General features: G+C 42.0%; 4 protein-coding genes across 4 annotated transcripts in view; all 4 read left to right on the forward strand.

Annotated features, from left to right (window-relative positions):
* Positions 1-1,316: 1,316 nt before the first annotated feature.
* On the forward strand, positions 1,317-52,716 carry LOC308304664 (melatonin receptor type 1B-B-like; the record flags this gene model as incomplete). Its single annotated transcript, XM_080749288.1, has 4 exons — positions 1,317-1,515; positions 46,047-46,165; positions 49,399-49,743; positions 52,285-52,716. 4 exons carry the CDS (start codon positions 1,317-1,319, stop codon positions 52,714-52,716), a joined length of 1,095 nt encoding a protein of 364 aa, XP_080605414.1.
* A 14,975-nt stretch (positions 52,717-67,691) lies between these two features.
* On the forward strand, positions 67,692-69,530 carry LOC308304665 (phosphopentomutase-like; the record flags this gene model as incomplete). Its single annotated transcript, XM_080749289.1, has 1 exon — positions 67,692-69,530. One exon carries the CDS (start codon positions 67,692-67,694, stop codon positions 69,528-69,530), a length of 1,839 nt encoding a protein of 612 aa, XP_080605415.1.
* A 53,163-nt stretch (positions 69,531-122,693) lies between these two features.
* Positions 122,694-126,499, forward strand: timm10b (translocase of inner mitochondrial membrane 10 homolog B (yeast)). Its single transcript, XM_080748532.1, has 3 exons — positions 122,694-122,913; positions 124,182-124,277; positions 124,604-126,499. Exons 1-3 carry the CDS (start codon positions 122,884-122,886, stop codon positions 125,438-125,440), a joined length of 963 nt encoding a protein of 320 aa, XP_080604658.1. The 5' UTR covers positions 122,694-122,883; the 3' UTR covers positions 125,441-126,499.
* A 5,819-nt stretch (positions 126,500-132,318) lies between these two features.
* ilk (integrin-linked kinase) overlaps positions 132,319-144,179 on the forward strand; it is a 21,958-nt gene continuing 10,097 nt past the window's right edge. The window contains exons 1-4 of the mRNA XM_080749105.1: positions 132,319-132,435; positions 133,159-133,339; positions 138,426-138,591; positions 139,006-139,101. Of these exons, the coding sequence (XP_080605231.1) occupies positions 133,251-133,339; positions 138,426-138,591; positions 139,006-139,101 (351 nt within the window). The 5' untranslated portion in view covers positions 132,319-132,435; positions 133,159-133,250. The remainder of the gene's footprint in view (positions 132,436-133,158; positions 133,340-138,425; positions 138,592-139,005; positions 139,102-144,179) is intronic.

A 144,179-nucleotide genomic window follows, 5' to 3' on the forward strand; every position in this document is an offset into this window, starting at 1 on the left:
ACTCAGTGTTACAGACCTATTATGGCATTCAGGTGTTTCTGGTAATTTTTATTGTCTTCTAATTTTTATGTCCATGGCAAACTTGTCCACCACAAGATGACCCCTGGGGGTTCCTGAGATTTAAATGGATGAAAATCACTGTTACAGCTGTAAACAGCTTATATGAGGGTCCCTGGCATATTTTTTTCAAATGCGGGTCTGTGGGCTAATAAGTGTCTGAGTGTCAATTTGGGGGTCCTCGACATGAAAAGGTTTGAGAACCACTGTGGTAACAAAACGACCAGACACATAATGCTCGCTGTGAAACCACAGCGCCTCAGGGAGATGTGGTGACATAAGAAAAAGGAAAGTGACGCTGGGAGCCTGGGAATGAGGAGCCTATTCAATTAAGCGAGGCAAGTCAGCTTTGCTTTTATCCACTTCATGATGCGTAAAGAGAGAGAGAGAGAGAGAGAGAGAGAGAGAGAGAGAGAGAGAGAGAGAGAGAGAGCTGTCTCAGAGTGAGAGAGAGTGAAGAGGGGGACCGAGATATAAACTACCACGTTCTGAATGTCGCCCTCTCTTTGAATGTGAGAGCCGACGGGAGACAAGAGCAGCTCCTACCGCTGTGTGAGTGAGACAGACTGACCCGCAGGTGGAATCTCCGAGGACTTTATGTTCAGTGTGCCAAAGCGCGACGCACGCACGGAGTTTCCCTGCTTCTTCGCTATGTTTTCCAGGTTTGGCGAAATGTCAAACAAGTTAGGAGCAGCCCAGGGGGCGATATGATAGTCTGCTTGCCAGGTTAACCGATATTAACATTTTAAGTGTTCAAAAAGCCAACAAAACTGAGACGCTCGGAGTGGACGAACAGCGGACCCATCGCATCGACTGTCGACAACGTGCGCATCAAGACCGCAGGTGTTATCACCGCGCAACCACTGATTTCTCGATTTCTCGGAGCTAGAGGACGGTTAGGCTATATGGACTAAATATTTAGAGAATCATTTATTCTCTTAAAAGAGCTTCACCAACGTAATATTTAGCCTTTCGTCACGAAAAGTAGCCTGCACTGTGCACTGGCCATGCGCTCCCGCTTTTGGTCATATCATGGCATTTGGATGATATGGATGATTTAGGGAGTTAGATTAGGCAGGCTACGAGTTTAATTAAATAGAATATTAAATATTAACCATCACTAAATATTAACACTATAGTGCATTGATGTGCGCCAGGGAAGCAGCAGCACTGGGGTGTCCTATGTTGGAGTTAGAAAACACTGTTACCGGCGGTCTTTCTGGGACCTAAACGTAGCCTACTGTTGGGTTTGGCCAGTAATGCCTGACACATTTCCACTCCTGAAGAACGGGACTGAGCCACACAGGCTAGGGGAGCAGCTGACAGAGGGGAACCAGCGGCCTGCCTGGGTCATAGCTGTCCTGGCTAGTGTGCTTATCTTCACCACGGTGGTGGACGTGCTCGGCAACCTGCTGGTCATCGGCTCTGTGTTAAGGAACCGAAAGCTGAGGAACTCAGGTAAGAACTGATTATGGTAACCCAGGGGTTCTCAAACTTCTTTGGCCCAGGTAGGTAGGCTACCTCTTGGAGGGGAGAATTTCTTCCTTTCATCCTTGCACAACACCCATAAGAATTTACAAATGTGTACATTTAGATGCCATATTGGAACTATTTGTATTAAAACGTTTCAATCAAATCAATTCAGACCCATTTCAGTCATCATAAACAGAAACCACTATTATGAATCATGTGTTTGATATCAATGTGTTATGTGTTACAGGCTATAATATATTCTGAAATTGTCCAACTCTTAATTTCCGATTACAAATTCAACCAGATACAGTATATGCAGGCTTTTTCACCAAAAGTCAACTAATTGTCAGGTAAAAAAAATCACATATCTAAATCGAATAAAATTGCTATAATATCAATATAGGCTTACTATAATAAATATCTAATAAATCTATAATATGATGTTGTTAGGTTTTCAATTAAGTGAGTACCAGGACTCACTGGTGGTCATTTGAATGAGTCCCACTAATTTAGATGTTGGCCTATTTGACAGTGTAGCATAATTTCCTTGATGCATATAACATTAACGATCATCAACGAGTGTCAGCTGGACACAGACAAACACACCTGCCCTCTGCAGTGCACTACTTTGAAAGTGAATGGAGCCTGTCTCATTTCTCTCCAAAGCCCTTGAATATGATAGAATATGATTCAGCATTACTGTGATTATTAGGGGTGTGTATCCATCCCTTACATGGCGATTCGATACGTATCCGATACATGGGCTCCGATTCGATTCAGAGACGATACATCTTACATACAGAACGATTCGATACGATTCGATACGGTGCAATTTCGATACGATTTCGATACGATTTCGATTTTGTGGAATTGTATGCGATTCGATTGGATTCGATACGATTCGATGCGATACGGTGTGATCTGATACATACGTTTAATGAAACATTAATTTTCCATTCAATTAAGAAGCTATAATCTATAAAGTAGCATTGCTGACCTTCAAATAATGAATATCTCATAAAAGACCAAGGAATAATAGAAAATTGTAAAGAAAGATCGATGACGTAAGCAATTTACCCCGAGTGAGAGGACATTATGCTCTGATAATGTCCTGTGTTAGGGTGTTATCGGACGAGGCGAAGCCTACACAAATGTGTACATTTAGATGCCATATTGGAACTATTTGTATTAAAACGTTTCAATCAAATCAATTCAGACCCATTTCAGTCATCATAAACAGAAACCACTATTATGAATCATGTGTTTGATATCAATGTGTTATGTGTTACAGGCTATAATATATTCTGAAATTGTCCAACTCTTAATTTCCGATTACAAATTCAACCAGATACAGTATATGCAGGCTTTTTCACCAAAAGTCAACTAATTGTCAGGTAAAAAAAATCACATATCTAAATCGAATAAAATTGCTATAATATCAATATAGGCTTACTATAATAAATATCTAATAAATCTATAATATGATGTTGTTAGGTTTTCAATTAAGTGAGTACCAGGACTCACTGGTGGTCATTTGAATGAGTCCCACTAATTTAGATGTTGGCCTATTTGACAGTGTAGCATAATTTCCTTGATGCATATAACATTAACGATCATCAACGAGTGTCAGCTGGACACAGACAAACACACCTGCCCTCTGCAGTGCACTACTTTGAAAGTGAATGGAGCCTGTCTCATTTCTCTCCAAAGCCCTTGAATATGATAGAATATGATTCAGCATTACTGTGATTATTAGGGGTGTGTATCCATCCCTTACATGGCGATTCGATACGTATCCGATACATGGGCTCCGATTCGATTCAGAGACGATACATCTTACATACAGAACGATTCGATACGATTCGATACGGTGCAATTTCGATACGATTTCGATACGATTTCGATTTTGTGGAATTGTATGCGATTCGATTGGATTCGATACGATTCGATGCGATACGGTGTGATCTGATACATACGTTTAATGAAACATTAATTTTCCATTCAATTAAGAAGCTATAATCTATAAAGTAGCATTGCTGACCTTCAAATAATGAATATCTCATAAAAGACCAAGGAATAATAGAAAATTGTAAAGAAAGATCGATGACGTAAGCAATTTACCCCGAGTGAGAGGACATTATGCTCTGATAATGTCCTGTGTTAGGGTGTTATCGGACGAGGCGAAGCCGAGTCCGATAACACCCTAACACAGGACATTATCAGAGCATAATGTCCGACCCCGAGTGGTAAATAGCTTTTCTACCACTTTTTCCCTTATACATGAAAGAAAACACATAGTTGTAACTTGCAAGGATCTTAAGTTACAATCATTATTGCCTATAAAACTTCCGCGAGACAGCAGATAGTTCCACCAACAACATCTTCTACTCACCAACAGATGGCGCCAACTCCATACTAATCCATGCGTCTAGCTTACAGCTAAGCTAACGTCAGTTAAAAGCACCGTTCCGGCCGTAAATAGAGGCTGTTCGCTTCCAGAAAGGCATAGGTTCAGAGAAAAGGGGCTTTAAAGTTGGCGGATTGCATTGGATCCAAATAAATCGGCGACGATAGTACGCACGTTAGTAAACATAGGACCGCTGCGACCTTCATTTGTTGGTTGGGGGAAAGGTGTTCCGACTACCTCCTGAAGTCCCCGGATGTACACTGAGGCGCATTGATCTCCTCACACAACTTTGCGGCAGTTGTCCTCTCATAACCTCCGGAATTTAGCCAATCAGAATCCAGTATTTGAACACGTGACTCGAAAAAGTGGTAGAAAAATCATTTTAGTATCATGTCATTGTTGTGTTCATTCTAAATAGACACAGACATGTAGATACAAAAAATTATTAATGTAAACTACAAAGCCTACTGACATGGTTTGAAAATCTGTCTCACACACCCATTTCAAAGAGCTTCACTTTAGCAGTTACAGTTGGTCAGGTGGAGAAATATAAAACAAACACACAAAAGGCCTGGCCCTTCAGGCTTCAGTACAGTGCAATAATTGTACTTTGCAAAGCTGCTATAATAACACTGAAACACTAAAATATTACATCCTCACCAATGCCACAGATCAGATCAATCCTCAGCAATGCCACAGATCAGATCACCAAATAAAACTAGTAAAAGAGCCTGCTGTTATTCAGTCAATAAGATCATTTAAAAACGATCCACTTTACAACAGTAACAACAGCAGTATAAAGTAAGTGCAACATTTGAAGTCTGGCACACATCATGTCTTCTTGTTATCTTATGGCTCTACTGCAGTAGTTCTAAAAAGAAATCAATGTCAAGGACCCCCAGTTTGACATAGATCAGGCTCTTGTCTTAAGTTTAAATGGAACCAAATGGACCCATTAGTGTCCATTTGGTTCCATTTGTACACTCCCCTGAGTTACACATACCCAAGGGTCCATTTGGTTCCTATCATTTTGTCGAGGACCCCCTAGAACTCCCTCAAGGACCCTTGGGGGTCCCTGGACCCCACTTTGAAAACCAATACTCGCCCTTTGCAATAAAAGCTGATGCTGTGATTATTACCTTTGCTGTCGAAGTGCAGGGACTTCTGATGGTTCCACTGGGAAAAGTGTTATCCAATCCATTACTGTCGCATTCTTATAAAATCCAAACTTGCGTTTCTCCACTGGAATAATGAATCCATAGTGATGGAACTCAACTACCACGTTGTTGGTTTGTTTACAAGTCGCTGTGTGTCGCACATGCGAGCGTCATACACGCTGCATCGGAAGTAGCAGATCTATAAGTTTACAACCCATCCACATGCAACACCCTGTGGGCTTGTAGATCTGCGGCTTCCCGCAGGACAGTGACTGCAGTACGTAGAAACCCAGCTCTATTTGGAGGACAGAGCAGCAGGCAGCTTTTTCTTTTTTTTCTTTCCGTTGCACTGCAGCACTGACTGTGCTAGCAGAGCGCTCACTTTTGAAGTAATGATTTGTAACAGTAAACGATGAGTAAGTAAGTTCAGAATTTCACAGCAGGTTAATTATTTAATGCTAAAATCCGATTAATCCGATTAATTACTTTAGGACCGATACATCGACCGATACGGCCGCGATTTGGACCGATCCGGGTAAACGCGCATCGATGCGGCCGTATCGCTAGTGTTGAAACCGATAATCGATTCATATCGATTTTTTCCCGCACCCTTAGTGATTATGGTAAGCTCACTTTTCATATCACACACACCATGCAGTAAGAACTCCTGTTACCCCCCAAAAATAAGAATAAAACAATTACATTTCTTAAATTAGAAAACAAATGTTTAAGAAGTATCTACAAGCTTGTTGTTAGCTTGTAGATCTGCTGTTTTCACTAGTTTGGGTCCTGGGCAAATCTATTTTCTCTTTTGGGTCTTGAGCTAAAACGTTTGGGAACCACTGGCCTAAACTGTCCTGTCTGACTCCTGTCATTCATTCAATCTTCATCTCAGGGAGACCCATCATGTCCTGTGATTGAAATGTGATGTGATGTTTAACAAGCCACATATTATGCCACAAAAGTAAACATACAAATTGTATGTTGAAGTTGTTGGACATAAATCCTTAGTTTATCAAAGCAGTTGTTGTAGAAAAACTGTAGGCTATTAGGTAAAGCCTACAATTAAAGCTACAGTATATAGAATAAAGAAATGTGTTAACAGAGCTGTAACATTGCAACCAAAGAAGCTATTGGTAGGCTAGATCTAGCCTAGGATCAAAGAGCTGTACAGAGGAGCAGTCTGTACTAAAAAAAGGGTTTCCATTATATCTACAACTGTGTGTAAGCCCTTGGCAGCTACATCTTGTCATGTCTTTTATTTTTCGTGTTTTCTTTTTATCCTGGTATACAGCAAGAAAATGCTGTTCCACCCCAGATGTTAGATTCAACGGATATAAACAGATAGGTAACTCAGTGGCTAAATGAAAAATTAGAACATTGTAAACATTTATTGATTATTAGAAATGGAGATATAGTCTACGTATAAAGGTGGACAAGTGAATGATTGTCATGCCAGAGCCATGAGCAATGTTTTGTGGCAAGTTTGAAGACAATTGGACTGCTTTGCTATGAGTTTGAAGTCCGCACACATACTGGGGACTGGCTTCAATTATTGTAGAGAAGATATATTATTATTACAGTACATGTGGGAAACCAGTACAAATAAGAAAAACAGAGCTCGGAGCGCCCGTTTTCACCCGCGGCCCGGGGGAGTCGCCGCGCCATAAGGGAAGGAACGAGGCCTCACAACAGCTCACAAATCATAATGCTGTGCTGTACACTGTACTTCACCTAGCAGATGTTTGCGGCAAGAATGATTTAAAAATCTTTTGGGGTGTTTTGTAATCTGTGGGAAGTGTCTCTGATGTCTTGGTACAGTTGACAGGTAGTTAAAAATTGCAGCTTAGTTTCCACCAGTGGATTGCACAGTCGGTCTTCTCATGGAAACCAGGTGTACCAGTGGTGGCCTCTCTCATGGGGAAACTGTGCTCACAGAGTCTGTACTACACAGGTATTACTCATTCTGCTACTGCGTATTCTCTGTTTAGGGCCAAATAGCATTCCAATTTGGTCATGTTTTTTGATTGATTCTGTGTTTTGTAATTTGGTTTAATGTTGTAGGGTTTCTGGCTGTACTTTTGTTTTGTTTGAGTCACAGATCTAGCTGGCTGAGGCGGTGGCTCTTGATCCTTTCTCATATTTTGATAATTAGCTATAACAGTAAGCCTATCACAAAATAGTTTTAGCAGGGAATGCATTTGCAAAACTGCACGCAGAGTCTCAATTTGACATTTGTCCCACTTTGTAAAGTGGCCCCACAGGCCTCTAACCAAATTGTATTCAATAATGGCATCTAATATTTTGAGCCATTTTCCTTGGAGTTGTCCAACTTGGGCTTCATTCTAATGGCATGCTTTACTCAAGACATTCACAGCTTTGTTCAAGTTTTCTGTGGTGTTGATGAGGTAATTGTAGTATTTTTTAAATTATGTTCAAGGGCAGTCATATAATCCTACGTATAAATGAGGAGATCATGTCTATCTGTCCTATGCCCGGTTCTCCTCAGTGGCTGGAGCAATTCATCTGAATTCGCACATGGGCATTGACTATTAGCATACCGTTATGCACCTAACCGCAACGCCTGTTTGTCACTTTCCCAAATTGTACGCTGTTTATTAGCGTTTTGTGTACACACCAGAGATTCTATTGTCATGGTTACTGCCATCCCCCCCTCCCCCCCCAAGCTATGGGACAATCATCTGCAGCCGTGTGGACCTGAACTGTGTGTATGTGTGTATGTATGTATGTATGTATGTATGTATGTGTGTAATGTACTGTATCTATGTATGTATGTATGTCTGTCTGTATGTACAGTATGTACAGTATGTACAGTATGTATGTATGTACAATATGTACAGTATGTATGTATGTGTGTACATACATACATACACATATGTATGCTACATTCAAGCTGTTTATTAGCATTTTTTTACGACTGGTTACTTGGCCTGTGGCGTGGCACACATAGACTAAGCTGTGTGTGTGTGTGTGTGTGTGTGTGTGTGTGTGTGTGTGTGTGTGTGTGTGTGTGTGTGTGTGTGTGTGTGTGTGTGTGTGTGTGTGTGTGTAGGACGAGCGTGCTTGTGTTGGAAATGTTGCAGAACAAAGTTACTTTCCATTCCTGATAAACTGTACAGCACAAAAACTCTGCACTAGCCATGCTTAACATGTTGTCTCTCATGACTGTCATGGGTCTCCCTCAACCTTATCCCGCTTCCTCCCTATTTGCCCCTTACATGTTACATCTACATAAACATTCATATTTCAAGTGCTTACCCCAGGGCCATATTTAATAAAAAACATTTTAATCTGATCGTTGCCATTTTCTAAAAAGGTTTGAATTAGGGATGTCAGCGGTTAACCGGTTAACCGGTTAGCCGACCGTTAAGAAATAACCGGTCATGCTTAACGGTTTCACGGTTAATTTTCATAATAATATGATCGCATTTTCCTGGGCCTGCATAGTGTTTTTGGCTATGGAGATGTGATTTTGTCAAACAGACTCTGGGAGGCGCAAGAGAGTAAGTAGTCTTACATCATGTCCAATCGAACAGTGAATGAGAGACAGCTGTTTTAGTGTTACGCAGTGGGGTCTGTGCCAAACAGTGTGGTCCGGGGAGGATCAGACAACGAGCGTCGGAATACACAAAACAGAACACGTAGCCAACAGAGGTATTTCGGTCTGGGAGCATTTCAAAAGGAAAGGAGTGTAGACGACAGTATCTTTCTCAAATACAGCAGCGACATGAGGCAACAGCGATGCTCAATCACAAGCCGTGAGTCGCAGAACGTGACGCGTTGTGAGCTTGTAGATCTGCCATTTTCATCTCGGAAGAGTTTTCTCTGCAGCGCGAGTCAACAGACTCGTACACAACAGAACTCGTCGTCATGTTAATGGTTCTCAATAAAAATGCTCAGCCTAGGCTAGAGCTTGTTTGTTTGAAAGGCAGAATAGGCACCGCCGCCGACCACTTGTTGAAACGCGCAGGCGATGCTTGTTTATTGATGATTAAGCCTAGAACAATTTATTTTTATTGTTAAATCCGTCTTTTTTGTTTGTCTTTCAAAGGAGCATAACTAAATGTCTACCATTCGTCTACCAACATTAATTCTGTGTACTTATATATACAATTTTGGGTTAAAAAAATAATAAAAAAAAAATATATATAAAAAAGAATTATAATTAAAAACCGTTAATTAACCGGTTAATGCTGACGGCTAACCGGTTACTGGATAAACCGTTAGTGACATCCCTAGTTTGAATGTAACCGAGTGCAGTACACCTCCCAACTGATGGGGTTGCATATTTTAAAGCATATTGAGAAAGGCCCATTCCCACTGGGCCAGATAACGGATAAAAAAAATCTCTTTCTCCAGATATTTTTCCATTCATGTGGATGGTAGATACAGATAAAAAAAAATATCTATCACAGATAAAAAAAAATCTGTTATCTGTTATCTGGCCCAGTGGGAATGGGCCTTTAGGGTTAGGATCAAATTAAAATGCTTTTTATTAAACAATACGGAAGATACGTACTTCTGCGGGCCCATACAATATTGTAACATCCGTGGCCCTGGGGTAAGCACTTTATATTTGAAATATGAACGTTTATGTACTGTAGACGCAAGAGGCAAATAGGGAGGAAGTGTGATAAACCAGGTTGACGGAGACCCATGCATAACTGTCATGACAGTTTCAGGGCTATATTACTTTGGGTGCTCATATCTTCGAATGGGTATGGACTAGTAGAAATAATTCAATTTAGACTTTGGTGCTGGAGGTAATCTATATTTTTGTGCTGTAGTCTCTCTTTCTCTCTCTCTCAGTCTCCACTTCTTGCGTTCAATAATGCTATTCATATGGAAAGATTTAACACTTGTGACTTGGAATACTAACAGAAGCTATATTTGTTTAACATCCGCAGGGAATTCCATTGGAAATGCATATATTGGTCTACTGCTATTTCAATGGCATGGGTGCGAATGTGTGACATTCACACTTCTTCATGTATAATTCTTCATGTATAATTATTGTCTGTATTCGTTTCATCAAGTCTGGTGTGGACGTACTATAGGGATGCGTAGCCTACTAAAGATAAATGTTCTCAGAGAAGTGGTAGTGACCAATTGGTCCTTTCTGACCTAGCAGAATACAGACTGATTGCGGTGATATACTGTATGTTATACCAGGAACCCCTATAACCTAACCCTGTTTTTATGAACTTTGGACAGTGAAAACATAAATGGTTTTAACATACAAAGTAGATTGGCCTGTCAGGTTACTTGCCGATCAAAGAAGCTTTTCAGTCAACATATTGTATAGACTTGAAAGGTAGCGTATTGTAACAAGCCTTGTCTCAAGTACAGAAATACTTGTACATAAAGCCCACTACAGCATTTCTACTGTGATCACAAATAAAGGAGAACAATGCGTAACAGAAAATAGTAATCTTTATTGACACGCTAGTTAATTCACAGTCTTGATTACGACAAACAATATATTTTTACTTTTAATTCTGATGTCACACATCATTCATTAGAATTGCCATAGAAAGTTCACAATATACAGAGGCCCTACTCTTTGGAAATCTGTTGATCCTGTTCAAGAGCATCCCCAGGGGTCTGAGCTTTGGCACTGATCTAGCTTCAGTTAGTTATTTGTGAGCAACAAGGCAGTCCAGCACAGTGAGGTGTCTCCACACCACAGGCAGCAGACTCCTCGCATCAGGCTGGAAGGCAGATAAGGCACATTTTTTGCCACCCACAGCGCTAAACAGAATAATGGTAAATGGTGCATTTATATGGTGCCTTTATCCAAGGCAATGATTGTGCATTACATTGACCCATTGCTCATCGGGAGCAATTAGGGGTTCAGAGTCTTGCTCAAGGACACTTCGACACTGTACTGGGAACATTCCGTCTCCCAAGCTGCCACTCTACCTCTGAGCCCCTGCTGCCTCTGCCTCACTGCAGCATAGCTGACCAGCTCACTATTCATTATTATCACTACACAGATTGTTTCGGACAGATTGGTCGGACCAATGGGAGGTCGAACCAATGCCATGTTACCGGAAAGACCTGGATTATTTGGTTGAATTTAAAAGCTAAGGGTGGCAATTGCCATACCATTGAACCCCAAATGACACCCCTGTGTTGAATGCTTGATAAATACACATGGACTGGATGTATCAGTAGGGATATATGGCTATGATTTCATGTTGTCTTATTTGGTAGATGTGGTCAAACGCAATACGAGTTGTGCCTCAGTCACGACACCCATTAGTGGTTCTAAAATCCACATGAAGCTACCGCCTAGTGTGGCTTATTGCTTCAATATAGCAACAACTGAGAAACCACCAGCTATTGTGGCTTATTGCTCTAATATAGCCACAACTAAGAAGCTCTTCTGACGATGACACTGTTGATCACTCTATTCTGATTGACAAATTAAAAGCTATCGGTCTTGACAGCACAGCAGTGAGATGGATGCACTCTTACTTGGTGGTGGGGAGGGAACAGATGGTGGAAGTCAACGGAACCCTGTCGTAACAAAAATATTGTTTTGCTAAACTTTCTCCCATGGTGGTGTTATAACATGCGGTTTGGGGGGGGGGGGAATGGAGTGGAGATCAATCCTTGGCCTACTGGGAGTGTAGATGCAAAGTTTCCCGCCGATCGGTCCAGCTGTGCTTGTAGTATATTGTGCAAAACGGGCCCCTCCCGCAAACATAGAAAGCCAATTGTAGTCAAACGGAATGGAATCCGAAAAAAAGTGGAAATGGGTGTGGCTTATTTTGGAAGTTGCATAATGAAGGAATTTGATTGTGTGACCTACGGTTCAAGAGTTATAGGCCAAAATGTGGATATGCCTGTTTTAGCGCCACCATGAGGCCGATTTGAAAAACGTAGGGTGGCATTTCTTACTTGGCCTAGTGGGAATGGGCGTGCAAAGTTTCACGGCAATCAGCTATAGAAGCCAATCTCAGCTATTAGCCAATCAGGATGGAATATGAAAAATCTGACATCTGTGTTGATCACATGACTATGGAGATAATGTGTAGGAGTAGGCTAATATAAAAAAATGTGCTTTGCTAAAATCTCCCTCCTGGTGGTGCTATAACAGGCCAATGTAGGCAGAGGTTCTGATCGGTGCCGGAGATTAGCTGCTCACAGACAGACGGACGGGCAGTCAGACGGACTGACTGATGGACGGACAGACACAGAAAGGGTCGAAAACATAGTCTTGGCCTTCGGCCTGGCGGAAACAAAATACTGAGTTTTTAAAGTTATTTATGGTTTATGATTTATGGAAGCTAGTGTCTAAAGTGTCTGATTAATTTACAAAAAACGTCAGAGGGGTGGAAATGTGAATAAAACACCACATGAAACCACCGCCTAGTGTGGCTTATTGCTTTAATATAGCAACAACTGAGAAACCACCAGCTATTGAGGCTTATTGCTCTAATATAGCCACAACTGAGAAGCTGTTCTGATGATGACACTATATTGACCACAGATTTAGTTTTCACACATTGTCTTTCATACTGTATGTAGGGCTCTCTCAAATAATTGCGATTAACAATTTAATTGTGTTTTTGACGTTGACAATTACATTACTGTTTGTCATTTAGGCTTTGAAGTTGCACATGGTAGAGATATGACACATAACATAAAAATACAAAGAAACTACTGATATATTTGACTACTTCATACTTAAAAAAGAACATTGATTGTGGAAATAGCTGATCTACCGGTACTGTACAAGGTTGTAGATCTGCTATTTCCACTATTTTTTACTCCACAGATCTCCACAGTTGGTTTTAAGTGCTGCAATGCTTCCTAGTGCAGTGGCTACCTGACAAATGTCCATGAAGAATGCCCTCCAGTGTTCATTTTGAGAGCGCATTTTAATGTAGTCTTTTGAATACATTTGTATTTAGTTTTATTCATAGTTTAGTCATCTGAAATGTTTTAGTTTTAGTTTAGTTTTAGTCAACTAAATATCATGTGATTTTATAACAATGTATTTTGTGGTCCTTGGTGGTGTCGTAATGCCAGATTTTGCACTTGGTTGCATGCTGAAAATAGCCTAAATTGACAATATATTAAGACTTAATATAATTGTGCTGGGTACATAAATAAAAGCTAGACTAAAATGTTAGGGAGGGACTAGTAGAGAAGAGATACAGTTTATGTTTGGTTGTGCTCGGGTGGTGCACTCTGTTTTAGTTATCATAGCTTAGTTTTTAGGTAAAAAAGGTAGTCGTGTATATATATATATATATATATATATATGTCACAGTTAGATAGAGAAACGGTGAGATAGAGAAACGGAGCGCTTGTCGTGCGTCGCGGGGCGGAACAAGCGGTCGCTTTGACCCACAACAACGTCGCGTCGGCAGGAATGATAGCGCGCACCCCACGGAGGTTAGGGTTAGGGTTAGGCATAGTTTTACTGAGGTTAGGGTTAGGGTTAGGGTTAGAGTAAGGCATAGTAAGCTAATGGCTAAACACAGCCGAGCTGGGCTAGTAAATAAACGAAAGAGAGTCGCAAACGAGTGACGTCAGCGCCTGCACTAGTGAATGGCTGACTGGCTGTTGTCGCCATCTGGTGGTGATTGGTGTGTGGTGAACTACAAAACGAGCGCTCTTACCACAGTCTCACTGAGTTACCCAAAATGACTGTAACATATATATATAATATATCTTTTTTTTTTACCTCCATAATTTACACTGACTTAAAACTGATGCAAGGAGGCCGTGTAGATATAAACGTCTTAGAGATGGCAGAGCTGCCAGTTTTAGCCTAATACTTTACATACCCTATGTGTCCCCAAATGTTTCCTAGTCAAACATTCAAAGGAAAAATATAACACACATCCTCCATTTGGTGCTGAGCCAAAGGGAAAAACGGAACCATGTAGTAAGCGGGGGCTCGAAACTTTTTGATGCTCCCCAAATGTTTTCCCCAGTTTCCTCTGCTAAAACAGGCTTTCATGTTGCACTGCATTGCGTTCTATAATAACACACAAGTCACCTGTGTGCGTTGGTGGGTTGTTTTTTGAAGTTGCTTTCATTCACACGTAATGCAATCTCTAACATTACTTTGCGTGTGAAACGGTGTGGGTAGAGAAGACTCTACCCAGGGTTGTTTCCCCTGAGATTTTCTTTGAAGGCTATTAGGGATGTCACGATACCAGAAATCTAGTAGTCGATGCCAATACCATTGAAATTCCACGATTCTCGATACTATTTCGATACCACGGTAAAAATGAAAAATAGACAATAAATCCCATGTAGTTCAACATACACTCCTTTATTAGAAGTGAACAACAAACAACAATACTGTATGCTTAAACAGAAGTTGCATGTAGCTTTAAATGATTAAAATAAAATACTGTGCATGTAGCCTAATTTTTTTTTATCATTAATAAAATAAAAGTGTTGGCTGTGTGTGTTGCTGCTGCTGGCTTTGCTCTGGCCTGTCCTCCTTGTCAAAGTCCTCCTCTGGTTGATACTGTGAAAAGAACATTGAGATTTCAGTTAGTAGGTGTAGCTTAGACTACACTACAGCAACACACACACACACACACACACACACACACACACACACACACACACACACAGAGTGCAAGCAGTAATTTAATGACGTGGTGAAACCCTTTTTAGTTCTATTTATTTATTACAAATCATAGCCTATACAACCGCGCGCGCACACACAGTCTATTACGACCGCACGCACACACACGCACACACACACACACACACACACACACACACAATCCTAGCGTAAAAAAAAAGTTAACTCAAAAGAACACTGGCTAAACAGCAATGCCAGCCTTCTCAAACAAAGAATAACGTATGTATTATTCCAGGGTTGTTTAACGTTACGTTAGGCGGGTCAGTAAATGAGCTGCCTGGCAACTTTATATAACTTTATTATGCCATGGGGGACAGACGGGGGCTGCTCTCCGTGACGAGGCTGGAGCTGGACATAACGTTACTTTGCCAGGCAGCTCATTTACTGTCTGGGCTCACCATAGTAACGTTATTAGATATGGGCAACAATGATTACACGAGAATTCAAATGCACTAACCTTGAATTCTTTGTACAAGTCTGGATGTCGGTCTTTTTAGATGTTTCGCTAGTTGGATGTGTTCCTCCCTTTCGTCTGGAAACGGTTACGACGGCATACAGGTTTTTTGACGACCAACTATTAATCCCCGCTCATCCTCGAATGCAAAGTACTATACGCGACTTTTGGTTAGTTTTTCTTCTCAACTAATGGAGGGACAGCTGTCGCTGCTGGTAAAAGACGACGCGACGCAGATGCGTGGGCGCCGCCATGTTGCCTGTTGTTGTTTTTCTCCTTAAAGCGTGGTAGTCCACGAGACCACGACTCCACGTCGTCACGTACACAGCATCAGAGGTTGAGGGTTGCCAGATAACCGCTCATTTACAGCCCAAAAACAACACAAAAGAAGCGGCCAGATCTGGCATCTCGGTACCAACGGTACCTCGGTACTACCGTACTTGTAGAAAAGTCAGTACCGTACAGTACCGTCACATCTTGGCATCGACTAGGTACCGAAGTATCGGTTCTGGTGACAAGCCTAAAGGCTATTACTGAAGGTGTTACAAAAGATCATTGCACATAAAAGCAATTCTCTTTTCAGATGTTCTCTCTCCTCCATCTCCCTTGGTGCCATGTCATTTCGACATCCCGTTGGATCGACTGGCCCCATTAACTAACCCTATCCCTCACACTAACCTAATGGTTAGAATAATGGGATGTCGGGATTATGAGTGGACCCCCTCTCTCTTTGCCTTTATAACGTTTATTATTCATAATAATAACATTAACAGTATTTTCCTTTTCAACATAAAACAAGAATCAAAGGAGGAACATCCCTTAACCATTTCCAATAAGTTCCGATTTTATTGTCTTACAAAGCATATAGTGTAATTTGTTGGAAGTTAGTCCAGGCGGTTCAAGAACAAACAAGTCCTTCCACCACACAGCTGTTGACTCTATACTGTAGAGTCTACAGCATACCATAAATAGGCATACCTTCAAAAAGTGAAGCAAAAAATGCACTGTAGCATCTTAAGTGCCACAAATATTTGTTCATGAACCTCATGAAACTCTTAAGTGTTGGTTAAGCCTTAAATAAAATATATTGTTTGCATTAAATCATTTACAGTATGGGCCTGAGTGTGCAGTTACTACTGCAAACATTTGTGTCTCGTTTTATATTGGTTTACTTTCTTGCACTTGCACATTTTGTTCCACAGAACATGAACATGCTGTGTTAGGCTACGATTGCTGGCCCAACTTTTGATCCGTCTGTCCAACACTCCCCAGAGAATGAAACCTACTGATTTTAGTGACCCCATGGCTTTTCCTTTAGTATGGGGTGGCATTGGCTCAGGGGTAGAGAAACCGTCATTAAAACATAGTAATAATAATAATAATAATAAACTTTATTTGTATAGCACCTTTCATACAAAGAATTGCAGCTCAAAGTGCTTCACAGGAAAAAAGAAAAGATGGTACACATGAAAAATGGTACACATGATTTATAATAAAATGATTAGCATAAAGATAAAAGAAAATCTAAAATCAGAAGACACAAAACAATACTTGAAATACCTAATAAAAGCTCTACCATAATACCGAACATTTCCATGATGGTATAAAACACAATTAGATCAAATGTGGCTAAAGGCAAGTGTAAAAAAGTGTGTCTTAAGCTGTGTTTTAAAGCTATCTACTGTGGGGGCCTGTCTAAGGGAGACTGGAAGTTTATTCCAGGCGGTCGGCCCATAGAAACAGAATGCAGCTTTGCCAAATTTTTGGTAAGTCATTGTTGGCACCTCGAGCAGGTCCGTGTTAGAAGACCTGAGGGGGCGATTAGGAACATATTTAGACAGGCATTCAGTAGGGCATTAACCAAAAAAATCTACAAATTGACTTAATCGACGTGATTACATGAGTCGACTCCCTTCAGGGAAAGTCGAAAGTTGAAGAAAAAAGAAGAAAAAGAGACATTTGAGACTGGTGCCTGTTTCATGTAATCAATTCCCCAAATGTGTTATTTTGGGGACCGCTCAGTCTCAGTGCATGTTTCAGTTCATTCGTACCTCTTCTTTGTTGGCTGGTGGGACTTGTGATACGCTCCGAGCGAGACATTTAACTTCACCTGGCCGCCGCAACGACGACAGTGCACGCTGAGAACAACTGACTGAAAGCTACAAGCTTCACTGATTCACTCATCTATTATTACATTCCTTTAAGAGCCGCGCCCACATAGCCGCCCACATAGGCATAGGCACAGTGCAGTAACGGCACGACATGTCCACCTCAGACCCCTCAAGTTCAAGTTCATTTATTGTTTGTCCCCGAAGGGCGATTTGGTTGCAGCAATATATAAAAGCATTCATCTGTCACAAAGGACACATAAAATCACATAGGACACATAGAACAATAAAACAGGGTAGCAGTTTGTCATCTCAGCCAAAAGTAAGGAAAACAAAAAAAGAAAAGAAAAAGCAGCAATCATAGGTTGCCTCAGATTACCTCCTCCTCATATCAGCATTTAACGCCTGTATCGAAGCAGGCACAAAGGAAAACTTATGCCTATTTGTTGTGGCCACTGCACACTCCAGGCGAAGGCCAGAAGGAAGCAGCTTATATTCACAGCTGAGAGGATGAGAACTGTCCATGCGAATGGACTTGGCTTTCTTTAGCATCTGTCTTTGGAAGACGTGATCCAGGCTACTGAAGTTTACTCCAGCTATCTTAGAAGCCGTTCTCACAATTCTTCCAAGATGGTTTTTGTCTTTTATGTTCAGGTTTCCATACCAACAGATGATGGAAAAGGAGATAATAGATTCAATAAATGCACTGTAAAACAGTCTCATTAAAGATTTGTCAACGCGAAATGTGGCAAGCCTCCTTAAGCAATAGAGGCGTTGCTGACCTTTCTTGCACAACATTTCACAGTTAACATCAAATCTCAGCTTACTATCGAATGTAGTACCCAAATATTTATAGGTGTTAACCAGTTCAACTTGCCGACCGTGGACAACACTGTTCTGGGGAACTGGGGAGGATTTCCTGAAGTCAACACACATCTCTTTTGTTTTTGAGATATTCAATTGGAGAAAGGCATCCTCGCACCAGGTAAGAAAATCATCAAGCACTTGGCCATGGCCATCTTCATCATCACCAAGCAGGCTGACAACTATAGAATCATCAGCATACTTGATAATGAATCTGTTGGCATGGTGACTAAAGCAGTCATTTGTGTATAAGATGTACAGGAAAGCGGACAATACACAACCCTGAGGTGAGCCGGTAGAAGATGTTAATAGGCTGGACAAAATACCATTGACTCTTACCTGTTGTGATCTATTGGTAAGAAAGTCAAAAATCCAGCCTATAAGACCTGCATCTAAACAAAATAGGCGTTCCAGTTTTTCAACCAAGACATGAGGCTGGATCGTGTTGAAAGCTGATGAAAAATCAACAAAAAGTAGCCTGACGTGCTTCTTACTACCTTCTAAATGTTTAAGAAGAAGGTTAAGTAAGGTGGATGAGGCATCTTGCACACCTCTCCTGGCTCTATAGGCAAATTGAAAAGGGTCTAACAGAGACTCGGTTTTTACCAGGAGCTCTGTTTTAACCAAATATTCAAATTGCTTCATTACCAGGGAGGTTAGTGCAACAGGTCTGAAATCATTCAATACCATGGGGTTCTTTATTTTGGCCACAGGCACCACTATGGACTGTTTCCAAAGAGATGGCACCTTCTGCAGGGAAAGAGACAAGTTAAAGATATAGTAAAAAATGGGGCCTAGCTGGTCAGCACAGGTTTTTAACAGGCGACCACTGAGTTTATCGGGACCAGGACTTTTCCTGGGTTTACACATCTTAAAGCACTTAGTGACATCTTGCTCGTCAAAGAAGGGATTCATAGGAGGGGCCGACATGAGACTGTGTCTGATTTCATCATGCTTGACATTAAAATCATGGACATCAAACCGACCATAAAAATCATTAAGGTCCTGAGCCAGCTCTGCATCAGAATTATAACCATTTAGATGAACTTTTCTCCTGTCACAATCTTTCATCCCAGTGATTGTTTTCATGCTGTCCCAAGCAGAGCCTAAATTATTCATTTTGAGCTGAGACTCAATTTTGTCCTTATATTTACCTTTACAGACCCTTATTTCACGCTTTATTTCCTTCTGGATGTCACACAACTCTGCTCTGTTCCCTTCTCTAAAAGCTTTTTTCTTGCTGTCCAGTAGCTTTTTAAGTGTCTTAGAGACCCACGGTTTGCTATTCGGGTAAACTTTAACAGTTTTTTCAGGAATAACAATGTCTTCACAGTATGACACCCAACTACTAACAACATCTGTCAGCTCATTGATATCATTAGCAGATTCTTTAAACATATCCCAGTCGGTTGCCTCGAGGCACCCCTGTAAAGTGAGGCAGGCATTTCCATTCCAGTCTTTCACCTGAAAGCTCTGCACTTTACCTCGTTTCAATACAGTGCGATACACAGGGATAAGATGAATGCAATTGTGATCGGATTCACCCAAAGGTGGAAGTCGGATAGATTTATATGCACCTTTAATATTTCCATAGCATAAATCAATGATTTTGCTATTTCTAGTAGGGCATTTGACATATTGATAAAAGTCTCTCAGAGTGCTTTTCAAGGTACAGTGGTTCATGTCCCCAAGAATAATATTGGGTGCGTCTGGGGAAATTGAGCGTAGCCTCTGTGTGACTTGATAGATGATCTCACATGCATTAGCTTCATTTGCCTTCGGGTGTATATACACAAGAGTCACAAAAATCTGCGGGAATTCCCGGGGCAGATAAGGAGGACGCAATGAAACAGAGAGAAGTTCAATGTCAGGTGTACAGAGTTTCTCCCGGACGATGACAGATTTGCACCACCGTTCATTAATATACAAGCATACCCCGCCGGCTTTTGACTTGCCTGTTACAACGGCGTCTCTATCTAGCCGGATAGGCGCCCCGAATCCGTCCATCTCTAGGACCCTGTCAGAATCCTTCTCGGAAAACCAGGTCTCCGTAAAGGCTAGGATGCAGGCATTTCTGTAGTCATGGCTGCGGCGGGTTAGCGAATGTAGCTCGTTAGTTTTGTTTCTCAGGGACTGTGCGTTGGAGAGGATTATGGTCGGAAGCGGGATGCGTGACAGCGGTTGAGTTTTCCTCAGACGAGCATGTCCCTCAGACCCCTCTGCACGCGTGTACACAGAGAGAGAGAGAGAGAGAGAGAGAGAGAGAGAGAGAGAGAGAGAGAGCACCTCGACCCCTCTGCGCGCGTGTACAGAGAGAGAGAGAGAGAGAGAGAGAGAGAGCACCTCGACCCCTCTGCGCGCGTGTACAGAGAGAGAGAGAATAACCCTATGCCGTCCGCTCATTCGCTAAGCACGAGAGAGAGGAGGCAACAGGGGAGGTGGGGCGGGCTGCGCTACAATAGTTCCGCCACAATAGTTCCGCCACAATAGTTCCCCCCCCAATTTTTTTTTTTTTTTTTTTACTTTTTTTAAAAAAAAAATTTTTTTTTTTTTTTTTTTACTTTTTTGGAGTGGTGAAAGCACTCCCAATAGACAGGTATGTCTGTGGGTGGCTGGCTATGTGGCTGGCTGGCTGGCTGGCTGGCTATGTCTGTAGCCTGGCAATACCTCTAGTGGCCACACACAACACACATGTTAAAGGAGGGGTGCTGTTTAGCAGGCCAGGCACACTCAACACGCACGCACACACGCACACACATGGTATAGCTGCTCAGATTCACCACTCCACTTCGAACCAAGGTTTGATTTTTTTTTTAATTTATTATTATTATTTTTTTAAACCTTTTTTTTCAAAAAAACTTTTTTTTTTTTTGAAAAAAAAGTTGGACTCTAGATGTGAGCGGCCCGAAGGGCCGCAAACCTCTAGTACAGTACAAGTCACTCACATTGCGTCGCGGATGTGCCCGTTATGAGGGCTTGGAGGTCTGCTATTCTCTGTACGCAACACCATCGCGGGACAGAATAAATTAATTAGGCTTGATCATGGGCTGCAGCTGCTGTGATCATAGATGCGTCACAGCATGACACGCTGTGAGCTTGTAGTCTATTTTCAAATAGCCTGGCTATAGGGCTAAAGTTAGGCCTACTAATAATCATTTATATTGAATGTCACTTGTCAAGAAAGACAGATCTTTAATACAAGTTGCTCAGGTTGAACAGCAGTGTGTCGGTGTGGTCTCTCCGCCCGACCGTCCAAGCCACACAATATTCCCAAAATGTTCAAACTAAAATGGCTTTTTTTCAGCGACGCAATTAAGGAGAAAATCAACTTTATCATCACCCTTTATCTGTCCGAGCAACACACTCTCACGGGATCTAGAACCAGTAAATAGGACGTTCGCAAGATTTGCCGTCAGACGCCAGCACCCACTTAGAAGGCTATTTGTAGGCTTTTGTACCATGTTGCACTCTACTGGCTCCAACCAGGATGCCCTATCTTGTATATTAACAGTTTTACTGCCAGATGTTTTATTTATTTATTGGGTCTGGTGCCAGCAAAAAGCGGCTTACCTTTGCGATGTTATAGTAGATAGATAGACGTTTTTTATTTTTATTTTTATTTATTTTTTATTGCGCAACATGCACTTTGGCGGACCTGGCAGCAGAGGGCGGCGTCATGCAAGAATTAATGTGAATTTGGCCGTTCTGAGTTGCCATGCATTGAGACCAGTCACTCGCCACAAAGCCACAGGGCCAGAGAAATCAACAAGGAAGTAATTGCGGCAGATGTGTTCACTGTACACGGCGGCGCGACCCCTCATCAGCTTACAGACATCAACAAGGTAAACGAACAAAGGGCCGTATTGGCGACAAGCGACATTCAGAATTGGGGCGAACGGTAACGTCCGTAGCAGTAAAACAGTTAAAAATCTTTGACGTAGTCTGCACGTGAGCCATTACATCACACGTTTTGTCGTTTCCTGCGCTTCTCCTGTTAAGATGAAGCCGCAAGGAGCAGCGTCTTCAAACTTTTCCCTGGAAAGAGGTTTCACTTTGTTGCGTTTTCAACCCCCGAAATCGCCATTATATGGCATATCTGACATTTTATTTTGACGTTTTTATAGAAAACTGCATCGTCTGAACAGCGCCTCAGGCTCTAGGGTGGGTCTGCCTCGATCGTGTTTGGGGGGGACAAATAAAAACGCTAATAAACAGCTTACACTTTGGAAAGTGAAAAACGGGCCATTTTGTGCATAACGCTAATGGTCAATGGCCGCGTGGAAGTTGAGATCGATTGCTCAACCCACCGCGGAGCAGCATGTGGAACAGACGTCTGTCATGTGTAGGGATGGGACGATCGTTATTATCGTTTATCGTGGGAAAAAAAAACACACAATAATAAATATTGTGAAATTATCCTCCGTTATGCACTGGTATCAATTCACCTTTTATTTGCCCAGCTGCATATCAGTTACCATTTAAACCCTCTATTATTGGTAAAACGGACCAGAAAATAACATACTTACAGTATTTTTTTTTCACTCTCTAACACATCTCTTTGCCACAAAATAGCTGCAAGCTCACAATGTGTTGCATTGCGACGCGCTGTGAGCTTGTACTGTAGATCTGCTATTCTTTGGAAAATGGAAAATGTCACAATAATTGTGACATAACATTTTCATATCGTCCCATCCCTAGTCCTGTTTGTGTTATTAATTTTCATTAATTCTAACTGTTGTTTGAGTACATCCGTATTGTGAATATTACATGGCAATAAAGATATATAATTATTTTCTTTATTCTTTCAAAACAGCCTGTATGAATGAGGCAAAATATTTGCAGACACTATTATTTCTGTTTATTCATCACTCTCCCGGTGGACCATTCCTGATGGACATGCTTTCATTCTCTTTTTCCCACAAAAACAAATGTTCTTCTTGTGACTCATTTTATACACAATGGTTAAAGTGCTGTGCCGATTATTGAGAGGACAATTGATCAATTAGCACTTTATATGTGTTGTGTGCTTACTAATGTACCTGACATTAATAAGCACATGTTTTCTTTTCAATGTCATGTCATTGTGATATGGCTACTGGAAATGAAATGAATGGTATTATTTGGTATTTTGTGAAAGCAATAACTTAATATTAGTTCTGCAATAAAATAATAAGACTTATTGGGCGGCAGTAGTGTTAACCAGGAGAGGTATAGTCTGGTTACCTAACGTATAGGGTTGTTACGATAACAATTTTTTCCTTGGCGATACGATATCCGAAGAAAATCTGAAAAAAAAACAGAGTCTAGCTCTGTCTGCGGGTGTTTAAGAAATATAAAGAGTTATATAGTCGCTACTGGGAAAGAATGCTTAGTGAGTTTGGACTGTGTGTGTGTGTGTGTGCGTGCGTGTGCGTGTGTGTGTGCGTGTGCGTGTGTGTGTGTGGGAGAGAGAGAAGGGGAGAAGGCAACGGAGCAGCGCTGATGTTTATCTTGTGTTGTTTATAGCTAACTAAAGAGAGACTGTTGCTTCTTCAAGACTCTTCACTCAAAATGTGCACTTGTTTGGGCCACTCTAAAGCAAACTCCACGTGGCCAAATGTTTTATTATTGTACTTGCAACTTCTCGTCCTTCACTCTCCACTTGTAGTAGCAGCAGCGCGCAATACCGTGACCACACACGCTCATTTGTTTTTGCGCACACATCACGTGGTGATATGACCAAATAAGGCAATATCGGAGCCTTTCCGATACAAGTATCGGTATCGGTAACAACACTACTAACGTATATGATAACCTGCCGACGGTGGTGAATGTTAACCTCTATGCATAAACTCAGGCATTGACACTAAGGCTTGCCCACCTGCCCCTGGCATGTAAATAAAACATTCGGGCAGGTGAAGTTTGTTTTCGGGTTGCCCGACCGGGCAAGTGCTTGCTTGAGAGGGGACATCTGTCTTCTGGTCTGTGGAATGCAAAATAATACTTTAAAAATATAAAATAGGTGTGAACCCATATTCATATTCAATCATAGCTATGTGTAGGTATTTGGATACAAATTTAGGTATGACATTTATTATCGCACAGCCCCAGAAAGTTTTTTAAAAAAGTGTTAAATTGAACAGTAATTAAAATTTGGCTTATCATTTTATAATGGACGATTTACTTTTCAGGGCAAGTGGGCATGACCTTTGGGCAAGTAGAACATGACCTGTACTTGCCCGACAGGCAAGTGCCTCTGAGAACTTAGTGTCAACCCCTGCTAGCCCTAACCCAAACCCTAACCCTAACCTCAGTCTCACACATAAAACCCACAGGACATAAACTACAAGATGAACTGTAGGATTTATGAACTAGGGGAACCAACCCAATTTAAAATTGCAACATTCTTTCTTTTTAAAAACAAGATGGCGAAAGCACTTTTCTCTATACTGCATCTTAGGCCTTGACTTGGCCTAGGACAATATATTGAAGTCTTCACTCCCTAACCTAACCTCAGTAACCCTGACGCTGTTGAGTAGCTAACCTGCCGACGCCCGTAGTCGAAATAATGGGGCGTAGAAATAGCGAGATTTACTCATTCCAACTAGTTCCTTACCCCTCCATCAGGCGCCCCAGCTGACTAAGGGGAGGCAGTATAGACTATAGAGACCAGGATTACTGCATGTTTTTTGTGAGGGTACCTACCCTAGGGGACACGAGGAGAACATGCAAACTCCACACCTGATTTGTTTCTGCGACCAACCAGCGAGCGTTCCATCCAGCTTCTTTCTTCTTCTTTTTTCTCAAGTGTAGCTGTGTTGAAAAAATTACCACAAAAAGCGTAAAATAATGATAAAATAATCATTTTGGCCATTGTCAGACCGACACTTTGTTTACATTCTAGTCTATAGACTAGGATGTAAACAAAGTGTCGGCCCTACAATGAAAAAGTTGACTATAGCTCCTTTAATAATTTTGGCCCTTTTCCAGTAAAGCAGAGTTTACTAGCACATTTTTGTTCATTATATTTTGTATAATTATTTCATTCATGTCTTTGTTTGACAAAAAGATTTTGCAATAAATCGGCACTTTATTTCTACAGCTCTTCTTTTGCCTACCAAAGATATCTGTAAAAATAGCAGTCAGGCAAAGTTTAGCTTGCAAATTCAAGCAGATGCAGTGATGAGGATACGGTACACATTCCATGCAAACACTTATTTATATATACTTGTTGCAGCTGTTATCAGCTACTTGTTGAAACTCAGATGTACAGTAAACAGACATGTGGATCATACGCAAGCTTTCAGCCAAAGTTCATGTTTATGATATGAAAACCGTGCTCCTATGACTTAAACAATGTACAGTTTGGAAGTGTGTTGCACTTGTTGAACCTCTGCAGCATTAGGTGAGTGGACTGGTTAATTATCTTATGCTGGCTTGGCGAGTTGGCCAGTTAGTTATTTTGTCTTACACCAGTGACTAGGCTACTGGATCTGTAATATCACTCTTTGATACATTCATTTAGTGTTGTGCTCTGTGTGTATATAGTCCACAGGATTGTTGTCAAGCAGTCTGCACTGTACGTAATGTGCTCTAAATCAGCCAATGATGCGATTCTGTTTTTGTCGGGATTGGCTGCCTTTCCTGGACCGAATAAAAGACGCATTCAAAGACGTGTATTTAATGACGGCCGGTTGCGGGGCAGGGCGGGTTGTGAAAATGTATGCGGTTTTGCGGGGCGGGATGAGTTGGGTCAAGTTATTAATAAATGCGGGACCCGCGGTTCATAAAAAATTTAAAAAAATAAAAAACAATATGCGCACACGCACGCACGCACGCACGCACGCACGCACGCACGCACACACACACACACACACACACACACACACACACACTCACTAAGACTGTATAATCTATCTCACGCATATACTGTAGATCATGTAGATCAGTCCATAATAATTCAGTTCTGTTCATCATGCAGATAAAATATCACTACAGTTCAAATATTTAACAATAAAAAAATATTACTACAGTACTTGACTGAATGGCTGTATGGCACTTCTGTTTGTGTCACTGATTAAACCATATTTGAAATATTTATACAGTAACACTTGGTAAGACGTTGGGTTAGAGAGATCTTCTGGTTCGGGAATCGAACTGGTGACCCCCCCCCCCCCCCCCCCCCCCCCCCACACACACACACACACACACACACACACAGCTTCTCCTTCCCCTTTTTTCCTCTTCTTCCCCTCCCCACCCAGGCTATTGTTCCCCAGCTTTGGCTCAGGAGGTCGAGCTGCCGCTTGGGAACCGGGCTCCCCCAGAGTCGGTGTCGAAGTGTCCTTGAGCAAAGCTCTGAACCCCTAATTGCTCCCGATGAGCAGGTTGGTGCCTTGCATGGTTTCCCCCGACATCAATGTTTGAATGTGCCTGGGATAACGGCGCTATTTAAATGCACCATTTACCGTTGTATTACCTCCTGAAGAGCAATGGGACTGAAAGGGTGCTCACATCGAAAAGGACAACGAGTTCCAAAGCGACAGGCAGCCATTCATTTCCAATAGGTATTGTACTGGCCACATTGAGCGACACTGAGCAATGGAGACGCCTGGTGATAACCTTGTAGGAATTTTGTAACCACGGGCGACATACAAAAGCTAAAATGACACTTGTTTATGTGAATGACCATCACCGTCTGGATTCAAGCTACAGTACAATGAACGAAAGAACAGCATGATGAATTCATGCAAGCAGAGCAGCTGCGTCAATAGTAGTCTCCCAGTCTTCTCATGCAAATGATGGGCACTTGGGCAGACTGTTCAATGTCATGCATGGCACCTTTTAGTCTGTCACAATTATTACATAATCGTCTGATCGCAATTACTTGAGCTAATCACCATTATTTTGCATAATCGTCACAATTGTTTCCATGTTGAAAAATGTTCATACATTTTGAAACATTTTCAAAGATAGTGGAGATAGCTGTTCTAAATGTTTTTCATTCCCAATGTTCCAAAAATAAAAGCAATAAGAATTGTAAAGAAAACAGATTATAGAGAACCAACCCACTCTTTATTAAACGGAATACACTGAAATATAAGGACCTAGTTGAGTTCAAAACTATCCAACTCAAGTTAAAAAATTAAAATAAAGGAAATTACCGAACATTATCCAGAAGTTGTTTCAATGGGGTAACGTAAACTGAAGAGGAAAGTGTATATGTTAAAACAATAGCAATTTCAAAGCTTCACTGTATTACAGTTAAAGGTGTGGCATTATGGAACACCAGTAGTGAAGTGAAGTGAATTTAGATTCTCAGACGTATCAATAGGCGGAGATCTCTGATCGTCTGTGACCAATAAAAAGAACATAGGCCTACATGGTTCTTGTTTTCCTCCAGGTGCCTCAGTACAAGACTGTTGTAGACTGAGCTGTATGTAGCTCCACTCCTGTCGCTCCTCTCTTTGCCCTGTAGGCAAACTTTGGGGTCCAACATACATTCCAAATCATATTCAAATGCCTGCATAACAAGGGATGTAAGGGCCACAGGGCATCATACAGTCGGACATATGTGTCCTCCAGTGAATATATTGTACAATAGAGTTCAAACTACAGGTACTTTGGCCTGGTTCAGGTGTAAGGAGCCGCACAGCTGCCTATGGGAATCTAACAGGGCTTTTTTCTAAAATGATGGCAATTTCATTCCTGAGGATAACTGTGGGTTGTGAGGGCTGACTGACATGTCACTGACTGCACATAATGTCAAAGTGTGCCGATATGCTCTTATCGGGGAGTGGTTTGATGCCCATCCAAGGATGGCCATGCTGTTCCTCTCCACTGTCCCAAATCTAATTCACCAATTGAATTATTTTCAGCTAGGAGGTTGTTTGATTGCCACATCTACTGAGAACAGGATGAGCCAATGCACTGAAATAATTCAATGACTTGATATACCTGGTCTAATGGGTCTTCTTGACAGAGCGTGACCTAAAAAGACAATGCTTATGTAAAAAGGGAACTTGAATTGCGTACAAACTGCACCCACATGAAGGAGTAGCATTTCAGTTGTTATACATGAGTCATGACAATCTCCTGTGCAGTGGTATTTAAATAATAATGATTAAACTTTTTAACAAAACAAACTGGTGTAGAGATGGTGAAACTAGTTCTACCAAACTAGTGACCTTCAGCTAGTTTTGTAAGAGTTGAAGATCTGAGAGGTTTGGTGCAGAGAGTTGCAGTTGGGCACTTGATCAGTGATAGGCGACAGGTTGGTATGTGTGCAAGAACTGACCCCCCAGCAACAATATCTGGTTTGACTATTCTACCCGGGAATGTACGCGCCACAACTACGTGCAGACTTGGGACCGCAAAAACAACTACAGATCCCATAGCCCATGGTAAAAAAAGAAAGTATATAATATATATATATATGCCCTGTCAGTCCTTGCATAACGCCAATTCCCCCAAGTAAGGGCGGCAGTGGCTCAGGGGTCTGTCGAAGAGTCCTTGAGCAAGACTCTGAACCACCAGTTGCTCCCGGTGAGCAGGATGGTGCCTCGCATGGTTTCCTCCGCTATCGGTGTATGAATGTGTGTGTGAATGGGTGAATGTAATGCACAATCTCTGTAAAGCGCCTTGGATAAAGGCGCTATATAAATGCACCATTTACCATTTTACCAATCATAATGCCCATATGCAATTTCAGACAACTGACCAACCCACTATCTCTTTTATGCCTATGCAGAGTTCCGTGTCAGGCATGTCTTTTGTTTGAAGTTTGAAGTTGTTTGGCATATCGGTCGGATCAGCGGTTCTGGACAACCTGATCTCATATGCCTATATATGGGTGTATCAGCTGTGGACAACCACCTACCGGACCAGCTTGATGCTGGGCACGGCACCACTTCGGCTGGTCGGCGATGCACGATTGGTCGGATGGTTCTCGAGACAGACAGAGAGAGATTTTGCTCATTTATAGTAGGATATACTGTACTGTGCACATATATTATTTATATGTACCACATGTAAAGGGGAAATGCAACCCAGCTCCATTACTGCATTTTATAACTCAAATGTGCATTAATGGGCTTATCTCTGGCCTTATTTCTTGAGTTGTTTTTATTCATCCTTCGCATTTCTCAGTCCCTTTCCTCCATCACAGAAAGGGTTATGCTGAGTTTAGACAGGACCGTGTTCTTTTATGTAGAACACAGAGGCAGCGAGGTTGATCAGACAGGACAGAGGGAGAAAAAGAGATGATGTTTTTTTTTATCATTAAAAAAGAGATCAGACATTTGTTTTCGCCCTCAGGTTTGATTTGAAGTGAAATCACTTCATGTATGAAATGTGCATGTGGAGATCCTACTGATAAATATCACATTGTTCCATAAATAATGTACAGTAAGTAACAGTGTTTGTGTATTTATCCAACTAGGAGACCGTGGTTAAATCCACATCTATTGATCCATTATAGATGGGTTGAGAGAGTCTGTCTATGGGGCTTTGCTGGATTTTCTATGTGTAGGGTATGTGCTTTACTTCTTTCATCTCTGGTTGGACTGGATTATCTTATTATTATTTTTCAGTGCCCTGGGTATTTAGGCAGACACAGGTTGGACATGACTGCCGGAGATGTTTTTTAAGTTTTAAATTGCAGTGGGACTCTAGACCGAGCTGTAGGCTTGATTTATCCTACATTATGTAAGAGTGTTTTGCTCCATACCGGTATCTCTATTGGATACATTATCTGGACAGATGATGGAAAGACAAAGGGAAGAGACAGATGGAAAGATGGGCCACCGTGGAGAAGTGAAGAGCAGAGTGAACCAGTTGCAAAGGGGTGAACACGTGTCGGTCCATGGGAATGCATGAAAGCTGCAAAAAAGAAAATAACAAATTTTTAGGATGTGCCAGTAAGATAAGAGTGATGAGCTCCTGTTATGTCAAAAGGCACAGATGGATTGACGGCTGTATTATGCCATCACAATCACGTAACGTTAGCTATAATCACTATCTGGGTGCTAAGACTAGTGTGACCCAGTAATATCGTATGTGCGACACTGTGTCAAATGTCGTTTCATTGGCCAGGTCGTTACATTGTTGTGCGCGTGCACACACACATCCAATGACACAGCATTTTCATCTTCACCTAACCATAGAGATGTCCGATGGACCGTTTCAGCTATAGATCAGTCATTTTGGTGCTTTATTCCTTACCAAATCCCCTTGCCCATGCTAGAACCCCCCGTCTACCATGCAATATACATGCACTGAGATAAGCTGAAGAGCCTTATGTAACCATTTCTCAGGTCCTTGGGCATGGTACTGTATGCAGGGTATGGAGGTGAAAGGAGCGAGGGATCTTTCCTGCAGGAATAGGAGGAAATAATAGACAAAAGAGGAGAGATGATAAAATAAAGAATGTGAATGGAGGATTAGAAAAAGAGATGATGGTGCATGAGAGAACGATGTGGAGGAGGTGGCTTAAGTATCCTTTGTTCTAATCTTCGCCTTTGAGAAGAAGAACAGTGTTGAAATTGGAGTGCTGACAGACAGATAGGCAGGCAGGTAGACAAGCAGGCAGGCTGAGAAGATGTGTGTATCTCTAGAAGTGGACATGGCCTTATAGAAAAATGCAGAGATGTAGAGGCTGTAGATAAACATTGAAGGAAGTAAGTAGACAGATAAGATGACAGCATTTAGCAAGACATGAAAGTTAGGCAGACAGACAAGTATGCAGAATAGAACACTTGTTGTTGACTCCTCTGAACTTCAGTCCTGCAACGTTGGAGTTGAGAGGAGAATACATACAATAATCCAATAGAGACAGATGGGCAACATGACCAGAATGGAAACGTTTGTTAACCTCCTGAATAGAGTATATTACAGAGACTTACTGTAAGATATTTTTTTCCTCCTTTAAAAAAATTATAATCTGAGAATAGGCTTACTTGCTTAGATTCATGGACAATGAGATATCTGCTAACAAATGCTCTGATTCAGGTGAAATATTTGATGGTAGAGGGTTTGAATAGACAAAAGGTGTTTTTCTTGATCAGCAGTTATGTTGGACATTATAGCCTAGTATACTACTGAATACATGTATACTGTATATACATAATTTACTGATACAGTATATTATGTAAATATGGTTATGTAAATATGATAAAAGTGTTATATGTTAATATGCATGCAGTAGCCTGTAGTTACTAATCCCAATTATGTTATGGCTCATTGTCAAGTCACTCAAATATCTGAGCACTTTTTTTGTATATACACTGTAAACATGGTGTGGCCGTAGACCAAGCTTTCTACAGTATAATATGTCTTTATAGTATGTCTTCGTTTGTCTGTATGTATGTACAGTAAAAGTTAACCAATCATAGTTCCCGTCAACACATTAGGGCATACACACAAGCAGCCAGCCTGTATACTGTAGTGCGGCTTTACTACTGATAGCAACAGATTAGACAGGGAAAAGTTAACCCTAACCCTAACCCTAACCCTAAGAAAAGTTATTTCCCCCCTCTTTTAATATACTTTATTGAGTCATCATTAGTACATTTTGACATTAAGACATTTTGACACAACTTTTTTTCTAACCCTAACCCCAAGTCATGTTTAATTAACAGACATGGGAGGTTCTCAATGGGACGTCATCAGTTCTTTTCCAGCTTTGAAATGTAGAATGAAGGGTTGTGTGTAAAGGGATCATCTATTCCCTATTTATTTCATAAATCCTCTATAGTGCGCTTCATCAAAACATCATTTATTAATACCCCCACCATGTCCGGTTGTTTGAACTCATTTTGAGGATTTACAAGGCCTGTCAAAGTATCCGACATGGAATATTATCTTACTGGAGAGAGAGAGAGAGAGAGAGAGAACAAGGCTTATTTTACAAGATTTTTACATCTCATTTTCTCTATACCCTGTCTAAGGATGAGATGAGTCTGGATGAGTGAGCGAGGCAGGGAATCTGCAGGTTAGTCAGTGAGAGAGTGCCGAATGTCTTAAAAGGCCAGGGAAAGTGTTCTTTAGGTTTGCATTAACACTTTATGTAATTCTTCATGGGATGACTCATCTGATACGCTGGTCATGGGAAATAAAATAACCCATTCTAAAAGAAGTCATGAGGAAAGTAACTGATCCTGAGGGAATGCCCATGATTGATGATGATGAAGAACCGTCCCTTAAAGGATGACTTCACCCATTTTCAACCCATCTTCATATAATTGGTCCTCGTGATAAAATTGTATTCTTTTTGAGCAGTGCTCCCGGAAGGAGCTAAGCTGCAAAATCTGTCTTTGTCCAAAGTTTGTTGTACGCCCAGGGTCACATTGGTCAAGCTTCGCGAGACGCTTAATGAAATTAACTCATAAATTGCACCACTCACTTCACACTAAGTGTGATTTTTTTTCTACTCTGTGTCTCATACGAGTGCTGTGGACACTTAAGAAACCCGTATTGTGCCTCATCATATTCAGGTTTATTTTTTTCTTCAAACTGGATTTTTATTAAAGCATACCATTATAGCATGCTAACTTTCCGGGAATAGAAAGCCTGCAGTTTCTATTAGCGTGGATGATGTCATTGGTAGGCGGGTTTCTGAATTGTCCACAGCCCTCCTCTGGGACACAGACCAAGTAGACAAAAATGGTACCATGTTATAATGAGCATTGGACCAATTGGTGAGTATCAATCATTTGAATATCGGTTGAAAATTGGCGAGGTCGTCCTTTAAAACCGCTTTAACACCGGCGTTCCTGTTTTGTGCACATTTTCAAAGCATAAAAAAATCATGACTAAAATACAAGCTCACAACATGTGTTCAGAGTTTTTGCTATTTGTAGTTTGATAAAATCTATATAATTTTAGATATAGAAGGCTTAAGTACTGTATTTAAATGTACTCTCCTCTTCCAGAGGGGTAGATGGCTGTGAGTTATGGATTACTGAGTTTATCTAATTCCTATATCTTTACACTTTACATTCATAGATTAAAGTTCTCAGTCGCCACAACTGATTTCAGTCATTTAGATTCCATAGAAGCCAGCATGTCCTCTATGGAAGGGAGCATGTTGCACAGCGGAAATAAGCGATCATAAGTCTGGCGATGCATTGAGAGCTTGTATAGATAGGCTAATTTCTGTTATTATTTTAAGATTAGAGCATTTGAAGTCATCAAACTAGCAATATATTCAGATGCGTCTTCCATAAAGTCTTAAGGGTCTCGAATATTTCATATGAAGGCAAAGGTTAAAGCCTCTGTCTGTGATTTCTTCACCTGGTTGGCACTTGGCAGTATGCAGAACAGCAGGAACATCATCATTTTACATATTGTGTTTAGGAATTAGTGTGTGTGGAGGCTCCTTTCACAAATCGCACATTAGGAATTGGTCTTGCAAACATTTTCAGTCTTGAGATTTTATTTAGCTTTAATCCACGTTGGTCCTGACAGGATCAATGCATAAAATGTTGCACATGGTACAGTAAATGTCATGCTTCTTGCTCAAAGACATGAATGGCCCAGAGCCATGTATTCCATTACAAAGGCTTCGTGGTTCGTGGTGAACTGGAATCATTATACAGTATATTACGCTAGTCTTTTTTATTTATTTATTTTTGGTCATAAAATACACACAAAGAATACACCATTTTATGTAATGAAAGAGAGTAATGCTGCCTGGTGTATTACTGTGCACTGGCACACAAAGAATATAGCTTTTTTATTAAACTGAAAAGGAATCACATCTCTGCTAGCAAAACAAGCACTTTATACACATACACCTAGCACCTACGGTACTCAGCCGTAACCCACCCTATTATTATTTCACTAAGCAAGATTAATAAACACGTTAAGGCAAAGAATATTGATCTATTGAAGAGGTGGTGTTCATCCTTCCTATCTTGTAACAACCATCACTCTCCTGATTCCTGATTCATGCAGCGTTCCCTCACCAAAGCCTTTGGGTGAACCCCAGAGGACTGCTTTAATGTGCATGCACTCTTTGATCTCATGTAGGGATGGACATCGGTATCGGCCAATATCAGAAATCGGCAGGTATCATATCAAACCGGCCAAATCGGTGATCGGCAGGTCACTGACATAAATATGCCAAAATCGGCCAATTGTATCTCTTGCACTGCACAGCATGATGCTCGGTCCTGTGACGTAAACATTAGCAAGTAGCAGCCAGTCTACTTAGAGGCAGCCTACAGAATACAGATGGTGCCGATTACCTTTGCAATATAAGGATATATTCCATAATCCTGTGTCAATGTTGTCTCCAAAAAGAAGGGGGGGAAAAAGCATGCGTCACCTGCTTTCCTCCTGCCTAGTCCAGACGGTTATATTAGACTGGATATTGTCTGTGATTTTGGATATTGTACTATTGTGATTGATTTGGCATTAGTGTTCTTCTAGCTTATTGGTACTCAAATTGAAGTATGTCTTGTAGGCCTACTTGGCCTGAAACAAAAGGGTATTGGAGCAACCCTATTTCCTAGTTCTTAGCTAAAGAAATCGGTATCGGAAAAATCGGTTTTGGCAGGTCAGATCTTCATAAAGCAATCGGTCCATCTCTAATCTCATGTCAGCTCAACCCTCTTGTCAAGGAGTAGTAAGTGAGTAGCAGAGATTTGAGTTGTGGTGAGACACAGACGAGAGAGAGAGAGAGAGAGAGAGAGAGAGAGAGAGAGAGAGAGAGAGAGAGAGAGAGAGAGACTTTAAAGAGCAGACTGTAAAGCCATCTCTCTACAAGCTATCATGATCTGAGTGTATAGTTCCTCGCTGACTTTGCCAGGAATGGTTTGACCGTTGCACAGGCAACCTGGCAAGCAGTCAGTTACTATGAAAACCTCCACCGGCTGTCCGTCAGTCCGTCTGTCCATTATCTCCGTTGTCCCTATCCATGCCAAACTTTGCACACACACTCCTTGGCTGGCAAACCACAGCCCTCACTGATGGCGCCACCATGAGGCCGATTTTTGCAAAACACATTTTTGGACACTGCTCCTACAGATTTTGCCCTAAAATCACGCAAAGTGGTACTACACAGTATCTCTGAAGTCATGTCATCAACATGGATCTGTCCCATTTCCCTATTCCCTCCTGATTGGCTACGATTGATTGCCTTCTAAAGTTTGTGTATGCGACCTGACGGTTGCTTATCTCCCGATTAGGGAGTCTTATGGGTTGGTGACAGTCAGGGGTGGACGGCCAATCAGAGGAGAAAGCTTTCCGGCGATGGCATGCAAGCCCAGTGGTAGCACCACAGACATGTGGTCTCAGAACACCACGGTGAGATGCGTCCCAAAGACCGTGACTCACGTATAGTCGTGTAAAGTAACTAAGTACTTTTACTTAAGTACTGTACTTAAGTACAGTTATAGGTATTTGTACTTTACTTGAGTATTTCCAGTTTTCAGTACTTTTACTTCTAATCCACTACATCTCGGATGCAAATATTGTACTTTTACTCCACTACAATTATTTGAAAACTTTAGTTACTAGTTACTTTGCAGATATAAATTATAATATCATAAAACATACATAAACCACTTTACCCCTATTTTATACCATGGCTATTTGAAAATAGCCGATCTACAAGCTCACAACGTGTCGCATCGCGACGCGTTGTGAGCTTGTAGATCTGCTATTTTCAAACATTTTGTACTTTTACTTTTGGTACTTTAAGTACATTTTGATGCCAATACTTTCGTACTTTTACTCAAGTACATTTTGACCGGTGGCATATGTTGTCTGCAAAAAGCAGCCTCATGGTGGTGCTAGAAGAGGGGCATGTGAGTAATCAGGGGCGGAGGTTGTGGTTTGCCTGCAAATTTGGGCATATTGGTTAGATCTGTGGCTCTGGATAACCGGATCTCCATATACTGTATGTATATACAGTATATATGTATCGGGTTTGTTTATGGTTATGTCTAAGTCATAGTGACATGGCCGTGGTCCTCCCAATGTTAGACAAATTTAAAGCAACATGTAATTTCTTTAATGATTTATTTTTTCTCCAATCTGAGATTTGGTAGTAGCCTTCAATATAACTTATACAATTGGGGTGGTTTTATTTTGTCTCCCTGCTCTTCTATTGAGACCTTTAGATTGTGTCAAAGGTCATGTCTCACCTAGATGCAGGATCTGACATGAATTTTGACCTGATGGTCAAGAGTCAATTTATCCCCTGAGCAAGCATAATAGAGCCTCTATTATCTCAATGGTAAAAATGTCAGCACTTGCGTAGGAAATAGGGTTCAAATCCAGAGTATATCAGAAGAGAGAGGTTACACAGTGCTGCTTTAACATTGGATCGCCAAATGAGTTGCCTGCTCTGTTTAATCTCAGTCTTTGTGTTTTGCTGCTGCCCTAAACAGAGCTGCCTGCCTCGTAAAAGAGATCTTGTTGTATCTCAATGAGACTTTACATGTATAGATAAAGGTCAAATAAAAATAAATAAATTTGTCCATCTAATTTATACAGTCACACAATTCATGTCAACTGCACATGGGATAAGAGCTGAATGTCACCATTATTGTTATTCTATTGTATACACGTTCATCTTTCTTCTCTGGACGTGTGCAAAGTAAAAGGCAGAAAATAAAAAGCAGTTTACATGTAAATTAGATGTCTTGAAATGAGATGTTGGTGTTTATACTGAATGCTAGGAAGAAGGGGGCTTGTGCAGCAGGAGATATGCTGCACTTTGAAATAAGACATCTGAGAGATGATTGATTCATTTTTGCAGAAAATTTGAACTTTTTATCTAAAACACAGGGCTTTGTTTGAATTTTCTTTTAGGTTAAATATATCAGTGTTTAAAGGTAGGGCAAGTGATTTTCTTTGGTTAAAGGAAGTGTTTATATTCTGATTACTCATTACGCATTGAGTATAGAGTGTTTGATAAATGGGTACTCTCTCCTGATTGGCTTCAACATGGGGTCCGGGACCCCTGGGGGGTCCTCAGAGTTACTACAGGGGGTCCTCCAAATCTTTGAGTGATAGAAACTTTTTTTCTCCTTTTTTATATTAACCACTTGAACCCTAGTGTCCATATTCTGAGAACTTTTATCCAAAAATAGCTGCGCTGCGAGGCGTTTTAAAAAGCACAAAAGAGCAACAGCTAAATTGTAGACCCCTTGTAGTCTACAGTAGTTGTGATGAGGAAGCCCCAATAGAGGTTGTGTTCTCTGAATAGAGAGTTGTATCCCCCAAGGCTGCATACATGCATCAGCCATGAAACCTTGTTACTGTATGGAAATAGAAACAGTCACACTGTTACAGTACATAATTGCATAAGCGTCACATGAACTGCTAAAGAGAGTGTGCATAAGACTTCTGATGCTTTCCATATGGCATTAGTCTTTTCCACGATTGCAAATTATGAAGCTGAATGTCATGTTGATATTGTACAGTATGTTATATGTAGTTTGTGATTTCGCGTGCTTTTTGTTTAATTTCATTGTTTAAAGGACAACTTTGTTTTTTTTACAACAAGGGTTCATATTTTAGATTGTAATTAGAGAAAAGAAAAAGTGAGTGTTAAAATGTTTTCATTTGCTTGGTTCTATTGTTTTATCAAGTTTACTGTGCTAAAATGTGGGGCAAGTGGCTAAATATGTCTTTTTAGACACAATAAGCCAGCAGTTTCTTTATTGCTATTTACAGTAACACTTCTAGCCCCCATAAGTCACATCCAACCATGAAAGGTTGCGTTGTATCTTGGAAATGGGCTTATTCTGTGTAAAATGACATATTTAGCCACTTGTACGCATGCCCCAACAACTGAAATAATAATCGCTTAACACATCGACTGCCCACTAGGAGGCGCCAGTCATCCCCTCTGAGTGCCCCCATAGCACTTCCATAGAAGAATACGAGGCCCTGTTGCGTCAATGCATGCGTGATGACGTCACTTGGTCACATGAGCGCAGACAGGATGTTATTGTGTAACTTACTGTATGGGCTAGTGTTGATCATAGCTGTTCACTGCCGATCAAAATTTGGACATTTTGCCGCACGCGGCCACAGTTTTAGCCATAAAACAAACATCGGAGATAAAGGGCTTTAAAGATGGGGAAATGCATTGGAGTATACGGAGAAAAACGGCCGCGCGATGCTCTCAGCGTCGACTCGAAGCGACTAGCGGCTAATGGGCTACATCCAGGCGTAGCCCCGACCTAACGGTGAGATATAAAGTTATACTGTAATTACAGTAAACGCGTCCAACGCGTCGTGGGCCTCCAGCGACATCAAAGAAATTGTCGCGTAGACACCTCGTGGGCACCCGCTGTGTTAAACAATAGAAAGAAGTAAATTAAATAATTTTAACACTCATCTTTTATATTCTTTAATTACAATCTAAAATGTGAACCCTTGTTGTAAAAAACTAAAGTTGTCCTTTAAGTAAGTGGTGAACAGGTCACCCTGCATTTATTACCATATATTAATCAAAGCTTTTGTCATAAACGCTATGTCCTCTCCATTGAGATAATTACGCAGGTTGTCCATTATATCAGATTTTATTTATTTATTTCTCGATTTTTACTTGCAATTCTGAAACAATTGAGTTGCAGTATAAACTGTCACACATTGTTACATATTAGGTAATTAGGCACACATGCACGCACGCACTAACCAAATTCTGTCCAGATGAATTAGTAAAGCTTTCTCACCGAGAATACGGTTCCTGCTTATAAAGGGGACTTGATTGGCCATGCTTTGCTTGATGTAGAGCAGTGGTTCTCAACCTGTGGGTCGGGACCCCCCCCCCAAATTATTTTGGGGGGGTCCGCAGATGATTAATTTAATGTGCAACATTGTTTTCTCTCTCAACAGTAAACAAACCAGCATAAAGTTTATGTGTATACTATAGAGGGTATCTGCACATTTCCAAAGTGACAGTTTAAGGACTTTTTAATAGGCCTACCTCTAAAATGACAAATTAAACATTGGCCAAATTGACAAATATTTCAGAAGTTGTGAAAATAGCCGATCTACATGCTCACGACTCCTCGCAATTCGAGGCGTTGTGAGCTGTAGATCTGCTATTTTCACAATAGAACCTTGTTGTGTAATGCCTCAACTCTTAGTGCTCGTCAGGGGGGTCCACAGTTAAAATATAATTATTTTGGGGGTCGCGGCCTGAAAAGGTTGAGAACCACTCATGTAAAGTAGGGCCGATGTTCAGGCCGCCATGGGGCAACTGAACAAAGGACATACTGTAGAAAACATTTAAAAACAGCAGTGCAAGATAATCCATTTTGCACAACACAATACAAATACAGGAGCACGCCAGATGAACAAGTACAATACATTACAATCACACTTTGCATTACAGTTCTAGTGCTCACCTTAGGTCAACTGCACTAACCGTATTCCTCCGCAAAACGTGTTACTTGCGTCAAAGCCTATTGTGCTTCAAGCCTTGTTCATCTGCTTTATTATTCATTTATGTGTCATCACCATCAAGAGCAGACTGCCATGTCGTCAGGCCATTTTGCGTAGGTATTTTATGAAACAAGCATTATGCTGTCTTCCTGAATGTTCAATATGAGTAATTCATTTACCGGTATCTATAGTTGGGAGCGACGTGTGTGTGTGAGAGAGAGAAAAAGAGGGAAGGAGCAAGTGAATTGAATAGATTTTTTAACCTTAGTATGCACTTGACAACATCTGAGTGAGTTATACAACTTTAGCATGTACATATTTAGAATTTAAGGACAAGCTTCAGTACTGGAGTTTCTGTCCCTGCGGTCTAAAGCGTTGGTTCTCAAAGTGGGATCGCAAGCTTGCCTTGTACATCTGCTATTTTGGAACATTTTAGAAAAATCTTTTTTACACAAGTCTTCTCTTTTGGGGGTCCCTGGCACAAAACATTTTCAGATGGTTTCTGTTGCCAAATATATATCAATTTTGGGGTCCTTGGCAGGAAAAGGTTTGAGAACCGCTGGTCTAAATGTCGTCAGTCCATTTTATGTCAGTATTTTGTGAAATGAATTTGTAGCGTATCATTGAAAATGCATAAACAGCTGTCATCTCAGGTTTGTGTGTGAGAGAGGGGAGAGACACAGACAGAAAGAGAGCAACAGAGGAATAGTGTATAACACAATGTTCCCATTGAGATGGCCGGAGCTGAGTGGGAAGACAGCCGGCTAACCCACTCTACGTGTCAAGGTTCTCGAGCAAGACACACATTTCCCCTTTCCTTGAGACTTGATTTTCATTTTTATTTGGACGGGGCAGCGCATATTAATAAAAACCCTGAGACTGGGAGGTTGAGGCATGATCCCTGGCTGGATCATACCAAAGACTCTGACAAATGGGACCCAGTGCCTCCCTGCTTGGCACTCAGCATCATTGGATTGGGGTTAAGTCCCTTCTACATACTGGCTTCATGTCCAGGGGGTGTACTTGTATATTAAGCTGCCACACACTACAGAAACAGGAGATAGGCTCCTGCCCTATGGGCCTCATGGCTCGGCAAGGCTTTCTTAAGAAGACGTTTTCAAGTCAAGGCGTCTTCTTGCCTGCAGTGCTTGCCTGGTAAACAGCCAGTAGCCACAAATCACAATATAAAAGTAGAAATGATTGCCCAGGATATTTCATCAGCTGCAAAAAAAATCTAATATATATAATTGTCTTGTAAGATCTAAAGATTCACAACAAATTGCTAAGTTGTTGTGTTGTGAGGTTGTATGAATGCCTTGAGATTTTTACTAGCCCTTTTGTGTGCCTTGGGCACAACAAGTTTGTAAAGCACTGCTTTATATTGATGGGATATATATTGATTATATTGAACTGGCATATAGGGACGTTCCAGGAAGAACTCAAAGGAGTAACATAACCCAGGGTATAGAATCTAAAAGGGTTACTGAAAAGACTCCAAAGTAGTCCTCTGTGAAAACAAATTATCTGCAGTATTCATAATATTGTTGCATTTATCAGAAGAGAGAACATGAGTCAATGCTCATTTAAAAACACAGAGCCTCTTAATCATTTGCTTAGTTGTGACTTTTACTCTAAATGGAATTGGTAATTTCTCCTTAAATGGCATTGGCTTGGTCATTTTTCTCTCTTTAGCTGACAACACCTTTTCAAAGCAAGCACCGAAAGCAATTGTGGAGAAAGGCTTAGCAAGATGGGAAGGAAATAAAAAGTTGAATTAAACAATCATGCGTATTGTTTTCTTATAGTAATCAGGGTTTGAGGGAGGAGTATAAGCAGAATGAAGAGGAGCCACTGTATACTCAACACTGGAACAACAGGATCTGACCCGAAAGCTCAGTGGAGTTAAAAGAAAAGAGGCGCATGTTACCCAAAGGAAGAACCAGAGCTGTTAAGCTCATCAATGACTTCTCCAGCTGAGACCTTTCTGTCTTCCAAGATCCGGGGAGAATGTGCAGAGGAACGTATGGAAACTTGGTCCTTACATTTCTAAAAGCTCCTGGGAAATCTTTCTGCAGCCAATCAGGAGGATGACCCGATAGCTCCAGTCTTCCATGACCCTACCCATACTTGACGGACCATTCGCCAAGGATGAGTACCAGAGGGCCAAGGCTACTATCAAGTGTGGCAAGAGCTGGGGGGGATGGAGTGAGGTTCTAACGTTTTGCCATTAGATGAGGAAGTGCTGGACTTTATCCATCTTGTCTGATGAGTTACACGAGCTGTGACGTAAATGATCATTGTTCAGGACAGGTATCAAAGTCAAGTGTTCCCAATGTATGAATGAATGGACCATTGTAAAGCGCTTTGAGTTCGCAACTTGCTTAGAAAAGCGCTATAAAAATGCAATCCATTATTATTATTATTAAGTGATCTCATCAAGACTGACAACTACCAGGCCATCAGCTTGAGCTCACTAGTGGCCAACACAGCTAACCGGATGATGCTCAATTGTCTTGCTCAAAACTCGATTCAGGATTCTGGAAGGTGTCAGGGAGCGGAACCTGTCAGCGGCGATCACCTTCAAAAAAGCTTTTGACACCATACACTGGGGGAAATGTAGCGCACAGCTAGGACTGGAAGGGGTACTCACCTTTGTGGACAGAGTGATTCAGGCATCCCTGATGGCGTTGGCTAGTCCACACCCTCACATCTCATCGCATAGTACTCATTATTAACCAGTGTGAGTGGCCACAGTATGAGCTGTATAAGTTGATTGATTTTGACTTTATTAACAGTTTGCAACAAATTTCCATTTGGGTCCTTTGTACTCAGTTGAGCGAAACATTTAATGACAGACAAATATACAATACTATGCAAAACGTCATATACTGTAAACGGTTAGTTGTTTTTTTTTTTCTCTCACAAATTACCTTCACAAAGGTTCCGAGTATGTGAGGCTCTGCTGTAATCTAGTTTACCTTGGAACTTTACCATGGAACATGATTACCCCAATTGAGCTTGGTTAGGGTTAGGGGTTAGGTTTAGGGATAGAGGTTAGGGTAAGGCCACAGGACTTGCATAAAAATGAATGGAAGTCTATGTAATGTCCCCCCAAGTGATGTATATATATATATATATATATCTTTAAGGACATACATATATATATATATATATATATATATATATATATATATATATATATATATATATATATATATATATATATAGTGTATGTGTGTGTGTGTGTGTGTGTGTGTGTGTGTGTGTGTGTGTGTGTGTGTGTGTGTGTGTGTGTGTGTCATGATGACTGTTTGGTTGACAACCTGCAGCACACATGTACAGTAATATGTTTTTATTATGTATCATATTGCTAGTGTTGATTTTTAAATGCTCTCCTCCGTAGACAATCATTTGTCTTAATATTAAGGTTTGGTTGGATTTCCTCTCTGTCCAGCCGCCTGTCTTTACATGTCTCTGATTGTAATGCACCTTGAGATATATTCAGGTAAAACATCAGCATGTTCCCCTTTAAGCAATAAAAATGTAGTTAGCAGTACTAGTAGCATCATGAAAGTGACATCTAAAGCTTGATCTATACTTGTAAGATGGTGCCTCATGTGAAAAATAGCCGATCCACAAGCTCACAACGTGCAACATTTATAAACACCAGACCAGCACTCATGCAGAAAAGGCACGCATCTCATTGCTAATGCAGCAAGAGATGTTCAGGGAGCTTTGAAATCATTTTAAATCCAATTAATTCAGCAGGTGAATATTTTAACGATGCCAGAAACTGCTAAGAGATTCCTTATTCAATATATGTATTTTTGGTCACATTTGAAAAATAAAAACCTCCCTTTTTTGTTATTACAGTATTTTAAAAACGATTTAAAATAGTGAAAATAGCCCGAAAGCCCAAGAGAGAGAGAAAAAACAAGAAATGTTAGCAGAGTGAGAGAACGGACATAATAGTTGGCGAAATGGCAACTTCACGTGTTCAGTTGTTCATAAAACATGTAAGTTCTACACAAAATAGGCTAAAGTTAAATCCCATACATTTCTCAATCTCTCTCTCACTGGTGTTCTCGCTGCCTGTGTGATTTCAGGTTCAGGTTCAGGTTCAGGTTTATTAGTCACATGCATATCCATACAGGTACAGACATACAATGAAATGCTTGTGCCAGGAGCACTCTCAGCCTTATTACACACAAAAACATCAACCCACAACAACAAGACAACAACAAGTCACCCAAGACAACCCAAAAACAACAAAAATATATTTCATCCTTCAACGGTGGCGCAGCAAACACAGCAGCAGCAGACTGGGCAGATGTATAAACCCAAAAATGGCCTTGCAGATCTGTTATGTTCAGTGAGTGACACTACCATGCTTCAACATGCAATGCAAATCAGGCTTGTCTGCCTTCTGCGAGTCTAAGCACCGCGGAATGTAAACCCTTTAATAATATAAATGCACACAGCAGCAAGGGACACTTAATTTAGTTCATTAACCAGAAAGCATGGAAATAATATCTTACCACACAAGCTGTACATCATGGCATTGGCTGGGTGAGGTACATATTCAAGCCACCGTATGCTACAGAAACAGGACATAGGCTCCTGCCTCTATGGACCACTTTGCTTGGGAACATTGGTTCCCAGGGCTACTTAATTATTTATATCAACTTAAATGAATGAGCTGGCCTCGACACAATTAAGGTTGGGTAGACTCACCTTCCCTTTCACTCCTAAATTAAAAATGTTTTGAAGTTCACATTTGCACTGTTGTGTGAACTTTCCCAATTATGTCTTTATATATTGAATAAAGAATCTCTTGACACATCATGTCCAGTTTTTGACAACTGTAAATTATTCACCTGCTGAATTAATTGGATTTAAAATTATTTCAACTCTCCCTGATCGTCTCTGAATAACCTTTTTTAACATGTGCATGGAATAATGGAACAGTTGTCCATTATAGTTCTACTAGCCCTTACCCGTTCAAAGATATGAACTCCGAAATGGGGTAATGGGGTGTGCACTGTGCACACAGTATATGAGGGATGGAAAGTAACTTTAACTGGTGCTTGCATGATAATATGTAGGAGCATCAATGTAAGAAATACCCATTTCGTTTAATTGCGACCGCCAGGTCGCATTTACTACCAAAACCTCCACCGGCTGTCCGTCCGTCAGTCAGTCAGTCAGTCAGTCAGTCAGTCCGTCACACGTCACACTTTTGCCCTGCTCATATCTCCGCAACCGTTGCCCCGATCCATGCCAGATTTTGCACACACACTCCTTGCCTGCCAAACTACAACCTCCACCCATCAATTCTCACATGCCCCTCTTCTAGCGTCACCATGAGGCCCATTCTTGCAAAACACATTTTTGGACACTGCTCCTACAATTTTTGCCCTAAAATCATGCAAATCTGTACACAGTATGTCTACACTCATCTCTTCAACATGGATCTGTCCCCTTTAGCGCCACCTTGAGGCCGATTTCTTATAACACTTTTCTGGACACTACTCCTACACATTTGGCCCTAAAATCACGCAAATCGCTACACAGTATGTCTACACTCATGTCATCAACATGGATCTGTCCCATATAGCGCCCCCATCAGGCCGCTTTTTTCAAACACATTTTTGGACACTGCTCCTACAAATTTTGCCCTAAAATCACGAAAATCGGTACACCCCACATTCTCTGAGCCAACCAAAACTATACATTGTCCACACAACTAGGAACCAATGCCAGTTACAGCCGTCTTTGTGTATACATGTGACCTGACGGTCGCTTATCTCCCGATTAGGGAGTCTTACTGGTGGCTACAGAGATACTGTGTACCGCTTCGCGTGATTTTAGGCCAAAATCTGTAGGAGCAGGGTCCAAAAATGTGTTTTGCAAAAATCTGCCTGATGGTGCCGCTAGAAGAGGGCCATGTGAGAAATGAGGGGTGGAGGTTGTGATTTTCCATCTAAGGAGTGTGTGTGCAAAGTTTGGCATCGCCAAGTGTGACGTGGCGTGACGGACAGACAGACAGACGGACGGACGGACGGACGGACAGACAGACAGACAGACAACAGCCGGTGGAGCTTTTCACTTGCGCTTTTCAACCTAACGGTCGCAATTATGCTTAGATGATTTTAATTTATATTAGGATACTTTTTTTTAAGGAGTTTATGTTTATTTAGTTCACTGGCATATTCAAGAGTTTGCAGGATTGCTTTTTTTTTTTGATCAGTGGTCTGCAAACTGGAGTCTAGGGACCCCCAGGGGGATTTGACGTTTGATACTAATAACGCAAAACAATCTTAAATATTGTTGTACTGTACATACAGTACATGTTTGTCACACAACAAAGTATGTAGGGCTGAAGTGGTTAATGCGCTGTCTGTGATTCAAGTCCACGCTACACTCAATGCCATCCCATCTTTCTGCCCTCACTTTCCTGTCTCTTCACAGTCCTATCTCCCTCTGCTCCTCACAGGTAACGTCTTTGTGGTGAGCTTGGCATTTGCAGACCTTGTGGCGGCGTTCTACCCATACCCTCTGGTTCTCTACGCCGTCGTTCATGATGGATGGTCCCTGGGGAACACACAATGCATGGTGAGATGTCCTCCATCATTCCATCCAGTGTGTGTTGTGTGGATGTGCTCACACATACACACACACACACACACACACACACACACACACACACACACACACACACACACACACACACACACACACACACACACACACACACACACACAACTTGCAAATGTGAGTGGTTGCAATAGGAAAATGCTCTCTTCACAGCTCATCTTGTGTGCAGTGTAGGGCAGGCATACACCAGATAAATATAACTGACTGTTGAATTCTAGAGGGGGCTTGCTTTGTGCTGGTGTGAGAGGAAATGCACTGAAGGGGTGTTTAATTTTCAAATGAGCAGTTTTGGTGTCAGTGACGAAAACTAATTGGACACACAAATTAGACGGCAGTGGACAGCACTGCCCAGTGCCTGCCTGCTTGGACAATTCAGCTTTACTTGTATATGTTCTGCTTGTCTATTTCATTTTGATTCTGTATAAATCCTTCAAGCTGGAAAGAATATTGTAGTGGAACTTAATACAATCTCAACCACTTGAGGCGAAGGTTAAATGCTTGTATCCAACAAAACTGTTGTGCATTATGACCCACGGAGAAAAGGCACTATATAAGTTTCTCTTTCATAATAGGTTCACTGGTCAGTGATCACTCAAATAGAGAGTTTAGCCATACTGCCAGGTCCTGTTTGGCTTGTCATCACTTCAGGCATCATTGATGCATGTCTTACACAAAACACTTCTCATAGGACCAGTGCCAGATGTATTATCCATTTTATTATTTCTTACCAAGCTAATTTACATTATCTGCTTCATTTGATGACTCTGCACCTCTTGGGAGATATTACGTTACAGACAGGCTTTTCTTCCATTGCAATGTGGAATTACACCAATTCAGTCATTATGCCAATTCTCAATTTGTGTTTCAGCTGTACCTTCTTTAGTTGGTCATTTGGGAGGGTGTAGATGGGCATGTGTCTCCTATAATACTTCGATTAGCTCTATTGTTACAAAGTTCATTAAGAGCTCCACTCGCACATTAGATGGAGGAATCAAGCAGGCTGGACCTGCCGACTGACAGCCACATTCCAATTCCTCCGGCATGTCAAGTTGTATTTAGATGCTGCTGTATTTCTCTTATGCTGTTTGACTTTCATTCTAGGCCACACCATGCACATTAAACAGCACAATTGTATAAATAAAGATCAATTCATTTAATGTGGTGCTTTGATCATTATTATTCAGAATGACGTAGGCTATAAATGCACTAGTAGCTATGCAGTTTAATCCGTTCAACACCCGCATGCAGGCATGTTATGTTTACGTTCTAGGGTATGAGCTCGCAGATCAAAGTTCTGTCGGCTCTAAAACATCCCTTTGAAGTCCGCCTCATGGCACTTTTCTTTTTGATCCTATCTAGTCATGGTCAGTGTTGGGGCAACACGGGTCGCCTTGGAAATCAAAGAAGTGCTGATCAAATAGAATCCATTTTCTGATACTGCGTCGTCTATTTCTCGCCTCAAATGTTTGTAAAAACATTCTTGAGAGCAACGTTTAGTTGTAAATGATGCTGTGTGTTTGTTTACATGGCTGACATGTTGGATACGGCACTAAATTCACACAGCACAGCCTGAATGCAGCAGGTGCTCTGAGACGTTGATTAGGCAGAGGTGCATTAGAGAGCGGTGCGGTCATTATTCTCCTATAATTGACCGCTGATTTCAGCGCTTGACCATTCAGAATCAAGCATTCAACCAAGCCGTGTAACAAACAGATAGATACAGTAGGTCTTAAATTACTGTATTGAGAGAAACAGACAAATGATGGTCTCTCACAAGTTTCTCTGACAAATAGTACAATTGACAGGGTTTTTATAATGAATGACATGCAGTTGATGACAGTTCAGCCGTGGAGTGCGTCCATAGGCTGAGATGAGAGGATGGCAGGATGATGTCATCTTGGGCACATTGGTCCTGCTAGAAAAACCAGCATAAAACCAGCATAAAACCAGCATAGAACCAGCATAAACCAGCATAGACCAGCATGGAAATTATGCTGGTCTATGCTGTTTTTTCTAGCAGGGGGGTCAGTATTCCAAGGATGGGTTGTTGACGTGATTTGGTATCTTGTTGTTGTTGCAGAGAGGCGTCTGCAAGATCAAAACATTCTCCTGGCCCTAATAGGGTCAGCTATCTTTCTATAGCCCGAAGAGACGGTACATGCAGAACAGATAGGCAATCAACACTTCTACTACAAACCAGATTTTCACAATAGAACCGTGTTATACAAAATGTAATGCCTCAACTCTTAGTGCTCGTCAGGGTGGGGGGGTCCCCAGTTCAAATATAATTATTGTGGGGGTCACGGCCTGAAAAGGTTGAGAACCACTGAGTTACTAGGGCATTCACCAAATATTCGAATATTCGAATATCAAAGTCACTATTCGACGTTGTTCACCGAAGTTGAATATTCGCTTTTTTTTCTTCTTCTTCTTTAAAAAATCAAACCTCGGTTCGAAGTGGAGCGGTGAATCTGAGCAGCTATACCCTGTGTGTGTTGCTAAATGCCTAAACTGTAAACTGTGCCTGTGAGTGAGTGGTGAGTGTGCCTGGCCTGCACAAAACAGCGCCCCTCCTTTAACTAGTGTGTTGTGTGTGGCCACTCAAGGTATTGCCAGGCTACGGACACGGCCAGCCAGCCAGCCAGCCAGCCACCCAGCCACCCAGCCACCCAGCCAGGGACATACCCACGGACATACCTGTCTATTGGGAGCGCTTTCACCGCTCCAAAAATATATAGTTTATAAAATTTGGCTAGATAGGAAGTCATAAGAATGAGTTGTCAATGCCCCTGGTGGATGAATTTGTTAATGCTCTATACCAGGGGTTCTCAAACCTTTTTAGGCCGTGACCCCCAAAATAAACATATTTGAACTGGGGAATCCCACCCTGACAAGCACTTGAAATTGTAGGTATTACATTTAATGTGACTCGGTTCCGCAGATAAATATTGTGAAAATAGCAGATCTACATGCTCTGCAGATCTACATGCACAACGTTGTGAGCATGTAGATCGGCTATTTTCATAATGTTCGCCTCTTGCTTACTTAATATTTGACAATTTGTCCAGTCCTGTCGAATATTCGACTATTCGAAATTTCGAATACTTTGAGGTCGGATAATTCGAATACTAAAAATCACTATTCGTGAATGCCCTATGAGTTACACCCCTGGTCGTCCCCTCTGTCCGCAGATCAGCGGCTTCCTGATGGGGCTGAGCGTCATCGGCTCCATCTTCAACATCACAGGGATCGCCGTGAACCGCTACTGCTACATCTGCCACTCCTTCTCCTACAGCCGCCTGTACAGCTACCGCAACACCCTGCTGTTCGTCGCCCTCATCTGGCTCCTCACGGTAGTGGCCATCCTGCCCAACTACTTTGTGGGCTCGCTGCGCTACGACCCCCGCGTCTACTCCTGCACCTTCTCCCAGACGGTCAGCAGCTCCTACACGGTGGCCGTGGTGGTCGTTCACTTCCTGGTTCCCATTGGCGTGGTGACCTTCTGCTACCTGCGTATCTGGGTGCTAGTGATTCAGGTGCGCCGTTGATTTTGTTAGCAAATTTTGATTTAGTTTTAGTCGTAGTCTTTTTGAATGAAAGTTCCATTTTGTTTTGATCATATTTTAGTCATCTGAAATGTTTGAGTGTTCGTCTGGTTTTAGTTGACTAAATTTCAAACAATTTTTGTCGTCTAAAATGTATTTTGGCAGGTCTTGATGGCACGGTAATGACTGGTTTTACACTTGGTTGCATTCTGAACATAGCTGATCTATGAGCTCGTTGATCTGCTATTTTCATAGCGCGACACCCGAGCACAACCAAACATAAAATGACTTGTCTTTTAGTTCTACTGTATCTCTTCCCTCCCTTAACATTTTAGTTTAGTTTTATTTGTTGATGAAATTGTCTTACTTACTTACTTACTTACTCTTTTATTTGGTTTTCGTCAGTTTTAGTCAACAAAATCAACAGTTTTCAGGTTGGCCTCTTTTTCCACCCCAGAATGTAATTGAGTGGCATATAATTATGCACTGAGATGTTATGACAGATTTTCAAATGTCAATAATACTTAAAATGTTTTGAAGTTGCACTTTAAACAGTGCTTCAGTTATCTAACGTGACATTTAAGGTCACAACAAAGACATCCTAACAAAGCACTGTAGTGGGCGTGCTTATTAATTTGTATTGAGGCCAATTAAGTGTGTTCTATGCTGTTCTGTATGTGGGTGGGTGGGTGGCTGCAGGTACTGTATAAGAACATTTTGTATCGATTATGGTTTAGGACTCCCACGCAGAGCTTTTAAGACAGCTGTTCAAAATAATAATAATAATAACAACAATAAGGTGAGTCATTCCAAAGAGTATGGGGGCTCTGGTGGCAAGGTCTCTGCTAGTATGGTAGAATTTGATGATCGCAGGAGCCATCTGTGCTGTTAGTTTGTCAGTTAGGTTAGTTAGGATAGTTAGTTAGGTATAGCTAGGTAGGTAGGTAGGTAGGTAGGTAGGTAGTTAGGGGTGTACATTCATTACTGTAACAATACAATGCAAAATTGTGCCAGACTGCCAGTTCAATTGCAGCTGCATTCTGGACATGCAGCATTGAAAATAATTGTAATAAAGGGCAGGATCTGTTGAAGGCATGTATGACAGTTTCCAGATGTTTTGTAGAGAGAGGTGATTTAAGGTGATTCAAGTTGAAAATTGTACGATTGTGGAACTGTTTTTGTTTATCCAAGTTGAGGTTGCTATGGAGTGGACTCAGTAGATTGGAAATCTGGCTGTTAATCACTCTCAGCCTGTCATCCCTATTTGGGTATGTCATTATACGTAGGTTACTGTAAAAAAAAAAACTAAATATACTGTATATAATATACTGTATATATTTCTTTCTTCTAAAAAATAAGTTCTATTAAAATTAGCTTACGGGAGGACAATATAATGCATGACAGAGAGAGAGAGAGAGAGAGAGAGACAGACAGACAGACAGACAGACAGACAGACAGACAGACAGACAGAGAGAGCACGTGACAGTGATAATATGTGTACCTTCTGGAATCATTTACAGTCTAATCTCCATTGACTGTATTGGTTTTGTATAGTATTTTATGTATTCAGTATTATTATTATCTGGGTCCCATCCTCTTTTACAGTACACTTTAAGACATAATAAGACAGAATAAAGCCATAATAAGAAATAATGTGTTGGTAATTAGAGCTAATATATTTTATTAGACAGAAACAAAGACAGAATAGTAGAAAGAGAGAATACATTCTCTGGCACCGTCACCTGCCGCGGAACTGCAGCGGCAGACACTGCCGCACGACCGCTAGTTCGACCAGCAGTCGCACTGCATCGCCGGCGATAGGACCAGCACTGCACGGACGGGCAGTTTACCTACGGACAGTTTTACTACGGACAGTTTTACTACGGGACCTGCCGGTCCGTGTGGCGGCCGCCGGTCCTACTGGCGGAACTGCTGGTCCTATCGCCGGCGATGCAGTGCGACTGCTGGTCGAACTAGCGGTCGTGCGGCAGTGTCTGCCGCTGCAGTTCCGCGGCAGGTGACGGTGCCAGAGAATGTATTCTCTCTTTCTACTATTCTGTCTTTGTTTCTGTCTAATAAAATATATTAGCTCTAATTACCAACACATTATTTTTTATTATGGCTTTATTCTGTCTTATTATGTCTTATTATGTCTTAAAGTGTACTGTAAAAGAGGATGGGACCATTATCTGGGGGAGGAATACCAGAGCAGAATCAGCCAGAATCAAAATATGATGTGACTTGGGCAGAATACAGATAAGAAGTCTGAGACTTCTTGAACAAAGCCTCTGGATTTAGGAGGCCTACAGTATCCACAAATGTGCAAGTACTTCAAAACTTTAATATTCTTCAACAGACATTATAATGCATGAGCGTTTTATATATATATATATATATATAGAGAGAGAGAGAGAGAGAGAGAGAGAGAGAGAGAGAGAGAGAGAGAGAGAGAGAGAGCTTGTGACTGTGATTAACGTACACCTTATTGAGTCTATTCTAATCTCCATCTGTCTCTATGTTCATATTGTCCAGGTACGCCGCAAAGTGAGAATTGATGAAAGTCCCCACCTCAAGCCCAGCGACTTAAGGAACTTCATCACCATGTTTGTGGTTTTCGTGCTCTTTGCCATCTGCTGGGCTCCCCTGAACCTGATTGGCTTGGCGGTCGCCATAGACCCGCCTCGCGTGGGGCCGCGCATTCCCGAGTGGCTGTTTGTGGTCAGCTACTTCATGGCGTACTTCAACAGCTGTCTGAACGCCATCATCTACGGGCTGCTCAACAGGAACTTCAGGAAGGAGTACAGACGCATCATCACGTCCGTCTGGGCCTCTCGGCTGTTCGTGACGGAGACGTCGCGAGCCGTCACGGACTGCAAGAGTGTGAGGAGCAAGCAGTCACCTCCTCCACCGCTCAACAATAACAACTCTCTCAGAGATCAAATGAACGCCCAGAGTAAAACCTAATGTACAGAGAAGAATGTGTGCACATCTTAATGCCTGTATTTAGGCCAGGTGCTGGACATCAAGGCATCAAGGTGAGAATCAAAGAGAAGATAAAACTTCTGCACACTGTTTAAGCTCCAAAAAACATACTTTTATTAATGGCTTAACATGTTGACCCGTTTAGGCCTTCATCAGGCAAATATTCAATATTTGCATTAATAAAAAATATGTTTTTTTAGCTTAAAAAAAATAACTGATCTTTTATGTGACACGCTTATACGTTGGTATACGTTACAATGTATTCCACATTCACTCATTCATTCACTCACTCACACACACACACACACACACACACACACACACACACACACACACACACACACACACACACACACACAGCGATGGACGAGGAAACCATGAAAGGCACCAACCTGCTTATCGGGAGCAGTTTGGGATTAATAAGTGCCTTGCACAAGGACACTTCAACACGTAGCCTGAAGGAGCCTGTTATCTAATCGGGAAACTTCAGATGGACGCTTTAAAACCTCTGAGCCACTGCTACTCCAGAACATGGTGGTTGCAATGTGGAACAAAAATACACTAACAAAACTTGTTTTGGTTCTTAATCTGGAGGGTGCTCTCCATTCCGACATGTCTCCATTCCGACAGTGACTTCTTATTGTCGGAGTGGCAATACTTCCATAGAGGTTAGGTTTAGGGTTAGGGTTAGGGATAGGGTTAGTGTCGGAAAGGAGACATGTCGGAATGGAGATATGTAAACCTTGTTTCTTATATTGTTTGGAAAATCATGATCAATAATGTTGGTTATTTGGTGGTACTTTTTTTTTTTTTTACTAAAAAGATGAGTTTTTGTTGCTAATTTGCGAAAAAGCTGGACAAATCTAATTGTTAATGCAGTGAGTAATCTTGACTGCAAAGGTAACTGTTGTGAATACCATTTTGACCAAACTTTTAAACAAAGCTCCACTCTTGTTTGAAGCTCAAGCTGAAAAATCTTCTATCTGTATGTTATATTACATTTTTTATGGCTCTAGTCTGGGCCAGAACTGGACCACTCTAGATAAAGTCAAATGGCCCTATTTAAGAGATCTGAGTATGGTAAGGTAAAGTGAATCATGGCGAAAATGCTTTGGGAGCGTGTCCAACTCCAATATTCATCTATAATGCGTTCTTTTAAAAACTGGAAAATGTGAGACTGATGGATTGTGTTTAGACTAGACTCATTACCACTGTGTCCCTTGTAACCTAGCAATGACATTAAGTGCTGCAATTTGTGCCACTTTGCGCCGGTTGTAATACAACGCCCTAAGATTTCAACATTTCTTAGAGGGAGTCAAAAAAATCTAAAATGTTCCATGCCTCTTTCTTCTTAAAGCCTCAAATTACTGTGGATTACCTCACCTGAATGCTGAACAGATTCTAAGGATAGAAAAGTAGATAGATTGTAATGTCTACAACTAAGCGTTTACCTCTATGGTAAACATATGATATTTTGACTTATCCCACACTAAGCCTCAAAGGGGTAATACTTACAGTACTGCCTCACAGGACCTTTTCACCTAGTTATACTTAGTATGAGTTCAGAGCACTCCTAGTTGTTAATTGAGTACACAAAGACAACTCCAGTTGTATTCTGGATACAAAATTATCCAACTCAGCTTGTTTGTTTCAGCAAAGCTGAGCAATTTTGTGTGAGATATGTACAGTACCTTTTGAGCTGTTGTACCAAGTTTTAATGTATATAGCTATCATTAATTAAGTCAGCTATACTTTTCTATGACCACCTACTGTATAACTTGTCCTGCCATCTTGTTATCTGTCACATAAGGTACGATATATTGGTTAACTTAAAGCTACAACGAAGCTAGATGTGTGGGACTCATTGGCAACAGCAATACTTTTAAATTTTGTACATAATAGTATAATTATCCAATGTTTCTATTTTGTACTTCATAGAATCAAGTTATGCTATTGCAATTTCTCTGTAAAAAAGAGTCTGTCCACAACTTTCCAACATCCCATCGTGCATTGCGCAGAAGGCGAGCGGCGCAGCCGAGTGTGATCGACAAGCTCATAATGGTTGCATCTGCGACGCGACGTGAGCTTGTATGTCTGCTGTTAACCGGAAGTGTCCCGCAGATAATGCTACAGTAAAGTCTTGCGGAAATAGGTGGATAGGTCACATTGTAAACTGATCAGTTTAGCCATAAACTATAGTGGCTGTACTGTATGTCTGTCTGTGTATACCGTATATCATTGGTTCTCAACATCAGGTCTCGGGACCAACAACGATGTAATTCTGTCCACATAATGTGTACACTGCGGCTAGTCTATGCACACCTCAAGGTAGGGCTGTATAGTCTGGTCTCAAGACCACATCTTAATGGCCTCGGCCACCATCGTGATCTCGTGTGCAATCGTACTCTGTCTTCTTGACTCAATCTTGGACCAAGACGACTCAGGATTTTATTTCTGCGCAGATTTTTTTTTCTCTGAATAATTACTTAATATATGAGTATTCATGCACACAAATATTTTTGCTTATACGTATGTGTATACTTTACAGTTTACAGTTTAGGCATTTAGCAGGCGATTTTAATCCAAAGCGACCTACAATTGGAAATAGATGTTTTAATTGCTACTGCTTTTTATACGACTTTAATACAGATGGTGCAATATTATTTACACATACTTTAAATGCATAGAAGGTCAAATTTTCTCATTATTGTAGCAATAGCAAGGTGTTTGACACTCTTCTGACTTGTTATACTGTACCTATGAGCTTTTCCAACATCAGTAAAACAGTGCAGAATTTCAGATCAAAAGATTGTCTTCTGTTATATTTACTAACAGAAAACTGCTCCGTCACTCCCCCACTCTGCTTTACGTGGTCTTGAATACAGCACTACCTCCAGGTTGTCTTGTTTTATTATTATTTGTAAGTTGCTCAAATCTAAAAAAAAAAAAAAAGACAAAAATCCACAGCTCAGGGTGTCATTTATTGATGTGCTGAAAATAAGGTCACAAACGTTACATTCAGCTACCTATTTTTGACTGAGTGAAATGGGACCCATGGAATGGAATGGGATCCAAGAAAACTAAGCTTCTTTTTCATCTTTCTGCCTATCTTTTTTTTGGGCATTTTGGCATTCCCCTCTCATCTGGAATACTTACATATTATAGATTTTATAACATTATTTAAAAAGCTCTATACACTTTAAATCCATCATTTCCAGGTGTATTATCTAAATTTGACATCAACCGTTTTATTATTTAAATCAGCTATTATAATTATCATTACTTGATAAACAGCTTTTATCTTGCTATCAGTTTGATACCCACTGTTATTAAAAGATACCCATAAGTATCATAGCGATTAATATATTATCTTTTAATTAACTCTTACAATGTTGTTGTGTAATTTACAAAATCCTTTTCTTAAATACACAAGTGACCTCAACCTTAATGAACGTTTTATTATTACTCCATTTCTCCATCCATAATCTATTATAAGTGCTGGTACGTGATCTTAATGGAATGTATTCATTACGTGCGGTTTCCTACTGTAATAATACCTCTTAACACCAGGTTGCAGCTAAAACTCCCCTGAAACCTTTCTGTGTGTGTATTGCATCATTGAAAATACCATAGTTTTTTATGCTGTATAACTTTTTTTATTCATACTGTGTTAAATGGGAGAAACAGGGTGCTCTTTGTCCGAAAAGACAAAACTTCAAAGATTGTTCACTTCTAGTAAAGGACGGCCATGTTGTCGTTGAACAGAAACAGAAAGTGTTTGATATACTGTAGAAAAAATAAAAACAGTCACTGTTTTGTCTCTATTGAGGGGAAGGAGGATTTCACAGATGTGTAAAACATAAATAAAACGAGTAACAAATCCCATTGAGTCTCAAAAGATGATCAGTCATAATAAGACTATACCAAAATACAAAATAAAATATACCAAAATAAAATACGCAATCAGTCTGACAATCACAGGCATTAACAGCAGCAATGTAAAGCTTGGGTGGCCCGGCAGAAGTGTTAAAGGGACATTTTGGAGGAGTGGTTTTTTTTTGGCACTCTGATGTTATTCCATCCAGTAAGGGATAAATACTGGCTCCTTGGGGGTTGTCCATATATTACATCCCGACAGCCTGATAACTCCCTGAGGCGCCAACCGAGGGGAGTTATCAGGCTGAAGGGATGTTATATATGGATAACCCCCAAGGAGCCAGTATTTATCCCGCTTATTACCCGGCTGCTAAATAAAATTAATAATTTGACTAAAAAAAAAAAAAAAAAAAAAAAGTATTTCCTTGTTTACAGACAGCTGAAAGTATTCCAGTGTTGCGCTGGGCGTCCCCCTCAGCGCGACACGGTCGCCTTGGAAAACAAGGAAGTGCTGATTAGATAGAATCCATTTTCTGATACTACGTTGTCTATTTCTCGCTTAAAATATTTTTAAAAACATTCTTGAGAGCAACGTTTAGTTCTAAATGTCGCTGTGTGTTTGTTTACATGGCTGACATGTTGGCTACAGCACAAGATTCACGCAGTGCAGCTTGACTGCAGCAGGTCTTCTGAGTCTTTGATTAGCAGCGGTCTGTTATCAGACCTCTGATTTCAGCGATTGACCAATCAGAATCAAGCATTCAAACAAGCCGGGTAATAACAAGTGTTAGAGGTGATTTTTTTTTTTGTCAGGTTGTCTATAGATTTAATCGACTAAAATCCTACTTTAATCGACTAAAACTAAAACATTTCAGAGGACTGAAATATGACCAAAACAAAATGAATTCATATTCAATAGACTATGACCAAAACTAAATCTAAATTTGCTGTCAAAATTAACACTGACACAGAAGGACGTACTGTAAGTCACATTGTCAGGTCTCCTGGGAACTGTTTTAAATGTACATTGCAGAAGTTTAGTTTAAAAAGCATAGGATGACCGTTTGGGCTATTATTGTTAGGGAGAGTTATTACTGGTCTTTGGAGATGTGGAAAAAAAAACAGGCCTACTAATTGACATGGTGCATTACAGTCTTATTTCATACGGAAATACTGCCTTACACAATACTATAATAGGCCACCAGGAAGTGCCACATTTTGAACTTAGTTAGTGAAGTTAGTATTTAAGTTTTCTTGTTAGGATAATGATAAAAAAAAAATAAAAAAAATCTGAAACTGAACATTTATACTGTATATCACTTATCACTTTTCCAGTTTCTATTTTTGTGTCGTAGTTTGCTGTTGTGTGTGTGTTATTATGCTGGTGCATTACACAGGACAATGATCAAAATAAAGCTTTTATTAAGTGGACTTGTGTGGAAACACCTTTAAATTTGGCTTTGTGGTTGTGGTGGCCAGGTAAATGTCTGTTGTAATGCCTGTGCAAACAGTGATGGATGTGCATGCTGTCGTTTCTGTTGTTATTTATATGACCAGTGTTGTTTATATTGAGAACAAACCACTGGACACAAGTATTTTGTCATTGAGGTTGGTCTTGGTATAGCATGCATCAATCTAAGGTGGAAACTGAATTTGACATTTCAAACTTCAGTTGACTTGTGTTGCCAATAATTTTAAAAAAAACTGTGTTGTATGTGATTTCTTCTGAAACTGTGAATAATAAAAGTTATGTTAAATACCGTACTGTCTTCAGCCACATTGAACTTCTGCACTTTTATTGAAATTATTATCTCAGCCAGGCCGGAACAGCCGTGGATGAGAATGTTATGTTTTGTCACCATTCAGTGCGTCTGCCTGTCTGTCAAAGGAAGGACCCCAATGGAAACAAGCCATAGGCTTTCTTGGGTTTTAAATCCTCTTAGCAGACCTTGTATTGAACTGTACTTTTCCTGTGTTCTTTTTTTTTGCAAACTGCTAATAAAGTATTCAATCAATCAATGAATGTCCAGCCGATGTTCTCATCCCATTGAATGAAAGAATGCATATGAAAGAAGCCCACTGGTCTGGAAAGACGCAACCGGTACTTTTAATACCTCCAAGTACAGATCTAAGGTCAAATTTACTGAATACTGACTTATTTTGAAAAGCCAAACAGGAGCCACAGAATTTTGTTGTCTTTTTTGTGAAATGGCAAAAGCTTGTCTGAGTGTCTGTGAGTATAGCTAATCTCAGGCACCGCTGGACCAATCGGCGTGAAACCTTATACACAACCTTACAAACACTCCCAGACAGTACAAACTCTATTTCACCTGCAGCTTCCTCGTGTACTGAAACAGCCCTGGGTAGGCTTCCGGCCCTGGTGGAGATTTGCATTCTAAGGGGTGCACTTTTTTTGGACAGCTAGTGGACTGTTTGAGCTAAAGTTGTCTAAGCACCAAATATCTGTTGCCATTTTATTGTCGAAGACACATTTTGGACTTTGTAAAGTGTTTTAGCTTGTTCGATTTCTCCCCTGCCTTGATGTGAGACGGTGACAGACACTGTGGCTTGAGCTACAGAAAGACAAATTATGCAAGGGATAATTGCGACAGGATGATTAGAGGCTAAGGTGTTTAATCATCCTGAAGGAAGTTATTTGCAACCAGCGTGGCGACAATTATCCTTAATAAATTCATTCATAAACTGACTCAAAAGGAAAAAAAAAAAAAAAAAGTATTTCCTTGATTAAACAGTAATGAAAGTTTGTTGTGTTGTGCTGCATGGCTGTCCTCCAGCGCAACATCAGAAAACAAGGACTTGTTGATCAAATAGAATCAATTTTTCGGTTACTGCATCGTCTGCTTCTCTTCAAATGTTTTCAAAAACATTTGTTAAGAACCATGCTGTTAATGACATAGTGTGTTTGTTTACATGTCTGCCATGTTGGATACGGCATACAAATCAATCAGTGCAGCCAGGCGCTCTGAGCCTTTGATTAGACAGAGGTCTGTTATTGAGCTGAGCAGTCATTATCCAGAAATAACACACGCTGAATTCAGTGATTAACCAATCAGAATTTAAGCATTCAATCAAGCCATTTAATAATGGCCATTATGACAAGATCAATACTGCATCCTTGTTGGTGTTGACTTTTGTGCTCCATGCTCAATGCTCAGTAACCAAAATTCCAAGCTGTCAACCGCCAATGACCTGAGTTTCTTAACTTTGTCATCATGCATGTAGTAAGTCACACTTCCTAAAATCATTTGCTTTATAAAACAGCCCTCTACAGTGTTTATTTTTTACAGCAAATCTTGATTTAGTTTTAGTCATATTTTATGAAATGATTAGACTATAGTTTTAGTCGATTAAATATAAGATTGTAGTCGACTAAATCTACAGTTGATAGACTTGGTTGCATGCTGAAAACAGCCGATCTACAAGCGTAACGCTGCGACGCATTGTGAGCTTGTAGATCTGCTATTTTCAGAGAAAGGTTTGAGAACCACTGCTCTAAATCAGAGCTGAGCAGTTCATGAAACACTTTTTTATGAATACTTCATGCATTTAGATCAATCAACATACCATACAAAAATACCAATATTAAAGGATTAAAGAAGAAACTGCTAAGCGATTGCAGCGTGAAGGCCACACTACGAGGGCATGACATAAACTTCAGCGTGCCGTGCTTGAATATGGATGCATACAAATCATGTTCAATGATGATGAGCTACTAAATATTAGAAGGATTAGCTGAGTGTACTGTTTCCAACACTTTCATATTGTTTCCTCAATGTTCTATAAAGTATATAGCGCCAATTAAATGATGCATGCTCAAGGAGGTTATGCAAATGCAAGTGGTGTGAATGAATAGGAAGTGGCACGATCCCAAGCGCCGTCCTCTATTCTCAATAGGTGCTGAAGGAACATTCAATGCAAATGCATTGATGACAGCAGTAACATAAGGTAATTTGGGGCCCATAAGTGAACAGCGGAAAAGACAGTGAGTGAACTGATGTGATTCCTTCCCAGTTTTAAGACACGCACGGCACGTGTGCATGCATAAAAATACAATTATTATACCCTGCCAAGCATTTCTGCAGGCAGGGTAACCAGTAAGACTCCCTAATCGGGAGATAAGCGACCGTTGGTCGCTTATCTCCACAAATAGGCCAAAAGTTTGTTTTACCAATTATCAAGACATACGGGCAGTTGACAGTTTGCCATGGTTACTCATTGAAGTTGAATCTCCATATATGGAGATAACCTACGCATCACACTAAGTCTGACCTCACCAGCCCATATTTGGGCATGAGCAACTTATGTCTCCATATATGGAGATATGATGACATCACACAGTCCTCAGCCGATGATGTGGCGTGATGTCATACAATACACAAACGAGCCCTACAGTATAAAGGGGCAATTCTTGTCAGGAAAGAAGCATTTCTTCGACTCAGACCTTATCGCCAGGGTTGGCTTATAGCAGCTGTCGGTAGGACCATATATGGATTCTGTTAGTGTGGATCTCCTAACAGGGCATCATCTGGGATACAATCCCTTTTATGCCCATATATGGAGATCCCTAACAGAATCCCTTTCATGCCCATATATGGAGATCCCTAACAGCATCCCTTTTATGCCCATATATGGAGATCACTAACAGCTAACAGAATCCCTTTTATGCCCATATATGGAGATCCCTAACAGAATCCCTTTTATGCCCATATATGGAGATCCCTAACAGAATCCCTTTTATGCCCATATATGGAGATCCCTAACAGAATCCCTTTTATGCCCATATATGGAGATCCCTAACAGCATCCCTTTTATGCCCATATATGGAGATCACTAACAGCTAACAGAATCCCTTTTATGCCCATATATGGAGATCCCTAACAGAATCCCTTTTATGCCCATATATGGAGATCCCTAACAGAATCCCTTTTATGCCCATATATTATGGAGAAATCCCTGCTCTGAGTATCTGACATCAGTGTGATGTCACCTGTTTATGCCCATATATGGAGATCCCTGCTCTGCGTATCTGGTTGCTATGGTAAACAGTTGGTTGCTAGGGTAAAAAAACATGGTTGCTATGGTAAACAGTTGGTTGCTAGGGTAAACAGTTGGTTGCTAGGGTAAAACCATGGTTGCTAAGGTGGTTGCTAACGTACACTAACAGACCAGCAACAACAGACTGTTGCCACAGCAACGTACACAAAGGTTTGTGTACACATGTGGTGTGATGTCATACTGATGCGGAGATATGAGCAGGGCAAAGGTGTGACGTGTGACGTGTGACGGACGGACGGACGGACGGACGGACGGACGGTGGAGGTTTTCATAGTAAACTGCTCCCTAACGGTCGCAATTAACATAGAATAAAAGTAAAAACCAAAGCACAGATAAAATACAGACGGATTTCAAAGAGTGACTTAAAAGATGCCAGCTGTCTTTGTTCACCTGACCTCTGACCTCTGCTAGAAGGTCATTCCAAAGGGGCCGTATTCGCAAAGGCACAAAAGCCTCAGCCAAACCTTTTTCTGAGGATAGAGCTGTGTACTGGCTGGGCCCGGAGTTTGACCACTTAAACCAGGGTTCATCAACAAGGGGTGATATACTGGTGCCGCCAAATCTCTTTGTGATTAACCTCATGAACCCTAGCAAACGTATTCTGGGGGTAACATTCAGTGAGGGTTCTTATTCAGAAGCGTAATTTCTGAAAGAAATAGGTGGTGGCAAAAAAAAATAAGTTACCACTTAAGCTCCATTTTTAAATTAGCAAAAATAGTGGATCTACAAGCTCTCAACGCGTCACTTGGCAACATGTTGAGAGCTTGTAGATCCACTATTTTTCGCTATTTGTTTGGGGGCGAAAAGAGAAAATATTTTAAAAGCCTGTCTAATGCAGTCCTTTGGCTGTTTCCTTCTTCACCACACCCATGCACCTCTTTCAACCTTTTGGTTAATACATACCACACACCTTAAAGTACACACATAACTACACCATCCATCACTAACTTTAAAGAACTTCACATCCCATCAGTTCATTTTCTGTTTGTTTCTTTTTTTGAGCGGTGGTCACACCGTCTCCTATACGTGGCCGTGTGTGTGGGTATGCGTCCGTCCGGCCGTCCGGCCGTCCGTGTCTGTATGTAGCCTCAAGCCTGCAGTACCTTTTCTGACCACACATGTTAAGGGAGGGGCGCTGTTCTTCAGCCTCTCACACTCACATTCACACACACACATACATATGCACGCACGCACGCACGCGCACGCACACACACACACACACACACACACACTCACGCAGCCTCCACCGCTCAGTTCACACGAGTGTGATTTTTTAATTTTAGTTATTTCATAATTATTCATTCATGAACAATTTCTGCTGTTATTATTATTACTAGTAAGACACCTCAGGGTGACATGCGATTCTTGGCCATCTATCTGGCCAGTGATGTATATCGGACCAGTTACCCATATATGGAGAGCTGGTACCCATATATGGAGATCCATGTACTGTATATGGAGATATGCTGTGAGATCCCAAACATGCTTACTCAGTTATTCGTTATGTGAAAGTCCTATGATGTCTATGACATCTGACATCATACCTTTTTATGCCCATACATGGAGATCCCTGTCTTTAGAACCAGCCCCACAGATATGGGCTGTCTTCCTCCATATATGGGCATTCCCATATGAGGTCCTGTTAGATATGGGATTAATATTGATGACATCAGGGATCTCCATATATGGGCATAAAAGGTATTCTGTTAGAGTGGTTCCCATGACAGATCCCTGCTCTGAGTATCTGACATCACTGTGATGTCACCTACGGTTGCAATTAATCCAAACTGTCACACAACGCGCCGCGATTGCTTGCAGATCGTCTATTTTCAAAGAGCCATTTTCTTTGTCACTGCTTTTGGGCTTGTTTTCAGACCTGATTGCTTATTTCTCTCTCAAATCTGGTTGGGAGCTTTACACCCCCCCCCCCCCCCCCCTCTCTCTCTCTCTTTGTGATGTGCCAGCATATTATTTTGCTAGAATGAAGATCTGACGCCCAAGAAGAACACAAAGATTTCCATAACATCTCTTACTCTATGCAACACCATGTCAAGTAGTTCGTCTAGATGCCTGGAACCTAATTACATGGAATCTAATCATAGGTTTTAAACAAATGATTCCTTTGTTAGTTTGAAAGCCAACAACAGTCCCTCTCTCAATGCCTCTGGCCTCCAAGTGACATCTCTTCATGTTTGTCAGGCGTTTTATGTCCAAAGCACAGCAAATTAATGTGATTACTTAGTGAATTTTCTTTTAGGACAGTGACTAATTACTAATTACACACACGCACATGCACACGTACGCTTGCGTACACACACACACACACACACACACACACACACACACACACACACACACACACAAACACACACACACACACACACACACACACACACACACACACACACACACACAATACCAGTAAGACTCCCTAATCGGGAGATAAGCGACCGTCAGGTCGCAGCGTGATTTTAGGGCAAAATGTGTAGGAGCAGTGTCCAAAAATGTGTTTGAAAAAATCGGCCAGATGGTGGCGCTATATGGGACAGATCCATGTTGATGACATGAGTGTAGACATACTGTGTACCGATTTGCGTGATTTTAGGACAAAATCTGTAGGAGCAGTGTCTAAAAATGTTTTTGAAAAAATCGGCCTGATGGTGGCGCTATATGGGACAGATTCCTGTTGACGTCTCTCTTGGCGCCGCCGAGGCTGACGCGTGGGTACCGGCCCCGGCTCTCCCGGTCGCTCCTAGACCGAGTTACGGCATTTTATGTGTGCTGCAGTGGCGGGGGTCCTCTACTAGGGGCATCCATTCTGGAGCACCAGGAGTCGGTGGTCCCCAGGAATTCCCTGTGAACAGCCCCGTTTGGGTGGTCATTCGGTCATTTTTGCACTTTTTGGCGGCAGTGGAAGGGGGTCCCTGGGGGTCCCTGGAGCTCCGGGGGTCCCTGGTGGGGTGGAGGTTGTGGATTGGCAGGCAAGGAGTGTGTGTGCAAAGTTTGGCATGGATTGTGGTAACGGTGACGGAGATATGAGTTGGGGAAAAGTGTGACATGACGGACAGACTGACTGACTGACTGACTGACTGACTGACTGACTGACTGACTGACAGACAGCCGGTGGAGGTTTTGGTAGTAAATGCGACCTGACGGTCGCAATAAATCCTAATAAAGAATAACAGGAGTACAGGTTAGTTGTTTTTCATTACCCTAGTAGTGTTTTAACTATTGTTTTCCCTTCCTCCTTAGTACTTCCTATGTGTCTGTCTGTCTGTCACTATGTGTGTGTGTGTGTGTGTGTGTGTGTGTGTGTGTGTGCGTGCGTGCGTGCGTGCGTGCGTGCGTGCGTGCGTGCGTGCGTGTGTGCGCACGCACGCGTGGCTTTCAATTAGCCTCATGTGGAGCTGCCTGTATGCCGGCTGTCGTTCATAGCTCATCAAGCCCATTTAAAAGCTCTGGCTCTTCACTCCTGCAAGTTTGTTCAGTTGCCAGTGGGTGTTGTTGCCTGATGAAAAGCCTACACTCACACATGTGAGTGTAATGCGTGTGCAGTGTGTGCGGCAGACGAAGCGACTGAATCGCAGAGGAGGTGTTTGCCTAGGGCTGGGCCTGGCCTATAGGGCCGGTCCAGTTAGGGCCCAGTAGGGCTGGGCCTTAATGTACAGGCCCATTGAGAACATCTAGTGGCATATAGGCCCTCACATCGGCTACAATATCGGCTATATACTATTATTCATCAACTACAAACCCCTCAGGACAAGTAGAGGGTAGCTTGCTCTGCGTTGGCCTGGGCATCATTCGGCTCTCACTATGCTGGTGAATTACAACCAGTAAGACTCCCTAATCGGGAGATAAGCAACCGTCAGGTCGCATGTACAAAAACTTTAGAAGGCAATGGTGGCCAATCAGGAGGGAATATGGGAAATGGGACTGATCCATATTGATGACATGACTTTAGAGGTACTGTGTACCGCTTTGCGTGATTTTAGGGCAAAATCTGTAGGAGCAGTGTCCAAAAATCTGTTTTGCAAGAATCGGCCTCATGTTGGCGCTAGAAGAGCGCCATGTGAGAAATGAGGGGTGGTGGTTGTGGTTTGGCAGCCAAGGAGTGTGTGTGCAAAGTTTGGCATGGATGGGGCAATGGTGGCGGAGATATGAGTAGGGGAAAAGTGTGACGTGACGTGACAGATAGACTTACTGACTGACTGACTGACTGACTGACTGACAGCCGGTGGTGGAGCTTGTCATAGTAACTAAGATATGGTATAATGTTAATTTGGGTAAATGGCTAGTTGTCTTGTTAGTGATGATGTTCTGCAGCCTCGCCCTCAGAGTTCTGTTGTGAAACAGCTCATGCCAGGGGAGATGGGCGCACACGCACGCACGCGCACACACACACACATGCGCACGCACACACACACACGCACACACGGTTCACTGCGAGAAGCGCAAATGTATTTTTCCACAGGGGTCATAAGCTCATGCTATATTAACTCATTTTGGGGACCCTCTGGAACCCCCTCAAGAACCCTGCACCCCCCTTTGAAAACCACTGGCGTAGGGGCAGGGGCGTCACACCAAACTCTGGGCCCTGGGTACAAGGATTCACTGCGGGCCCCCCATGAATGTTCGAGCTTGTAGATCTGCTATTTTTGAAAAATCATGAAAAAATGTGTGCAAGAAACTTATGTTTCTATGTCAGTGGTGCTCAAACGTTTTAATGTCAAGGACCCCGAAGATGTATTTGGCCACGGACCCCCATCTCGTTCCCCTCGGATCCCCATTTCGTTCCAGGGACCCCCCCCCCCCAGAAGCAAAATTTGAGTTACAAATGTTCGCTTAAAAAATACATTTTCAAAGATTTGCACACATTTCCACGACTTTTCAAAAAATAGCAGATCTACAAGCTCGCAGCGCGGCACTTGGTGCCGCGCTGTGAGCTTGTATGCTATTTTTAATAAAGTTACTAGGGCCCCTCCACCTTGGGCCCTGGTAACTCAGTCCCACTTTCCTACCCCTTGTGACGCCCCTGCGTAGGGGCATCTCCCATACATTACCTTGCTTATAGCTCAGCTAACATAATGCTACCATTAAGGAACAAAGGAGGTAATATGAGTCCTTTATGTTGGGAGGGATGTGAAAGGCAGAAACAATGATATAATCAGGTAATCAAATGTCATATAACCACAGAGGGCACATCAACACAGGGGAATCTATAGAACATACATAACATAGAAAGACACACATGACATTAAAATAATACCTTTAGGTCATGCTGCATTTACAATGATGAACCCGTAATGATGCTTTCAGTGATTACATGCGCTGTAAGAGATGGCTTGATGGTTATGGGTCCTTTGCTGAATAATGCCATCATTTGCTACATTGAGGAACTAGATAAAAAGGATTACAAAAAACCTTGTTAATTAACATTATGTTATACTGTACATTCAGTACCGTGACCTAGATTCTGCCACCAACCTTCAAACAAAACATATGTTTGTCTACTGCTCTCTCTGACTCAGTGGGCTTTTACACATCAATATATTCATTCCTGGTGGCCCATTTCTTTCTTACCACTGTGGGGGGAGACCAGTAAGTGTCATTATGTTGAGTTTGTACTGTCATATCCTCCCCCTGGGTGATTTTGCAGCACAGTCAGACATTCAGAAATCTCAATAACCTCTTCTGCACAGCTCCTTCGGTGGATGATTTCTTCAAGTCCAAGAAATTAGAGAAAATGTGTACCAGAGACATGTCATATACATGTCATTTATAGGACTATTCTCGTCATAGTGTGAACTATTAAAGGGCGAGGTCACGCGGACATGGGCGCGTGCACACATCCGCCTGGGTGACAGCAGACTGCTGGGCGAGCGCTGTCGCTTTGCTCAGCTGAGAATTGGAAAGTCTCCATATTTGGGCATGTGATGTTTGCACTGCTTATTATATTTAAGTGTCTAGTGCCTGCAATACTCACTAGCAAGTCTTTGGAGCAGAGTATGGAAATAGAAATTGGTGCATCCACAACTGGTGACTTCGACTTGGACCAAGCCATCAAGCAGTGGCTGGAATATGACAAAAATCCAAAAACAGTGACTCTGGTAGAAGACCTGGTAAAGAAAGGCGCCGCGGCAGAGCTGAGAAAATGTTTCTCTTCCAGGATGGAGTTTGGCACAGCAGGTCTGAGGGCAGCCATGGGCCCTGGCACATCTTGCATGAACAACCTCACCATAATCCAGACCACACAGGGCTTTTGTCGTTACCTAGAGCGATGCTTTGACAACCTGAGGGAACGAGGGGTGGTGATTGGCTACGATGCCCGGGCCCACCCTGAAAGCGGGGGCAGCAGCGAGCATTTTGCTCACCTGGCAGCAGCCATCTTCATCAACCAAGGGGTGCCAGTCCACATCTTCTCTGACATCGTACCTACACCCTTTGTGCCTTTCACGGTGTCCCACCTGGGTCTCTGTGCTGGAATCATGGTTACCGCTTCACACAACCCCAAACAGGACAATGGATACAAAGTGTACTGGGAGAACGGTGCCCAGATCATCCCCCCACATGACAAAGGCATTTCCAGTGCCATAGAGGAGAATCTGGAGCCGTGGCCTGAATCCTGGAACGCGGAGAAGGCCCTGAAGAGCCCCCTGCTCCATGACCCGTACCAGGACATCAACACACAATATTTCACAGCCATCCAGAAGCACTGTCATCACAGGGAGATTAACAAGGGTTCAGAGGTGAAGATTGTGCACACGTCTGTGCACGGGGTGGGCCATGCGTTTGTACAATCGGCATTCAAAGCATTCGACCTTCATCCTCCATATGCTGTAGAGGAGCAGAAGGACCCTGACCCCGAGTTCCCAACGGTCAAATATCCCAACCCTGAGGAAGGGGAGGGTGTTTTGGCTATATCCTTTTCCCTGGCAGAGCGGGAAGGGGCCACCGTGGTGCTTGCTAATGACCCAGACGCTGACCGTCTAGGCATTGCTGAGAGAAGTGGTGGACAGTGGCGTGTTTTCAGTGGGAATGAGTTGGGAGCACTGATGGGCTGGTGGGTGTTCCGCTGCTGGAAGCAACAAAACCCAGATTCTGCTTCTATAGGAAATGTCTACATGTTGGCAAGCGCTGTCTCATCCAAGATAATACGAGCCATGGCTCTGAAGGAGGGCTTCCACTTTGAAGAGACACTGACAGGATTCAAGTGGATGGGGAACAGAGCCAAAGACCTGCTGGACCAGGGAAAGACTGTGCTGTTTGCTTTCGAGGAGGCCATAGGATATATGTGCGGTACCTCTGTACTGGACAAAGATGGAGTGAGTGCTGCAGCCATAGCAGGAGAGATGACTTCCTATCTGGCCACTAAAAACACAAGCCTGTCCCAGCAACTAAGCGCCATCTATGAAGAGTATGGCTACCACATCACCAAGAACTCCTATTTCATCTGCCATGATCGGGAGGCGATACGCAGTCTGTTTGAGCGCCTCCGTAACCACGGTGACAAGAAGGGTTCGTACCCGACTGAGTGTGGGCGCTTTGCCGTCACTGCTGTACGAGACCTCACCACAGGCTATGACAGCAATCAGTCCAACAACAAGGCGCTCCTCCCCACCTCCAGTTCCAGTCAGATGATAACATTTTCCTTCTCCAATGGGGGTGTGGCCACCATGAGAACCAGTGGCACAGAGCCAAAGATCAAATACTACACAGAGCTTTGTGCTGCGCCTGGTAACAGTGATGTTGCACAGCTGCAGGAGGAGTTGGATGACTTGGTTGAGGCCATCGTCGAAAACTTCTTCCAGCCCAAAAAGAACAATTTGCAACCCAAGCCAAAGTAACCATAATATACAGTACAGTATGTATTAGTACATACACCCAGTTGCACATGCCATTTGGAGTAAGTAGTACTGATATACTTTATTTTGCAATTATTTGCATTACTTATTGTATATGTTCTGTATACTTTTACTAGCCTGACACTCAGTCTGAATTGACATTTCGTTTCACTCCATTATTCAGTCTGAACGTGCTTCTATCCACCGCAGTTTCTGGGATGGGCGTTGCTAAAGAGGCAGTCTGCGATTTGTTCACCGCCTGACCAATCACAACAGTAGAAAACAGTTGACGTAGTTGTTATTGGTGTTATGTGGGTGGCTACAGTGGCTAGCCTGTTGCTTGCTACTTGCTAACCAAAGAAACAGGCAGAATAGGAGCACTACGAACTAGTAATCAAACACAGTAAAACATGTCTGCTATTGTTTCATAGCGAGATCGATAGGATCGCATGTTACCGCGGCGACGCAATGTTTGTTTGGGAATGTGCGCGGTACGGTCCGTTCTTGGAAAACCCCACCCGCGCTGATCACAAGCCCGAGAAGCGACGCTGATTCGCCGGACAGATTTCCAAACGAGGAAAACCTCTTCAATGAGAGCACGTCCAGACCTCTGTATCGCCGAAACAAGATTTTAAAGGGAAGTGGCTAGCGATACAGGGTCTGTAACCAGGCAATACTTTTACCACCATCAAGGGACATTTAAAAATCACACCCAGTGTGAAGTGAACAATGCCTTTTTTGAAGCGGTGAAAACCGCTTCCTATGAGTGGCTTTGTGTGTATCACGCCCATATATGGTCATTTCAGTCCAGAATGAACAGTTTTTTTCAAAAACAGAATGTCCGTTTAATTACCATATATGGTGATCTAAGTCCAGAATGAACAGGGTTTTTCAAATACACAATGTATATCACCTCATGTCCATTAGGGTCACTCCAGGCCAGAATGAACAGGTTTTTTCTGTCCCGTACGTGCAGAATATCAGTCCAGAATTAATAGGCTTTTTCAAAAAGCAAAATGTGTGTCCCATGTCCATATATGGCCATTTCAGTTCAGAATGAATAGGCTTTATCTGTCCTGTACGTCCAGAATATGTGTGTAGTGTCCCTCCCGGTCTGATGAATGGATACTTTGAGGATTGGTCAAGCTTCACATGATAATTTGGCCTTCAGGTTTTATCTGTCCTGAACATCCAATAGTTCTCACCTACTGCATCCACAACTAATGCTAATCCAACCAGCACAGACCGACTTCCCCATCACCTGTGACATACCCAGAAGAGAGGAGATCAGGAAAGCTGTACAACAGCTGAAAAATGGGAAAGCAGCAGGGCCAGATAACAGACCTGGGAAACTGAAGTAATTATAGAGGGATGCAATTGACAAACAACTAAGAGACCAGCAAGCAGGATTTTTTATATATATTTTTAAAACCTATTATACCGGCTGTCATACCGGCTCTCCAGACAATTCTATACTAAGATTCACCGCTTCACTTCGAACCGAGGTTTGATTTTTATGTTAATTGTGGGCTCGCCTGAAAGGCGAGAACACTATGTTATCTTCATTATTTATTTACGAAGTTCCGCCAATACACTAAAAAGGCAGGGCCCTTAGCCAATGAGGTACAATTGAGGTGCGGAAATCTGGGAGTGGTGTTAGCTGGAGTATTGGTTGAGCTTCACAAACATGACAGTTAGCACGCTGCACAATAGTCACGAGCGAACCCACAGTGTTTCGTAGGAATAGTATTTCTAGTTTCATTAAGCGTCCCGTGAAGCTTGGCCAATGAGAGCCAAGTGTGGGACTTAAATACATACATACTGTACAGTACAAAGACAGATGTAGGAGAAAATCTATCTATAAACTAGAAATACTGTTCCTACGAAACACTGTGGGCTCATATGGAACACCATGTATGGGCACAAAGATCTACCCTTTGGCTTCTCCTCATTGGCTAAGGGCCCTGCCTTTGTACTGTCAGTCAGTTTTGAGGAGAATAATCTTACTATATAAAGATTTGGGAGAACGTACTTAGTTCTAAACATTACTTCTGAGACTCCTACAAAGATTTCATGTGGGTGTTATTTATAACATGTCGCACTTGGTGGTGATGTAGCCTCGCGTAGCCAGGCTTACTCATCTGCGAAGAGAAAAGCCTGCATGGTGACAATATCAGGCAGAGACCGTTCAACTTCCGCCGTGAGAATTTCACCGGAAGACTGCAACGCATGACGTAATGTCCGTTGAACGCAGCACTTCCGCCACTTCCGCCAGTACCAACCGGAAGTTATATTGTGGCCAGGGTGGTGGTGATGTCATCAAGAACGCTCCTCATTGAGCTAAAGGCCTTTGTACTGTTGGTCGGTTTTTTGAGAAAAAATCGCACCCGTGCGAAGTGAGCGGTGCAAACTAATTCCTGCAAGGGCGCCTGCGCGAATCAGTGTTGATAGGCATGCATGGCAATATTCTTTGTGTTGTGTATGATACAGTCTGGAGGTCTGCTCAGACTATATAAGGTTTTCGTGTGTCCTGACCTTTACACCAGCTCAAAACGAACACCAACCAGGATTCGAAACAGCAATCATAGACTACAGGGTTTAATGTAGCGTGGTCGCTGTCTTGAATCTTGGGTGGGGGTCGATTTGCGCCAGAAAGTTCCAGGATATGCGGTTGGGCAAACAAAACAGACAGAGGGCAGAACGGAGAGGGGATCAGACAGACAGAAAGATGGAAGGACCTTTCCTGAACTTTAAACCGGCACAAATCTTTCCTAAACTTTAAACTGGCAGATTGAACAACACACAGGATTCAAAACAGTAATCATAGCCTGCAAGGGTAATGTAGCGTGGTTGCTGTTTCGAATCCTGTGTGGTGTTCAATCTGTTAGTTTAAGGTTTAGGAGAGGTCCAGGATATGAAACAACCTGGCCATTACGCCTGGACCTTTCATGAACTTTAAACCGGTCTCAAGTGCAAGTGTAATGGCCAAGACAGATCTAAATTAACATGAACAACACAGCATTTGATTGGTCTGTTCTGTTTGGCTAACACATGTCGTCATGAGTAGAACGGTTTTTGATTGGTCGATTCTAATGTTTAGTTACTCAACTAGCCAATCGATGAAGAATGAAAGAATCGTCCCGTGCTAATATGTTTTAACTAGATAAACCGAAAGTGAAATATAGGAGCGGTTTGCACCGCTCAAAAAAATAGTATTTGGGCATGAATGATGTCACCTAAAACTGACAAGAATACACTTGACATATATAGATGGGGCATAAAGTATAGCATGATTCTGAATCCATTGTCAAAGCTGTAGGGATTTTGCAAATTGAATCATGGATTTTCTGATTTGTTATACTCCTCCTCCCCTATCTGTGAACAATACATTCCTTCCCACAGCCATTACACTTGAATGCATAGTGGGCAGGCCAGGGCATTCATTGATTTGATGTGCAATATAGGCCTACGGACATGCAATATCATTTTATTGTTTTTATTCTAGTTTACGGTATTTTAATGTATTTTTGAGCGGTGCAAACCGCTCCTATAGACAGCTTGTTTACTAAAATTATGATGTCACTAATGATGATGACGTGAGTTAGCTAGACCAATGAAACACTTCGATTCTGTTCTATTTGTCCATGATGTCATAGGCACAGAGGCACCCGATTGGTTCACCCTGATTTAGAACGCGTTTAGGCCGGAGAAAATACGTCATAAAAAACAATGTCATAGACACGGAGGCACCCGATTGGTTCACCCTTTAGGCCATTGAATTTGAATTTCAAAATTGTATTAGATGAATATCACTGATAAGCGATAAAATAACCACACTTTTAGACAGACTGTGGATAATTTCACAGGTTATAAATGACAGGCAGCTAATACAAGTTTAAAATACAAATGAACAGACTTTGAAAAACTAAAATATTCATGTTCTGGCCTCTTCTCGCCTCTCTGGAGATCGACTCTCTGTAGCTCTACTTATTTTGGAAAAGATAAGTATCCACACGCTTCCCCTCTGCTCCAAGGCTCCACCATGGTCACCTTGTCCTTTGGTTTCCTCTCCCAGTAACTACCACAGATATAAAGAGCTAGATGCCTCGTTCGCCTACTATATACTATCTATTGTGATGTAAACATGACATCATGTACATGATTGAATAGAATTGGTTTATATTGATGATGTATATTGTGAATGTTAACCTAGTGATTGTGAATGCTAACTTGTCGATGCTGATAAATGCTGACTTGGTGATTGTGAATACTAAACTGCTAGTGTTGAATTTGGCAAATGTATTGTTAGAACAGCTAGCTATTGATTGATCATGGCCACACACACACATACACACACACACACACACACACACACACACACACACACACACACACACACACACACACACACACACACACACACACACACACACACACACACATTAACCATATGTATATGTAATGTGTGTAATAATAAAGATAGTATTTAATCTCTTCAATTTAAAAGGGAAAAGCATTTATGATTGCCAGACCCATGAAATGGGTAGGCCTACATAAGCAAATGTCGGTCTGTCCGGGTTTTCTATATAAAGGGTATATATGATGATGACATGATGATGACATGCCTACAAAAGGCATGATGTCATAAATGATGATGACAGACAGGGGGTCTGGCACAACCAGGTTGACCTGGTCTAGTTATTTAAAGAAAAAGCCTTGAAAATCGAAGTCCACAATATATCATACTCCCTAAATATTTTGCACCGCTCACTTCGCACTGGTGCGATTTTTATTCTATATTGCTTATTGTCTTTTCTTGTTATGTTTTACTGAAACTGCCACGCCGTAACCAGAGGCATGACTGCAACTGCATTGATTGAAATGGCATCCGCCGTCTATCCGCAGCCTGTGTGAAGGGCCTGTAAGAGAGAGAGAGAGAGATCACTGGCAGTTACGGGAGAGCCTTTTGTTTTTGTTAAGTTGTACTTGTTTATATAACCTATGCATGGATGTACTTGTTGTATTGTACTCTTTGTATATTTGTGATAAGGACCCTCTTGAAACTTGAAAACATGATGATAAAACTCAAGGGGTTATCCTTTCAATAAAGGTACTGTGTACAGTGTTGTTGTATTGTTTCAATTGAGGGCATTTGGCTTGACTAACACTGCCATACAAAGGTAATACAACTTGATCACATTGTGCATGGTTTCATAAGGGGGTGATTTCAAGCACCGCTGCCCTCCCTGACCCCTGCATTGAGAGCCGCAGCAACGTTCTATTAAGCTTTCATTTCACTTAGCAGATGAAAAGCATTGTGTGAATGGTCGATGGAAAAGTATTTTTCTTTCGGCTACAGAACTTCCCATGGGTAGCCACATTGGATCATCTGTTTCCATTTGGTTCAGTTTTCGGCGTCTTTATCTGCGAATCCTGCCACCTGGATTTCCTTTCTCACCGCTTGGGAAATGGAATGTTTCTGGTTCGATCCCCTGCTCCCCCTGAATTAGTGTCAAAGACAAAGAGTCCTTGAGCAAGACATTGAACCCTTAACTGCTCCTGAGAGAGACAGAGAGAGAGAGAGAGAGAGACATAACGACAGACAGACGGACGGACGGACGGACGGACGGACGGACAGACAGACAGACATAATTTACATATTTGTTCAGAGAATGTTTGCATCCAAACTGTCTCTCACTATAAACTGTATACAGTACTGTATATGTTACATGGTGCATGGTATAAAGCAACTTTATCCAAAGTCTCTCTCTCTCTCTCTCTCTCTCTCTCTCTCTCTCTCTCTCTCTCTCTCTCTCTCTCTCTCTGTCTTACTTAAACACACATCTCATGATCTCAGTTGTTGGAGCCGATCGACTTCCGTGCGTAGGGTAGGCCTTCTTTATTTCCTGTGGTGTATAACAAAGGAGGCCTACACGTACTATAGAAAACAAATTGGGAGAACATATATATATATATATATATATATATATATATACTTTTACTCTATCTGACATATATAGCGATAACATCAGTGTGCTCAGATGCTCAAATAAATAAGTATATTGCGGCCTTAACTGACTGATTGTGCTGTATACTGGCTTATTGTCCTGTCATAGAACAAGTCATATGAAACACTGCTCAACATGTACAAGAGTGACCTGCGATTCAAACAAAAGCCTTGGGTCAGACTCTCTCCTTAAGTCATTTATTTTCTTCACAACACACTTCTTGGATATTGATATTTGGTCTGGCTGTGTATTGAAGAGGAGATCAGTAGCACTGCTCAGCCGTTTGGCCACATGGCGTGCCAGCAGCACACAGTGAATTGTGACTTCTATCAAACAGCGCCCTCTTAGCTGTCACCGCAGGACTTGTCACGTTGAGCCTCCAGAGATTCTATTGGAAGAAGAACACCGCCAACAACAGAGACACTCAGCTGGAAGTTGGTAATGTAAAGTCAGCAGTATGAAATAAAAAAAGAAAACACATTGCATTAGGCACAGAACTTCTCTTTTGCCCCCGAGCATCCTGTCCATCAGAGCGGATTGTTCTGTCTATTGCTGAAGATTGTGTAGAGTTAAAGTAATCCCAAAACTATCCTCAGGCACTTTTGAATTGAACAAGAAATGTCCACAGTCCACAGTTTCTTTGAATCTCTATCTCATGAGTCATGGGGTGTAAATGCGTGCGTGCGTGCATGACTTGTGTCCGGGCTCTCCTTGAAATGTATTATGGACAGTTCTTTACTAGTCTACACAGTCCTCCTCTGTGTTAATTGTGGGCCCGCCTGAAAGGCGAGAACACTATGTTATCTTCATTATTTATTTACCAAGTTCCGCCACAGACAGTACAAAGGCAGGGCCCTTAGCCAATGAGGTGCAATTGGCGGAAAAACATCTGGGAGTGGTGTTAGCTGGAGTATTGGTTGAGCTTCACATGACAGTTAGCACACTGCAGAATATAGTCACGTTGGCAAACATAAGAAATGAAGTTTTTATTTTAGTTATTTTTAAATGATTTCTTTACGAGCTGTGTTTCTGTGTCTTGCAAGAGTGGTAGGAATTGGTCTCTATGTATCCTACGCATTGCAGCTAACATTTATGAATATTGTCACACTAACATTGGGTATATTTTACCCACTATAATAAATTCCATAAAAGATATTTCTCATCAAAATATATTAGCAAATTGAGGTACTCTTCTTTAATATTTCAACATGAAATTCCACAATAAAACAAAAATGGGTATCAAGGGGGGACCACCGTATAAAATTGGGTATTGTTAAACAATATTCCTAAAAAACAATAATGGAGCTGGGAACTTTTTTGGTCCACCCATTCCTGGCACATTGGAGCCTTGTCCAGTGAAGGCATAGTCTAATTGCATTTGGATGGGGTAGGGATCAGCAGACTTTTCTTTTTGATCTAGGGTTTGTAACTAGCCAGTGTAAATGGGGTTAAAGTGGATAAACTGATTTCTATGTTATATTATTATTATTTGTATGTTCATTTTGAACCCTAGACCAATTGTTGTTGAGGCTTGGTGTGGGTGGTACAGTGACATGCAGATCTGGCTTCATAAAAGTGCAATATGTAACATAGTCTCGTTTGATATCCCAATTTGCTCTCTGGCAGCTTTCAAAAGATGAAACAAAAACTAAACGCTGCCTTTTAACTGGTGTGCCTTTGCCTGCTATTTCTCCTGTGATCATCCATGTGGTATTACATGCATGTGCATCTTCATACCTGGTTCATGTCATTGCTGACCTTTTTTATGGTAAAGATAAAAAGCTAAATACAATGGTATAGGTACAGACTGTTGAGTACCAAGGCCTAATTAATAGCTGAATACTGGAGACAGTCACAAACTTGCTGTAAAAACAACACAGATGATAGCAAAGACATTTGCACATCTTCCAGGGAATACACTTCTGGCTTTAATTGCCAGGATGCCAGAAACCTGCCTGAACCCAAGTCCACTCAGCTGTCTCATTAAAGAAAAGGGTCCAAATGAGAGTCAAGGTCTCCCTTCCTCTGTTGGGAATTAAATATAACTAGAAAAGTGTGCTCCTCAGAGCACAGGTCTCCGCCTCAGTGCACAGGTCTCTGCCAGGCAGGGTTGCATACCCAGGGCCCACAAACTTTGGAAGGCAGTCATAGCCAAGGGATCTGAAAAAGCAGACATCTTGATCACATGACTGCAAAGATAATGTGTAGTCTACCACTTTGTGTGAAGTGTGGACAAAATATCTAGAAAACTAAAACGTTGGAAAATCTGGAAAAAGTATAAAGAGTGATGATCCAAGGAATCCAGGTGGGGAAAAAAAGATTTTAATTGTATGACCTGTTTCAAGATTTATTGGCCAAAATGTGAAGTGGGCTGTTGTAGCGCCACCATGAGGCCAATGTGAATAAGGGGTGGACGTTCTTCCTTGGCCTGTGTATGCAAAGTTTCACAGCAATTGTGCGCTGCGTTCATGATTTGTGGCATGTTGTGCCAAATGGGCCAGTCCCCTTATAGTGCCACCATGAGCTGATTTGAAAACAATTATGCTTGCAATTCTTCCTTGATCTACTACGAATGTACATGTAATGTTTCACGGCAATCAGATGCTGCGTTCGTGATTTGCATCTGTTTGATAAAAAACGATCCACTTCCGCAAACTTTGGAAATCAATCCTAGTCAACCAGGATGGAATATGAAAAATCGGACGTATATGTCTTGATCACATTACCATATAGAACAGGGGACAGCAGGGCCGGACTGGGACATAAATTCGGCCCTTGCAATGCATCTTGGCCCCGACCGGCCCACCACAACCGGCACGTACCAAACAAAGGAGATCTACGAGCCCACAACGCATCGAGACAGCTGCGCGTTGTGGGCTTGTATACTGTTAAATGTTTGGGTGAAACTCCTGGGCCACAGTAGCCTGTGATTGGGCTACTAGGCCAGTATTCAAATGATAGACAAGCCAGCGGGCCAATCATGTGATGTCTCTCTGCTCTGTGGGCCGGTGCTACTGAAGGATTGGCCTTCAGGCCCACAGGCCCACTTGTATAATCAGCCCACTGGGCATATCCCATTATGCCAGATGCCCAGTCCACCACTGGGGATCAGCAACCTTTTTGAAATGAAACCATGTTTTTATTTTCTAGATAGTCAGTGTGCCATATCAACATAAATCTTAATGACCCCATAAAAAATTCTGAAATTTTGATTGTCCCAAACAATGACAAAACCCTACAAAAAGATGTATAGGTATCTTTTTCTCTCTGTGTGGGGGCAGCTTTATGGAGCACCATTATGGAATGAACAATGTGTGGCTACCAAATAACCCCACGTGTTATGCATTCAAATCTGGCTCAGGACATGGTTTACAGTTTTACTCTCCATCCTACCACCTCTGTTTCCACTGTTCTAATTTAAAGACTGAATTTCCCCCTTGGGATAATAAAGGTCTATCTATCTATGTATTTATTTGTTGCACTGTGAAATTAAATCCTAACCTGGTCATCAGATGACCACAGGTGTCCAGATAATAGGTTGTCAGGCAGGCACCAGGATCTCTGCACATAAATACTGTATCATTGTCTCTGCCAGGGCGAAAGGCATGGGGACTTTTGCACTTTGTCCGTCCGTCCGTCCGTCCGTCCGTCCGTCCGTCCGTCCGTCCGTCCGTCCGTCCGTCCGTCCGTCCGTCCGTCTGTGAACAATAACCTACCTGACCTGGCGGAGACCTGTGCTCGGAAGAGCACTGCTTCTAGTTTTGTCTGTGGCAAAAAAATAGATTTTTGACAAAAATGCCCACCACAAGCCAGCTTGGCGATATGACCCCATGTCCCTGTGATATTTTGGTGTCATGTCCAGGGGGCTGTACTTGTAGTTGTACGGTACATCAAGTAGACAGACTCATGCTAGAAACAGGATGATGAACTGAACTATTGGCCGCATGGCGCCAGAGCAGTTGCCTCCTAAGGCTACGACTTGTAAATCCTGAGGAATTATTGTTTGTCCGTAACGGCTTCAAGCATTGTTGTCGTTCATACTGAACACATGAGTCATTTTCTTTCAGTGAATCCACCGATTTCGACTGCAACAAGGACTGTCGCTCTCTTCTGATTACCCGCCATAACGTGCCGATGACGGAGTTGGGCGCCGTGTAGCGGCACAATGTCCGGGTCGGCTGGTTGGCTGGCTCAGAGCAGGTCGTCCAAGTGGGTCGGTGGTTCGAATCCCAGCTCCTCCTGTCGACCTGTCCAAGTGTCCTTGGGCAAGACACTGAGAAACACATTGGCTCCATTGAGTCGGTCGGTGTCAGCTTGCCACCATTGGTGAATGAATGTGGGAAATGAGGATGCTGGCGTCGCCTGTTCGCTGCTTCACCTCCCAATGTACAGTATGAATGAATGATTGTAAAGAGCTTTCAGTACCTGGAAAAGCGTTACATACCGGTAAATGCAATTCAATTATTACCTCCACAGGGATGGAGACGTGCTCCGTCACACGTACTACAGATCTGACTGCCTGTAAGACGCCCAGGGGAAAGCACAGCTTCAGTGGTTTGACAAAGTACTCAACCAGTGTTCATTTTGACAGCAAAGTTTGTGTCATCTTTTGAATAAAATGTAATTTAGTTTTAGTCCTATTTTGGTAGCACTTTACAATAAAGACCTGTTATATATCAGAAAAGTTTTAGTTGTAGATTCGTTTTAGTCCTTCTGTCCACGGCCTTTCAGACTGGCGGAGACAATAAATACAAATTATGTTGAAAACAACACAAACTCCGAATGTTATTTTGCCTGAGGTTGTGCAAGGTGAAAATGTAAGGGTTTCTCTTGCAGGATGTCGATGGAATGCGGCATGCTACGGAAGTGTAAATCTAAAGGCAATTAAATGGCTAAACCTCCATCCTTGCATTTGACAAATGTAATGTGAAAATGTGAAAATGAATAGCATCATCTGGAAGTGATTACCGTCACTTCTGCACTCTTTGAGAGTGATTAAAAAAGCCTAAGCCAAGAGAAGTGTAGTAAATAGAGTTAGCGAACGTGAAATTACATAAAAGGAAATAATGACTCACAATAAGACCCGCCTTAGCAGTACCGCATGTCACTCCGAGTCCCACTGTCTCGTCTGTCGTCTCCCCATTTATTTAAAAGTGAACAATTTGTGCTGAAGAGGGGGAGATATCTTTTCTTCTCTTTGTCCCATTTTAATCTCTTCTCTGCATTCTATTCATCCCTCTCTGAAAGGGAGCTCAGCTGTAGCATACTTGCATAACTTGCAATCGAAGCTGGAAGCCCCCATTGATTTCCTTTTTCAATTCTTTCATTTTTTATTTCCGCATTTGTGTGCGTGTGTGCGTGTGTGTCGGGGAGGTCGTTAGGAGCTAACATTCATGCCCCACTTACCGAACAAGCTCACAACAGCACGACATGTTGTGAGCTTGTAGATCAGCTATTTGTGCTATTTTTTATGCGCAACCATTTGCACAACACTTTGTTCAGGAGCGGCCAATAGTTCAGTTCATCATCCTGTTTCTAGCTTGATGTACAACTATGAGAACAGACCCCTGGACAAGACATGAAGCCAAAATGTTGCAGGATTTGTCAAAAATCAATTTCTTGCCACAGACAAAACTAAAAGCAGTGCTCTTCCGAGCACAGGTCTCCGCCAGGTCAGGTAGGTGTCTAACGATTTGAGTTATTTTTGGGCAAGATCTGTAGGAGTACTGTAAAAAAATGTGTTTAGCAAAAATCAGACTCATGGTGGTGTTAAAACAGGCCCATGTGAAAAATGTGGGGCAGAGGTTCTGAATTGGCATCTAGGGAGTGTATACCGGTATGTGCACAGTTTGGCAGCGACCAGGCCAACGGTGCCGGGGATGAGCTGGTAACAGACAGACGGACACACACATGGACAGACGGACAGACAGACAGACAGGGTGCAAAACATAATCGCGGCCATGCCTTTCGGCCTGGTGGAGGCAACAAAACACTGTATAAGTAATTGTCTCCACCAGCCGAAGGCCTGGGGAGAGTATGTTTTCCCCTCCGTCCGTCCGTGTGTCCGTGCGTCCGTCCGTCCGTGTGTCCGTCCGTGTGTCCTCGCAGTTTGTGTGCAGCTAATCTCAGTCGCCGTTGGCCCGGTCGCTGCCAAAGTGAGCACACACATTCCCTGGATGCCAATCTAGAACCTCTGCCCTAAATTTTTCAAATGGGCTTTTTCTAGCGCCACCTAGTGGCCGATGTTCGCAAGACACATTTCTGTGCACTACTCTTACAGATTTTGTCCAAAAATCCTACAAATCGGTAGGCAGTATCTCGACAGTCATGTGATCGGCACGGATCTGTCCGATTTTTCATATTCCATCCTGATTGGCTAAGATTGGCTTCCAAAGTTTGTAGGATTGAGCCGTTTGGAACAAAATGCCTCAAATCCCAAACGCAAAGTGCAATTATCATGAAATCGCGCACACACGTTCCCACTAGGTCGAAGAAGAAATGCCACTTAAAATTTGTGAATCAGCCTCATGGTGGCGCTATAACAGGCCGATTTGTGGTTTTACCTATAACTCCATCGATCAGTTTCAAACTTTGTAAGCGCATTCCCTAGAGGCGAAGGAAAAACCCTTTCCCTGCATTTTTCACATCAGCCTTTTATAGCGCCACCAGGAGGCCGACTTATGTAAAACACAATTTTTCCTATTATTCCTTGAGATTTTATCCAAAAATCATGCAAATTGGTACACAGTATCTCTATAGTCATGTGATCAAGTCCGATCCGTCTGATATTTCATATTCCATCCTAATTGGCTAATATTGGCAGTATGTTTTCCCCTGACACGTCACGGCACGGCATGACGTCATATTTAGTTATAAATTAGCTATACTGAAGAAATATAGAAGCATACAGATCTACAGAGATATCTAGAGATAGATTCAGATACAGAGATTCAGAATATTGAATAGATGCATTATAGAACTTAGTGCATCAACAGAGCCTACCTTTATACAGTAATTATAAGGGTTCAATGGTGAGTATCTCTTATGTGGACATAAATAAATGATTGAAGTGTGTGTGTGTGTGTGTGTGTGTGTGTGTGTGTGTGTGTGTGTGTGTGTGTGTGTGTGTGTGTGTGTGTGTGTGTGTGTGCGTGTGCGTGTGTGTGTGTGTGTGTCAGGGGCGTAGCCAGGAATTACATTTTGGTAGGCGAAATGCCAGCCAAAATGCCAGGTACAGACAGGTAATGGTCCAAACCCCCCTGCTTGAAAACAATAGCAAAAATGTGCATTTCAATAGGCGACTTGAGTAATGGCCCAGCCAACAAAATTTACATCTGCATAGTGCAAGCGTGTTGATTAATGCCCCCGCCTACCACTGGTAGGCTACCAGTCAGTAATCCAGTATCTGACTTAAAGTCCTGTTCGCAATTTGGTGTTAGGGGAGTTTCTCACCTGAACTGAGTCAGTGGGTCCCTAGACATGAATAATCACAGAGGTGCTCGTCCGCCATAGTGCCAGGAATGGCGCAATGGCCAAATCAAATATGGCTGCCATCGGCTATGATGAAAATCCAACTTTTCTGTATATGCACATGTAATACCTCCATTTGGACTAATTGGGGTATGGGGAATTCATTTCTGATATTGTTTTGACCATTTTGGGTGATTTGGACCTCAAAAGGTCATGGTCAAGGTCATTTTGCTATTCCGAAGACTGTGGGCCATAACTTGGCCATTGTTAGGAGTAAAAACAGGTGCAGTAGGTCTAAATCAACTAATGCTGACATGTATAATTCATTTCTGACATTGTTTTGACCATTAAGGATCATCTTGTCTTTGAAATATCAATGTCAATGCCATTTTCCAAAAACGATTTTGTTCATTACTTGCACTTTTATAGTATTTTTTGTAAGTTTGTTACTATTTTATAGTAAGTTTGTTTTGTTTATAACAAAATACATACTAGTGAGAAATACAACAAGTAAACATCCACATTTAACTTTAAAGGGGGGTTTTAAATGGGTGTTTAAATGAGCAGATAAGACTATTTACGAATAAAAGTGACATAATAAAATTACACAACAAAATCACACACAACATTAAATAACAATTTACCTCAAAGTGCACCATATTGTGATTGTGTGCATCCAAGTTAGTATGATGTGTTTTTACAGGATGGATTTGCCATTGTTCCATGGCAAAATATGATGCACCGATCAGCAAGGCAGCCATATCCTCGAGAGTCGAAGTGTTCCTTGCATCCATCCATGTTCCATTGGTTCTAGTCTTTCCTCAGGTTCCTTGGCTGTTGCAAGCAGGTGGCAAGACATGCACTAGAAAGGTGCCTTGTTGGTATCAGCAGTTGTACTTCTCTGCAACCAATGCTGTGTCTTGTTCTGTCAAGGTCTTTGCCTCTCCAAAGTGTGTTAGATATTGTATTTGGTCAGAAGCCATAGCTGCATGCTTAGTCCCCACCTGGCCCATGCAGTCATCTCCAGTTTCCAAGGCATATGTCCCCTGATCACTGTCTTGGCTAGTGGTGCTCCAAGATGAGAGACTGCTTGATGCTGTAGAAGCATGTGCCGCTGCACACCTAGTGCCATACTGCTACCAGATCTACTTAATCCCCAGTGCTTGGAAGTATCACTACGACAACTCTCTGGCGTCCACTCATAATCCTGGCGACCCATTATTCCCTCCATTAGGTTACGGTTATGGGTAGGTTTAGTTATAATAGGGCCAGTTGACTCCACAATCCACATGTACCAGCAGCTTGGTGACAGCCTCCTCAATCTAGTTCAATCTTTGGGATCTCTTCACCTCCAGCCCCTTTTGCAGGGAGCCACTCATCATCATCAGAGATAACAGACGCACCCATCCCTCATCAACTTTACAAATTCTGGGTGTCTGAGGAGAACACACAGCTCTCCAGCTGTGTGTTCGGAATATGGTGTCCATTCAAGCTTGTGGCGATGTAGGTAGAACGGCTGCCTTGGAATCTGAAGGTTCCAGCGTCGATTTCTGGCTCCTCCTGCTTATTTGTCGAAGTGTCCTTAAGCAAGACACTGAACCCCTAACTGCTCCCGGTGAGCACCTTGCATGGTTTCACGGTGTGAATGTATGTGTGAATGTGTGTGTTAATGGGCAAATGTGAAATATATTGTACAGTGCTTTGGAGAAGAGCGCTATATACTGTAAATGCAGTCCATTTACCATTATCAGCTCTGTTGTCTCTGTTGATGATGTCGCTAGTGGAGAAGAGATCCCAGACATCTTGAATAGGATTGAGGAGGCTGACACCTGGTGCATGTTCAGCCTCCATTATAACTAAGCCTATCCTAACCTTCACTAACCTAATGGTCAGAATAATGAGATGTCGGAACTATGAGCGGACCCCAGAGAGTTGTTGTCTCCTTCACATTACTGCTATATTACACCCCATATTTCCAAGCACTGGGGATGAAGGAGATCTGGCAGCAGTATGGCTCTGGTGAGACTCACTTCTACTGCATCAAGCAGTCTCATCTTGGAGCACCACTAGCCAAGACAGTGATCAAGGCACATATGCCTTGGAGACAGGAAATGACTGCATGGGCCAGGTGAGGATTAAACATGTAGTTATGGCTTCTGACAACAAACTTTGGAGAGGCAAAGACCTTGACAGAACAAGACACAGTATTGGTTGCAGAGAAGTACAACTGCTGAGAACAACAAGGCACCTTTCTAGCGCGTTTCTTGCCACTTGCTTGCAACAGCCAAGGAACCTGAGGAAAGACTAGAACCAATGGAAAATGGAACAGGACATGACATAAAGGCTTGTCCTGTTGTCCAGGACAAGTGCCCATACTATGGAGTGGAGGGAGCAAGGGGGGTCATTAGCCGTCCTTTTGTTATTATTTCAATGTATGAAATTTTTATCCGGACAAGTGACTTTTGTCCCCGGACAAGTGAATGGGAAATATACTTGTCCAAAGGACAACTGCCTCAAAAAGTCAATGTCAAGCTCTGATGGATGGAAGGAGCACTTTGACTTTTGTACACTCCTGCCATGTCTGAAACAAGACACTCGACACTGATGGAGTTCTGTGCATCATATTTTGCCATGGAACAATGACAAATCCATCCTGTAAAAACACCTCATACTAACTTGCATGCACACAATCACAATATGGTGCACTTTGAGGTAAATTGTTATTTAATGTTGTGTGTGATTTTGTTGTGTAATTTTATTATGTCACTTTTATTCGTAAATAGTCTTATCTGCTCATTTAAACACCCATTTAAAACCCCCCTTTAAAGTTAAATGTGGATGTTTACTTGTTGTATTTCTCACTAGTATGTATTTTGTTATAAACAAAACAAACTTACTATAAAATAGTAACAAACTTACAAAAAATACTATAAAAGTGCAAGTAATGAACAAAATCGTTTTTGGAAAATGGCATTGACATTGATATTTCAAAGACAAGATGATCCTTAATGGTCAAAACAATGTCAGAAATGAATTATACATGTCAGCATTAGTTGATTTAGACCTACTGCACCTGTTTTTACTCCTAACAATGGCCAAGTTATGGCCCACAGTCTTCGGAATAGCAAAATGACCTTGACCATGACCTTTTGAGGTCCAAATCACCCAAAATGGTCAAAACAATATCAGAAATGAATTCCCCATACCCCAATTAGTCCAAATGGAGGTATTACATGTGCATATACAGAAAAGTTGGATTTTCATCATAGCCGATGGCAGCCATATTTGATTTGGCCATTGCGCCATTCCTGGCACTATGGCGGACGAGCACCTCTGTGATTATTCATGTCTAGGGACCCACTGACTCAGTTCAGGTGAGAAACTCCCCTAACACCAAATTGCGAACAGGACTTTAAGTCAGATACTGTATTACAGTGAATGGAACCTGAATGAAACTGGCTGAGCAACATTTCAGGTCCTCTCCACATTACTGCCCAGTCAGGCCTTTACACAATGGAAATAGAGACTTATTATTATTGTCTCCACCAGCCGAAGGCATGGGGGAGAGTATGTTTGTCTCCACCAGCCGAAGGCTGAGGGAGAGTATGTTTTCCCCTCCGTCCGTCCGTGTGTCCGTCCGTCCGTGCGTCCGTGCGTGCGTGCGTGTGTCCTCGCAGTTTGTGTGCAGCTAATCTCAGTCGCCGTTGGCCCGATCGCTGCCAAACTGAGCACACACACTCCCTGGATGCCAATCTAGAACCTCTGCCCCACATTTTTCAAATCAGCCTCATGGTGGCACTATAACAGGCCGATTTGTGTGGCCTGGTTGTTACCAGCTAATCTCCGGCGCCGTTGGCCCGATCGCTGCCAAACTGAGCACACACACTCCCTGGATGCTAATTCAGAACCTCTGCCCCACATTTTTTAAATCAGCCTCATGGTGGCGCTATAACAGGCCGATTTGTGTGGCCTGGTGGAGACCTGTGCTCGGAAGAGCACTGCTTCTAGTTTCCCCTTCGTCCGTCCGTGCGTGCGTCCGTGCGTGCGTGCGTCCTCGCAGTTTGTGTGCACCTAATCTCAGTCGCCGTTGGGCCAGTCGCTGCCAAAGTGAGCACACACATTCCCTGGATGCCAATCTAGAACCTCTGCCCTAAATTTTTCAAATGGGCCTTTTCTAGCGCCACCTAGTGGCCGATGTTTGCAAAACACATTTCTGTGGACTACTCTTACAGATTTTGTCCAAAAATCCTACAAATCGGTAGGCAGTATCTCGACAGTCATGTGATCGACACGGATCTGTCCGATTTTGCATATTCCATCCTGATTGGCTAAGATTGGCTTCCAAAGTTTGTAGGATTGAGCCGTTTTGAACAAAATGCCTCAAATCCCAAACGCAAAGTGCAATTATCATGAAATCGCGCAGACACGTTCCCACTAGGTCAAGGAAGAAATGCCACTTAATTTTTTTTAAATCAGCCTCATGGTGGCGCTATAACAGGCCGATTTGTGGTTTTACCTATAACTCGACCGATCAGTTTCAAACTTTGTAAGCGCACTCCCTAGAGGCTAAGGATAAACCTTTGCCCTGCATTTTTCACATCAGCCTTTTATAGCGCCACCTTTGGGCCGACTTATGTATAACACATTTTTGGATATTACTCCTTCAGATATTCTCCAAAAATAACAAAAATCAGTACACCGTATCTCTATAGTCATGTGATCAAGTCTGATGCGTCTGATATTTCATATTCCATCCTGATTGGCTAATATTAGCTTCCAAAGTTTGCAGGATTGCTCAGTTTTTTAACTAAATGCCTCAAATCATCAACGCAGCTTGCAATTACCGTGAAATTTGCCACACATATTCCCACTATGTCAAGGAACAAATGCTACCCTTTTCACATTGGCCTGTTATAGCGCCACCAGCAGGTAGACTTTAGCAAAACACATTTTTGGAACACAATGCTTCAAATCATGCATGCAGCGTCCGATTGCCATGAAAGGTCTAAGGTGAAGAACATATGCCACCCTTTTTACACTGGCCTATTATACAGTAGCACCACCAGGACGCCTGGCCTGGTGGAGACCTGTGCTCGGAAGAGCACTGCTTCTAGTTTGCAACTGCAATTCTTCGATATACAGGACATATAACAAAAGACACCCACCTCATTCCAATACTGAAAAAGGAAGAGATGGAGGTGTGAAAGGACCTTTTAATACGGGAGACAGGAGGAGGGGACTTAAAGGGAGCACGTACTGTACTGAATGTTCTATTATACACATGGTGAATGGAGTCAGGTAGAAGCACTTAGTTATTTGTATGACATTTTGTGTAATTATATAACACTTATAATTAACACTGTTACATATGAGAATAAAATATAATGTCATGCTGACAGCACACTTGCAGTCATCACATAATAATCACAGACTGAACACCCCATCACTCTGACAGATGTAACTTGACAGGTATGTGTGCAAATGTACTGTACTGTATGTGTCGCTTGTGTAAGCATGTATGTTCTCATCAGTAGAATCCATGCTGACACCCACACAGAGAGCCATGTTTCTACAGACACATTCATTTACAAGGTCTAACTGGAGAATAAGATCAATGTAAAGATTTCCAAAGCAAACGGGTTCACAAAGTGAAGCAAAAGAATTTGAACAGCAGTCAGGATCAATTTTGGGGGACAAGTGCATTCGCCAATACAAGGATGTTGATTCCTCTTCACTCTCTACACAAAATACATTAAAAAAATATATAAAATTTGGTACAGAAATATACTATAGAAATAAAGGAAAAGGGTAAATGGTAAATGGACAGCATTTATAAAGCGCTTTTCTCCAAAGTGCTTTATATTACAATGTATTTACTATTTACACATTCACCCATGCACACACCGATGGCAGAGGAAACCATGCAAAGCTACCAACCAGCTCATTGGAAGCAGTTAGGGGCTCACTGCTTGCTCAAGCACGTTCGACACTTGGACGGGATGAGCCGGGAATCAAACCAGGAACCTTCAGATTCCAAAGCGGCGCTCTACCTCCTGAGCCACTATCGTTTGTAAAAAGGTTTTATGAACTCAAGAGTTTTGAGGCGAGTAGTCGTATGCCCATTATTAGACAACTGGAAAAGACTAGAGTACACACCTCAGTACACAATTTATAGACTGGATTCTCTACTATTGGGTTTAGTGCTGCGGCCAAACAAGAAAATCCCAGAGGACCTGCATTTACACCACAAGCCTTGGAAAAAAAGATTGAATGGCTCTATACTATAGAGCGGACCTGGGCATTGTAAGGCCCGGGGGCCGTATGCAGCCCTTTGGTTCACTCTGACCGGCCCTTGTAGGGTAAATTACAAAATAAATATTTTCTAATTTTACCTCATGCTTGGACTAAAGCTGCATTTATTTTATTTTTAAGTTTTTTATTCACGTACCGGTACATATGGACGCAATGTGTACATCAGCATGTGTGCGTGATCATTGGATGTTGTCTCAATAACAAGCTGGTGGTCAGACTGGTCACAAGTCAAGACAACCTGTCTTACCTTACCCATCAAAAATGGCCAAAGTGGCTAAAAAAAGAAAAGTCGATGCTGAATGGCGGGTTTTCAACAAAAAATGGACTGCTAAGTATTTATTTACTGAAGTCGGAGGTAAAGCCGTGTGTTTAGTCTGCGGGGAGCACATCTTACGGGGAGCACTGCCTTTTGGCCCGGCCCAACAATATTTTCTGTTGTTCATATGGCCCCATGGAAAAAATTATTCATCATTTCATATTATGAAATGAAAGGTTAGGTAACTCCAACATGTCTAAGTCAATTGAGTATTATTTATAAGGCACCTCGCTAAATTAATCTCAGAATCTGGGTCACTGAGCGCAATAGCTTGTTTGTAAGATGAATGGCCCCGTTTCACAGACGCGCCATAACAGGGTAAACACATGTCTCACAGGAGAGCCCAATGCAAGACTCTGGATTTGCAGCAGGGACGTGCTGGCCATTGGGAAAAGCGGGACAACTCCCGAACGGCCGGTTCATTCCCAGCCGGTCCAGGCCGGCCATTAGGAAAAAAATAAAAATAAAATGTCGGCCTTCGTTCCATTTCGGGGGCTGGGCGGCCAACAAAGTAAATAATCACTGTCGGGCAGAAACCTCGTATCTCTAAGTTTCAAATGTATACATTTTTTCGCAAAGCAAAGCCCTGCTTCATCATACAAGGCCGTTGCACAAAAGTAGTGAAAACAGTAGATCTACAAGCACACAACGCCTCGCGTTGCGAGGCGTTGTGTGCTTGTAGATCGGCTGTTTTCACTAGTTTAAATCATTTTTAAAATGATTTTTAAAAAATACAAATACAAAACAAACGGTTTTGGACATACCGGTATAAGGTTTCCACCCGACAACGACAAAATATAACACAAAACAAAGAGAGAAAATGAGGGCCTCTCCAACTCTTTTTCCCGGGCTGAATCAGGGGCCTAGCACGTCCCTGATTTGCAGGATCAGATTTTCCTTTTTTATCAGGATGGAGGACAATCATGTTGCACCTTTCAACAGAACGGAACATGATAAACATCTACTTATGTAAGCACTCGTAAAAACCGGGACAATTTGGAAGTGAATGTTCAAAACCGGGACATTTTGGTGTTTTAGAGATATTTGTCAGGACCCGGTTTAATTACGGCAAATCCAGGACATCGTAGTCACCATAAACAAGCCTCACTGAACAGGCCTGAGTGTACCGGTATACTGTCTGACTTAGTATATTGTTTTGGATATTTTGCTTGAATTCCATGTTCATTTCTGTGATGACCACGACAGTCATCTTGGGTTGCTTGTGAATGGCAGGTGGCTTGTTAAAGATTTGTTTTTTGGGCTTTTATGCCTTTATTGGATAGGACAGTAGACCGACAGGCAGGTGGCTTGTTAGTGTGACCTGGAACACGATGACCCAGGGTGCTCCTGGTATATTTTTCTGCAGTCTATCTATCCTCTCTCTGCTCCATTTTTTTATGCATTCACACAGAGACAAAATTTCAGAAAGAAATAGGGGACTGCAAAAAATAAGTTACCACAGCCCCCGTTCTAAAAAAGCAAAATAGTTGACGAAGCGTTGAGAGCTTGTAGATCAACTATTTTCAGTATTTTTTAGGGGCAAAAAGAGAAAATATTTAAAATGCTCGCCTAGAAGGACATTTTCCATCCCCTGATGACCCAAATGACGCATTCACTTCACATTCACTGCTGTAAGGTCAAGCCCACATTTGTGATCACTAATAATGTTTCCTCCTCCAAGGTGTGAGGCACACTGTCATAATTATTATTATTGAAAGGTCAGGTTGTGTGGAAGGAAGAAGAGCCTTGGTCACACAACAACAACAAAGGGGAAAAAAGCCATTGTCCTCACCGGTAGTGAACAGTAACAAAGTACATTTACTTACTTGAGTAAATGTAAATGTTTTGAGTATCTGTACTTTATTTGAATAAAGGTCTTTTTTTCACTCCTCTACATTTCAAAGACTATTGTAGGCTACTCTTGATTCCACTACATGTGTAGGAAGGGGAAAAGTACAAATTAAATTAACCACTTAAGCCCAAGTTCTCAACTCTACTTTGTGGGGGGTGCTCTCCTTTCCGACAGTGACTTCTTATTGTCGGAGTGGCAACACTTCCATAGAGGTTAAGTTAATACTTCCATAGAGGTTAAGTTTAGGGTTAGGGTTAGGGATAGGGTTAGTGTCGGAATGGAGACATGTCGGAAAGGAGACATGTCGGAATGGAGACATGTAACCCTACTTTGTCTCAGGTACTGGGGTTGGGTATTTTGTCCATCACTGGTCTTCACTAGCAATCAAGACACTTTCATTCTTTTTGTCACAGGCTGATAGCAGAAGGTATACATGCCAAAGCGCCCCCATGTGCGTGACCTTGCCCATTAGGGTGAGGTCGCTTCTCGCCCTTAAGGCATATTTTGATTAGTTTTAACTTTTTCAACCAATTAGATTGCTTTGTGCGTCGTTCAATTTATTTGAGTGATCAAATCAATCAACATGGGAACACCTTGAAATAAAAGGCTTGAGAACCACTGTGCTACATGAAATGGAACAGAGACTTCATTAGTATCATTGGTAACACCTTTGAAGGAAGTGAGAAGAGACCCAACTTCTCTCCAATATGGCTGCTGCGTGGATCACAGCTGCAAGAGAGCAAGTGTCAAGAGCCATTGATCTTTCATTTGAATCAGCTGCATGGAGAGAGATGGTAAGTAGGCAGACTAATGTGACCCTTTCTGATTTCAGTCAGGTTTTCCCACATTATTGATTATTATTGACAGACAGGGATCACTCAAATGAATTGAATGACAGTCAAGTTCAACAGGAAATGATGCCCTTGTGGTATCTTAGCCCTGAATACAGGACGGTTCTGTATTCAGAGCTAGTGGTAACCCCACTCATGTCGCTTAAAACAATGTGGACGGGTTTAAAGCAAGGTTATGGTGGTTTTCAATTTCAATTTTCATTTGTATTTTTAAATGCGTTGTTTTCTCTCTCTAGGTCGTCCTCAGACGAGCCCTCCATCGTTGTTTCCAGTCATCTCGGTTCTCCATACATCTGGCCAGCTCATTGGTGTTCTGTGTCCCTACGTCTTCCTTGAGTACGTCCACGTATGTTTTTGTGGGACGTCCTCGCGACCGGTGCCCATGTGTTGGCTCCCACAGTACCAATTTGCTGGCTGGAAGCTCCTGGTGTCTTTGGCAGTGTCCTGCTAGTCTCATTCTTCTGGTGGCAATTTTCTCGCTTACCCTTGGTATTCCCTCATACAGGCTCCTGTTGGTAACATGTGCACTCCTGTTGATGTTGAGTACTGCACGCAACATTCTAGTGTAGCACCCATCTAGAGACTTCTGCAGGGTTGGCTTCAGGGTCCAGCATTCACTGCCATAGAGGAGAACAGACTCCACTGTTGCAAAGAAGAAGCTAAGTTTGATTTGGCGGGGGAGGCTAGAGTTCCATACACTGTTCATGCCGTTCAGGGCCCTCCAAGCGAGTGCCTTCCTTACTTTAAGGTCTTTCTCAGTTGAGTCGACCCATGCGCCCAGGTACTTGAAGTCCTTGACTTCCTTCAACACAGCTCCTTCCGTTGTTGTCAGAGGTGAGTGATCAGGTAGGTTATAGGTGATAACCTCAGTTTTCTTAGCATTTAGCCTGAGACCAACTTTGGCACACTCTATCTCCACCCTGTTCAGGAGTTCTTGTGCTTGTTCCATGCTGTCGGAGAGCAGGCTGATGTCGTCCTTATAGTCCAGGTCTGTCAGAACTACTGCGGGATGCCGCCTTGACCTCCTTGGTGTTAGCGTGAAGCCAAGCTCTTGTTCTCGTCCACCTATGGCTTTCCTGAGCGCATAATCTAGAACTATGATGAAGAGGTAGGGGGCTAGGGTGTCTCCTTGCATTACACCAGCTCGGATGTCAAACACCTCACTGCTGCCATCTGGGGTCACCACTTTGGCCCTTGTTCTTGCGTACATGGTCTCGATAGCCCGGAGAATGTTGGGAGGGACATTGTAGGCCTCAAGGATCTTCACCATCTTGCTTCTGTGGATAGAATCAAAAGCCTTTTTGAAGTCAATGAAGCACAGTACAGCTGCTAGGTTGTCCTTTTTCACCTCCTCTATTAATCTCCTTAATGCCAGGATCTGTGCTATGGTTGTTCTCTCCTCTCGAAAACCATTTTGGTTCTCTCTCAGGTGAGGGTCGATGGCATGCCGTATCCTGTTCAGTATCATTCGGTTGAAGACCTTAGCAGTGATACATGTCAGGCTGATGCCTCTGTAGTTGTCTGGCTTTGAGAGGTCCCCAGCTTTAGGCACCGGGATGATGTTAGACAGAGACCATATTTCAGGTTGCTTGTTGTGCTGTAGAGCATTGTTGCAAAAGTCTAGGATGAGGTTGTCTAGGTCGCAGTTCTTCAAGACCTCTGGAGGTATGCCATCCGGCCCAGCGCTTTTTCCCTCTCTCAGGGTGGATTTTGCCCTGGCGAGCTCGCTGATTGTGAAGGGTCCATCGTCGATGTTCAGGCCCTGGAGGACTGCTGGTATATTTTCCTCCTCTCCCTCTTCCACTGATGTTCCCAGGAGCCTTTGGAAGTGGTCGAACCATGTTGCCACTCTCTCCTCTGGGCTGTGTCCCTCAACCTGGCCCTCCTTGGCCCTCTTCCGCCCTGTCATCTCATTTATTACCTTCCAGGCCTCCCCGTATTGCCTTTCACCTTGCGCTGCCTGCACTCTTCGCACACTTTCCATCACTTCCTCCCCTTTGATGGTGTCGTAGGTGCTGAAGAGAGACTGTTTGGCTTCGTTCAGTGTCTCGCGACCCTCCTCTGTTGGTTCACGCTCAAAGTTGAGTCGTGCTTCCTCCATCCTGCCTCGTGCTGCTACAACCTTCGGATGTCTGGACCGTGGTGGTGCTCTTACTCTGTTCAGCACTGGTACGCACAGTCTGGTCGCCTCCTCATTCGCTGTGATGAATCTCCCATATTCACGGCTGGGCTCCTCTCCCCTATCAAGCTGCCGAAAGCGCTTCCTGACTTCCTCCGTGTACCTGGTTTGAAGGCCCGGATTGGTCGTGAATGCCTTCCAGTCATGCCGAATCTTGGGGCTTGGCTTGGGGACCCTGAGGCTCAGTCGCACCCTCATGGAGACCACACGGTGATCAGAGCCTACAGAGCTGAACGTGCTGTATGGCTCAGCATTCAGGATGGAATTCCTCCACTTTTGCCTCACTAGGATATAGTCCAACTGATATAGCCTAGGTTGCTCCCCAGGCCGTGAGGCTCGGTCTCGGAAAGTCCATCTCTTCCCTGTTCTCTTCCGGAACATGGTGTTCGCTGCCAGGAGCTGGTGTTCCATGAGAAGGGCTGTGAGGTATGTGCCGTTGCGGTTGGTAGACTCATGGTATGGGAATGGTGCATCCTCCTGTCCAATCCTGGCGTTGAAGTCGCCAAGGATTGCCAGGAAGTTGTGCGCTGGGACACCTCGGACTGCTGTTGTGAGGTCCTCATAGAACTCCTCAACCTCCTCAGGTGATGCCATGTTAGTGGGCGAGTACACCACTATGACTGTTGTTACTGGGTTACCTGCGAACTCAGCCATGAGGATCCTTTCGGTGTGCTTGTGAACCCGTCGGAGGGCCCTGCGCGCCAGAGAACCCAGCATTAGTCCTACACCCCCTGTTTCGCCACGCAGATGCAGTGATGAACGTGCGTTTCTCCACTTTGCGGTAAACTATCTGGTCGTCAGTGTGGACTCTTCTGTGTTCCTGGACTCCCAGGATCTCTACCCCCTGTTCTTCAGCACAATGTGCCAATTCCACCAGTCTAGCTTCTTCTCTCACTGTGCATGCGTTGAAGGTCCCCATTACAAATGGTCTCCGACAACGCATGAGTGCATTGGATGGGATGCTGTGGTCAGACAGAACCCTCCCTCGTTCCCGTGGGTTTGAGGCCCTGTCGTCATGATGTCCTCCGGAAGGGGGACCAGCACCACCATCCGCCGCGATGCTCCTGCGGACTCCCGCCGCTGGAAGTATAGGATTTGGGATGACTTTGTTCTTCATGGTTGGCTTTTCAATGCTAGTTAAGGACTGTGGGGTCGCAAATTCTCACAGTCCTGGTTTTTACCTCAGAGTGACCTTCTCCTAGGTGGGTTGCCTACCATGGCTAAGAGCCCCACCCGCCCCGACTGATAGCTCAGATTGCCGGATCTGAATGGTCCACATGCTGATGTTTTAACTCACTGAATGGTTCTAATTAAATACAAGTTCTAAAGTGTCGAAGTTTCACCTGAATCTCTCTCTGTTGAGTCCCATCAGCTGTGTGCTCCATGTTCCTTTCTGAGCCATGAGTGAGTGTGTCTGTCCACTGGCTCCCCTTATAAGCAATTTAACATGCATATTAGGGGGAGTGTCAAGTGGTGAGAACAGCCAATCAACTGAGGCAGATGTGAAAACAATGGAGTCCCAGCTCAAACCCCCACAGAAACCAAGCTCACTAAGTATTTCTAATTAAATATAAAGTAGTTCTAATTAAATACAATTCTAAATGTCAAAGTTTCACCTGAATCTCTCTCTGTTGAGTCCCATCAGCTGTGTGCTCCATGTTCCTTTCTGAGTCAACGATCTTCAGAAGGTCTCTACGAATACAAGAACACTCGCCCTGAAACACACTCGCTCCGGGTCAAATCCGACGACCTCAGAACGGTTGGACCCACGTATATCAAAGTCCACTCACCCCATCCAGCGACCTCAGAGCGGTCGGACCCACAAATCTGGTGACCTCGTAAAAGTTTAGTTTAGTTTTTATCCATTTCATCCCTACACCTATCCATTTTTCTCTTCTCTTTTCATCTCTTCCCTTTCTCCCTGTTTCTCTACAAGTTTGAAATGTTGGAGAAGTTTGATAGAAGTTTTGATATAGCGGTATAAGTGTTTTCTATTGCTTCGTTGTTGTGTTCAGCAGCATTTGTGCCCAGGTTCTCATCAATTCACTCAAGGTGCCATGCAGGACACAAGCACATTGCTATGAAGAGAAGGTTGAAAGAGAGGTTACCGCAAAGCAATCGCTGTAAACATGTTGTTTTGGATGGATCAATTGGGCACACAAAGAGGAGCACATACTGTATTGTCCTTCAGCAAAGTCTTCCAGGACAAAAAAAGGTATGAAGAATTTGTCCCTGATTCAACTTGTTAAAGTTGAAGTTGGCTCTGCCTGTCTTTTGTTTGTCAGCAATGTCAAAAGATCATGTTTATACATATTTATCTTCAACGATCTTCAGAAGGTCTCTACGAATACAAGAACACTCGCCCTGAAACACACTCGCTCCGGGTCGAATCCGACGACCTCAGAACGGTTGGACCCACGTATATCAAAGTCCACTCACCCCATCCAGCGACCTCAGAGCGGTCGGACCCACAAATCTGGTGACCTCGTAAAAGTCAGACCCACAAATCCCACGTCCATCGATCCATCCAAAACAACATGTTTACAGCGATTGCTTTGCAGTAACCTTTCTTTCAACCTTCCCTTGTTCTCTTCATATTGATGAGTTCCCAAATGTATTCTGCTCAACACAACAATAGATAGAAATAGCAATAGAAAACACTTTGCAGGGGGCGCCCGCTGGCCTAGTGGTCAAGGCGCATACCACATACTAGGCTATGATGCCTGCTGGCGTCGCCGGTTCGATTCCTGATCCGGACGACGTTTGCCACATGTCATTCCCCATCTCTCTCCCCATTTCCTGTCAGTCTACTCTCCTATCAAATAAAGGCATAAAAAGCCAAAAAAAAAACAAAAAAAAAACACTTTGCAATATCAAACTTATCCAACATTTCAAACTTGAGGAGAAACCAAGTGAAAGGGAAGAGATGAACAGAGAAGAGAAAAAAATATTAAAGGATGGATATGAAATGAATAAAAACGAAACTAAAACAAAGCATTTCAGGGGGACTGAGCATTGGTTAGACCTCCCGTTGGTTCGACCAGGTTAACATGTGTCGGCAGGTTAGCATTCACCAGCGCTGGCAGGTTAGCGTTTCACCAGGTTAGCATTCACCAGCGTTAGTTTTACTGAGGTTAGGTTTAGTTAGGTTTAGGTGGTTGGACCAAAGGGAGGTCGAACCAATATCATGTTACAGCAGGTCAGACCAGGTCGGACCCACCAGGTATTTCAGGCCACCAGAAGCTGTACTCGGAGTGAGTTGCCTCCGTCGTTTTGACAGGTTTTTTGCCTAACTAGTTCCTCACTTAATGTAGGGGCTGTAGTGTGTACTCACCATGCAGGCTGGGTGGTCTGCCTTGCTGGGGGCGAGTGTTCTGCACCATGTAGGGAGAGTGGTCCCCCGCTGGGGGCGAGCGTTCGGCACACTGAGTGCTACTGTGGTTTGAGACTGTTTTATAATTAAGCTTCTGTGCTTTATTGAACACCTACACTGTGACTGTGTCTGTTTGAGGGCAGACACGAGTGCTTACACCTGTGTGTAACATTCCCCAAAGGGGATGGTAGACTGTGAGACGGAACAAAGATGCAAAAGGCTTTCATCTTACCACAAAGCACTCCTAGCATTTCACAGCGAAAGGCAGGCTGATAATGTAGGTCATTCTATAGTATATTTGAAATTGGTTATCGAGGCCCAATTTGTACTTCGTCGTACGACATTGTGGCATGCCAGAAAAGGCTGACCTATAGGGACGGATCAAGACTCAATTCATGGGGCCCAATTATCTTTCAGGGGCCCCCTGTATTCCCCAGAATAGAAAGTCAAGTAGGCATGCTCAGCAAGATGAAGGCGAGTCCGGTGTGTCACAGAAGCAGGAAACAGCAGCGGGAGTCTGGAAGGTGTCATAGTTGTCTCATTATTGCACCTGCTTCTCTCTTCCCCAAAAGCATCAGAACAGAACCCTAGTTCTCTCTGGTGAGCTGCCTGGGTCTGTCAAAAGAGAAGGACTTCAAGGTACAAAGACTAGCCAATACATGTGTTTGGCAAGAGATGAAAGATATTACATCACATAGCACAGAAAATATTGCATGAATAATAAAAGTGAGTGCCTCAACTCAAGTGTAAAAAGAACCAAAGGGCGCAAATGATCCCAACTGTATTCAGTTCCTATATATGTGCATGAAATTTAATGATTACACATGCCTGTAATCAGAGCTCATTATTTTACTCTGATTCTGTGTAAACCTCCTTGGTTACAGTTTCCAATCCTGCAGATATTAGTAATTGGTTGTTACTATGATTCAGTCTTTGATTAATTGGACCAGAGGACCCGTGCCTTTGCCAACCCTGCAAATAGGAAAGCTCTTGGCCTGGAGCAACATTGGGCAATTTGGTGCAGCTATCTCAGTGCTGCACATAATTTTCTGGGTAAATATAGACCCAACATAAGAACAAAGATTGCAATTTTAATGGTTATACTTTAAATAGTATTAGTACAGCGTGGTATGCAGCATTATTAGTCGTATCACAGCACTACTTAAAAAAGGTGTACTACAAAGTATATTAACACTAGACCTTACCCGTTCGAATATATAGAAGTATGAGGATGTATTTGCTCCACATAAGTTTTCTATACCCGTTGGAAGATGAGACACATCACCCGTGAGAGAGAGAGAGAGAGAGAGAGAGAGAGAGAGAGAGAGAGAGAGAGAGAGAGAGAGAGAGAGAGAGGCCAAATTATGCGTGGGGCTACAGATCCCATGGCCTGGAGGAACGGGCCGTAACCCTGACAACAGGCTGTAGAGCTCAGAGTGAAGAAACGCTAAAAAATCGCTAGAATTTGGGAAAAATGAAATTCGGGCTCCGTCATCGTGTGTATAATGCTAATGACCAATGCCATGTTAAATTTGAGATCAGTCGCTGAAGCGAGTGAATAGATAATGCATTTTGTGAGTGACTGACCTCATCTCTAAAATTATATGTAGGATATGTATTTACAAGTTGACATTCAAGTTACTACAGTGTCAAAACAAGCTGACAGCTATTTTCACATACAGATGCCGCCTGTTGCCTTTTGCCTACGCACTTGCTTTCAACCCTTTTAATCTACGTGTTCAAAAGCTTTTTTTTACACTGTATTTGAAATAGGGCTTAGGTTAATTCATAATGTAAATTTTCCTTCCCAGAGTGGAGTGGAGTCAAAAGTACTACTAATATTTGCCTTGAAATGCATATACATACAAAACAAATACTTGTAAGTAAAGTACAGATACTTAAAAGGTACAGCACACACATTCTGCTCAGAAAGGTACTGCACGCCTTACTAGCGAGCAGAGGGTGCAGTTAATAAGACATTTTCATCTCAGTTGCGTTCAGGTTTGTCATAATAATAAACCAATAACGATCTTCAATTTGCGCTCATTTCCAAATTTCAATGAACTTGGACTGTTGATCATTGCACTTGATATTACACTGAACTAACTGAATGTTAACCCTGCTGCAGCTACTGTCTCACACCAGCTCTCTGTGGCTTCCTGTGGCTTCCTGTGTTCTCTCTCTCTCTCTCTCTCTCTCTCTCTCTCTCTCTCTCTCTCTCTCTCTCTCTCTCTCTCTCTCTGTCTCTCTCTCTCTCTCAGAACTGGCTTTATGTGTCGTGTGTCATCTAGTATATCTTTAGTAAGTCCCTCACTAAAATCTGCCAAGTTAATGCTGTGTTGGTCTGTGGACTGTGTGGAGCAGACCAACAGACATGGCTATTAGGACTATATTTGGTACGACTGCATTCTCTCTCCTGTTCTTTGCAAACATCAAGCAAGGTAATGAAGGTTGAACATTTACATTTTCACTCCACTACATCTTGAAGAGATGAGCTGGTCTGGGGAATGATATCGTTTTTTTTTGACTTTTTCACTCTCTTGCTTCCTCTCTGTGATTGATTTGGCAGGGCTCCACGGCGTTGAGGTTTCCCATCATGAAATACTGACTGCCACCGTGGGTCAGAACATCAGCCTTCCATGCGTTCTAAAACAACAACCGGCCGACATGCATGTTACCCAGATTGAATGGAGCAAGAAAGATGCGCACAAGAAACACCAGCTACACAAGATGGTTGTGTACAGTGCTTTCATGAAGGCAACCCACCTGATCTGGCCCAATGTCAGCATCCAGTTAGTGAATGACGACCAGAAGCCAAATGTCAGTGTCCCTGGCAGACTGAGCGGCTCCATTCTGCACCTGGGAGCAGTGCAGGAACAGGACAGCGGGGTCTACCAGTGTGACATCTCCACGTATCCTCAGGGCTCCATTAGGAGAGAGACCAAGCTGAAGGTCAAAGGTAAGAAGAAGAAGACATGGTTGTCAAAAGGATTTTTTCATGGTTCAGATCAGATAGTGGGGATGTGTATTATAAAAGGTATACTTTTCAGATTAAATGCAGATTTTTTGACATTCATTGATTTTGGCACATTCTCTCATAGAGTAAATAAATTACTTCAAGCTGAAATAGAAAAAACACTGTAAAAGCGTCCAAAATCATTAAGATATTAAAGTCCTCATTTGCAGTAAGGAACTGGACATACAGTAGTCTACTCCGACCAGTGTCTTTGAGTAAAGCATTGAACTTATAGCTGGAGCTGCTCCCCAGCCACTACTCAGTGGCTGCTGAGTTGTGAGGAGATTTTCCCCACAGGGATCAATAAAGTATACTTTAATTAACTTAAACTTAATGCCTCAGACTACTGTACACAAACTTTGTAACTTGTCCAAATGAGACAAACATTTACTGATTTTACTGTGTTGTTCAGGAAAAAAGTAAACAAAAGATTTAATTACGTTTTTGTGGAACCCCAGGATTATATGGGATCAACTAAGCCTTAGTTGATCCCCTATAATCTTGGGGTCCCCTTTGTTACAAAGGGATACAGAAATTAGATTCCCTTCCATTTTTGAATGATACACTCAAAGTATGAATACGTTTGATGTCTTGATACTGAAAATGTTTCATGTAAACAAGCCTGTGACAAACAGACAGACAGCCGGCCATATAGGAGCTCTCAATACACATTATGTAAATGTCCTGTCAGAATCCCATCTACTGTATGTGCTGCAAACATTTCATTGTATTTCTTATTGCAGCAGGAGGATGTTGCCATGACAGTCTCAATGTGGAAACAATATTTTCTATCAATTTCCATAGTAATTGCATGCAAGGGTTAGTGGGTATTCTTTAGGCTGTTAACTTTGTGTTTTTTTCTGCCTGGCATCTCCTTTCTTCATGCTGTTCAGGGTAACTACTGTATTATAATGCATCAATCATTTTGTCAACATTAAACATAATTTTACCCTCTTTCAGAGATCAGTTGGCAAGCATGAACCTGTTCTTTTCAGCTATACAATACCTGAATGGGAAATTCGGTGTCAGAGACTAGTCAGTCAGAGAATATTCTTACAAAATGTGCTTTGCAGACAAACATGTTTTTTATGTATACAATACTATACTATAGGCCTGCTATACTGTACATACAGGATCCAAACAAATAAATGAAAGTAGAAGGCACTGGAGCAACTCAGACTAACTGTAACTTTCCTCTTCTACCCCGGATTTGAACCTGGTTTCCTGCAAGTGCTGTCATTTTTACCATTAACATTGAGATAATGCCTGCTTGCTCAGGGGATAAATTAAATCTCCATCAGGTCAAAATTCGTGTCGGATCCTGTGTCTAGGTGAGACATGACCTTTGACGCGATCGAGTATAAAAGAGAAACAAGAACAAATAAACGACAACTAAAAATAATAAATAAATAATTACAATTATAAAATATATAGTCATCGACCTCAGATTATTAAACATCTGGATCATCTTTTTTCTTACGATTTCTATAAAGGAGAGAGAGGGAACAAAAAGAACAGAAGAAAAGGGAGAAAAGGAAAAGAGGGGTGGAAAAAGGGGAAGGGGAGAGGTAAGTGTAAAAATAACCGTTTTTAAACGTTCCCCTGCAGTCAGTTTAAATTAAACATTATCGTATTTTCTCTCACTGTTGTTTCAATATAGGTGTTGAAATTGTGTGTGACAGGAGCAGAAGCTTCACAGCGAACCCTGGTGAAGATGTGACCATTCGCTGTTCAGTGGACACTGCCTCTGATGCTCGCTACAACTGGACTAAGGTACTGTAGGCCAGTGTTTCTCTACCACTGTGCCTGGGGACCTTTGGTGTGCCCCTGCGAAGGGTCAAGTGTGCCCCTTGAAACTGCTTGAAAGCCAGTATTGTATTTATCATTTTAAAAATGATTTAAACTAGTGAAAACAGCCGATCTACAAGCACACAACGCCTCGCGGTGCGAGGCGTTGTGTGCTTGTAGATCTGCTGTTTTCACTAGTTTTGTGTGACAGCCTCGTATGATGAAGCAGGGCTTTACTTTGCGAAGAAACGTACAAATTTGAAACTTGGGAGATACAAGGTTTCTTCCCGACAGTGATATTTACACCCCCGTATTATGTTGGTGTGCCATGGATTCTTGGGACATGAAAAGTATGCCAATGCAGAAAAAAGGTTGAGAAACACTGCTGTAGGCTTTCATGTACTCAGTGTCAGTGGTGTAAAGTAGGGATGCGGTATCGGTACTCGTGGTATCGGTACTCGCCCCGATACCGGCCTATTTTGCGGTATCGGTACTCGTCCGATACTGCTCACAAAGCGCCCGAGTACCCTGTGTGTTCCGTCACTTCGCCTTTCTCTCTTTCTCTTAAAGTATCAAAAGTAAAAATACAAAATGTTTGAGCATAGCAGATCTAGAAGATCATGCACAGTACAGGAATTTCCATGGGCTAAACCTGAAAAAAAAGTGAAATGTGTGGCAGTTGTGCCATGTTCTGGGAAAGCAATGCAATTTAATGTGTTATATACAGCCAGAAAGTGAGGAACATCTGATAAAAAATAAAAAAAACGTAATTTAAAGACATTTTGTATTATTAATTGTACTCGTATCGGTACTCGGTATCGGCGAGTACTCAAAATGAAGTACTCGTACTTGTACTCGGTCAGCAAAAAAGTGGTATCGGGACATCCCTAGTGTAAAGTAACTAAGTATATTTACTCAAGTACTGTACTTAAGTACAATTTCGAGGTATTTGTTTTACTTTACAGGAGTATTTCCAATTTTCAATATTTTTACTTCTACTCCACTGCATCTCAATGGGCAAATAATGTACTTTTACTCAAACTTTGTAGATTTTGATGGTTATTACAAAACATTAACCACTTCTACCCCATATAACGTACATTTCGGCCATTTAAAAATAGATAATCTACAAGCTTGTAGATCGGCTATTTTCAAAATAATTGTATACATTTTATACTGTACATGTGAAAAGTTGTGAATCGGGACATTCTGAAAATTGAGTGTCTTGTCTTCCGATCTATCTTTCACTCTTTCTCTTTCCCACACCTTTCTTTCTTTCTTTCTTTCTTTCTTTCTTTCTTTCTTTCTTTCTTAGACTTTCTCCATCTCTCTTTACCTCACCCTGTTCTCTCTCCCTCTTCCTTGCTCCTTCCTCTCACACACACACACACACACACACACACACACACACACACACACACACACACACACACACACACACACACACACACACACACACACACATACACACACACACACACACATTTCCCATTTATTTTAATGTGAAATGGTGTCACTCACGGTACAAATCACCGTGGCATCCCACTGCTGAGTATCAGACTCACTTTGCTAAAGGTAAAGAGTAATTTCCATTCAGTGGGTGGGTGGGTGTCAGGAGGAACGGTTCAGTGACTTCTGAGCACATTAAAGTTTAGTAACACCTGCCACCATGTCTGTGCTTTGACCTTCAGGACGAGAGGCCTCTTTCACAGAACCACTCTCTACAGCTGTGGAGGGTGGGTGACGCTGAGGCGGGGAGCTACACACTGAGCGTCCAAACAGGAAATGACCTCCTTTATGCAGTGTTCAACCTCACCGTCCTGGCCAGGAACACAAGCTCAGAGACAGGTGAAATTACACTTTCACTAACCATCTGCCTCGATCTGTCTCGCTGCAAAAAGCCTAAATTTGAGGAAATTCCAAAGAGTGGCTCGTATAAGCCAGTGGTTCTCAAACTTTATGGGCTTCAGTACCCCCTTTTCCTTATTGTATGAATCCAAGTATCCCCTTTTATTGACAACATTTTGACTAGAAAATACTGACATCAAAAGTCCAGTTTTTATGTCAATATGTTGAAAATAAAAGTAATTAGCCTGTTTATTATTCAGTGACAGTAAAAAAATCATACTTAATTTGGTTTAAAGCTTTACGGAGCAGCACATTCACATACATTTGTCAATGTTTTGTCATTAAACATGACAGTAAAATAAATTTTTCCATTTTCTCTCAAGTACCCCCTGTAGTGCCTCTGCGTACCCCTAGGGGTACCCCATTTGAGAAACACTGGTATAAGCTACTGTAGAAGCTGGGACGATTGATGACTTTCTAAAATGCTTACATTTTTTTAGAACAAGGCTGATGCACAACGGTGCGTAGGACAAAAAGTGCATATATGCGTATAAGGAGATCTCTGACAGTGATATCAAAGAAGATGACCCACACACTGTCAGGAACTTGCAAAAAATTCACTTTGCATGGTATCAAACATGACACACTGCACTTGTATCTCCTTGTATGGGCCATTCTGTCTGTGACGTTAGTTAAACTGAAAAGACGCAGTAAAATCCTTATGTTAATGTAACTCTAATGGGGCCATGTGGACATTTTTCTATGCACTCATAGTTAAATTAACACTGTTACTTTTTCTTTGCACCTTGTAACTTAGTTGTCTTACTTATTACATTTCAGCATCCTGTATGCAGGCTGTTGTTGACACATTTGAATCATTATTGAGAAACAAGCCACCAGACGTCAGCAGACATTTCCTGCTATGTTTGTGTGCATGTCTAACCACTTACTCATACCACAAACAGATCATCGCTGTCGGTGGAAACCTTGTACAGCATGTCAAAAAGTATTTATTTTCAGGAAATGGAAAAAGGAACATGTGTGCCAAAGATCGAATCTAGTTATTATTTACTCACAAGCTGTTCAATATTTACAAAACCCACAGACAGACTTAAAGCACTTTCAGATTCACTTACATTTCTGGCTCTGACAGTTGGTCGTGGGGGACATCTGTTGGACAAGTTAGAGAATGTATCACCAACAATTTAGGTCAGATTTTTAAACTGTAGTTGTTCCTATCATGTCAATAAGTGAATATAAAAAGATATCAGCACTTATTTCACAGAAAAGAGCCAATCTACGCGTTTCATTAACATGTTTTTTTTTTCTGCGTGCAACACCAGTGTGATATAATTCATATTTTTAAGTTGATTGCCAATGCTTTAGTACATATGGAAGTATCATGATCAAGTATATATTATATGACCCTTTATAAAGACTTCTTGTACTGTTTCGCAGAGTCAACTCCATCTATTGTGACTGAAGAGTACTGGAACCAGACTGACCAAACGGTGACACCGTCAGAGTCCTCTCATATGACATCCCCAAGCACTGGACATGCCGATGCCAGTACCTGGACCATGGGAGTTGACACTAAAATGACAGCTTTTAAAAGTGACGTTACAACCTCAAGTGTCAATCATACCATCTCTCCAGGCACCGTACTCCCTCTCACAGCTGAGGTGAACGTCAGCGCCACACACTCTTCTTCCCCTGACCGTTTGACCTCCGCTGACCTGCCTGCCAACATGACGTCTACCGAAAAGCTCACCGCGCACGCGGTTACTAACCGACCATCCAATCACACCATCGCTCCAGGCACCGTACTCTCTCCCTCAGCTGAGATGAACGTCAGCGCCACACATTCTGATTCCCCTGACCGTTTCACCTCCACTGACCTGCCTGCCAACACAACCTCTACCGAAAAGCTCACCGCCCACGCGGTTACTAACCGACCAACCATCTGGTCCGATTCCGAATCATACCCGGGGAATGCAAATGAGTGGACAACATTAGCCTATGAAGAACCTGGACCCTCGTCTACTCAGGAGATGAGCATTAGTGATGCAGAAGTGATGCAGCCTGAAGTGGAGCCAGATAAAGACATAACCGCCGGAGATGACACAGAGGTTACCACCACAGTTCATGAGGGTAGGAGCACTTTTAGTGTTCTTACTGGTTGTACAAGTCCAGAAAGTTTATCGTCGTTGTCGGGTGGAAACCTTGTATGTCCAAGACCGTTCGTTTTGTATTTATCGTTTTAAAAATGAACTAAACTAGTGAAAATAGCAGATCGGTGCGAGGCGTTGTGTGCTTGTAGATCGGCTGTTCTCACTACTTTTGTGCGACAGCCTTGTATGATGAAGCAGGGCTTTACTTGGTGAAAAAACGTACAAAATTGAAACTTGGAGATACAAGGTTTCTTATTATGACCGTTATTTTACAGTCAGCTAATTCAGAATTGTCAGGCACCCAAACACTGGGTCCCGACCCATATTGTTATTTTTATGGGTCCCTTAATTTTAGGTTTTCTACATTTTGTTTTTAATTATTATTTCAAAACAATTATTTCAAAACAATTTAAAAAAACATTCCCCAAAATGTTATTAATAAAAAAAAGACAAATCTAAGAAATTCCATAAATTGGAAAACAACGAATGTCTAAGAAGTAGTGAAAATGTAACCAATCTACGAGCTCACAATTCAGCACAAACGACGCCTTGTGAGCTTGTAGATCTGCTGTTTTCACTAGTAACGTCTAATTTCTCTTTTGGGTCACAAGGCTAAAAAGTGTGGGAACCACTGCCTTAGATGGTCCATATTTAGACAGTAGACCCATTCAACTATTAAAAAGTGTTGATACACAAACACATCGTCAAATTCGAAATGTATTAAGACCCACACAGAGCCAGTCTAACTATAAAGTCAGTATAGGAGGATTTAGGTCTAAGATGTACGACAAGGCAGGGCTTGTAGTGACAACCATAGTGCAGAATCTATCCAGTTCTGAATGTTCTTTTAAGACATGTATTTATCTTTAGACACAAATATACAGTGTACAAATATGACATTTTATAATGTGATTTTGGTAAATGTCATTGTCAATGAAACATCTATCCTATGTACAGTTTAAGCTGCCTCACTTGTACTCTATTAGGGGGGAGATCATTTAACATTGAAGAGGCTTTGTGCTGCGGAAACAGGTTATCTTGATTGTTAATTGCAGCCAGAGAATAATCTTCAGTTTCTAGTAAATCACTAAGTTTATAAATAAGCCCTATGAAGGGTATATATATTGGAATGTTTCAGTTTTATCTATGCCATTTGAGATATATCAGGTATACTCTAGTCTAGCCATGCAACCTCTGCTTCCTCTAACCTATCTGTTCAATTATTTCCCCCGCCATAAGATACTAGCAGTGCACTCGATTATCTGTGGTTGATCATCGTCATCATCCTGGCTCTGGTGGTTCTGGTCGGGTTTCTCTACAGGAAACACACCTTAAAGAAGTAGGTATTTTCAAATTGATCAAACATTTACCTTCCATGTGGTAGAATTTGGTCCAAACACAAAAAAATGTATAATGAAATAGTGTATGGTCAGCTATGCTTACAAGGGAATTTCTTAGCAATACCACAAATGAAATATTTTAGACAACGAAACATGAACTAACATGAGTGAATGTACTGTAACATTGCAGATTGTTCAGAGAGTGGAGTACAACGGACATAGCCCCCTCAGGATAAGGGAAATGGTGAATGAACGTATAGGGCATAGCATGCAGTATTCTGAGTACACAACGTAGCCAAGGGGATGAAACGTTGCATAAGTGATTGTGATTGCATAAGTGAAAGTGAAACGTACAGGAAAGAGCTATAAAATGCAGTAGTATAATGGGCATGATTGCAGGATTTACTGAACAAAGACTTTGCAGCATTTATGAGGTGTACACTGCAAAACTCTTAAGAGAGAATTGGACCGTTATAGGTCCATTTGGCCTGAGGAAAAAAGCTGTATACAGCTGGGGATATACACCTATGTTTTGTTTTGCTTTGCTATCTATGTTGTACATAGATAGGGCAATATATTCGGTAACCATTGTTTGTATTAAAAATGTACTTTTGAGTTATTATGTTTGAAGCAATCATGAAAAGGTGTTTCATGAACAAAAGGTCCTGCACACTGCTCTTGCCCTGCAACATTAGCTTTTATTCAAAGTGACAGACGTTTTGGTCTCCCTGGACCTTCATCAAGAGTGTCTTCATCTCTTGAAGACACTTTTTCATGATTGCTTCAGTTGTCACTCTCCAACACACCAGCATGAGAATATTTATTTTGCAGAGTTATGATTATGTTTTAAAAGGTGTCATATAATCCCAAGAGTAATGGAATGGGCCACAAGGTGGCATGACACAAAGTTATGGAGTGACACATCCATCAAACCTATTCCACCTAAACTAATATGAGATCCCTTAAAATGATCAACTTCAACTTTCTCTCTAACAATAGTTTCTCCATAGTTTCTCTGATTCTAGGGAGAGTACATGAAGGCTTGTTTACTAAATTCAGTTCAATATAATTTATGCCTCCGTGGGTGAATAATATATGCTTTTATTGTATTGTTTTGTATTTTTGTTTAATTCTCTAGGATGGACCAACCACCTCCATTCAAGCCCCCTCCCCCTCCAACAAAGTACACCTCTTTACTACCACAGGAGTTTCCAATGACTGACGTTATCACTACTACAGTGTGAAGCAGATGCAGCTATACTCAGTGGCGGGAAAAGTACTAATTTTTTTTACTTAAGTAAAAGTATCAATACAGCAATGTAGAAATACTATGTCAGGGCACGGTCACACTGCACTTTTATTTTACCTATGAGGGTGGATTCTGCCAATGCATTTCAATGGGAATGGAGAGGTTTGCTGCCATATGCAGATTTCTGCAAAAGAACGCTCCATCCCCATTGAAATGCATTGGAAGTATCCGCCCTCATAGGTAGAATAAAAGTGTGACAGGTGCCATTTAAAGTAAAAGTACAAAAGTATTGGTATCAAAATATACATAAAATACAAAAGTGAAAGTACACAGAATGTCCCATTTGACAAGTTTTCAAATGTATAAAATGTATATATATATTCTTTTTAAATAGCCGATCTATAAACTTGCAACGCATTGTGAGCTTGTAGATCAGCTATTTTCGAATGGCTGAAATGTATATAGGGCTGAAGTGGCTAATGTATGTTTTGTAGTATTGTAGTCTATAAATAATTGTAGTGGAGTGATATTTGCCTCAGAGATATTGTGGAGTAGAAGTATAAATACTGAAAAGTGGAAATAGACCTACACCAGTACTTAAGTACAGTACTTGAGTAAATGTACTTAGTTAATTTACGAAAGCCAATGAACAAAAGTTTGTTATCCTAGATAGGAAATGGCTGCTGATTAATCACAAGCAGTGATTGCTTAATTAGACTTCATCATTAGGCATTGATTCCATGCAGTGTATAAACAAAATGTAATTATAATTGTGGTCTGTCTCCCACCGTGTGTGTGTGTGTGTGTGTGTGTGTGTGTGTGTGTGTGTGTGTGTGTGTGTGTGTGTGTGTGTGTGTGTGTGTGTGTGCGCGCGCGCGCGCGTGCGTGCGTGCGTGCGTGCGTGCGTGCGCTTGCACGTTTTAAAGCTCCACTGGGCAATATGTGACCGACCCTGCCAATAACCGAGAGGAATAACAAAACTGTTTGTCTTGTCTATCTAAAAACTTGTCACGCATCCAACAGACTACAGCAGTGAGACAAACTCGCCAGAAAACATCCTCCAGCTGTGTCTCGGTTGTGCTACCAGTCTCCCCACTCGCTCTTCAGACTATCAGAGTCAGTTTGTTGAGTTGTGACAAATTTCACAACTCAACTGTGGCCTAATCTCGAGATGCAAAAGCGGAGAGGACCGCCTATAGTCCGTTTTCCCGAGCACTCCCCTGTAGAGAGCGCCGCTGCTATTTCTGCGGTGTAAACAGCAGCCAGTGGTGGAGTAGAAGTAAAATTATTGAAAATGGGAAATAGCCTACTCAAATAATGTACAAATACTCAAAATTGTACTTACAGTACTTAAGTAAATGTAGTCTACAATTTACTTAACACTACTGTTTACGCCACAGAAATGTCGGCGGCACCCTCTACTGGGGAGCGCTCAGGAAATATTCACCTGGCGGCCATGTTTGAAATTTGCATTGAAACCTGACCTACATAGGGTGGCAACTAAGGTGGCATTTCATTGACTTAATGGCAAGATGGCCGCCGTGTGAATATGGTCAATAGGCTATTGACTTTAGCATATTAAAGGCCTATTGATGTCTAGTTGCCTTGCAGCAAAAGCTTCCAGTGTTACCACAGTGTAACATCACTGGGCAGGAACCACAAACCACACGGGAAGACTGGTTAATCTGGCAAGAGTATGTGTGGTTTGATTTTTTGCCCCCTTTGTTTTATTTATACAGTTGATGTACAATCATAAAATGTTTGGTTTGTCTTACCATGAAGACAATTCTTGCAATGGGCCTGGTGTACAAGATACATTACACCACTAAGATACCCATGTACCAAAATACTTTCAAAACATCAAGGATATTCACAATTACAACACCAGAGGCAGCTCCACAAATCATGTCCAACCCAGATTTGGCTCCAACAAAGGGTTACATTTCTTCCCCTGCTATGCCGCAAAAATGTGAAATGCCCTACCGATGGCCTTAAAGTGTTAGTTCACCTATTTTTGACATAAAGCTGAGTGAAATACTTGCCATTAAAATAGTGGTTACAAATGTATTAATTCATTACCAGAGTCCCGTGGTCAGAGTTCTGACCAGGGGCTCATGGCCCAATCATTAAAAATAGATGAATCCACAAAACTAGCGTCATTTGTATTGTTGACCTATTTCTACCAAATAGACCAACTTTCGTTCAACTTTGACCCCTCTGTCACATGGTACTATTTTTTGTGTCCAGTATCACTACACCGCTGCAACGTATTTCCCCAAAACTAGGTGCTTTGCAGTCAGCTGATCAGAATGAAACCTCTCTCTATATGGTAGAAATAGATTAGTTTCTACCATATATGACGCTAGTTTTGTGGATTCATCTATTTTCAGTGCTTGGGCCACATCAAATGGCCCCCACCCCATTGGAACTACTTAATATTCTTTATAAACTGATCAGAACTCTGACCACGGGACTCTGGTAATCAATTAATACATTTTTAACCACTGTTTTAATGGCTAGTATTTCACACAGCTTTATGTCAAAAATAGGTGAACTATCACTTTAAGTGAATATACCTACTCTCCTTTAAAACCGCTCTGCAACTCGAAACGAAAAAATAAAAAAGCCTATCCCTACCTCACTGACCTTTCTACTGTAAATACAATTTATTTTATTATTTTTTTGTGCATAGTACTGTGTTTTATTTGTCTGTCATATAATGTTGTATGAGTATGAGTTGTAAAAAGGGACCCCAATTGAAACATGCCCAAAAGCTTTCTTATCCTTGTTTATCCTTTTAGTTGATCTTGTAGTGAACTGTACTGTCCTGTACCTTTTCCTATGCAAACCTCTAATAAAGTATTGAATCAATTCAATCAATCAATCAATTTTTATTATATCCTCCTTGTAGGCCTACTCTTTCTTTCTTTCTTTCTTTCTTTCTTTCTTTCTAGTTCACTCCTTGTTTGTGTATTAATACCGACTGCAACCAAGCTGTTGGAATATCTCGCATGCGCATGTTGTCTTTTGCATGTGCATGTGCTTCAATATCTCAATCTGAAACAAAAATATGCACCAAGACATCCTGCTTTCGCTGTTGTGGTCGGAAATGGAAAAACAAGAAAAAAAAGAATCCTACAGTTACTGTGAATGGGTTCGCCATGCAATTTACCTACAGTATACTCTATTTCTGTATGTAAGAATGTCACTGAAGTAGGCCTATATCTATCATCGGACCACCAGTTCCATAATTTATGTTTATGCTTAATAAATACATTAATAAACATAGCCTACATATACATTTATTTAAATTGTTTATGTATTCATTTATTTGTATGTGAAGCTGCAATGTTATGTTACATTGTATGCTAAAATAATATCCCAAAGGGCACAATAACTATAGATAATGTACTGAAATCAATGGCAGCGTGCACTCCACAACTAATGTCACAAATGTAGTCACTGACAATATGTTTTGGCCCTTTGGAGTAGAAAAACCTTTTTTATACTTAACACAGAAACGCCAAATTATAAAAGCAAAAATACATAAACTACTTAAAGCAGGACTATTAAATGCACCGACATAGGACTGCATGAGTAACATTGCTTGTACTGCAATGGGATTGTGTAGAACTAGACTTAAGACAGCACACACAAACCTTAGGTTGTAAAGGTGACAAAAACATCTACATCTCATCCCTTGCATTCTATCAATCTATGGAGGCAGGTTACCTCAGAATGAGGTTACTTTATTTCCTGTTTGTAACTGAAAAGGAGCATGCAGCGTTCAAAGAAGTACAGAAAGAGAGAGGGAGAGAGGGCAGGGCAAACATAGAGTACAGAGTAATAACTTTCAACTTTGTGATGCCTGAGAGAACAGAGGAGTCAACCCTAGACAGATAGACAACCCTGTAATACTCAGCACAACGGAAATATGCCAGGTAAGTATGTCATTATAGTTTTATGTTTTATTCAAAGAATATACTAATATTTAGCAATTAGCCATTTCCTATTCTTACAGTTAATATGTTGATTACTAAAAGTATAAAGAACATTGTAGTATAAAGTATTATTCTATTCACCTGATAGCTACCTTGAACTTGTACATTCTGAGTCGAATAGTGCTTATCCCTGAGCCACTTATGAAAACCTTTCGAGAATTGGCTACAAATTGGTTTAATAACATTTTGATGTGAATCTTTGGCTAGAATGATTCTCCCCGCAAGTTAGTTTATCTCTGAGGGTGTAGAAATGTAGGCTGCCCTGTGGCTAAATTTGCACATAGAATTAAGTTTCCAATCCAGCAATATACATTGTATCAGAGCTAAAGTGTGCAGCTGCTTTCTTTCCATTACAGTTGAGGGTTTCTTTGAGGGTTTTTTCTTTTCTTTTTTCCCCCAACTATAACCCCAAGTGGGGTTTCTGTATTCTTGTTGCCATTTTGTTTATTTTCTGAATCCTTAATTTTTTCTTGACATAACAATGGGTAAAACATGTCTCCTTCTTTTAAGCACTTAAGACATAAATATCTGACCACTAAATCCCGTTGATTTAGGTTGCTTGTTGTTATGTAGGTACGGTACGGTTTGTGCCTGTGGTTGTGGTTGTTCAGAGCCTCCTTTGCTGTGTTCTATCTGAACACTCTGACCCCTGCGAGAACAATTATGTTCTGATTCTCTCTTGGAAATAAGCTCTATGGTTAGAGTGAGCTGCATCATATTGACAGATTGAAAATCTGTAAAAACATGAAACTTGCACTTAACAAGTTCATTATACTCGCCCATTGTCTGATCGAGCTCAAGGGCCCAAGAGTTTAATACTTTTAATCAGATCTGGATTTTGTGTAGTAAAAAAAAAAAAAGAAAAAGTGTGATCATAAGAAATATAAATTTGAATAATTAAATAATCTCTTTTAACACCCAAGATCCAAATCTGAGCACTATTGGATATTGGTTGATGTTGGTACTATAGATGCACACTCTATAAATATCTCCTCCAGAACCATGTTATTCTGCAATATGAGCATTCACTATAGGCCTCGTTGACTCTGGATTACAGCTGCTCGCTGTTTAGAGCAACTCAACGTTGGGTCTGGGGACCACCAGGTGTCCAAAATGGACACCTGGTGGGTTTGTAACTCTAATGGGTTTGAGTGTCCAGGTCCATTTGGTTCCATTTGTCAAATATATAAACACTGACTATACAGTGTAGAGCAGTGGTTCACAAACCTTTCAGCCCGTGACCCAAAAGAGAAATTAAACCTTCGCCCCGGGCCCAAAATAGTGAAAATAGCAGATCTACAAGCCCACAATGCGTCGCTTTGCGCCGCGTTGAGAGCTTGTAGGTCAGCTATTTTCAGTACTTCTTAATTATTATTATATTTTATGTATGGAATTTCTTAGATTTTTTTTTATTTTTTTATAAATGCCTTCAAAACATTTTAAAAATAAATAAATCATATATTTCAAAAGATTCTTATCTTGTTTGGGAAACAGTTGTGTAGAGAGAATAAATACATACAAAACAAATTATTCATTATCAAATTATGGTCTGTGCATGGTTTCATGCATATCAAACTGTGCGACCTTGAAATGAAGAGGCTTGAGAATCAAGAATCTTACGGTACAGTGTATTTTTCCATACAGAACCACCATGCCACGGTGTCTGGCTGGGCCTGGCCCTGACTGCTGTGACCCTACTGCTGTCTACGTGTCTCAATGTCTTCCTCTGCTTCCTGAGACGCAAGAATTCCACACACAAAGGTATGACAAGCGACACACACTTTCCTCTGAGCTGATCTCCTGATTGGTTTCTAATATGACTCATGACCATTGGGGTGATTTCTAGTATTCCTTAAGTCTAATTTAAACTTCATCATATGACCATGTGCCGCTTCCCAAACATAACAAGCGCGACAATGCTGTACAACATTGTAACATACAGGCACGTGCACACATAGACATCAAAGGGGGCTTGAGCCCCTGCCCTTTTATCCGTTAGTAAAAAAGTGCCCTCTTCAGAACCATAAATGCAGTGTTTAACTATGGTGAAAGAAATGCAAATTACCTCTTTCCATGCCATACCCAAAGGCAGCATTCAAGAGAATTGTCATGTCCAAAATCTCCTGAACTTGAATGCAGCATCTTATATTGAACGAATTTCCCTCTCTGTGTAGAAATCCATGCCTTACACCACATCTCCAGTATTGACTTCATTATGCTTAATTCAGTGTGGTATCAAGCGAGTAAGCACCGAAAATAGCCGACCTCCAAGCTGAGGTCTGCTATTTTCGATATTTTCACCAAAAGGCCCTTTTAGAAATGTCAGCCCCAGCCTCTCTAACATTCTCTGCATGTCCCTTGTAACATAGGCTATTTAGTCTGATTATATTTTAATTATATGCCAGCTTTTACAAATGAGATCAGTTATTATTGACATTAAATGACTTGAATTATTACCTAATTCTGATCTGCAGTCGTCCACAGTTTCTATTTATCTAATCTCTCATTAAAATGTTCTTTTTACAGTGACTAACGAGCGTTTGCATGTGCAGGCACATCAAAGACAAAGGTACATTTTTCACAGAGCACAACCACCGCACAAAGCGATACTCATTTTTTATTAAGTCAGACCATTATTCAGTCAGACTGTTTTTTTTTTTTTTTTTACCACTAACAATACCTGTATAAACAACATTATTTCTAGTACCATCATGGCTGAGGATGAGGAACCTTCTGATCATTTTCATGATCATGACAATAATCATCATGTTGAGCAGGAAAATCCTATTTATGGGAATATCAACACAACCATAGGAGGTAAGCCCATACCTTCATTCATTTAGCATACTAACGTACTTATGTTACTAAACATAGGAGGTGAGCCCATGCCTTCATTCATTTTAACATACAAATGTAGTCATGTACAAACGTCACAAACGCAGGGTAGGGAGAACATTAATTCAACATACTAAAGCAAAGACGTAGGAGGTGGGCCCACGCCATTCATTCAGTTAACATACTAATCTTATGTATTTATGGTAAAGTCAGCACAAACGTAGGAGGCGAGCATAATCATTCAATACAACTAAGTGCTTCCTAAACAGTCCCTAAATGGTTCCTAAGCGTTGCCGAGCCATGAGGCCCATAGGGCCTATCTCCTGTTTCCTTAGTGTGAGTTGGGTGTACAAGTACATCGCCTAGACATAATGCTAGTATTTCGCAGGGACTCACCCGCAGTCCAACCCTTGATGCTGAGAGCCAAGCAGGGAGGCACTGGGTCCCATTTTATGGGACGCTGACCTTCCAGTCTCAGGACAGACCCTCTAACCAGAAGGCCACTGAGCCTAAACGATGTATAAGTCCATGTGTGCCTTGGGATTTTGTGAGAAATTGTGACAACCACACAACATTATGGCAATACAACTAACTATACAAAAAGTTATGAATCGTGTATTTTACTTGCTATCGTATCAGTAGATAGAAATGTATTATATTCTTTTCAAAGACATTCAAAAATAGCCAAACTAGCAGGGCTTGTAGATCGCTATTCTTGAGATTTTGAGTTGCCCTGCCCCTGAGTTGGTTGCACATTTTTAAAACCACTGTAGGCCCACTAACATATTCATGGTAATATCATAATGTAGGGAAGTGACTACACTACAGTGCTACAGTACATTACGGTATGTCTTATATCTAAAGTCAAGTGATATGGTCATATAGTGAGGTTGTTAATACCATAATAGTGTAATTACCGTATTTTCCGGACTATAAGGCGCACTTAAAAGCCTTTAATTTTCTCAAAAAACTACAGTGCGCCTTATAGTCCAGTGCGCCTTATATATGGATCATTCATTGACATTGACATTCCCTTTAGTACAGCTCCATCTGTTGGATGCATAACGCAACAGTAGCGTCTATTATGTGCGCCTTATAGTCAGGTGCGCCTTATATATGAAAACAGTTTGAAAATAGACCATTCATTGACAGTGCGCCTTATAGCCAGGTGCGCCTTATAGTCCAGAAAATACTGTATGTGTGTGTGTGTGTAATTGATGAAATATCTTATTTTGTACAAGCAAAATTGTTTGTTTTACTTATTCAGATTTTGATGATGTGTGCTATGAGAGGATGACCAAGAGACAAAACGACATCAAAAAGGTATGTTCAGACCTGCACACTGCTAAGTTCTCAGTTTAAAAGAAAATTTAAGTAGTTAAACCTCTGCAAAGCTATATCGTTGTTGTCGGGTGGAAACCACGTATCTCCAAGTTTCAAGTTTGTACGTTTTTTCACCAAGTAGAGCCCTGCTTCATCATACAAGGCTGTTGCACAAAAGTAGTGAAAACAGCAGATCTACAAGTTGTGTGCTTGTAGATCGGCTATTTTCACTAGTTTGAATCATTTTTAAATGATGAATGCAAAACGAACGGTTTTGGACATACAAGGTTTTCACCTGCCAACGACGATATGCTACTAATACAATGTACCTGTGTCCTAGAGACTTGGAGCATATGCTAGGTGGACTTTCATATAAAAGCAGAATGCATCTTGTCCATTAACGATTGCATCATTTATTTCGTATTGAAGCTATATTCAGACACGTTTCGCATGCAATATTTCTTTCAGGGCGGAAGATAGTTGACTTGTACTGTGGTCAATGACACCATAAATATGTTTGAGTGAGTCTAAAAATAAACTTCCCCCATTCTGAAATGCGTGTGAGACTACAAGCCACCGGATGCTACGAGCTATAAAGAACCCTATTGCAACACCATGGTTGCGCTGCAGGATGTTTATATTGCCATTGCTGTATTTTCATACAGGCATCTCACAAACCTCTGCAATCTTTTTTCAAGAGCATTGAATTTTCATGCACAGGCGATATAAATAATAATATAAAGCAGGGGTCTTCAATGTTTTCAAGCCAAGGACCCCTTAGTTGAAAGAGAGATGAAGCAGGGACCCCCACAACCTTTTCATAGATTCCAAATAGTTTCATCGTTTGACAGCACAAACATCTGTATTTTAGATACACGTCAATTTGACATGAGCCTTCATTACTTAATAAACTTGACCTTTTACACTGTACTTAGTCATCTCTTTTTCCCCTCTACACCAAACCTCTTTGCCGGAAATAGCCGATCTACAAACTCATAACGCCTCGCAGTGCGAGGCGTTGTGAGCTTGTAGATCTGCTATTTTTGGCTACAGTTCTCAGAATATGGACACTATAGGGTTCAAGTTGTTAATATAGCAATTGGATTGGAAGATTTGGAGGACCCCCTGCAGTAACTTTGAGGACCCCCTAGGGGTCCCGGACCCCCTGTTGAAGACCCCTGATATAAAGCACTTATTAAAACAAGTCTGTTAAATAAAGCTGTGCTCAAATAAAATCCAAAATATAATTTGAAACAACAACTTTTCATGTGGAAACAACTCTCAGTGATTAAAGGACAACTTTGTTTTTTTACAACAAGGGTTCATATTTTAGATTGTATTTAGAGGAAAGAAAAAGTGAGTGTTAAAATGTTTTCATTTGCTTCGTTCTATTGTTTTATCGCGTTTACCGTACTAAAATGTGGGGCATGCGTACGCATGGGGGCATGCGTACATGTGGCTAAATATGTCTTTTTAGACACAATAAGCCAGCAGTTTCTTTATTGCCATTTACAGTAACCCTTCTAGCCCCCATAAGTCACATCCAACCATGAAAGGTTGCGTTGTATCTTGGGAATGGGCTTATTCTGTGTAAAATGACATATTTATTTTGTACGCATGCCCCAACCACTGAAATAAGAATCTCTAAAACAATAGAAAGAAGTAAATGAAATAATTTTAACTCTCATCTTTTATATTCTTTAATTGCAATCTAAAATATGAACCCTTGTTGTAAAAAACTAAAGTTGTCCTTTAAGCCTTTCTCCATCTCTACCACCATGCCAGCCAGTGGAGCCTGACGTCAACTACGCCTCGATCAATCTGAACGTGGCTCAGAAGCGCAGGAAGCACAAGCACCGCTCCCAGCCAGGGCAGACCCGCCACGGCCAGGACAACCAGCTGCAGGCCCGGCTCTCCCAGCCACTGCTCCACACCACAACAACACCCGCCATTGCCACCTTCCTGGAGGTAGAAACAGAGGAGGGGGCCTCCCTCCCGGCCAGGAACAGCAGCCCGGTGGCTTCCAGCAGCAGCATCTACCTCAACAGCCAACAGCTGGCCCTGGAGGCGGAAGAGAGGGATCGAGAGAGGGGGATGATGATGGGGCCGAGGGCTTGGGACGGGGTGGGAGAATGGAACGCTGTGGGGGGCAGGGAGTGGGGTGGAGGGGGGCTCCTGGAGGACGAGGGAGCTATGGGTTGCTCGATTGGAAGTGATATGGAAGCAGAGACACAGATAGTGGAGGTGGAGATGATCCACGATGACTCTGACCATTTCATCAGCAGCAGCTTTGACCATGGCAATAGCCTGCAAGATTGTAGAATGTAGATCTGCTATGTTCGCCTTGTGACACCAGTGTGAGACGAAGTATGAACCAGCAGGCATGACAACATGTTGACATTTGGTGTACATTACATTTATATTTCACCTACAGCATCCTAGGATTTTGCTTGCATCATTACCCTTAAATAATAATAATAATAATAATGTAATTGAAATGTCTAAAATATTAAATTATGTATGCTTGTTCAATAGAATGTATTTGTAATCTCTCTGATGTCTGTCTGAGAGAAATACAACTTAATACAAGTTGGTAAAAATAAAATTAAGCTTAGTGGAATGCAGCCAAATATTAAAATATTTGACTTATTTAACCCCTTAAGATGCATCATGTTGTTTTTGAGAGGGTCCTCCTCAGGTACAACGCAACAATCAACTGTAACATAGACAAAACATGCATAATTATGAGGGCTCTCACACCATCCCAGATGATTAAAATTGTTAACGTATGATGATATATAATATATATATATATATATATATATATATATATATATATATATATATATAATGTAACTCATTACTATCCACCTCTAATTATGATAACAGTACTTACATTTTCTCCCCTTCCCAAACGGTTAACAAAATTACAACACAGTTTTTCTGACATAATGGAGCCAGAGCCAGGACCAGCTGCAGGGCCGGCTCTCCACACCACAACAACCCCTGCGATTGCCACGTTCCTGGAGGTAGAAAAATTATCCCAGACAAATTGTGTCCACAAAAAAGCAAACTTTTGCCATATGAGTTGTATTCAACAAAACATGTAGTTAACTGAATATAACAAGAGTGCAACAATTAAGGTTGTTGGAGCCGCCTTCATTTGAACTCAGAGCTTACAAAAGTCCACCTGTCTTTGAAATTCACACAGATTAAATAGGCCTAATACAAAATATTTTAAAATAATTTAAAAAATATAGGCTATTAAATACAAAATATTAAATAATAAAAGGATGAAAATGTGTATGTGGCATTTAACCACTTTATGTTTTCACACTTTTTTTGTTGAGTGGAGTCCCTCAAGGCTCTATACTAGTGTATTTTCTGTTACTGCGACAAAACACGGCGTGGCGCGTTGTGAGCTTGACGATCTGCTAATTTCACGAAGGTTTTCCCCACAATACGAATGCTGGGGTTCAAGTGGTTACTACGGTGGAAATTAATTTCCATCCACGAAACCTTCCATGGGTAAAGGTTCCGTGGATGGAAATTTCCACTTTGTTGACTTGGAGATAAGATCAGAGAACATCATATTACTCGCCCCAGTACAGAAGATCTATGGGGACTTCTGCTGTTAGGTGTGCCTGGTTTACAACCTTCTTGTGCTCCATGGCTTTGATTGGTTGATTGATTGAAGATTTTATTAGAAGTTTGCTTAGGAAAAGGTACAGTTTCATGACAGTACAGTTCACTCGTACAAGGTAAACTAAAAGGAGATCCAAGAAAGCATTTTGGCTTATTTACATATAGGAAACCTTTATGTATCTCAACATTAATTGAATGACAGACAAATTTTCCACTGGCCCAACTCCACTCCACACCACACCGCCCACTTGTGCCAGGTTTTCCACTACTAGGACCTGGGTAGAGTGGTGTGAAAGTGGTACTAAACAGGGTACTAAAAATTATCCACTCTAGTCTAGAATAGGTCTGAGCTAGGCCAAACAGGGCCAAACACTTCATAATGACTGATCACTCACTGACTTTTCATTTAGACCACCAGGATATAGTTGTAATACATGATAATAGATTCTATTGTGTTATAACCACTATCACAATCTATTATAGTGTATTTTAATTATCATAGTAATGCATTAATACTTTATAATGTATTATAATCACAGTTATAATCCATTACAGTGCATTATAATTAGGATAGTTGTAATACAAATTTATATTGTATTATAATCACAGTTAAAAGGGTCAATTTGTTTCTTACCGATAGGGGTACTTTTTTGTAATGGAAAATGTAGATATTTTTATGTGGTGCGGTGTGGTGTGGTGTGGTGTGGTGTAGTGTGGTGTGGTGTGGTGCTAAAACTGCAGTCGAAAAGGGGCTATAGAACACAGTACGTAGTAGGCCTACTATGCAGAGGATATCATCAATAGCAAAACAGAAAAACAAAATAGAGTCGGCTGTAGGCGACTCTAACTCTTGAGAGGTGATTTTTATTTTATTTGTGGTTGCATCAGCAAGGAATTAAACAAATGTTCTACTAACTAGACCAACGGCTCGGGTCAGACTCTTATCTTTTTTTTTTTATCAGATTTGTATCCTAGTTTGATCTCTAGGCATAATTATGTCTCACTTACACATATCCTGTTTGTCATGCTACTGCTGTTGCTGCTATGACATCTGGATTTCCCCATGGCGACCAATAAAGGTGTCTTTATAACTGTGAATAAAGCTGAATTGATGTAGGCTACCAGCTGGTAAATATGTGATGGCAATGTGGGTCGGGGACCAATGTGAAGGTTGTTTTTTCATGGAGCATATGGGACATGAATTTGTCTGAATGGTTGGTTGTTTTGGTCAAACTATAAATACTGTTATTTGTTCATCTTGTGAAACAATGGTCCTTAAATGCTGGTTCCATAGCATGAATAGGCTACTAAAATTGGTTAAAATATTCATAAATAATATATTATATTATTATTGCCCTTATTATTATTATTTATTGCCTATACAAAGGCAACATAATTCTTGTGGTGATTAGGCCTACACTGACTGGAGGCAGAGAGTGGAAGAAAACAAATGTAGGCCTAGGCATATTACAGCATCATATCGAAGTTTAGTTGAAAACGGATGAAGCCTATATACGGCAGTTTGGGCGTGGCTTAAACGTACATGCGGAAGCGGGAGGCGTGTCCACTGTCTCGAAGAAAGATGGCGGCGTCCATGTGAAAGTCATGTTATATCAATCTGCTACAACAATACCCCTCTACGTTCTAGTAGCTGTCCTATAAATTACATTTTGTAGCGCTGGGCCGTCGTTACATTCCGTTAACCTGCTGTCTACGCTTGCAATTTGCAAATTTAACATTTTAGCTGCTCACCAGTCGACAACTTTTGAAGGAGCCCCGATGGAGACCGAAGCCGGACAGCTGAGAAACGTAAGCAATCTGTATGAAGAATCTCTAGTCGTGCAGAACTTTTAACCAGTGACAAGGTTATTAGGACAGCAAATTGTTCTTAATCTGGAATGGATACTGTACAGCAGGGGTCTTCAACGTTTTCAGGCCGAGGACCCCTTAGCTGAGAGAGAGATGAAGCAAGGACCTCCACAACCTTTTCATAGATTCCATATAGCTTCATCGTTTGACAGCACAATCGTCAGTGTATTTTGGATTGAATACATGAAAGGTCGACCTAAAACAAAGTCGACCCAAACTCGTTTCCCACCGGGTTTGTGGCCTTAAGCTAGATGCAGAATAGCCCGAAATCTAATCTTTGCTTCTGGGGGTCCCTGGAACAAAAATATTTCGTGATAGGGGTCCATCCGTGGAACAAAATATTTTGAGATGGGGGTCCGCGGCCAAAACACATTTTGGGGGTCCTTATTAAGGACCCCCAAAATGCCTATCAGTGGTTAAGGACTCCTTAACCACTGATAGGCACATTCTAAAAATGTCTTCTAAATCCTTAGTTTTCCTGAAAAAACTTGTTGCTATCATTGTTTCTCAAACGTTGTCATGTCAAGGACCCCCATCATGATATGTATTTGGCCACGGACCCCCATAGCAAAATATTTTGTTCCAGGGACCCCCAGAAGCAAAGATTAGATTTTTGTCTATTCTGCATCTAGCTTAAGGCCACAGACCCGTTGGGAAACGAGTTTGGGTCGACTTTGTTTTAGGTCGGCTTTTCCTGTTACCTTTTGGATTTATGTCAATTTGTGTTTTCAGATATTTAACCACTTGAACCGTCAATACTTTATAAACTTGACCTTTCACTCTGTACTTAGTATGCTATTTTTCCCCTCTACACCAAAGCTTTTTGTCAGAAATGTTCAAAAATAAAATATTTGAAAAATGGTCTAAAGCAATGTAAAGGATACATGATGATGGTAACAATGTTCAGATTGTTATGTACTGTGCATGTTCCCGGAACATGTCTTAATTTGATCCTTCAACGTTTTGTTTATGCCCCAAAATGACTGGATTAGATATACAGGTTTTGTAGCTGTGTTTAAGCATGTTCTAATCATGCGTACTTTACTCAAGACCATTTTTCAAATATTTTATTTTCTATCATTGGACAAAATAGCCAATCGAGTGGCCAGATGTCCCTAGTGCCCAGTGTTGCCCACCTACAGTATCCTGTTACCTATGGAATATGGTCGAGTTGTTCATGCATTCACTGCAATGGTCTTCTCTCATAGTTACGGGATTTCCTGATGGTTTACAACCGCATGACAGAAATTTGCTTCCAGAAATGCTCCAGCAACTTTAACTACAGAAGCCTCACCTTGGACGAGGTGGGTATAATACAATTTATAATTATAAATACGAATTGTATAGACTAAAATCCTCATTGTTAAATAACTGAGTGTACAAATGATTACATGTTTGTAACCATTTTGGTTAGATTTGTTATACTTTCTGAATTACAAATGGATATATTATGCTTGTAATTTAAAATCTCACTATACAGTAAGTATGGTTTACCAATCTAAAACTAGCCTCGCGTTGCCAGACTCAATCACACTGTCACGACTGCCGAGGGCAATTTTATTTTGCACCGGCTGATTCGTGTCTGGCAACGCAAGGCTAATCCAAAACTATCAATATAACCTTTTCCCAGGAGCGATGTGTGGACAGCTGTGCTGGGAAGCTGATCCGATCCAACCACCGCCTGATGGGGACCTACGTGCAGCTGATGCCTAAGATGGTGCAGCGACGGATGGACGAGATGGAGGCCAAGGCTGCGGAGAACGCCAAGGCGGCAGAGGCGGCGGCAGCTGGAGCTCCAGCAGTGGGGGAGGAGTTGGGTGGTGGTGGTGCCGCTGTGGCTAGTGTGCCTGCTGCCGCTGAGAGCACACCAGCTCCTCAGATCCCCATCGTCACACCATCTCCGTCCTCCTCAGAAACACCTCCATCTGTGACAGACGTGGGGCTGGTTCAATCAGCCGACGTACCAGGACAACTAGCCCGTATGCCTCCTTCCTTAGTTTTAGGTGAAGCCACTGGGATTCCAGAGGTGGCTGGAGGTCCACTGTTGGCACCAACACTCTTAGATGTTCCCATTGAGCTGAGTCCTGTTGGTTCTGCATCCACCACTGGAGTCCAACCGGTTACTGAGAGCAAAATGGCTGCGGCCACACTGCTGACACCTGTAATGGACACAGTTGATCTTTCAGCACTTAATAGAGAAAATGTGAATGGACCAGAGGTCCCAAAGGCATTCCTGCCTTTAGAAACGCCTCCAACTGTCACTGAGCTGCCTCCTCTCTTGGGTGGAGTGCAGATTGAATCTGTAAACTCAGCATCTGTTCAGCCTATGCTTACGCCGCCAACACCTGTTGCATCACCACAAGATGCACCTGTGTCGAATATAGCGGTTCCTATAATGTCTAAAGCCACAGAGAGCGTAACAGTCCCAGAAAGACCCCAAGAGGTTCCCCCAGCAGTAGGCAAGTAGTAGTATAGTGGTTCCCAACCTGTGGGCTGTGAGGATATTTCAAGTGGGCCCTCAAGATTGACAATATATAACATATTAAAAGATCTATATAAAAATGTCATGGCATTCTTCCTGTGATTTTGGAGAGGGCCCTGATCCACAAAAGGTTGTGATATTGCTGCTGTAGTATGTCTGAAGCAAGCAGGTCCCTGGCTGTTTCGCTACAATATGGTGTAATGCCACAGTTCAGGTTCATGATTACAATACTTTGCCAACAAGATGTCTGCACTTAAATTCAATCAATACATACATAGCCCCTTGGCTCTTCAAGACCACCAGGGGCACAACACCTAATATTAGAAATGTGTGAGGGCTTTTGGGCCTTGTCAGGGTGGAACATCAGCCTCACCACACCGATGACCGTTCCACTCAATAGGCTCTGTTAATAACTACTCTCGTTTTCCTTCACTTGATTGGTGCGGCTGCAGATATGTTTTTCTGGTATAATTTTGCTGCCGCAGCAATCAAGCGATGCTATGGAAAACTGAATGGGAGCTGGAAATTGGGCATGCCACCTCCAGGAAACGGGAACAACAGTCATGCAGTCTATTCACCTACACCTGCCAAAGCCAAGGTGTCTGTTTGCACGCTATAGCGACAGATCAGCCAGAGAGATGAGAATAAATATTCAAACAGTCGAAACACCATGACTCAACATTGCATAAGAATATAAAGAATGCATAACAAACTAGAATAAAGGGATTCAAATTACACGTAGGCTTAAAAAAAATCTCTTTACTGTATGTTGTAATCAGTTTTTTCACAATAGGCCTACATGTGGCATATTTTAACAAATTTGTTGAAGTACAACATTCTTTGTGCAAAATCAATTTTGTTCTTACAGTGATTATTACAGTGTGTTACTGTTTGGCAATATAAATCCCACAGCATCTTCAATTGTTATGCTGTAGTTGCCATGGCAGTAAAGTAAGTTACCATGGCAATGTTATGAAATGTCACATTAAGAAGGGCAATAACCTCATCTTCAACAGCAAAGATGAGATTATGAATACTTCCCAGGGAGCATTCTGCCAATGGCACAATGCATATTTGTTGCCACATTTAGAGAAAATAACCAATGTTTGTATGAAGTTGGTATTTTAGGCAACCTTGTTTGCTGAATGAGATCACATATGTGTGTGTGTTTGATCAAAACATTTCTGCTCCTTAAGATAACATACGCTAAAACTATAATCCTTGAGGAGTGTGGGTTGGGTATTGAGGTATTACGGTATTATTAAACACCGTGTTTGGCTGTCTTGTGGCTGCTGAATTAGACCCAATACGTCAATCATCCTAACCTGTTAGAGAGGATAACAGGCACAGCTTAAATTTGAAAACCTACTGATTGACTGGAGTGAATAAAAAATATATTATGCATATACATGTGCTATTTATTCTCAGTGCGCAAAATGTGTGATCCTGTTGTCCGTTGAATCGAGTGTGGATATAAACCGTTTCTGTATACATCAGCAGCAGTATCACCAAGAAAGATTCCTCTGCAGGTGTTGAACATGATTTTGAAAGATGTCTTTACATGTGGTGGCATAAGATTACAGTATGATAGTGAATTCTCTAAAAGCGTATATAATACTGAGATGATTACAACTTAGTAAAATAGTTGATTGGGCCTATATGTGAGCTGTGTAGCACGTCGTACATGAAGGCAATTCACACAAGGTATGATGAGGCATATGAAGATTGATATAAAATTAAACACTTTTTATAAGCAGCATTTACTAAAAATGTATACGATCATTAAAAATATAAAGGAAAGCTATGGTACAATTATGGTTATTCTATTGTTGAATAACCTACCAATATATGGTATTGTCTACTGTACACTTATTTTATATAAGATAACCTACATATTTGTCAGGAGGGGCTCTTGGTAAGCTGGCAGGTGGAACGGTTCATACATGTTTATTGTTCAATAAACTGGGATGATCATTTCAGTATGACCTTGTCGTGGAGGTTTTAATTCCCAGCATCTACAAACTCCCCAATGACTCGACAGGCAGACGCAGAATCAATTATGTCCAGCAGGTGACAGTATTGCATTCTCTACACTGGCTCGTTGTGGTTAACAGTTGGCAAGAGTTTAATTTTGATTGCTTGATTGAAGTGTTTATTGGAAGTTTGCATAGTGAAAGGTACAGTTTCATGACAGTACAGTTCACTGGTACAAAAGGTCAACTAAAAGGAAACTCGGGTAAGAGGCATATTTCCATTGAGATCCTTCATATAACATTGAATGACAGACAGTACTATGCAGTACTACTGTATCATCAGAAAAACTGATGTATGGGGGGGCCCCCCCATAAAAGGTATTTACAATGGCTCGATGGGGCGGTTTTTGTAGGCTGTAGGCCTACTTGTATTTGTTTTACTGAGGATAAGATGAGAAATACGTTTAGGGTAGGTTAGACATAGTTTTACTGAGGTTAAGGTCAAGGTTAAGGTTAGGTTTAAGTTTAACCCCGTGTACCGTTACGCCGGATAGACGCCCGAGGCGAAAAGGATTGAACTAGCACTACCACTACCAGTCAGATTGTATGGTGTTAAATCAACAATTTCATCCAATAAGGAGAGAGTAGTAGCCTACTACCGATTTATGAGCTTTAACCTGACCTGAAAATGCATTTTCTGTTTATTAAAGAGCTCATCAGAGCCCCAGTGCCCCTATTTCTAGTTATTATTGGTAGCTATAAATGGGTGGGTGACGTGACGTAACGTTTTCGCTGTCCTCGGTGTCAAACATGTATAAATAAAAAATATATTTGTCAAAAACCTTCTGAATATTGTGCAGGACATTAAGCTTTATGTGAACTTACTCAAGATTAAAACATTTCATTCCTCGTTTCTTCAGAATTTTCAACCAAACATGGCAAAACTCATATGGTGTGACTGTCCTGACCTTGTTTCTCAAAGTGGGAACTTGAATAAAACTAAGAAAAAGAATTGCTAAAAATCATTTGAAAATGAATTTAGGCTAAAAAAAATGTCTATTTGTGAGCCTATATCTTTTCAAAGTCAAAGCATAATGTTTTCAGTCATTTCTGATCAAAAACATTTTGTCCCCCAAACCAAAATCATTTGGTGTGACACTAGTTTGGACAAATTAAACAGGCAATTATTTGGACACCTATTGGCTAGAGAGGTCCTTCTTCTGTAAGGCTATTCAGCACTCCCAGCACAACTGCAAGACAGGTGTCTGAGGTGAGTTATGATTTTAACATTTTCATGAAATGCCATCTTGTTGAAACTTTGACAAACTCACCACTTTGGATGTCTGTTGGTGTGACACCTTTTCATTAAAAAAAGCTTAAGTTATTTGAAGTTTTGGTCATATTTCCATGTAGATCTAGGTTGCTTTGTTATAGCTAGCATGCTGTTAGCATGCTAATGTGTACATACATAGTAGCCTCAAGGTAAACCTAAATGCAGAAAACGTAATATGGTGTGACACTTAATCATAATGGTGTGACATGTCTGCTTGTCACGCCATATGACTTGATTGTCACACCATATGATTTATACTGTATTTAACTACAGATATAACAATAAATAACAAAGTTCCATGTTTCTTTTGTACATTTAAACATTTGTTTTAAACATTTTTACATAAAATGTAATTTAGCTTCATTCAGTGATACTTCAAATTCATCAGACAGAGCAGAAACCCCTTCACAGAAACCTTAACATATTGTTTCAATCTAAACAATATTTTCTCTTTGTCTTAAACTATACATTCCATTTTCTTTTGTCAGCTGGAAAATGACAAGTGCTGAGAGAACGAGAAAGTACAGGGAGAAACTAAACAATGACCCAGCAAGGAGAGAGGAGCCAAAGGGGCGAGACTGCATTTTCTACGAAGAGCAGGAGGTTGTCTGTGGCATAGCAGAACCGCAACAAGGCAGCCGGTTTGCTACCCTCACCAAATACGACTGGCTGATGTACAATACAGTCTAAATGTATAATCTAATCTGATCTAATACTTTTGTACTTTCACTCACTGGACTGGACAGTGGACAGTGTTAAGGTAGGACCCGAGACAAAACTAGCGAAAATAGCTGATCTACAAGCTCTCAACACGTTGTGCTGCGAGAGCTTGTAGATCAGCTATTTTCGGAGTTGCGCAACCCAGCACTCTTTAGCTAGTGGAGATGTGGTGTAATGTCATGATTCCTAATTACATTTGTTCAACACAAAATGCTGTGTTCAAGTTCAGGAGACTTCGGAAAAAAGCAATTTACCTGAATGCTGAGTTCTGTTTCCACTAATTGGTGTTAATAAAATGTTGCCTTGGCTCCAAGTGTGGCTATGCGCCTTATTGTCTCTTTAGGATCCTTCTGCCGTGGGCCGGCAGAAGACTTAGGTGTGCGTAGCATTCCTGTGCACATCCTCATCATCCATCTACTACTACAATTCTTTCTTATCCCATGTTAAAGCCCTACAATAATATCCTGTTCAGAAATATTAAGGCCATGTTATCCTGGGTAATTGTTTAATCAATCAGTAAAGTTCAGTACTCACTAATAGGTAGGTTAAAACACAGTTTGCTTTGACACATGAAGATATGATCATACGGTGTGACACTAAATCATTTGGTGTGACATTCCAAATAGTGAAAAATCATACCTTTATTAATGATTAAACCAAAAAAATGTTTATGGATTACATAGAGAATATTATCAGGAAGAGTCACAAATATTTGTGTAATTTTAGAGAAAGTTTTGACAGAATACATTTAAAATATGTTGTAAGATCATGAACATGGGCCTCACACAGAGTGTCGATTATGAAAAAGATATACAGATATAATTCATTTTCAAAAAACTATAGTGGATCACTGGTTAGTTATGATAAAGGACTTTGATAAAGTGAGTAACTTAAGAAAGATGTACTCCATTTTCATTTTATGAACAATTATTTTCATGTCACACCATATGACGATTTTAGGCACAAGTACAACAAACTGCTGAATAAAGTCTGATTCCAATAAAATATCTAAAAACGTTATAAAAATTGCAGTAACTACAAAACATGCACCAAAACCAAGGCAGAACGCAGTAACGCATCTCAACCTTATTTCCATAAGGTTGAGAGTGAGTAGAACAAAAGTAAATAACTTTTATGCCTGCAATTTAAAGTTTTTTTAAAAACAATTTTTTTGGGGCGTCACGTCACTGACCCAAATATATAATAGCCTATATCTAGTTATTTCTACCCTATTCGTAGAAATACAGCTCAAAGTGCACAGAAAACGTTCATTACTTTATTTCCTTTCTTGTTCTGTTAAACATCTCTCTGAGGTGTGTTCTAGCTATCTCAGTAGGCATTAGGCAATGTTACTTCGAAATGTTTTATGTGTATATTCATCTTCTTCGTCAAGCTCTGTCATTAGCTTTTTGCTGTTTGTTTCCGATCTGATGCTGTCATGAATGTTTACTGTACAGTTGGGCGTCAGTCGTTGCCCAATCACAGCGCGACCGAGCATCGGAGCGAGTTAAAATAACACGCTCGTCAAGTCGTTCCCTGCTACCGGTTGATTGACTTCAAAATAAGAGTTTTTTCGTCTTTAGACATTATGGTAGGCAGCAGTGTAAAATGTTGTGATTGTTGTAGGTAAGTGGTTCTCAACCTGTGGTACGTGTACGGTGTACCTCTGGTGGAGTTTCCCAAAAATAATAGTGAAATATTTATATTATATTACAGGTAGGCCTAGTTCTTCTGACCAAACAATTGGTTGAAATAGGCTCTCCAGTTGTAGGCTACTGAAATGAGCATGAGGGCATTGTATTGAAGATTTGGGAATGGATTAATCACATTAGAAATTATCTTAAATGTAGGCTATGTATCGTTCCGACTTGGGTGGTCCGATCCTGGTTAGGAGTAGCCTCTCAGGCATGGGTGCTAAGTTGAACTCTCACTAGGAGTCTGGGAGGTAGGTGGGTTTGCTCTGAGTCTAATGAGTAATGATCTAATTGCAATGTCCTGATGTGAAAATCAAAATAGTCTGCAAATTAAATTTAATGTTGATATGGCACACAGACTATCAATAAAATAAAAAATCACACCTAGTGTGAAGTGAGCGGTACTATTTATGAGATAATTTCATTAAGCATCCCGCGAAGCTTGGCCAATGTGACAACAAACTTTGAACGCTCTGTGCCAAGATGTAGGCCACGCGTCGCGTTCCGGTCAAAGCCAGATGTTGGAGCTTAGCTCCTTCCAGGAGCACCGCTCAAAAACATGCCGCCTCATGTCTGTCACCGGCCATTGCTGACCCCTGCTATAGATTAAAGGAGTAGTTCACCCCCAAAACTCCTTTATGTTCTGGGAGAATATTTGTTTTAAATGTAACCTATTTTCCCAATAATATCAGATACGAGCTGGCTTGTGAAATGACAATGTTGTAAATAATCATTGATTGATTGATTGATTGAGTATTTTATTAGACAAAAATGGAGTACAGTACAAGTAGGCCTACAGTTAAACACCCTGCCTAAAAGGAGCATCCCAAATAAGTCATTTTACGTCGGAAGTCCTTCATGGACATAACAAATAGCACAAAAAAAGGCATTTTGTACAGCTATTTTTTTTATATATATTTGGTCTACAACACGTCACAGACATTATTGACAAATTCTACAGTGATTTTAAAAATATATGGTAATTGTTCTTCATCAAGAAACCTTTGTCAACCCCTTTATTGTTTTGAAGTCCACCGGAAGTTATATGCTTATGTAGTTTGATTTGACGAGCGTGTTAAGATGAGTGTATTGACGGGCCGCTGGTCTCGTGTAGAACGGGCCAAGTTCTCACCAGTAGCTTTACATCAAACTAGAGGAGTGGGGCGTGGACACGGGCGGCAGTCTTCTTCTCAGAAGAATTTCGGGATACGGGCGGGCGATTTTTATCGGAGAAAGCCGATCCTCACTGCTTTGGCACTGGTAAGTCTTTAAACTAAGGAATTGCATCTCGTTTTTTCTTAGTATGACTTAATGTTGTTGGGATGATGATCGAGTCTGGGCGGGTGTTGGACTTGGACTATAGAATGATTTCATAAACTTTTCCTAGTTTATTTTAGGCCTCCCCAACCGGAGGGATTTAACACACAAAATGTTTATTTAGGCTACTGTGTTATTCATAGACCTATATGTTACTGTACTGTAGCCTGTAGGTCGACGTAGGCCAATGGGTTAGGATAAACGGCATTACACGTTAGATCTAGAGTAAATCAAATGCTATATTACAACTTTTTCACAGAGGATGGCCAATACAAGCCCCCCCCCCCCCCCCCCTCTCTCTCTCTCTCTCTCTCTCTCTCTCTCTCTCTCTCTCTCTCTCTCTCTTTTCTCTCACTCTCTCTCTCTCTCTCTCACACACACACACACACACACACACACACACACACACACACACACACACACACACACACACACACACACACACACACACACACACACACACACACACACACACACACACACACACACACACACTATATCAACCTACTACTTAGCCAGATTGTATTTTCCTCCATTTCCATTAAGAAGCCCAACAGAGCCTAGCAGCCAAGGGAGGCAATTTATGTAAAATCTTCTGAGATAGCTTTCCTCTGCTTTAAGTGGTCTAATTACTCATGTATAACACATTATCTTTTATCTCTTCAGGCTGCTTGCCCCTGATCTCAAGAGAGGGAGGTGGAGAAGGGGGAGAGAGAGAGGGAGTCCAAAAGGAAAGCCATAAGGGAAAACATACCACCATGGATGACATCTTCACACAGTGCAGAGAGGGAAACTCTGTGGCTGTTCGTCTGTGGCTGGATAACACAGAAAATGACCTCAACTTGGGGTGAGCATTATTACGCCTGTCACAATTATTACATAAATCACCTGATTGGAAGATCTTTCCTGCGGACGCTTTTGCTCACGAAGCCTGAAAAGCCAAACGGAAATGTATTTCTGTGTGCAATGCCAAAAACACAATTATTTGTATGACAATTAAAATGATCGTGACTGCCCTAGTGAGTGTAACACACACACACACACACACACACACACACACACACACACACACACACACACACACACACACACACACACACACACACACACGTCATGCATACTCCATCATGAGATAACTGTCTGTAAGGGAGAGGATGTTGAGATTTATAGCTACCAAAGCAATGAACATGATGAGCACCGATTTTAATTATTATTTGCTGACACCATACTTGATAGTTTAGAAAGAAAAAATCACACCCGTGTGAACTGAGCGGTGGTTTACCCACCAACCCCCCCCCTCCCCCCCCCCCCCCTGTGTGTGTGTGTGTGTGTGAGAACAACAGCGCCCCTCCCTTAACATGTGTGGTCAGAAAAGGTACTGCAGGCTTGAGGCTACATACACGGACGGACGGCCGGACGCATACACACACGGCCACGTATAGGAGACGGTGTGACCACCGCTCAAAAAGAAACATTGGCCAATACAGAGGTTTGCTTTTTGTTTCCTTCGTATAATATAACAACTAAACATGACAGCTTTTCCATGACAAAAATCGCAATGTGGCTCCACATGGGAATGGCATGGCTCCTATGTGGATGTCAGCAAACTAACAGTCGTCTATGATGTATCGACATGGGCAAGGTTTCAGCTTGAGTCCCTTTGAAATCCATTATGAAATAAAAGTATGAAATATGTGGAAAAACTTCCTTGGCCTATACTGGCAGTGTGCAAAGACATTTGGCACAGATTCGTCCAGTGCTTTGCGTGATTAGCTCCCGGCGAACAGACTCACACTTCCAAATAGATAGACGAAATGCTAGCCTCCCACTGAGCAATTCCACGCCAAGAAAAATCATAAGAAAACTCGATGAATAGAATAGAATAGGATAGACTTTCTGGCCAGTGCACAGTAGGAATTCTTGGAGCACAGCTCCCAGGGTCAGCATTTAAAAGACAGAGAAAACATACATCCTACATACAAATGTGTTTTGAAACCCCTTCCCATGACAGGTTGACTTTTAATTGGAAAATATTTTCGGTGCACAGCCCCACACGCAACGAAGCCCGTCAAGACTGTTAAGTGTGAAAGTGTACTTTTAACAGCTATGGCAATACGTACAGTGCAACCCATTATAGCATCAGCTATGTGGCCTCCTGGCCGTAAGGACCAATTGGTATTGTGTTAAGCGTGCAAATTTTATGGATGGTAGACCAAGACACTTTGCTTTTGTGGAGCATTACTGAACTGACTTCAGAGCACAGCCAAGTCTACAGAGTTAGTTTATAGCATAAACTAACAGCGAGGAGTTTGAGAGAGAGAGAGAGAGAGAGAGAGAGAGAGAGAGAGAGAGAGAAAGAGTGAGAGCGAGAGAGAGACTGATGATTTGCTGTGTCGTACCACATTTGGTATGGTGGTTAAATAGTGTGTGTGTGTGCGTGTGCTTGCGTGCGTGCGTGTGCTTGCGTGCATGTGCGCGCGTGTGTGTGCGTGGTTGAGAGGGATCCCTGGCGGAGTAGTGGAGGTGGAATAGTTTCCATATTGTGCACACGGGTCCCTGGATCCCCACATTCTGCTGTACGTTACGTCACCAGACATTACTCGGCTCCCCACTCTTTTTCTCTCCATCTCTCTGCTCTGATGATGTCATTGCCATAAATAGCAGACTGAGGATCTGTTCATGCATGGGGAGAACGGTGGGGGTGAAGGGATAGGGTAGGGTAGGGGTGAGGGAAAGAAGGGAAGGAATGGGGGAGTAATACAGGACAGGAGGATTGTCAGGCAAAACTAAACTAATTAATGACAAAAGTGAATTAGACTTCTATCCCCTCCACTGCCAGAGACAGCACAGGAAAAAACCCAAAAGACACATTATCGTTGTCAGTTTTCCAAACCCACAGATGACTGAATTGTCTCTCTGTGTGCTGCAGTTATCTCGGTTGAGATCACAGACCAAACAACCTCCCTAAGAAAGTTCAGCTTCCGAGAAAAAAGTTAAAGCGAAGCAAATCCGAAGCCCTGGGTTGTCTCATTCTTGAGCCAGGCCATATATGAGCAGTTTGTCGGGCGTTGTGTTACGTCCAGGCCCACGCAGCTCCCTGGCCAACTGTGTAGTGGCCAAGACCATTTCCTCTCTCTCTCTCTCTCTCTCTCTCTCTCTCTCTCTCTCTCTCTCTCTCTCTGCAGCACCGTCCATACAGGGCAGGGTTGGGCCCGCTGTCAGCTAGCTAGCTAGAGAGCGCTCTCATAAACATAATGAGAGATCAGTCATCGCGCCTCGGGGAAGGGGTTGAGGTTTTTCTTTTTCTTTGTTGGTTGATTTTGCTGCAACTTTTGTTGTGGTTCTTTGAAGAGCCTCCACAAAGAGGGTTAGGGAGAATTAAACCGTTTCCCCCCCATTTAGAGGGGATAAACATAACGTGTTGATGATGGCATAAAGTAATGAGGTTTAGGTTGTGGTTGTGATGCTCTCTGCCTTGCTGTACTGTTTTTAGCGTAAAGTCTTGGAATTCAAGACTTTGAGACCACGAAGACAAACATGAATGCCATTCCGGAACTCCCCCTGGAGCCAAGGGCCTTTGTCTGTGCGTGTGTGCGTGTGTGCGTATGTGTGTTTGTGTCTGTGTGTGTGTGTGTGTGTGTGTGTGTGTGTGTGTGTGTGTGTGTGTGTGTGTGTGTGTGTGTGTGTGTGTTTGTGTGAGTGCATGTGTGTGTGTGTGTGTGTGTGTGTGTGTGTGTGTGTGTGTGTGTGTGTGTGTGTGTGTGTGTGTGTGTGTGTGTGTGTGTGTGTGTGTGTGTGTGCGTGCGTGCGTAAGAGAGGGAGATTCAGACAGAGGGAGAGAATGTATAGCCTGCCAAGGATTCCACTGTGTACTTTCCTCTCTGTCATTCCTGAGTTTTCTCCCCCCCTCTCCTCTCCTGTCTGTTTATAGCACATGCGGTCGGTCAGAGAGGCAGAACTGGCTGTTCAGATGCCTGACTGGGCAGGGAATTTTACTACAGTGTGAAGAACCAAATGATATATTTCCCTGTTGTATTATTAGACGCATACAGGCTAATATAGAGGCATAGTGACAAATGAGGCTGAGAATTCTGCTTAACTCTCCCTGGTGTTTTATTGTCAAACATTGTGGGCAGTCTGTGGCTTGACAGTGGATTGTGAGAAACACCAGCAGCTGTCAGGAAAAAGCTGTCAAGCAAAGGGGGGAAGTCACACATAAGTGGTGGCTTGGTCCACGCAAGAATGGGCCAGTGCATCATGAACTGTGTGTGTGTGTGTGTGTGTGTGTGTGTGTGTGTGTGTGTGTGTGTGTGTGTGTGTGTGTGTGTGTGTGTGTGTGTGTGTGTGTGTGTGTGTGTGTGTGCGCGCGCACGCGTGCGAGTGTGCACTCACAAACACTGTATGTGTATTGTGTGATTGTGTGTGCATACGTTACAAATATGCATTTAAAGTGTGTGTTTGTGAGTGGCGTACACAAAATCAACAGAAGTGCCTGTCTTTTCACCGAGCTATGCAACTCCGGGTCAGATGGAAATAGGTGGCCGGGGGTAGGATAAGGAGGAACTATGCACTTATGTCTAAATAAAGATGGCTAGCTAGGTAGGGAGGTAGGGAGGGAGGGAGGGTGGGAGGTGCATGGGAGGTCCATGTGAGCGGGAACACTACCCAGATAGTATTTTGTAATTTGATCTGCTCTAGGATGTAAAGCGATGCCGAAAGCAGAGGGTCTCTCTGTTCTCCGACGTCAGAGTGAGACAGCCCACCCCAGCGTGTACACAGGGGCGTCACAAGGGGGGGAGTTACTAGGGCCCACAGTTTATACTTTAGCTATTGAAAAATAGCAGATATACAAGCTCACAGCGCGGCACAGAGAGCCTCGCTGCGAGCTTGTAGATCTGCTATTTTTGAAAAGTCGTAAAAATGTGTGCAAATCTTTGAATATATGTATTTTTTAAGCGAACATTTGTAACTAAAATTTTGCTTCTGGGGGGGTCCCTGGAACTAAATATTTTGAGATGGGGGTCTGTGGCCAAATACATAGTCTATCATTTTGGGGGTCCTTCTCATGAAAAGGTTTGAGCACCACTGACATAGAAACATAGGTTTTTCAAAAAACCCTTAGAAGGATTTGAAATATTCAAAGACTTTTCAAAATTATTAAAAAAAAAATAGCAGATCTACAAGCTCGCTGTGAGCTTGTATATTTGCTATTTTTCAATAGTTAAAATGCCCAGGGCCCCTGTCAGAGTGAGACAGCCCACCCCAGCGTGTACACTTTGCGTGGGTGGAGGGAGGGGGGGGGGGGGGCTTCTATCTTGTTTTCACCTCAACTGATGTTTCTTGCCCTCCCCTCATCGTACGGCATTCCTAACATTCCATTACCTTTTATGTGTTGCGACCCAAGATTTTAACAAAGACCAGCTTGTGGGCTTAAGTTGATTTTGCGCTTAAGCTGGTCTCTCTCTCTCTCTCTCTCTCTCTCTCTCTCTCTCTCTCTCTCTCTCCCCTTCACTCTGTCTCTCTGTCCTTCTGTCTTCCCTCATCTGTCTCTGTCTGTCTGTCTGTCTGTCTGTCTGTCTGTCTGTCTGTCTGTCTGTCTGTCTGGAAGAGTGTCTGTCTTCCAATCTTTCTTTCCCTCTCTCTCTCTCTCTCTCTCTCTCTCTCTCTCTCTCTCTCTCTCTCTCTCTCTCTTTCCTAATCTACTGTAACTCTCTCCCTCTCTCTTACTTCATCTCTTTGTCTAAACCACAATGGAAATTGTCGCAGACTTTATTGTCTTTTTTATCCTTGACATTTCCATGAGAGGCATGCAACATGTATTGCTTTCCCCCTTTTAATCATAACTTCTAATAAATCAAATCTCTCTCCCTCCCTCCCTCTCCCCATCTTTTTCTGTTTTTCTCTCTATGCAACTCCCTCACTTGCTGCTGTAGAGATGACCATGGCTTCAGTCCTCTCCATTGGGCGTGCAGGGAGGGCAGGAGTGGAGTTGTTGACATGCTCATCATGAGAGGAGCTCGTATTAATGTGATGAACAGGGGCGATGATACCCCTCTACACCTCGCTGCCAGCCACGGACACAGAGACATAGTGGCTAAGGTATGCACGCGCATATACCGGTACACACATGCCTGCACGCACGCACACACACACACACGCACGCACACTCAGAGATGTAGTGGAGTAGAAGTAAAAGTATTGAAGTACTCCAGTAAAGTAAACATACCTAAAAATTGAGTAATTGTACTTAGTTACTTTACACCTGGCTCTGACACACGCACACACACACACACACACACACACACACACACACACACACACACACACACACACACACACACACACACACACACACACACACACAGACACAGACACAGGTGCACACTCCAGGGGGCCCTTCCATAGACTATAAATACACCCAGACCTCTGTGAAGGAGGATTCTTTTTTACTGCGACACTTTCCTTGTGATATTAACTATTTTAACACTTTGTCTTCCATGTGCTGATTGTCAGCTGATTCAGTGTAAAGCAGACCCCAACACGGTTAACGAACACGGAAACACGCCACTTCACTATGCCTGCTTCTGGGGACAGGACCAAGTGGCAGAGGTGACGCACGCGCGCGCACGCACACACACACACACACACACACACACACACACACACACACACACACACACACACACACACACACCACAACAACAAGGCCTCTGGTTTCTCATTCACGATCTGTTGGCTGAAACGGCCCTCTGCTGGAGAGAAGAATTTTGTCACACTTAACAGGGGAATAAACCCTTTTGCAAATCCCGCCCCATTCTGCCCTGTTACTATGATGGGACATTAACCCTGGGCAGATTGTTTTTATAGTGGAAGTGGATGGGATTTTTTTTTCCCTTCATAGCCTCATTACAGCTATATAAAGTACCAAAGGAAAAACACCTAGGTGATATTAATAAAAAGGGAAGACAAAGGTACAGTAGTTACATTGCAAAACAGGGGGTTTACCCGAAAATATATGTTTTAATTTGTTTAATCCCAGTGGGACAGAATCCTCTTTGCAGATTCTTTTATAGTGGTAGTGGATGGGATTTTTTTTCCCTTCATAGCCTCATTACAGCTATATAAAGTACCACAAAAAACACATCTACGTGATATTAATAAAAAGGGAAGAAAAAGGTACAGTAATTACATAGCAAAACAGTAGTTTTCCCCCGAAAAATAAATGTTTTAATTAGTTTAATCCTCTGGATCAGAGATAGAAAGAGAAGCGCATTGCATCTTGGGTACTAGGAAGAGGACAGAGAGAATGTTTCTCCTCACATAATAGGCTGGCTTTTCGTAATTCTGCCCATTTAAATTATATGTACCCAATCGTGACTCTTAGACCATTGATAAGGTACATGTGAACTAGTTTGTTGAAGCTTATTCGTTATGATGAGCGAGATCGCTTGACGCTTGCCGTCGCTATCACCGTACCGGCCGATCTCCGTGTCGCGCACTGCGGACAGTTGTTGAAAAAGCCACATTCAATATTCTCCACTGCACAAACTCCACCCCCGATAGCAAAAAGTGAATGTTTTTTTCTGGTTGGCCAGTCAGGGAGTCTCAGGGACCAATCAGAAGGCTGACAAACGGTCTATTAATGATTGTTCCCAATAACAATAACTACTACATGAACTATACTTAGTTGAAATGAGTGTTGTTGTTGTTTTGTTTTTTTTTGTTTAGTTTTTTAAGGTTATTTTCAGATATTTCTGCTTGGTTTCGATAGGACAATGGAGAGACAGAAGGGGGGAGGAGAGTGTCATGTCTCACAGGTTTAGAGCCAGGATTTATTTAAGACAGTTGGTTTGACCACTTTCTCATTAAGCTCGACACAAGCAGTTCTGAAAACAAAACAAACACTGAGTTAGTGATTTATTGCTTCTCTCGCTTCTCTGTTTCACAAAACAAGGCAAGTACTGTCTGAGAGCCCTAGCACTAGAAGCCCCTAGTTGCTGTGCTGCTCCTGTTTTTGGCCAAAGGCAATCTGCCTGTTAGATCATGAGATATTCTGTTTGCTAAAGTGACACTTTTGGCCTGTGGATGGCGCTAGAGGACAGATCATGGCATCACTAAAATTGTTGAGCAAGTCCCATGGCACTCCACTGCACGCATTAGATTTTGAGATAACCTGTGTGTAAGTGTACATTTTGGCCCACTAGAGTAAAAGCCATACACGTAGGATTGGCAAAACCAATAGGGGCCATTTCATTTGTCTTAAGTTCAAGATAATATCTTGTTTGAGATTGAAGTGTTGGATGCACTGACCAAAGTTGTTGCATGCACCAGGGCAGGAATTTCAGGGAGGCCATGAAGGACACGGCCGTCGTTGCCCCTCAGCTTGGCCTTGTGCCCCTCAAAACGATGACATGCCCTGAGGCCCCAGTGGCCTTAATGCCCCAGCTGACTGTAACACTTTCTCCTCTGTCTCTTTCTTGTCAACATGTAGACACCAAAGTATCTTTCTTTCCAGTGTCCTTTGTTGACATTCTGAATCCTAGAACCAATCCATTAACTTTGACATTAACTCACCGTTGCTTCCGGACATCACCATGGCAGGACGTGTTTTTCGCTCACGCTCCGGAACCAAAACACCAAAGGCTTGGTTCATCCCACATTTTCTCCTATTTCTACTATGGATCACGGATTTATGCTATAAATCACCACAGATCCTAACACCAATGGAATACGAGAATCTTTTATGGGAAATGGACAAAACGGACGAAAAACACAGTGAGTTATATCTTCTTGCCAAAACGGTAGCTAAGCACCCGAGCTTTGGATCTCATGTTATTCAATCTTTGCTGGCTGCTAACCGGAACAAAAGGGACAAACCCCTGAATGGTTGTATGAGTCGATCTTTGATCTTCTTATTATTACTGCAATCAGGAGATTTAGAATTGAATCCAGGGCCTGTAACTACCAGACAGATGACCCGAAGACTAGCTGCTCTCGCTACTGCAGCTGGATTGACGACGGCAGATCCTTCTTTGTCTGTGATCAGCGAAGCTAACGATGCTAACTTAGCTAGCTCCTCACTGATGAATCCTGAGGGACTAACAACGGGCTACTCCAGATGTCCTGACCAGCCGACCTCCGACGATCACACGGCAGTCGCCTCCGCGGACTCACGGATCGTCGAAGGACCCCCTGGCTCACGGACCCCCGGTGAACCCTCGGCGATCGCCCCCGCATGACTAGCTCAGCACGAGACCAGCATCATCAACGCTAGTCACACAACACCGGACCCCGGCGGCCCCACCGACCCACCCGACCTGCAGACGCACCCGGCGGACCCCTTCATGGACCCGGTGGACCCCCTCATGGACCCAGCACCCCAGAACAGAGTCTACATTAACTCTGCTCCACGCTGGCTAACGGAGAAGGCCAGAGCGCTGTTTTCAACATGGGTTAAATCGGTGACCACGGGCCCTCACCACCCCATCCCCCAACTTTTCATGGAGACCCCTTTGTCCCTTTGTCCCCCTCTGAAGCCCCCAGAGACTGCAACCAACCCCCCCTCCCCCACCGACGCCGTTGCGAACACTTCCATAGACCTCGCCATGGACTTTGCCAGCCGCTTTGTGAAAAGAGGTATTCATATTATGCACTTAAACATTAACAGTTTGTTTGCTAAATTTGAACAAATCAAGCATATGGTTCACGAAGGTAAGGTCCATTTTCTAACCTTCTCAGAGACCAAACTTGATGACTCTATCACTGACTCTCAGATCGAAATTGACAACTACTCGGTCATCCGAAATGATAGAAACAGATTTGGTGGTGGTGTATGCATGTATGTTCATAACTGTATTAAGTATATCCCCCGCCCTGACCTACAACACAGCTCTTTAGAAACTGTATGGGTGGAAGTGATTCTTAAGAAAGCTAAAAACATACTAATCGGTGCCATCTATAGACCGCCCGACCAAAATGATTTCTATGAGTTACTGGAGGAGAGCCTTGCACCGGTGGACAATGTTGAAAAATACATTATTGGCGATTGGAACACAGACATGCTTCGTAAAGAAGCTCCTCTATTCAAAAAGTTCAATAAGCTATGTAATCAACAGGGTTTCACTCAGCTCATCACCAAGCCAACTAGGGTTACAGATAACTCTCAAACCACCATAGATCTCATTGTAACCACAGACAAATCTAAAGTCTCTGCGAGTGGGACTATTGAATGTGGTGGTCTAAGCGACCATGATATCATTTACTGCACCCGCAAAATACATAAGTCCAAAGCTGACGGCCACAAAACAGTTGAAGCTAGAAACCTCAAAACCTACTCTAGCGAAGCCTTTAACCACAAACTGGAGAAATCTGACTGGTCCCCAGTACTAGCTAGCACTCAGGTCGATGAAGCCTGGCTAGGCTTTAAATCCATTTTCAACACTACCCTAGACGAAGTGGCTCCTTTGCGTAGGGTCAGGGTTAAAGCCCGCTCACAGCCATGGTGGAATTCGGAAATCTGTGAATCAATGAAACTCAGAGACAAAAAATTCTCTGAGAAACGCAAATATAATCACAAACTCAAAAAAGGCCCCAATAAACACCTTAAAGCCAAATTAGAAATAGTCAGTTTAGAGGCTAATAAACTGAGAAATCGGACAACCTCCTTAATCCTTTCTGCCAAAAAAAACTACTTGGATGAGAAAGTTGAGGAAAACATCCACAAACCACGAGACCTATGGAAGCTATTTAAAACCCAGCTAGGCTGTGGTGCTAAACTCAGATCCATAGCCAGCAACATATCCATCCAAACTCCCATAACCCTCCTCACGGATAGTCTTGATGTAGCCAAAAATCTCAACATCTACTTCACCTCCATGGCCAAAAATCTGGTCAATAAACTGCCCGCTCCATCTGGGCTGTTTGGTGTTAGGCACATCTTGAAATTCTACAGGAACCTTGGGGTATGCAAAGACAACTTTAAACTTACCACGGTGTCAACTGATGAAGTGTTTAAAAAACTGCGCACCCTACCTCAATTCAAGGCCGCTGGCCATGATAAAATTGCCCCCAAATTTCTCATAGACTCAGCTGCCACCATTGCCCCAATCATTACCCATATTATTAATCTATCTATCAAGCAGGGTTATGTCCCCCAGGACTTCAAATTAGCCAAGGTAACCCCCCTGCACAAAAAAGGCAGTAAACTTGACCCTGGCAACTACAGGCCAATCTCAATCCTTAGTTCCATCTCTAAGGTAATGGAAAAAATTGTCTATGAACAGGTGGCTAGATATCTTGAAGAGAATAAACTGATCTACGAGTTCCAGTCTGGCTTCAGAGAGTCCCATTCCACAGATACATGCCTCATCTATTTGAATGATTACATCAAACGTGAAATTCACGATGGCAAATATTGTGGCATGGTCATGCTGGACCTCCAGAAGGCATTTGACACCGTCGATCATTCTATTCTGATCGAAAAACTCAAAGCTATTGGTCTTGATAGCACAGCAGTGAGATGGATGCACTCTTACTTGGTGGGGAGGGAACAGATGGTGGAAGTCAACGGAACCCTGTCCCCCCCCCTCCCAGTAAACTGTGGAGTACCTCAAGGGAGTATACTAGGACCACTGTTGTTCTTAATATACGTAAACGACATGTCATCTGCTTGTGACTGCAATCTGTTT

The sequence above is a fragment of the Nannobrachium achirus genome (assembly GCF_963921795.1).
Source record: "Nannobrachium achirus genome assembly, chromosome: 19".
In the NCBI taxonomy this organism is placed as follows: domain Eukaryota; kingdom Metazoa; phylum Chordata; class Actinopteri; order Myctophiformes; family Myctophidae; genus Nannobrachium; species Nannobrachium achirus.

What these genes read in the sequence shown, in the direction of transcription:
- timm10b (XM_080748532.1), top strand. Translation starts at nt 122,884, where the DNA reads ATGGAGACCGAAGCCGGACAGCTGAGAAAC. An exon ending in AAGCCGGACAGCTGAGAAAC is followed by an intron (nt 122,914 to 124,181) that starts GTAAGCAATCTG and finishes CTTCTCTCATAG; the next exon opens with TTACGGGATTTCCTGATGGT. An exon ending in GAAGCCTCACCTTGGACGAG is followed by an intron (nt 124,278 to 124,603) that starts GTGGGTATAATA and finishes ACCTTTTCCCAG; the next exon opens with GAGCGATGTGTGGACAGCTG.